The sequence below is a fragment of the Nelumbo lutea genome, chromosome 3 (assembly GCF_056320005.1).
Source record: "Nelumbo lutea isolate HS-2025 chromosome 3, American lotus-T2T, whole genome shotgun sequence".
In the NCBI taxonomy this organism is placed as follows: domain Eukaryota; kingdom Viridiplantae; phylum Streptophyta; class Magnoliopsida; order Proteales; family Nelumbonaceae; genus Nelumbo; species Nelumbo lutea.
In genome coordinates, this window is record NC_142686.1 from 46,054,505 (window position 1) to 46,183,550 (window position 129,046).

Here is a 129,046-nt window from a genome sequence, read left to right on the forward strand (position 1 = left end):
AATCTATTTTCTTTCTTTTCAAGCAAAATTTAGTTAACTTTGGTAGTATTGGTTTTGTTTATGCATATATAAACATTTTTTGTAGTTGCATCACCTTTGATCACTACGCCTCTCTCTCCCTCCCTCTCTCTCTCTCTCTCTCTCTCTCTCTTTCTCTCCCATTATCTAAGCATGATCGCCTCTGTTCTTATTTTGTATAATAAATGGATGTAATTGTTTCCCTTTGCTATATCAAAAGCAAGAACTATTTAGGTTATAATTTTTGGTGTTTTGTTGGCCATGCAGACGGTTACTTTAATTTGGTAAGGACCCCATGTTTATTCTTCTACGAAATTTTTTCTTTTATTTAATTAATGATCTCAAGCTTTTCTCTACTTTCCTCTTTTATGTACGTAAATGTATGTTGAGTTGCAATTTCAATCTCCATTAGTGCAAATGTATAGGTTCTTCACTATTGCCAACAAAATATGAACGAGGGGACTTGGGCAATCGTTGATTTTCCAATGGATAATTCCCATGACAATATTCAGCCCCATTTTTCCTAGATACAAAGACGACCCTTTTGGTTGCATTACCCAATATATGCCTAAAAGATATACTCTAAGGTGATTACTGATATCATATGTTGTTCTCATCTTTGTATATATATATATATATATATATTATTTTTATCATCCATGAAATTATATATTTTGTTTTTGGGATCCTAATTTACTCTTAAAAAGGGTTGTTTGATATTCATTTTCCCCTTGCTATGTTATACTCTTGTAGTTGCACTTGTGAATTAGTAGATTGAAGTTGTATTAGATATATATTTGTAGGTTTTTATTTACATTTTGTTATGACATCCTTTTAAGTTTGTTTTCTTTATTTTCTTCTTTTTTCTTTTTATATTTTGCAAACGGAATTGGTTTCAAGTAGAAAATTTCCATCTATATTTGATTCATCTTAAACAAATGGCACCTTATTGCCTCAGTGTGTGAATTATATGCCCGAGACAATAGATAGGTTTGATTCCCTTGGGCTCAGTTTGGAAGGAGTACAAACACAAATATGTAGAGTGCAAAACCTTATGGTTTGTATGTATTTGTATTATTTCCAAAATGAGCATTGGGATTTGTGAGAGGCTTAGGGGGCATTCTTTTTTTTTTTGGATTTTGAGAGGGGAGGGGGGGGGGGGAAGTTGGTCAATGGGATTTTGGTTCTCATTGACCAAGAATCCCATGTTCATTTTTTAAATTTATGTGGGGATCAAGGAAAGTTTATTTTCTTGGGCATCATTTACCTGAGTAAGTGATACCCATCTTCTAAGTGGGTAAATAGCTTTCCCACATAGGGGGAAAGTTGTTAACACTTGAATGGGACATAAATGTCCTTTTTAATAACATAAATGTTCTTTTTAATAATGGATTTTTATGGCTAAAATGGTCATTACCTTATTTGCATGGAAAATAAAAGAACATGGGTAAATGCACTTACCCGGGTAAAGTGTTTTCCAAGAAAAGCTTACCCAAGTAATTTCATTTACTTGGATAAGTAACTTACCGAAAAATAAACAGGAGCCTTAAGGTCTTTGAGGTGGCTCGTGTCGCCAATTGCAATAATTATCTATTGTGCTAGCTTATAAGTTCTATTAAAAGTATATATCTATGTTGGGTTGTGAGGTTTCTTCTTGAAATCAATTAATCCTCTTACATAGTTCCATGTTTTTGGACCTATATCTTTAGTGATTATGAGCATATTGCGATGGAATGAATACTTTGGGTGGTTGTGTGATCCTATATGGTTTTTAGGGATGGCAATTTTTCCCATTTCCTTAGTCCCTGTGGGGATCTGCCCTGAATGGGGCGGGGATGGGGTTGATTTTCTGCCCGTGGGGACAGGGATGGGGAAATTTTCATCCCTGTTAGTAGGGATGGGGCGGGGACGGGGATAGCACTCCTCGCCCCGTGGGATCCCCACTAATATATATGTATATATGTATTCATATGTCTTATATTAATAATTTTTAAAATATGGTTTAATATGTTTGAAACTTTTCCAATAGGATTGTAAATTTTAATTATTTCATTTTAATTTTTAAATAAAACAAAAATAAAAACAAAATGGTTAGCATTATAAAAATTTTGGGAAATGAGAATCCCCGCAGGATGGGGATAACCTTGTCCCCATTAGCGAGGATGAGGACGAGGATGGGGAGAAGATCCTCGTACCCGCCCCGCTCCATTGTCATTTTTAATGGTTTAGTGTTGTGGTGGTTCCTATTATTGCTTTGGATATGGAGGCATAAGAGAATAGTATGTTTTGGGCAAGTCATGTGCCTAAAATATTTTGAAACTATGCAAATAATAGCATGGGCTTTTTAGAGTTTACAAATATATAATTGGTTTTTTAGGAAACTTAATCATCATTCTATTACATCTTTGGGCAATTTCATAAAGTTTCTTTACCAATGTAAATGTAAGGCTATAAGACTCAGGTGTGCGAATTATCTAAAAAAGTTGTGTTCGTAAAATTTTTTTTGTTATTTCACAAAGTTGGTAATTTATTCATTGAAACTTCGAGATAATTGAGGTCTTATATACATAGGTTGAGAAAGTAATCCACCAAAGAGTTTGAAGGAGTTGGAAAATTCTTTAAGTTTACATCATTAAACCTATACCTATATGTTAGTCATAGTAGATATTCCATGCTCCTTTGATGAACCATGCAAGTACCGAAGGTGAAGAAGTATGGCTCATTTGTAAGGAGTTTGGAAACCTTAACCGTATATCCGTAATTGCTTCTTATTCATGTGTTTGATCAATAACATGATTTTATTATTTTAGTTTTTTTTTAAATAAATCAAAATATTTTATAACCTTAAACAACCAAATTGTCCTTTAATTAATATATAACTAATTAAGTTTTAAAAAAATTGTATATCTTTTTGTAATAATATTATAATTGTTTAAATGAACATTTATCATTTCATTGATTCAAGTTTTAACTTTAATATATTTTCATTTTTTTTTACTTTGTATGTATGTCATGTATAAAAGATATTAATCCATTTTAAGAAATAATATGATGATATCGAGACGGATCAACATCTTTTTTATATTTATTTGGTATATATATATTCCAGTGCAATGCACGAGTGTTTTGCTAGTACTTAAATATGGTGAATGGATGGTAAATTCTTTAATTTTTAAAGCAAATGACCAATGTTCAAGTCTCTTAATATACATTCTCTTTAAAATATGTATATAGTAAAGTATATACAATAAAGAGTTATTAAACATAAGTAAATAGTTGGATTGGTGGTAATTAAACAATAAGTCCTGGGTTCAAGTCTTGTAACACTTAATATTTTAGATTTTCAATTACTTAGTGACCCAAGGGGTTTCATGGAACTGAGAGTGGTTCATCTGTTTCCTGGTTAAAGTAGACAATCACATGGTTTTCATCAGGTTTTTAGACATTATGATTCTTGGGATGTGATCAAATTGGTCATGGCCCTAGTCATGGTTTAAATTGGCCAGTCCGGTCTGATTTCCTAAATACTGGTTTTTATCTCCCTCTTTTATTATTTATTTTTTCTTAATGAAAGTTATGAGTTATCGATAAAAAATGATATTTTTTTACTTGAAGTGTTTTATAGTAGAAATAACAATCATATATGATGTGGAAATACATATTTCTCACAAAATTGTATTGATCAACCGAAAAAACGCAATGGCAATATAACAATACTCTAATGAACACCCCTATATATGTACGCTATATTATATTCACATTTACATATTTGATTTGTCATAAACATGATATAAGAATTTCTAACACCCCTGCAAAATAGCTAGCCATCAAAATTGTACCAATTACACTAGAAGCAACATCTATATACTATCTCACTAATAATGTTCTCTGTTTGTTTTATGAAGTTCTTTATGGTGTTGTAATGGCATCATGTCAAAATTCAATAACACTTTGGTCACTTTTAATTTATGGTGTTAGAAAGGTATCATATCTAAATTTTATAAATGGAATTCAACACCTAAAACAAATTAGATTTAAATCTAACTCCAAGATTTGACTCAAACCAATTGCAACACTTGAATGAGGTATTAGTTTGGTTTGAGGTTGTACATGGTTGAGAGATAATTTGAGCAAAAGTAAAACCATTATTCTAATGGGAAAAATGGTGAACATTGAATATTCTCCCAACATTATTGGATGCAAAGTGAAATATCTTCCTACCACATATTTGGGATACATTTGGGAGCCAGATGTTTAGAAAAAAAATGGGTCCTAATGATTGAAAGAAAGCACCTTATCTCAATTATTCATATACTTGCTATCATTATTTTTTTATTTTTTTTATCCCAAAAGAAATTGTATAGAAACATGGAGAATATCAAAATGATCCTTGCAAGAAAGGGACAAGGTTTAATGGTACTCACTTATGGTTAAGAAAAATGAAAGAAATTAACATTGCCTTGATTGCAAAGTGGTTTTGGAGATTCAATTCACATTCCCATTTCTCATAAAGATAGGTCTACTATGTAGAAAAGTCTAGTGCTATAGAAACTAAGATAATCCAAGCATTGTTTAGGCTCCATGCGGCTGCTCTATTGGTAAGTTCCTTAAGTGCAGTTGATTGAATGTGGGCAATGGAGGTAAAATCAAATGTGCAAGGCATAGCTTTGATGGAGGGTAAGCGAGGGGACGGATGCCAAAGTGTCCAACTCCAAGACTCAATCGTTTTCGGTATTTACAAGAGGGTAGATTGGTCATCTCACCCGCATTAGTTTATGCTATCATTAGGCCCACGCTAACTATAATTCACTTAACCATCAAAAAATGAAATTCACTAATAAACAATCAACTAAAAATAAAAATGCCTTTGTAAAAACATTAGGGCATGAGTTCAAATGCTCTCCCAACATTTGAACCGTTTGCTATTGCTCAAGGCTTATCTCGTCACTATGCAAGACCTATGTCACTGCTGCTCAAGAGAAGTTCTCATAACCGTTCATTCTTTCTCGTGTAAGGGGTTGATTTTATATTATTCACACAAATTGGTTGTGATTTTCTATTTTCACAAGTTCAGGAGGGATATGTCTATGTTCAGTAAGGATATAAGTCGGTGTAAATTGGGTACCTGATTTGAATATTTTACATTACATTGGACTCAGGATTTTTGGGCCGGGCTTATTGGAATTTTTACAAAATCCAAATCCTAACCCGAGTCTGCCCAAGTTGCACCCTAGCATGGCATGCATGGAAAAAAAAAAAAACTTAAGGCTGAAATCAAATCAAATTGACAATACAATTAACACTCGTTCAAATGAAAACAAAGTAAATAAAACCATGAGTTAGCCCGTTCTAGTCCATTATGAAATGTTGAGTTTAGCCCATCCTAGCCCATTAAAGGACCAAGATCATTCATTTTAGCTAAGAACCAAAGAACCAGTTGCCTATGTAAGTGGCTTAGGCAAAAGAACATGGTATACTTGGATAAATTTGTAGCATAAAAGAATGCGAAAAGTGTACTTACCCATGCAAATTTTACATGAAAAAGACTTGCTCAGGAAACTTAAATGAACCAGGACTAAGCTAGATGTGGGACTTGAGAGAAGTTAACAATTTCTATTAAAATCATTTTACAAGTAGTGTCAACTCAAATGAATTGATCAATAGATAGTTTGAATTCTTTTTCATGGTGTAAGAAGGTGAAAATACGAGTGGAACTCTATAATCCTTACCTTAACTATTATTGAAAAAATCACATTTTTTTTAAGTAGTGTCAGTTCTCCCGTGAGCTTCAATTTTCTCAACGGGAGCTCAAAGGGCTTACGGCTCTTCTATTCATCAGCTGCATCGGTCTCTTTAAGGGACCAACTTAGAGCTTAGGCTTATGCTTCTCCTGTGGATGTCCTAATGCCTTTCCCACTTTTGCTCAAACTCCATATTTTGATCGGGGCATTTGCGTCATTTGAATTAACAATCTTATCCAGAAAGCCTCAAGGGGTTCCGAGTTCCAACAGCACGTGCCTGTCAATCTGCCATGCATAGATTTGTTTATGGGCTGGGCCGGGCTTTTACCTTTATAAACAAGATTTTGTTAGGCTCAAGTTCTAGCCTGACCTGATCAATGGGCCTACAACTTGGACCTTAGCCTGGCCCTAATAAAAAGCCCGAAGCCTCGGCCCGAGCTAACAAAAAGATAGATCGGTGCTTGTGTTTGTGTTCGCTGCCGGTGCCTGTGTCTGTGTCTGTGTTCGCTGCCGACCAAACAATAAGAGAGGAATAGAACAAAGGGCAAAGAGAAAGGACTCGCTGTCGATGCCTGTGTTCGCTGGTGCCTAAGTTCACGTCTGATAAATGAACTGAACTGAGATTCTAAGAGTGAGAATGAGAAATGAGAAGAGGAACAACCAAACAATGAAATGAGAGAGAGAGAGAGAGAGAGAGAGAGAGAGAGAGGACTCACTAGTCACCGCTGGAGTTCACTAGTTGTGTTGGTTTTGTCTTCCTGAGAATGTTTGGTTATGTGAGACTATGACTGAGAAGGGAGTTTGTTCGGCTAAGAAAAAGAGATGAATGATAAGAGAGGGATTACTATTTAGGGTTAGGGTTCAACTTATACAAAAGTCGGGCCGGGCTTTTTTAACAAATCTTGAGCCCGACCCGTAAAATAGTCGGGCTCGGGCTTTTAGGCCCGAGGTCAAGCCCATGGGCTAAAATACATGTTCAAGCCTGTTCGGGGGTCGGGCCGGTCATGCAACTAATGTTACTCGGAAACCTCCTCGAGAAAGCTTCTCAAAACAAAACAAACCCACCCAATGTGGGCCCCACTTGGTCCTACACGTGTCAATTAGCACTTGCAAATCCACGCCTTGACAAATCCCCTCCTCAATTAGTTCATCTTCTTCTCTCCTCATGCTTCCTTCCCCCCTGCAAAAGATAGGAACCGTCCATCTTGGAACCCCCTTGCGGCTCCCAATCGTTCCCTCTCGGAACTGATCTCTGATACGTTACGGTGTCAACCCCTTGAGGCTTCCTTGTCTTGTTGAGTATCGACCGTCGAGTGCCACGACTACCGATTGCGCTACGTCTTCTTTGCCTATACCGACTGTCGGCTGCCGCTGAGGGCGTCTTCTTCTTCTTCTTCTCCTTTGTTTTTGATAGAACACGAGAGGCTTCACTTAATTCCAGTTTTAACCAAAATATCCAAAATAATCGAAAAAGATTTCAATTCGATTTAATCGATTTCTATATATTTCAGTTTCGATTCAGTTTGCTATCTTGTTAAATCGGTTTTAAAAATTTCAATTTTTTCGATTCGATTTTGAACCGAAAAAAACTGAATGCTCACCCCTAAAAATAAAAACCAGCATTATTCAGAATAAATCCATATCCACACCGTTATAACAACCTTCCAACCTTGCATTGGGAATATTCTCAATGCAAGGCAGTAATGGCTGCCCGAGCAGAGTTTGCCCTCACTGAAGTTGATAGTTGCTTAGACTTCTTGAATGCACTTTATTTCAGTGGAGCTTATTACCGGGCAAGTTGGTATAAATTAGGAAATAAAAAGAAGCTCTTTTAAATTTTCTGTTAACATGATCCCTATTCCATGAAATGTAAGACATTTTGTCCAATATCACTCCCGTGCTCAGCACGGGTTACTCCGCTAGTAACACTGTTAAAAAATACATGGCCCCACAATGTATTTGATCACTCGCGTGGAGCATTATCATTCGTTCCACAGCCTGCTAATTCACTGCTATACAGCTAAAGCGTTTATCGTCATGAGCCGCTGCGCTTCAGCCCTCAACGGGCACAAAGTTAAAAATCAAACCTTAAACCCCCGTACTACGTTACGAGCTGCCCCCAAACACCAGTCCGCCGGACGGGAGGGGTTTATCGTCAACTTCAAGGGTGTCTTTTGGACTTCATTCTGCCAAGAATAACCGATGAAAATCTCAAACTCTTCTTCATCTCTCTCGCCATGGCTTCTCCGCTCTTGTGCAAGCCCCAAGTCTATTTGCTTAGCTTCGGCTCTGCATCATCCAATCTTAAGCGGGAAAACTATGTCGGAAACAAAGAATTCAGAGGAGCAAGGTTCAGAATCCGCAGTTGCAAATAAATCAGATGATCTTTCAGAGAAATACACTTCAAGGGCCGTGCTCATAGAGAAACCCAATTCCAAAATAAATTTTCTGGAGCAAACCATTCAAGCAAATCCGGAGAAACCGAATTCGGATGATTCGGATCAATCCAGGTATGTTCAATCATACTAACCTCGTTCACATTTTCAGTTAGAGGTTTCCTCCTCTCGTAGTGCTGATGCAATGCTCAATCTCAACCGTGTAATACAGTTTCTCCTGAACAACAAACATGGTACTTTATCGTTTTTCAAAAATTTTAAATGGGCCGAGAACCAGCGAGGTTTTCCTTGAGGTTTGGATGCTTTTGTTGATTTTTATTCATATCCTCTTTTAGTCTAGGAGCCATTCTGGTGTTCGACGCTTAACCTATGCATTTCTCGTACTGAAACGTATTGAGTGATGATTAGGATTCATATTCTCCATAAATCATATTCGATGATATTTTTCTAACTTCATAGGTTCGGGTGGAATGACGAAAAAGCTCGGGATTTGTACAGGGAAGTGCTAGAGAAGGGAATGGATAGTGTTTGCTTCACTGGGACTTGTGTGAAACGAGGAAATATGGTAGAAGACACTCAGTGTAATTTTACTACTTTACCATCTTCTTCATTAGAACATGTAGTTCATGCAGTCTGCTCTCAAGTCTGTCAGTCATACTACCCACAAGCCAATTCAACAGCATTACATGCTCCACTGCATTTGCAAATAGATCCAGCCCTATTGACCCCTGAACAGGCCCTTGCTGTCATTGCCTCAATTGCTGATACTGCTGGCTCCATGGCGACCTTGAGTTTCTTCTACTGGGCAATTAGCTTTGTGAAGTTCCGGCATTTCATGCGCTTGTATATAACTGCAGCTACTTCATTGATGGATCGTGGAAATATGGAGAGAGCTCAAGAAGTCCTGAGGTGTATGGTAAGGAGCTTTTCTGAAGTAGGAAAATTGAAGGAAGCCATTGACATGGTAATTGAGATGCAAAACCAGGGCCTACCCCCCACTGTCCATACACTGAACTACATCCTTAAGATTGCAGTTGAATCAGGTTGGATGCAGCTTGCTACTGATGTGTTGATGGAAATGCTTGAAAGAGGTGTCTCTCCCAATTCCTGCAGCTTCAAGATAATGATTGAAGCTAATTGCAGGGCAGGAAACATTGCAGAGGCAGAGCGGTGGTTGAATGCAATGTCAGACAAAGGCCTCCTTGTGGACAATGTAACATGTACTTTGATTATTGATGCCTTCTGCAAAAAGGGCCACGCTGGTAAGGTGTTGGGTCTTTTCGAGAAGATGAGTAAGGCGGGATTTTCTGCAAATGTGGTCAACTACACTGCCCTAATCAATGCGTTATGCAAGAGAGGAAGCATCAAGCTAGCCTTTGAAGTCCTAGAGGAAATGGGTAGGAAAGGTTGGAAACCAAATGTCTATACTCACACGGCATTAATTGATGGGCTCTGCAAGAAAGGTTGGACAGACAGGGCATTTAGGCTGTTTTTGAAGCTTGTTCGTAGCAACACTTACAAGCCAAATGTGCACACATACACTGCCATGATAAGTGGGTATTGCAAGGAGAACAAAATGAACCGGGCTGAGATGTTGTTGACAAAGATGCAAGAACAGGGATTAATTCCAAACACCAATACATACACAACTCTGATTGATGGGCAGTGTAAAGCAGGGAACCTTACTCGGGCAAACGAATTGATGGATAGAATGATACAAGAAGGTTGCAAACCTAATATATTTACTTATAATGCAATCATCCATGGCCTTTGCAAGAATGGGAAGGTTCAAGAGGCTTACAGGCTGTTCCAAACTGGCTTTGGACAAGGACTGCAAGCTGACCGAGTTACATATACCATCCTCATAACTGAGCATTGCAAGCGGTCCTGCATTGAGCAGGCCCTGGAGTTGTTCAATAAGATGATCAAAGAAGGGTGCCATCCTGACATGCATACATACACCACCTTGATTGCAGCGTTTTGCCGGCAAAGAAGAATGATAGACAGTGAGAGGCTCTTTAAAGAAGCTCTTGGGCTTGGCTTGGTTCCAACAAAGCAAACTTATACGTCTATGATATGTGGGTACTGCAAGGATGGAAATGCTAACTTGGCCTTGAAGGCCTTTCAGAAGATGATTGAATGTGGTTGTGTAGCTGATTCTTTTACTTATGGTGCTCTAATAAGTGGACTTTGCAAAGAGGCAAAGCTGGAGGAGGCTCGCAGGCTTTATGATGCCATGGTAGACAGGGGACTTTCCCCGTGTGAAGTTACTCGCTTGACAGTAGCTTATGGGTACTGCAAGAGGAATGACTCTGCCAATGCCATGGCTGTCTTGGACAAGCTAGAGAAGAAGCTATGGATTCGAACAGCCAATACCTTAATCAGAAAGCTATGTAGTGAGAAGAATATAGAAATAGCAGCTTTGTTCTTCCATAAATTATTGGATAAAGACTCAAATGTGAACCGTGTAACTTTAGTGGCATTCATGACTGCATGTTATGAAAGCGATAAGTATTCAGTTGCTTCTGAGTTGTCTGAGAGGATCTCTAAAGTGATTGGCTAGCAATCATATTTCAGCTGATAGACATATCTGCACTTTTTTTTTTGTTTTTTGAAAAAATCCAGATCCAACCTTTCCTTTTCATGGCCAGCAGAGTGGCTGCTTCACACTATGGAGTAGTTTCTATTAACAATTTGCCATATGAATAATGCCAACCTACCAAGTGAACAAAGAGATTAAGACATGAGATAGATAGATGCATTAAGCTTGTGTTATTGCAGCTGCTTCATAGACAAGTGTCTTTCTTTTCCCCAGACAGATTTGTGTGAAGCAAATGGCTGAAGCACTAAAGGAATGGATGCAATCAGAAATTCTGTCAATGTTGATACCTGGCCAAGTATAGAAAGAGTTTTAAAAGTGGCAATTGGGGTCTTGGTGCAGAAACTCTCCTAACCTCTTGTTTTGATGGTGAAGTTCTTGAAATTTGCTTAGAGTGATGGAGAAGTACCAGGACCAGTATTGAACTAAGATGGCTGGTGTCTTAGAGTTTGATGATGAGGCCAAAATGACTCTGTAGACAAAGTTGTACAAAAGTATGTGCAAGTAATCTTTTTCTAGGTTTTCATGAATTTACTCATGCTGCAGTGGCGTCTCTCATGAAATTCCATGGAGATATCTATAATTGTGCTGCTCATGCTTGATATTGGTGCATTTGTTGTGTTTTTGGAGCCTTGGCATGCTGATATCTTTGAGTTACTAGATATCAAGAAGAACCATTGAGAGGTACATATTCATGGGTAGCTATACTTAATCATATAATAATAGTTTAATATCTACAAAATGTTTGATTTGGTTCTGTTGCCGGTTTAATTTAACACTTTTGCTCTGTGAGCCATAGTTTCCATGCTCATCCATTATATTATAATTCATGCCTGATTTGTTGCACCATTACAGGAAGAATAATGGGCTAGGGATCTATTTTATGCTCTCTATGATCCTGATATCTTCATGTAAAGACTTAGAAGTGATGGTTCGGTTGTTCTTTTTTTGCCCAGTTGAGGCTCATTAATACAAGAATATGTGTATAATTTCCTTCTGATGTTGTAGTAGTTCTGCAAACTTGTGCAGTAGAGATGTATGAGAAATTTATGAAATTTGAGAATTGAAATGTTCTATCACATGAACTAGTCCATTTTAGACTTGTACAATTGTTGACTTGTTCCAACAGAGGCTTGGGATTGAATTGTGCTGCCACTAGGTTGAGGAATTTGTGCGGATTTATTGGTTATTTTGTGCAAATTTGTTGGTTAATTTGTTTAATTTGGGAGTGGGGACCACAACACACCTGTTGGGATACTTTAGAGTGGTGTTATTAAGTCTTTTATTGAGTTTTTTTTTTGTCAGCCACTCTATAAAGTGCATATTGGTGTTTGTACATATTTTTTACTTAAAGTATAAATTACAATAAGAGGGGGGGGGCATATTAGATTGCTTTCTTATCCTCTATTCTTTCTCTTCTTCTTCTCTCTTCTCACAAAACCTCTTCTTTTCTTCATCTTTCTCTACAGTTTTTGTTTCACATAGTAGATCATTAACAGTTGAAGTTTGAAGTGCTGCCAAGAGAACCACTAGGCTTTGCTTTGATAGAAACAAGACAACATATAGTTTATACAAGTGTAGTTGTATATGCATGAATGGTTTAAAAGCCTTCACATCTTTAATGGTTTCCCCAGAATGTTGAGTTGCATTGTGCTATTTTTCTCTAAAACTAGAACACCTGCTTCTATTGCAACCATCCAATTGATCATTGTTCCAATCAGTTGATTGGTTTCTAGAAGATGAGCCATTATCTATACAACAGTAGCATCTGAAGGCTGCATCTACATAGTCCTTACAATGGTAAGGTGTCTTTATATGCATAAATCAATGAACTTCAAAAATTAATTGAAACGATTTATACAAAACAACTAACTCATATACATTGAATATGCATGTGTATTGAATTTTCAAAACTTAGGAAGGGTGACTTGTAGGACTCCATCCCTATACAAATAGCAAAACACCCAAGCTCAGTACTTCTGTTACAGAAGAAACATAACATGCAAGCAGGGTGATACAGCATATATAGATATATTGTTATGAAGACTTTTGTATTCATAATTCAAACATGCAACGTAGAAATGTAGTAAGATCCTGAAAGGTTCATCAATGGATAAGTGGCTTCAAAGGCAATTTGAGATGTTAATTTGGGTTCTACTAGGAGATCAAACTTTAGCAGGAGCAATACAACAAGGATGCAACTGCAAACTTAATTGCCTGGCTATATTCAAAGTGGCAAGGCACTTCACTAAAACTAGAAAACCTTCAAGATTGTGTTTATTCCACCAAAAATATGTTAATTAAGTTTCTGAATAAAGTTTTTATTAGAAGTTGCATTCTGGAATCCATAACCTAGAACAAACACCTTCAATTAGAAATAAACCAAAGAGAAACTAAATTAATTTTTTAGTTGTATTTAAGTGAATGATGCATCTTACCTGTACTTAAAACTAGAAAACTTTAAGCGTTCTGTTTTTTCCATTGAAATTTGTCAAACTTCTACATTGATATTTTTCAATGAGTTGCATCATAGAACCCAGAACCTGGGTTTCACATTTTAGCAGTAAATCCAGGTAATATCCATATAGCCCAAACTTACACTATTATGACAGCCATAGTATGACGATAAGATTCATTTTCACTATTGAGAGACTATTAGCAACTTGGTGGGCAGGGAAAGAGAAAGCGTTATTTCATGCCTACAACGTCACATCAAATATATTAATAATGATGAAGCACCTTATAAGATCCTTAATAAATAATTGAATCTCTTAAGTCTCTCATTGCAGGTTGCGAGAGAAAATATTGTATTTTTATTCTAAAACTAGGGTAATTGCCAATTCTATATAGTTTCTAACACCTTAAGAATTTTCTCTTGCTAAAGCTTCTCATAATTCCTTCTTATATTGGCATCAGCATTCCACCCCTGATTGCTCACATAAACTCTCCAACTGCACTCAACCTATACAGTGAATTTCAAAAAACCCTAACCAGCCTTTGTATCTGGTTCCACATCCATCTACCACAGCAAGCTACTGATTTTACTCTTCCAAAATTGGTCCATTCTTCTGAGAGCCCTTTGTAACTACTAAGAACTGTTTCATTTCAACAAGGGGGGTTTTAGCTTTTAGTTGCACAATTTATCATTTTAATCCAACTTTCCTCATCTAATAGCAGTCTTATCTCTATGCAAGATAAATTCAGTACACCGTAATCACTCCTTCAGATTACCTCATTGAACCTCAAACACTTAAATATTTTTGATAACAGCATTAAAAAACTGCAAAACCAATCACCTTTTGCTCAGAAGACCAAACAAATTTCAATGTGCACCCACTAAGATGGAAACTTGAAAGGTGTGTTTGTACTCCATTGCATAATGAGGAATAGTTTGTTTAGAGAGTAGTACACACAAAGTTGTCAACAGAGGTGTCTTATTTTTTTTTAAATTATTCTACCCAAATTATTTTTTTTTGGGAATATTAAGCATTCCCTATTTCCTTGAATAAATTTAAAAATAAAATGTTTATTTGATTATATCTCAGCGAGAGCATCTAAACATAGTCGATTTTACCATCTCTTGATTATTTGGATGAGTTTTGCAGGTCAAACTTTTCTAACCGTACAAGAAGCCTTCCATTTTCCCTCTACCATTCCTAGCTCAACATTGATCTATCTTGTCAACAGGTAAGTTATCTCTTCTTATTTTTCCACTTCCCTTCTAGTCTTTTATACCTAGTTTGTGGCATAAGAAACATTTCTTGTTTACTCAGTGTAGCAAGGGATGTTGGAGTAATTTTCAAGTGGGTAAAGAGGTCAGCCAATTCTGTGACTGATACTTTGGAAAAGCAGGGGGACCTTCAGGGAAAACCTTTTTTGGGCTGTGTTCTAATTATTGAAATTGATTGGGGCAAACACTCATACTCTGAGTTGTTGATAGTGTATTAACTGCTTATTTTAATGAAAGTTATTGATTCCAATAAAAAAAAGCTGGAGTGCGTAGCACCACTGTAAGAGAGCTAAACGTTCTGGTAGATAGATACCATGGACCTCTGCAACTCAAGGGAGAGTAGAAATATGGATGAAGAGCTTCATGGGATTTTTTTACCTCTGAACTGTTCCACAGCCTTGCTTTGACTTCCGATGCCAACCACACCTTTCTCCAACAGTCATCCGCGAAGATGTCCAGGCTTCTTGGGATTTTTTCCAATCTTCCACCTGCAACTTTAATCTTTGCCGCTTGAAGGTTTTGCATGCACAAACCTTCCAAGACCCCACCACAGGCCACTGCTATCTTATGGAATATGTGCTCCTGCCAGAGGTTGAAGGGTAAACCCAGAATCTTGATAACTATGGTCTTATGCGAGATATTCAGTTCGTTACAGGAGGGCGACCAATTTTCCACTGCAATCTGGCCAAGTTTTGTTTCAAGGATTCTGCTCACAGTCTGAAGTTCGGCCATGTCAAATATTGCCTTATTCTTTTCAAATGGGATGAGGGTGATTTTCTCCTTTGGCTGAAGCGTCTCCAGTAGGATTTGCAATACTTCTTCCCAATCCTTAACCTCTGTTTTCACTTTCACAACTTTCCTCTTAAACCAGTCCCCATTCCTTCCATCCCATATTATTTTTGAACTCGTATCTGTTGAAAGTATTGTTATTGGAGTAATCTTTTTAGTTTGCTTTCCCAGTTTGGATCTCACTCACCTCCCCAGATTTTCATAAAGTTTTTTTTTTTTTTTTGTCAACCAATAGCTTGGGCATGTCTATGCTTTACAAGTGCTTTTATCAATTTCAAAATATATAATTTGGAGGCAGAAATCATTTTGGAGGAAGATAGGGCCCATGTGCATATTGGCACTATATTTCATATAAAGTCTCTCAATAATTCCTAAGGGTCTGGCCCCTGTTTTTGTTTTTCCTTGGGGTGAAGTTTCAGTATTGGAAGACTGATGCGTAATGTTTCATACATTCATGTTAGAAGCTGAATCCATCAATATGTTAATAATGAGCATATATCAGTTAATAATTTTCTTTTGTTTGTTTGTCAAATACTAGTTGCTTTTGTTTTTTATTGGTTGTTTCTCTAATTGCAGCCCATGATGACACCATTGTTTATAGTCTGCCAAAGTTTTCCCTCAGGTAGGGGACCTTTTGGATTGGTTTATGTGCTCAATACCCAGTCCATGTGAACTTAGACCTGAACAGTTACCATGCATTGACATCTTCCATGAGTCATATTAGCCATCACCCATATTTTAAATATTTCTAATTTGAAAACTGCCCACAAAGACATGCTTGTTTTGCATGGACAAGAGTTTTTAATCTGAAATTTGCCCAATGAATAGCGAGTGGAGAAGCAAATGCATGGGGCCTTTTCAGGACAGATTTCTATCTACAGAAGATGTAGGAATAGCATATTTGTGTTTTGAAGCATTTCTCAGGATAACTAATGCTTTTATTTCTGTTCTGATCTCCTTGACCTACTCTTTTGAAGAATCTTTAGTCCTGGTTTTACCTCATTGATTAACTAGAAGCTTTTTATTACTTTAATAGGTCCCATTGACATGGTTAATAATTAAAAGAAAAGTCTATGCAAGAACATCTTCCTGCTTCTTGTTATCAATAAAAACATAAAAATAAAAATAAAAAAAAAATCCTAGAATGACTAAGACACAAACAGTTACAATAGAACGATGAAGCAAATCAGAAATTTCAAGTTTTCAATCAAAGAAGCTAAATATGGATGGTGAAATAGGAATCATGTTGTTGCATCTTATTAACCATCCAAAAGTTTACCTAGGATTGAAAATCATCTCTTGACCTTTTTGGAGGCCTGTAGTTATCCTCATCGTTGTCTAAAACCAAAACCTTGGGTTCAAGATTCCCATGCTTATTGAAAACTTTTCAAGTTAAATTATCACGGGAATGAAGTATCAAGCATTGGTGGTGTATTCAAGATAGCTACGGTGAACTTGTGTCTTTGTATTCAGGATCAGTAGGACAAGGAGACTCATTACAGCTTGAACTACTTGAGGTGCACCAAGGATTTAAACTGGGAAATCTGCTAAATGTGAGAAATAACAAAGAAGGAGATTCCCACATCTTAGTGAGAGGTTTAGTTGACAACAGCTTGTTAAATTGGCAATAGAGTAACGTACTGATATGAGGAAGTTGGCACATAAATTACAACTTCAATTCCGATAGACAAGAAGCGAAGCGAACGGTTTGAATGATTTTCTATACAAACAAGGGGTAAACAGAACTCAACTGATTTTCTAAAGGGTGGGTCACCAGGGTATGTGACCAAGTGGTCTAGTGTTCTTCTTTACTGTTATCATAAGGATCAGAGTAAAATGTTTCAGTATGTGATCTGCTCTGAAATAAAAAGGCCTAAATGCAGGTTCAAACCTTGTCCTATTTTTTTTTTCTTTGAAAAATCATAACATAGACCTCAAATCAGATCTCTGAAATAAAAAGGCAGACCTAAATCTTCTCTTTACAGTGATTAAGAATCATGGTTGAACTGTTAAAACTAGCTATGCTAGATGATGAAGCCTCTCTGCATATCTCCTGGATATCTCAGATTTAGCATTTCTGTAAATTTGAGAGATTTGGATTCTCAGTGTTTGCAACACAAGCACCTGACCTGTGGTCTCTAGATGTGATTTCACATGTAGGAAGACATCTTGAACTCTTACTGGAGGAAGTTTTCTGCTCTCCAATCACAGGAGTACCCTATGAATCTTTCCGAGTTTTAAGTATGTATAGTTAACAAATCCTACAGCCGATGTGTCTATCTATGTTCTCAACTTTCTTACTGGACTGTAAACTCTAAAAGTTCCAGCGTCTAGATTTGACTTGAATCACATATCCCTTGTAGTCAAGTGACTTCACTTTGCAAATTCATCCCTAATAGGGAATGCCTTCAATCTCCTACTAAATCCTCCTTGGTCCTTGTACCAAGGGGAAACCCTACAACATGATAGCAAAAATCTTCAGTCAGAACTGCAGTTTCAGATTAACCCAGAAATCTGCTCATATGTCTCAGCATGCGAATTTCTGTCAAACTCAATTTTTGGGCTATTTTCTGTTTACACAAAGCACAACTTCAATATTTCATGAACATGTTAATGATGTTGATCATCAACCATTTGCAGTTCCCTTTCAGGAAATAGTGGCTCCAATTGTCCTATAAGTGAAATTTAAGTGGCAAAGATTGGAAGAAATGTGATTATTTTGGTCATGAAGAAAACTCAAATAGAACTTCAATTATTGGTAGAAACCTAATGCATTTCATCTCTCTGGCATTTCTAGGTAATAAGTTCATTGGTTTTAAGTAGATGAATCAGAAGGCCCATGCAAGATAGTGGCAATTAGATGAAAATGTCTCACCAGAGTAGGAGGCAGATTAAAGTGAGAATAGGGCAGCTCTATAAAACGAATCAGATCAAGGCAGATCCGAAGCGGAGATGGGGCGGATCTGTAACGAACCACCATATTTCACAGTTAGTTAAATAAAAAATGAGGAGGAGCAAGAAGAGTGGTAGCCGATTTAGAAGGAGGAGGAGGAGAAAGATGGTCGTCAGCTGTCTTACTTCACCGGAGATGGGGTTGACAGTGGCAGTGGCAGCGGCTAGTATGAACATTGGAGGTATTATTCCTTTACACAACTTTGGTGGATCGTAGGTTGTAATTGAGGGGTTTTTTGTCATAAAAAATTAGGAACGTAAATAGCGGAATGGGAATCGCATTCCAGAGTCCTAATCGCTGGAACCAAACAGACCCTCATTCTTCTCCTTAATTATTTGTTTTGCTTTAACTTAAAAAAAAGGAAGAAATACTACAAAATATGATTGAATTGCTTTTATCCAATCAAAAATAAAGTGAGTGAAAGGCATGGATGGACCACTCAATCTTGTCATCCCATGGATTAGATCATCAGGAGTCCTGAAATTCAAGTTTAAGATTTGTATTCAAACTAAGCAAACAAATGAATCAGTTAACCATTATAAACTCAAATGATTCCATTTGACCACGCTTCATGTTTTGTTACAGGTTTTGTGTGTTGATAAGTAACAAGTTCTATGTGTTGGTGGGTCCCAAACTAAGCAAACCAATGAATCAACTAATGGAGCTCACGTCTTCTTTTGTACAGGTTCTATGTGTTGGTGGATCCCAAATATCTATTTTTTATATGATTTGTGTGTTGGAGGGACCCACATATCCATTTTTTATAAATTTTATATGTCGGTAAGGCGCACATATCTTTATTGTTTAGGTTTTTGTATTGACGGCCATGCATTTGCATATCTAGATATGTTCTTGATTTATATGTATTTTGACTCTAGATTACCTTAAAACAAATTTCTTAAGTTCTCTAGATATCTTTAACTAGTTTTTAAACATATAAATCTTAGGTGTTTGCAAAATGTCTTGTTTTAGTATTTCCTATTTCAATGTATATATATATATATATATATATATCATGCACAATCTAATTTTTATATTTGTTTTCCTTGTTTTTCAGGTTGAATACAAGAATGATAGAAGGCATTGCTGAAGATATTGAAGATACAATTTTTATTTTTTGTGATTTATTAGTATATGTAATAAGAATTTTATACCTTTTTCTATATTATCAATGTATAGAACTCACATTTAAGATGTACTTTTGTTTTTAATTAATATATTAGTTTTTATTAAATTTTATTTGAAATTTAGGTGTGATGTTATATGTGTTAATCAGGTTGGATAAATTGCAAATTTATCTATCAGGTTGGATAAATTACGAATTTGTCTCAAGAAATTGAACAGGTTTTAGCGGCGGGCATATCCGTTGCTAAATATCTGCATCTACTTTTTAGCGGCGCTATATATCTGCCGCTAAAATACAAGAGTTTTTTTTGTTTTTTTTCAGCGCGGATATTCAGTTTTTATCGACGGATTTATCCGCAGCTAGCTAGTGGCAGTTTTCGTATAGCGGCGGTTTTCGTTATGCACTGCCGCTATAACCTACATCGCCGGTACATAGCAGAGGAAATGTAAGTCTTTAAATGATATATTTACCACCATAATTATCTAATACATACATGGATATGGTATTATTAACATGCCTTTATGAAGAAAATAAGCTGACCCTTCTGTACAAAAATGGTTTATTTAGAAGACTCCTTTTAACAACTCAACATCCAATTTAGACAAAAATCAATTCATCGCCTTCTTTCTTTACACTCAATGTAGTAGTTTTGCGTTCGCCAAGAATTTTTCTCTATTATGGTTTATTGCTCAGTCTGTCGAGCTCCATTAATCTTTTATAATTATTGATACATACATACATCCATAATACAATGATAACAACTTAATATGTCACATACATATATAAAACCATTATAACCTTCCTTAGTGGTTAACATGCATACATGATATAATGGCATCAAGGAAAAAAATTGCAAATTAGAGTCTCTTAAATATCTGTATACATAATATAATGGTATCAAGAATATATAAAACCATATAACCTTCTAAATTTGCAAATTTAGAATCTCTTATAATTTTGGCATTCCTTTATGAAATTATACAATTTTTTTAAATAAATATATTTAACATCATTTAGCTTCTAATAGATACACGGACATCTAAGCCAAGTGATTAATTTAAAGCAATGGATGACAATCAGCCATGCCAATTTAGGGGTTCCAATTGGACTGGATTTGCTCCAATCCGATCTAGTCCAATGTAAGCCCATTATAAATGGACCAGGTCCAATCCAATCCAATGAATGTTTTGGATCAATGTGGATCGGTCCAATTTAGTGTCTGGATTGTCCAACATATTTAAATTAATTTTGATTTAGATTGGTTTCAACCCAAACTTGGTCTATCGATACATATATTCTTATCTTATATCAATGGACCAGATATTGGCTTAGTCCAACCTAATCTTTGTTATGGACAGATGGGTCCAATCCAATCCAATAAATATTTTGGGCCAGATTGATTCAATTCAATATCTCTTTGTTGGTCCTTCCAATCTGTTCAAATTGATTTTGGACTGGACGGGATCCAATCCAAAGCCGGTCCATTGACACCCTTACTTGCCATGAGCCAACTGGTGTAAAAAAACCCACCTTTTTAATGTAAGATTGATGCCACAGAAATTGGTAAAGGATAGAGGAAATCCAGAGCAAATACTCTAAGAGAGCCGGTTTCAACAATTGCAAATTGGACTAAAATTTACGTACGCTATTACAGTATTACTATTAATATTTTCCCAAGGCATTTCCAAAAGCCATTTGTTGCTATATTATAGCTAACAAATAGTTAAAACCTGTATAGGGTCTTAATGATGGTTTTGAAAACCGGAGGAAATGAAACCTCTTTGACCATTGGTTCTTGGGTCAAACAGTCCGCCCATCCAATCTGAGTTCTAACAAATAATTTTTGAATCCAAAACCAGACCAGGAGCCGTGACCAATTCCAGAGTCAAATGGATCGACTGTTTGGTCCAGTCTGGTTTCAAAACTATGGTCCTAATAGAAGGTCAAGTATAGACTATATATGATTGATCATATGCTGGTGACAATATAATTTCAGCTTCAGCAATCAAGGAGCTCATAATTTTCTTTATAACTCATTCATTACAAGATAAATTAATAACTGATTCAGTTCAGCCATTTTAATTGTTATCATACAATCCTTAAAACTTATTGAGGATCCCTTGTGTAATAATCATATCAGTAGGGGTGAGCATTCGGTTTATTCGGTTTAAAACCGAATTGAATAAACTATTTTTTTTTTAAATCAAAATAAAAAATAAAAAATAAATTGAAACCGAATTATAATAAAACTAAAATAATTGAACCGAAAATTTTAATTCAATTTTTGGTTATTTTAGTTAAAAACTGAATTTAATTAATATATAATATTATATATTATAACCTATAATATATATACATTATTATAATATATATTGTGAAATTTAATTTCATTATAATACATTATATATAATATATTAATATATTAATATATATCATATTATATATTAAATATTATATAATGAATTTTAATTAATTTGGTTTTTCCGATTAACCAAATTTTTAAATCTAAAAATCGAAACCAAAAACCAAAATACCCAAAATTCGAAAAAATCAAACCGAAAAAACCAAAACTGAAATTTTCGATTTAGTAATTCGGTTTTAACCGAATAATGCTCACCCCTACATATCAGTATGACTGCAAAACAGGGTGGTATTTTGACTATGGAACCTCTCTGAATAATTTCATTCTCATATCTAAGAACACTCATAGTTCACCTAATTGTCAACAAGCCAACTATAGTGTGATTGATCGACGCTATGGTATCAGAGAAAATGTTGTGAAGAGAGTAAAGAATATCATAGCAAAGAAAATGATGAAGAGGAGAAGAATACACTGTACACATTTATAGGGTTTGATGCCTCTCTACCAAATTCAACTATTTCTATATCTAAATCAATCATTACATCCCTAGGTAGAAAGTAATATTTATATTGTTGAACAAGGGTTTACGATTGTTGACACCATAATTTATGTAGAATTAACCAAAATATCACTGTACAGACATTGTATGGACAAATTTCGCAATCTAGGTTGGTGCACCGGACCCTAGCTGGGCTGCCTTACCTCCTAGGCCTCCATTACCTTTTTCAGCAAGGGTTTGTAGGATTTGTCTCTTAGATATAGCAATTTGACCCATCCCGTGGGGGTTTAACCCTGCCATGCTCAGGTCGGCCCAGATATTTTTTTAATCACTGATTGGGTTGGGAGCAAAACTTCATACATACATTATGAAAATGGGGATGGGGTTGGGATTTTTAGCCCTCTTGGGGTCAGAAACGGGGCACGCAAAACCCAACCTTGCCCCACCCCATTGCCATTCCGATGTATTTCCGCTTTGATTCACTTGTCTCGATGAAAATGTTCATTCATCCAAGAGTTTAGATTTGCTTCCAACAAAAATCCCAACAGTCCTAATAGGACACTGTAGCCCTACATTGGTAACATCTCCCTATATATGAATGACAAGGGAAGGGAGATGTTACCAATGTGCGGTAGTAGTGGCTTTTGGGAAGGTGTTGGGAGTGTTTTGTTGGTGCAACTTACAATTACCAATGGGGGATTATTGTTTAAATATTATGAATCCCATCATGATACTTGGATAAATTTGGAATGGATACTAGTTGAGCATACAAATATCATATACTAGTGGAGACCCATGTGATGCATAGGATGTCAAGGGAATGTGAAACAATAAAACCTGATAACTATTATAATTAAGGAAGGAATGGAATATTGTTTCCATATTATCTTTTAGTGTTTTATTTTATTTATTTTACTTCATTAATCATTAAATGTTACATTTTTTTTGTAAATATTACTTAAATATTTAAAATACTTAAATATTAGTAAATATATAAAATTAGGTTGTAGTCATAATTAAATTAATCTAAACTTGAGCTCAAGGTTTAAGACTTTGAGTTGGGTTTGAGTTAATCCTCAACCTAACCCAACTTGTCTAAGTTGCACCCTAAGAGCAATGTGGCATTCGTGATTGGATTGAATCAAATCAAGTACAATCCATGCATGCATTATTTTTGGGTTTTTAACTAAAAATTAAAACTATTGAAGTCAAAAGAGATATGGGGGATGGGTACCCCCATTTAATGAACCAACAAAATTAAAGATCTTGTGCTAGATTTTGATAGTGTATTAGCAGTTTTTAAGGCTGCCTGGCCTTGCCCAATCCACACCTCAAGCATAATAATATTTGTTTAGGCTTGAGAACAAGATAGGCTTGTTTGTATTAATTATAAAACTATGACTTTTTTTTTTGTATTTTTATTTAATTTTTGTTTATTATAAAAATATATAAAAATTTCTATCCATATGTTAATATAAATTTTGTTATCTAAATATTATATAATAATATTTACCATATAACTTCTTGGTCGAGCTTGGACGTTGCCTGCTAGGGTTGTTAATGGACTCTGAAAACCCAATAACTGATTCAACTCCAAATGCAATTATCCTAAATTTGGATGTTAGAACTTGTCTCTGATTAATAATTAGATCGGATGTGGATTTAACCCCATTCAATCTGATTAAAATCCAAGTCCAATAAAAAATATTATTTTGTGTATATACATAGTATAATTATGTGTACGCATATATATTTTGTATAGTTATACAAAGTTAATAATTGATAAGTTTAATATTTAATATTTATATATGTTTATTATGCATATTCTTTAAATAATTAGTTTTTTAGACTTTAAAATTTTTGGTCATTTTAAACACAATAAGATGGTTGTGGATTAAGTTCAAATCAGATTTGAAATCTGACATAATAATGATAAGTAGATGCTTGTGCAACTAGATCTGATTTGAACTCGATCCATTTACAACCCTATTGTTATCATTATGTGTGGGCTTGGTGTAGATCCGAGTCAGAGCTAGATTAGAAGAAAATAGTTTCTTGAGCTTGGGAATTTTTAGGTCTAGCAAGGTTGGGCTAAGTTATAAATCGTCATCCTTAAGTAGGATTCTTATGACATTTCTAATTGAGCCATTATTAATTTTATTATTTTAATTAATTTTTATATGGAATGCAAAATGATTTATTTTATTCCTTTTGATATTTCTCTTACATTTTATTATTAATTTTAATTATCCTATTAATATCAGTTATTTTTAAATAGAACTCAAATGTATTTTAATTTTTAAGTTATGAACTATTAAATTTTATTAATTTTTTAATTTTTAATAGTTGCTAGATAAAAATTTGTTAAGATTTATTATTTTTATTAACTTTAGTAATTATCTACTAATTTTAGTTATTAGGTTTCAAATTATAATTTTCTAACAATTAACCAATTAAATAGAATTTGATTATGAAACAAGTAAATGGAATTTGGATGAGAGTAAAATTCTCTGTCTCTCTTTGGAATATAATAGGCTAATAATAGAAATGGTGTACATAATGGAATTCTCTCTCTCATTATTTTTAGGTGATTTAACCATTTATGATGTTTTTATTAATTATTTTTTAAAATTTTATTTGTTTACAAGCTAGGTTGGGCCCATGCTAGTCTTGAAGTATTAGGCCCAAATTTGGACTTGAAATTTGTGGGCTTGATGTGGGCCCTGGGCCTAAGCTAGATTGAAGTGATTTTATTAGATTATTGAGGAGAGGAAAGTGAATAAAAAAAAAAGGAAAAGAAATTGAAAAATCCTAAGCAATTTAATGAAATAATTGAGAGGAAAGAGAATTAGTGGAGTAATTAATTGAAGGATAGAGAGTTAATGGAATGATTAATGAGGAGAGATAATCAAATTAAAGGAGTTAATGAGAAAGAGAAGAGAGAGTTAATAGTAAATTAATGAGAGATGAAAGTGTTCAAAGGCTTAAAGTTGTTGGCTACTTGAGTTTTGAAAAATAAAAATTAAAAAAAACCACAAAATAGATTAATGAAAAGAGGAAAGTAGGGATTACGACGGGCCGGGTTTGGAGAGGGTTTTGTAAATTCTAGACCCTACCCACCTCCTTAAACCTCCCAATCCATACCTGCCTCAAAATAAACTCATAGCGGGTTGGATTTTGAGAATCCAAACACTCCCCACATATGAAAATGCAAAGAAGAAACAAGCAACACAATTTCTAATTATTTGATTATGACATGTAAAAAACACATAACTATCAATTATACTTCACATAAAATTCAAAATATTATTAAATTTAACACTTATACATAAAGTTTATATGCTTTCTAACAATATTTGGGTCAGAAAAGATTAAATTTAATCTAATAGGATACCCTACCTGTACCCAATCTCAAAACCTTCCCCCACCCCTAAAAATTGGTCATTCAAGCAAAATAACCCGCAGGAGATGAATACCCACTCGATAGGGTAGAAATTACCATCCTAAAACCATGTTTGGCTTAAAGGAAAAGGAAATGAAAGGCGTGAACTCATACAAGGTTTGTAAAGGTTCCATGCCTGTCCCTTCCTTTCCCTACTATTGCATCATCGTATCAAAATCCCCCTGAATAATCACAGTATGGTACCTTACGACAATATGCCATAACTCTACGGTTTCATAAAGTAATTATTTCTCCCTACCTTTGCTACACTTGGCATCATGGTCTCGTGCATTAACTCCACCACCTTAATATGATCTTTCATCAGTCTCTCCCTAGCTAGCTACTCTGCCTGCTGGTTCTTGTTCTCTCTAGCTCGTTCAAAGATGATGGACAACCACGGTTCCGAGCAAGAGATGATGGTTGTACCACCATTCAGTTCCGAGGGGCAGAATGATCAGGGGACGAGGCTTCAGCAAACATCGCAGGTGAAGTGGAAAGAGGCAGCGAGGATGGAAAAGAATCGGATGAAGGTCGTGGCGAAGTCGTTTCTTCGCAGCAATATTAATCCACCTGACGTCAATGCAAATGGAAGGTTGGCGACGAAGAAGAAACCACTGAAACGGAGGATAAGAAAAGAACCAGTGACCGAAGGGAGTGAGAGGGTAATCGTGGCAACACCGTTGAGAGCTGCAGTGCCGTCAGCGCCACCGACGACGATGGTAGATTTGCATGGCTACAACCCAATACAACTTATTCATCATGGTATCAAGTCCGTCGTAGTGGTGGCGGGGCCAAACAGCGGTGTGCCTGAAGGTTGGCTCATCGAGTACAGAGCCCGTGATTCAGTCAAGAGGATCGATACGGTAAGCTAATATATGTATCTAATTTATATTTTCGAGCTGAAACAAACAAAGGAAAGAAGGGAATGAAAGTGAAGAAATTATCAAATCTATATACTGTAACTGTTTAAATTATGAAACGTATGGTAATAGGGTTTTTGGGATCCTTGCGAGAGAATGAGAGGTAAATGGGTTGGCTGTTATTACCTTATTGGGAGTGATGATTGTATAGACTGATAAGGTCCTAAGCCATGGAAATAACAACTTGAATAAGGGAATATAAGAAGTAATGTAGGTGATGAGTTGATGATAGATCGTGACTCTCGGTTCCTAGACAAATCATGTACTTAATTGCCTATTAGTAAGTAGATTATCTTCCATGATATACCATTTAATGGTTACAGATTAATTAAAAATTTCAAGTCAACCAATTAAACCAATTAATCTAATTAATTTGAATTGATTGTGTTTTTGAAGGCCCATCTGATTTGAATTAATGGAATGCATTAGTAATGAAGTTCTACAACTTAATATAACTTGTTACTCATATATAGGACTAACCTCAAAAGCATTTTTGAAAGTTTTTGTACATTGATACAAGGTGAGGATAGATTTGTTCATTTTATTCATACGTGTGTGTTGTGTTGGACTACAATGGTAACCAATCAGGTGGTATTCGTGGAAGGAGCTTGATTGGTGAAAGCTCTTTTGGTATCATAGATTTCCTTATATTTATATTTACTTATTAAAAAGTATGAATGAGGCCTTAAAATTTTGAACTTTTTCTAAACTAAAATCCCCTTCTTATTGAATTAATTTGGTTCATCTCTATTGTTAGAGTAGTTCAATTCTCCCTTTTTAAGTCCCATATTTAAGGTTTAATTCCTATTCTCCATTTCTCAATTATGCCTTATTAGCCATAACTTTAAAGAGTATAGATGATTAGATTTGTAATGGTTAATGAAGCATGGGTTTATAATGGTTTTTGACCATTTGTAACAATTGAATCTCAGTTTGTAATGGTTGGATTTGTAAAAATTAAGTATGGTTTTTAATGGTAAATGTGAATTTATATCAGATTCTAATGTTTGTCTAGGATTTGTAACAATTAAATATGGTTTGTAATGATTGAGTATATAAGCCTATGGTCTTTTACGTAAAAGTTTGTAATAGTTGAGTATCAATTTGCTGTAGTCAAATATCGATCAATATACACCGATATGGACCACATGCACCAACATGGACATGATATGTGGTAGATATGGTAGATTTTTTTTTTCAAAATCTGTATTTTCCTAGTATGCCGCACCATGTCTAAAACTCATATATATTAATACTTTAAACATTGACTATTGTCTTTGTCCAGTTATTAGTAAATGTAAATATGCTTTTTAAGTCTTAATTAATTTTAGATGATGATGATGATAGTAATACTATGAATCCAAATTTTTCTACATACAATTTTTTGTACTTTTATGTATATAAAAATATTTTGTATTTATCACACTTATTTTGTTTAATATACCAAATATAAAATATTAGCAATGTGTCCAAATATTTTCTACAAAATTTCTATATTTTTTCTAATTTTTTATATTTATATTTTTAATTATTATTATTTAATTATAGCATGAAGGGTTGATACATTTGACCTGACAGGTTGAATGTGTTAACCCACCACCAAAAGTAAAAAAGATTTCATTTTTGGGTCGGTTTTAAATTTTGCATTTGATTTCCATCATCGATAAAAGTAATTTCCGTTTATCACTTTATTTTTTAATATGATTAATACAAAATATTAGAAATATGACCATTTTTCTATGTTATATTTTTTGTATTTATTTTTATTTTTAAAATTTTATTATTTAACTATGACATCATGGATTGACTCATTAGACCTGGATGGTTGAATTACTTACTTGTCACATGACAAAATATACTTTTAGTTTTGTAATGGTTTAAAAAAAATGGGTATTATATTGCAAAATATAAGAATGAGAGTTAATTAAATAAGGTGAAAATTAGCAGCTTAAAAAATATTTTCTGCCCCCTCACAATCAGAGTGAGACTATATTAAAAAATAAGGGTATTTTGGCAAGGAAACCTTTCTCAAGCTCATTTGTATTTTTAATAATGGTATAGAGATAGATACAAATTTAACTTTATCCAGTGGTTTGTAATTATTTATTTAGTTTTTGTTAGATAATAAATGTTAGTAGATTTTATGGTACAAACACTTTTGGTATTGATATTGAAAAATGGTCCTCAAGTTACAAATATTGTAATATGACTACCATAACGTTGCGCCTTGTGTTTTTACAGTATTGACGTTTTAATGTTGCACCTTGACATAGTCTGAGGTACATGATACATCTCACATGGTATTAGTATCATATGTTTCTACACCATTGGATTTTTCAAAAATAATGTTAATTATTGTATAAGTGTGAATTTTTTCCTTTAAATTGTTACTTTAGAATTATTGTTTTTTTTTTATCATTTTTGTGCAGTTTTACTATGATCCAATAAAATGGAAGAGATTTAGGTCATTATTGGACGTCCATAGATATTTGGCAACAGGACTCGTCAAAAAACATGATTGGAAATCAAAGCCTTCAAAACAGTGAGTTGAAGGAAATGGCTTGTGAAGATTTTAGGCTCCGTTTGTTTTTTGGTAAGTTGTTTCGGTAAATGCATTTACCTTGGTAAGTATTTTTTAGGAAAGATCTATATAGGTAAGTGCATTTGCCCATATTCTTTTATTTCTCATACAAATAAGGCAATGACCATTTTAGCCATAAAAATTTAATATTAAAAGGGACATTTTTGTCTCATTCAAGTGTTGGCAACTTTCTCCCAAGTAGTAAAGTTATTTATTCACCTAGAAGATTGGTATCACTTAACCGACTGGAAAAATAAACTTTTCCAAAATAAATCTGAAAAAAAGAACATGGATTTCTTGAAAATTTCATTGACCAACTTTCCCCCTTCTCAAAATCCAAAAAAGCAAGAAGCATGAAAACATTATTCCCCTTAGCCAAATGAAATGGTTGTAAAGTGGACTGTAGAACCAATAATAATGCACCACACCAATCATAAATTATCATTGATTTCACAGCTATTGAATTCAGGTAGTCCTGTTTTCGCATGACATCCGGCCAAACATCAGGAACATCTCCCTTAGCTGTTTCCAATGTGCAGCTGGATGCCAGTGCTAATGCTGTCAGTGAGTTGGTTGGGTTAGGGCATGTAAGGTCAACCCATGCCCATCCCTGAAATGGGCCAAAGGCCTAATCTCGGACTAAATCGGAACTGAAGCTTGATTTACCCTGCTTAAGCTCAGCCTAAATTGAATTTCAACACACTCAAGTGTTTTTTTTTTTTTCTTTATTATTATTTTTTTTTTGCAATTCAACATATTCAAGTTGGGTTCAGGTCTAGGGTTGAGTTAAGGTTGAGATGGGTCAGGTTACTCATCCAAGCTTGGATTGGGCCGCCCGAGTAAGTAATATCCCTAATCATTTATATGGATTGTTGAACGGATTAATTGGATGCCAAAATGTTATCAAGGCCATGTTATTGAAATCCATTATTAAAATATGTTCATATTTTTTTTGTTTAAGCATTTTCTTAGATTTTTTCATACATATTATTTTTGTTTGTACTTCCATTTTGTTGTTTAAAACTCCATGACTGTTGTAGGTCAAAAATAGAGTAATATTAAACAAAACTGATGAAGAGTTTGCATTTGTTCCCTGCCACACAAATCCCATTGTGGCTCAGTTTGAAAGGAATATAAATACAAATCTGTACAGTACAAATAGATACAAAATATATATAAAGTTTTGCATTTTATATATTTATATTTGTATTCCTTCCAAACCGAGTCTTAGGAACATCTCTGTATGATAAGTACTGAAAGTGTTCCCAATGGATGGATGGGATATGCTGTTGGGTGCACTTTATGGGAAAACCAATCCAAACCTGAAAATTATGGGTATCAGGTCATGGCCTACCATGTGGAAGGTATCTTAATATATTGATCGAATGTCAAATACAAAAATATGTTATATGGTGATTGAAAAAGTTTATTTCATCTAATGTTTCTTCTTTTAAATTGTTGACAGCAACAATATTGATCTTTTATGGGATACTAGTAAAATTAGGCAAACATGATTGAAAGATACATCCAAACAAAGATGTGATAGTCTTTAGAAGAGAGTTTTATGCACATGTCTAACATACAAGAATTTAATGAACCATGGCCAAATTCAAAATCATTGTTAAAAGAAGAATCAATTTTTGTTCATCTTTATTTATAGAAAATTCCTATTCTACTCTTAGGGTCCGTTTGGTTCATAGTCAGAATCAAAATCCTCTGAAATTGGAATCGAAATCTTCTGGAATTAGAATAAGAATGGGCCATTTCCATAGTTTATTTGGTTCAGATAGGAATGAGAGTGAAAATTAAAATCAACAAGAATGGGATTTCATTCCCAAGAGAGGGGCAAACAATGCCCATTCCCTCAAATGGGGGAATGCCATTCCAGCAAGAATGGGAATGGAATTCTGATTCCATCCAACCAAATAGTTGAAATCGGAATAGTCATTTTGATTCCAATTCTAGACCCCTATTCCCATGAACCAAACGGGGCCTTAGAGATTTATCCTCCCTTAGTATTAGAGTTACAGTTTGTTCAAATGATTTATGTTTTTATAATTTAACAATGGATATGATACTGAACAAAATGGAATGACAAAATAAGATTCATGCAGTGCAGCTCATATATATAATTGGTACAAGGATTAGAAGATGATCATCCTAGTTTGTTTAAATAAATTGTTAATGTTTATGTTTAAAATAATTGACCACTAAAAATACGATAAAAGTCTTTAATATAAATTAAGGATAGAACTCGGTTTTTATTTTTTTTATTTTTTTTTCTTTTTATTTTAAGAAGAAAAAGAAAATGTTAAGAATTCCTTCCTAAAAGCAAACATCGGTTAAACGTTTTACCAACCCATCAATAAACTCTTCCTTTTTTTAATCCATTAAAAAATCTTTTTATTTGTATAAAATTTACCTCCCGCTAAGATTTTAATTAGATCACCGTCAGTTACCATTAGTAAAAGTTGATTATGTAAGCATTTAACTATTTTACATGACCAAACTACGTATTTGAATGGCCAATAAACGTATTAAGTGTTTTTTATAACATAATTACGTCTGTCCTAGGCCCAGGTCCAGACTAGGCCTATAAATTTTAGAGTTGGGCATGGGCCTAATATATAGGGATAGTTTGGCCATGTGAAATACTTAAATGCTTATATGAACAATTTCTATTAATACTTAAATGCTTATATAGGGGCTTTTATAGAGGTTTTGAAAAGTCATGGGAACTTTAGATAATATTCCTTTCCAAATTATGATAATTGGCGAATCACATTCTAATAACATTCCTGTAATTCTTTTACAAATATAATTCTCTGGATAAGTATAATTGATTAAATGTACACTTGAGTTGGTGTAAAAATATTTTCAGATATTATCAAGCCCATAAAACTGGTAAAACCATCTTCTCCGAATTCAATAAATCAGTTTAATCTGTACGTGTGTAAGTCACGTGCCATGAATTTCTTTGCAAAATTTATTGTGCAAACGCCAACAAACATTTGTCATTGTTTGTTTTTGTAGTGCAGATAAATTTTGCGCCCTATTCAAGCTTGAATCTGTTTGTTTGTCACTCTAATTACCTGATGTAAAATTTGTACTTTCTGTTTTTTGTGCTCTTAGCAGTGCAAAGTTTGAAGCAAATAATCTTCACCACTTCCTTTCTTTCATTTAAAGTGGGGACTGGGGACTACGTTATTTTACTTCCCATTTTCCTTCTCACAAACGTTATTTTAAAAACAATTCTGTTTTTAATTAATCTATATATTCTAAAGAAATATGGCTCTGAATAATTTCGTCTTTGCCTGCTTATTGTGTTTTGGGAATAATTAAGCTGGTTGGCAGCTACATGCTTCCTCATGCACTTAAATATGGTCTGATCCTTGAATATTTAACAAAAAGTTGTTTCCCTCTGGTCTTCCTGCATTCCATCTTGGTTAATTTGCATCGTTCGTTAACGGTCTTTATCAGAGAAAAGCTTGTTGATGAACATACTAATTAAGATGGAAAAACTGTATCAGTGTTGTACTACTACTACAACAAAATATCTAAATCCATCCAGTTGCTTTAGCTTATTCTTATGATTCTTTAACAGGTTAATTGTTTATATAAACTCTATTGCCATACAATCTGCTTAAAAGGAAGACTGTTGTTGATGATGAATTTAATTATAATATATTGAGAAACCAACTTAATTATATGCATTTGGCTTTGTGGTTGGCAGGATTTCCAAGCGGCAAGTTATATTGCACTTAATGCATGGGTGCTTCTCTCATCAAGTTCATTTCTTTGACTCAGTAGTGGATGCCGGTGTCTGTTGTTTTGAACCTTACATGTTGGTTAAATAAGAAGCTTATTTTATTAGTCTCTGGTTAACTTCTTTATATATATGGGATTGAGGATGAAGTTTCTTTTGGACTCTGGTTTATGATATATATCTTCTATATCAAAGTTAATAATGGAGATTAAATCATCTGCACTCTGGTTAATATTCCCTATTTTGTGTTTCATCTGTTTAATCCTTTTTAAAGCAACGAGTTCTTAAAAAGAGCATACTTCAGCAAAAAAGCCATTTTGCATGACAGGCGTAAGCATTGCTAAGCCTGGTCAATTGCATGCAAGCCAAAATCTCAACTATTCGCAGGTTTAGTTAATTCATTATTCAAGCTAAGAAAAAGCTCAAGAAATAATATCTCTTACTCCCCAAACGACTCTTGGCTGAGTTTTATTTCTGGGAGAGAGATCGTGGGTCTTCAAGGAAACATTGTGCAGAGCTGTTGACAGTGTCTGTTCACATGATGCAGTTAGTGGCAGCCACGAAGTCCCAGAAGGAGAACCAGAAAATGGAAAAAGAATGTTGCAAGTTAAATCTTGTGCAAGTTCTAGAGAAAGATCAGCTCAACTTAAGTTTTATAATGGTCCAACGACCTTCTACTGATCTACAGACGCGAAAAAAATAATAACAACCGAACAGCCAAAGAATTTAATGACAGAGAAGATTGGAAGAATCAGAAAAAAAAAATTGTGACAATTTTAATTTAATCATTTCCAATGTGGAAGATAACTATTTCTTAGTTCTCACCTCATCTCAAATTGGTCCAGGCAGACTTTCAACTATAAGTGAACGACGACTTCCACCAAATACCAAATACTCTGTACCCCATGTCTGTCACCTAAACTCGGCGCACGAACCAAGGACCAAATGGTTCTTGTCTCCATGGAAATTCAAGGGCATGACGTCACGACCCTTCTTGAGAAAAGAATTACCGTGGGCGCATTCGACCAATGAAATATAAACACGCCAATGATTCTGATTTATTGGTTAGTTGTCTTTCCGATATCATATCTTTTCCATAGTCGAACCCTTTGTTTCTTTGTTTGTTTTTGTTTTTCTCTTTCTAACACTGGCATGTTCATATTCGGCAAAAAGATTATTGTTGGTGAGGATTTTTTGATTTTTTACTCGCACCCATCCGCCCTTGACGAAGATCATCATCGTATAAAGATCTGTTATGCTTCCTGTTTTTCGTGGGGGACAGTGGTGAGTGATCATTGAAGTGCAGACTCTGAGAGAGGCACTGACCGGACTTGGATTTCGGTTTCTGTTTTTTCTTGAGTCTCTGTTAATCTTGTGGGGTGCAGAGAAGAAACTATGTGGTTGTTTAGCAGGACAGGACCTTCTGGGTTCTCAGCTTCTTCAACTGCAGAGGAAGTAACACAAGGAATCGACGGCACTGGCCTTACTGCCATTGTTACAGGTGACCTTTGCATGTTCTGTTCTTTTTCTTGTTTCTTTCCTGTATTACTTGGTTTCTATTCGTCTATCTGTTTACTTGTTTATCTTGGTACATGAAATTGAGTAAAGATGATTTCGTTTTCCACCATTTTGGCAGTAATTGATATTATTTGGGATGAGTTTGGTGGAGATTTCAGTTTATGGTTACTGGGATTTATGTCTCATGTTTTAAGCACGTTGATGAACCAATTGCTGCTCTTGAAGTTATACAAAATTTGGTGGTTGTGTAAATAGAGGATCCTGACCTACCATTAAATAGGTCTGACCTAAAATTTTATCTGTCTAGAAAATCAGATAAGTTTAGACCATCTAATTTTGTGAATTATGTTTGGGGTTTTAATAATAGCTTATTCACTATTAGAAGTTTAACTTTTCTAAGAAAATATCTATAATTGGAATCATTGTTTAGATTGGGATATATCTGATAGTGGGTCCCGATCTTAAAATTAGACTGGCAGCTAGGGGTGTCCATGGTTCGGAACCGAACCATGGCCCCTTTTGTAAACCGAACCGGTAGTACTGGTTTCTCATTTTGCCAACCGAAACTGAACCGGTACCACCGGTTAACTGGTCTTCCGATTTCAGTTTTTGATCGGATCGATTCTTTGGTTTTTTCGTTTTTTATATTTATAATATATATTATATAAATATATGTATAATATTATATTATAAATAATGAATGATATATAATATATAGACTTGATTGTATGCTATCCAAAATTGGATATATATGGACTGTCCTGAAGTAACTGACTTTATTAGGGGTTGTTGGTAATGATGTCCTAGAAGTTGCCAATTCCATGGAGTTTGATCTAAGCTATTCTCTAAAGATTATGTAAGTTCTTCCCTCCACTAGTTATGTTATAGATTTGTGGTCATATGTGCTGCACTGTAAGTCCTAACTCCAAAGTAGCCATAGCCATGGATGTCTTTTGAGATGTTCATGACATTTGTATTCTATCATTTTTTCCTTCCATTACTATTTTTAAGGGGAGCCCAATAAGATTTTGGATGACTCGAGCAGTCATGGCCAATTTCTCCGCCAGTTGAAGATACAACCTCTTTCTGTTTCCTGTTTGAGAAGCTTCCACATGTTCATTTCACATAAATTAATAAATTTTAAAAAGGCTATTTGTTGATTATTTCAATAATTATATTGCTAGGTATATCTTAATATCTATTAATTATTTATTATTCTTGTCCGATTCAATTGAGCTATAAGTGGTGAGTTTGTTTACGTTTTTGTTGTTTTGAAGAATAAGTCTGTGACTGAACCAGTGGGAATACCATACTTTACCTTCTTTTGGTTGTCTTTGGTGAATATATTTTTAACTTGCATGAAGGATCTCAAATCTGTTCTCCGCATTCTTACAACTTATATTACAAAGCATTGTTTTCATTTTATTTTAATTACAGGAGCATCAAGTGGTATTGGCATTGAGACTACACGTGTTCTTACACTACGTGGAGTACATGTAGTTATGGCAGTCAGGAATGTGGGTACTGGTAGGGATGTCAAACAGGCAATTATTAAGGAAATTCCCAATGCTAAAATTGACGTTATGGAGTTAGATCTCTCCTCACTGGCATCAGTAAGGAAATTTGCATCGGAGTTCAATTCTTTGGGACTTCCATTGAACATTCTCATGTAAGAAACCAAGGACAGGAATCACTACGACTATTCTTTTAAACATTCTTTTATCTATGCTCCTAGAAAGTGGAGTTCCATTGTACTGATTTGGTTATTATCATTTTACGGACTTCTGGACCATGCTTTATATATTGTTTTGGTAAACATAGAATCTGAATTTCATTCTTCTCTTCTAAGTAACAATGCAGGTGTTCTGGCTCCATTCAAGCTGTCCAAGGACAACATAGAACTACAGTTTGCAACAAACCACTTAGGTATTTTACCATGATCTGGCTTAATTCTCTAACATTAGGTGATTAACATAAATGTTTGAGTCCAAGAAGCATCTTCATGGAAGTGATTCATTTTGAACGGTAAAAAAACTTTATTTTTTCTTAACATTCATCCATTTACCTACAATTTCTTCTAATTTTCTTCCAAATTTGAAGATTCAGTTATATCGTTTTTTGTTGTCACTCAAGGAACTGAAAAATACTAGAGTTCTTCTGTTGTTCTCCTACAATATCCATCAACACGGCCTGGGGCATCATAATTGTTAAAACAAAAAATGAAAAATGAAAATAAAAAAAATTATATGTAATGCAAATTTCTAGTAAAACACAATGTTAAATTTAATGTAGTTTTAGTGAAAAAATACTATGTTCTGTTGAAATTTTTAGAGTGGGCTCTCCTGAGTCTACTGTTTGTCTCTTTTCCTTCATTACATGTATCAGGGGATGATAAATAGATTATAATGTTATTTTTTCAGGTCATTTTCTTTTGACAGATCTTTTACTGGGTACAATGAAGAGTACTGCACGTGAAAGTAAAAAGGAAGGGTTGTCAATGTTTCATCAGAAGGTCACAGGCTTACATATCGTGAAGGAATTCGTTTTGACAAAATCAATGATGAATCTGGGTAACTTCCAAATTCCTCTACCATTTTCGTTCGCATTACTCTCTACTTTGGAAGGGTATTGTTATAATTCTAAGGACTACATGCGCTTGTTTTCTTGTATTGCTTAGTAGAGGTGCATGAAGTCATTTAAAAACGGAATGAACAGAAGCATATTTCTGATTTCTTTAATTGAAAACTGTTGGTCTGCTTGCTCTGATGGTTATGGTCACTAAATAAGAAAGAAAGAGGCAGGGTAACAATTGCTTGATTCAGTTGTCAGGTTCACTTTTTTGTCCATTTTCATAGGGCAAAGTTTATGTTGCACCCTTTGTTCTTAAGAATACCTGTCTTTTTCTGTTTCTTATTTGTAATTGTATAGCTGTTTATGAAAGTTCATCAAATGGAGGATTTGTTCAATGTTGTTATTTATCTTTAGACTTCTTAATTTGCAGGTACACCAGTTTTTTTTGCTTATGGTCAATCAAAGCTTGCCAATATATTGCATGCAAATGAACTTGCTAGATGTCTGAAGGTATATAACAATCTGCTAATAACAAGAAATTTCTTCAAGTAATAAAAGTGAAAGTTGGTCAATGGTGTTGTTTATCACAGCAAAAGCGATTGCTTGGTGCAATATTAAAATCTCAGGCTGACAAGCATGAGAAGGTTGTTTTGAATCTGAGAATGGCCAATTTGTGTGAAAAAAATGCAGCAGAAGGTTAGGTCTGTATCCAGTCCGCTCCTCCCAATAGACCCCAGATAGCAGAGACCATCCTTGGGTAATAGTAGTCCTTTTTGAGCACTGAATATATTTTTCTTATAAGACTTCATTCAAATAGAAGTAAAAGAATAAAAAAGTCTCCCCACTACAGCTGAGCCCATTAATGCAGTGCCCCTCCCCTACAGATACAGCCTAAAAGCTGGAATTATATGCATCAGAGAAAGGATTGATAGTGAGAAAAGCATGTTGTGCACTCAACTACTCAAAGAGAACTTTGAGTGACACCACAAGAAAAATCTGCAGGGGTCATTGCCCAGAGCCCTAGCCCATGGATCCATGGATAATCCAAACACATAAGAGAAATTACCCCAATCAATTAGATGGACACCACCACTCTAGTGGCTTCAGAATGAATTCCCACCGGAAGTATAGAACCAATGAGCCATGCAGCAGAACCAGCAAGGCAGATGAAAAGATCCATGCTCATTTCTAAACCTTAGATTATCTCTTCCTTTTCATTCTTGTCTATGGGGATTTTGAATTTGATCCTTTTCTTCATTTTCCATATTGTCAAAAGAATAAATAAATAATGCCTTTTAGGATACTTTTTCGGGGACTTTGTCATCATAAGATGCATCTACAATATCCAGTCTTTTAGCATCATGACAGGAGCAGCATCCATCATGGCCTCTCTTTTTATCATCAAAGCAAGACATTTGTCCAAAACTTTGAATGTGGCCTCTCTTCCTGAGTGACCTAATATCATAATTTCCAAGGTGACTCCTAAGTGATAAAGAGTTCTTTTGGGTTTACTTATGCCTGTATTGGTGTTTTATATAGGTTTACTGATTTTAGGTATAATGCTGCTAATCATATCATACTGTACAAATAAGGGTAAATGGTATAGAAAAGAGCATCATAAATGTGACTAAAAGCAACAGCTCAAGGAATTCATTTTAAAACCATCGACCCTATTGGTAGCATTTCTAAGAAAGTGGCTCTGGCTATCCCCCCCAAAAAATGATACTTTGTGGAATTCGGTAATCAAAAGCATTGATAGGATAAACCCAAATGCGTGGGACTCTGGTAGTTCTAGAACTTCCAACCTAAAGTGACTCTGGAAATCCATTGTGTCCATCTTCTCTCCACATAGCATAGTCAGTATGATTCCATTGCTGGAAGCCTAGAAATAGGGTTAAGTTTTAGGAATATCTTTGTTAGGGAGACTCACCTTTATGTCTTGTATTCCCTAGATTGTACAACCTTGCTTTTAACACAAACAAACTGATTAGGGATATGGTTTTTGTTGACAATGGCACCCTGTCTTGGAATCTAGGATGAAGAGGCGTGAGGGTGAGGATGAGAGAGTTTGATATTTATCATCTAATGGGCTCTTCTCTTCTTTTCCTTGCAAAGAAGTCTGAACCGGTCCTCCTCCCTCCAAGGTGAAGATGTTTTGTTGGGAAGTCTCTTCAAATTGTTGACACTATTATAGACTTCACATGTTTTTGCCTACATTGCAAAAGAGCCAAATTTTTAATGTTTTAAACTATTCACATTCAAATAGCAGTTATCCAGAATTTGATATTACTGGTCTGCTGCTGTCCTGTGATTGGCATCTTTCCATGAGAATCATGAAATGTCATGAAGTTATCATCTACACATGGAGAATATCTTCATCATCATCTAAGCCTTGTCCAACTATATGGGGTTGGCTACATGAATCCTGTTTCGTCATTCCATTCTGTTCAGTGCCACATCCATTGTTGAATTATGGGTGCTTAAATCACACAAGAACATATATCAATTCAAATCAAATTTCTCACTGAACAAACTGAAGAGACCATACAACAGATTTCTTTTTTTATGTTTTAGTATGACATATATAATCTTGCACTCCAGATTGGTGTATAGTTTTAGTTTATTCATATTTTTACATAAACATTATTAATCATTTGTTAAATAATTCATTATTATTTATTGCTCATGAGCATGTGTATATCCTGTTGTCTCTCACATCTCTGTCTTATCTACAGATTCACATGATTTAATCAAATTTAATTGATATTTTCACTGTTACCATGCTTACATGCTCCCTGTAGTTAAGGGTTGTCATTTTTTTTTTTTGTTTTTTGATAGTCATTTCAAGCGGTTTTTTCTTTCTTTCCTGCTTCCCCTCCCATGTTTAAACAGGAAGAAGGGGTGGACATAACAGCTAATTCAGTTCACCTAGGACCTATTGCCACCAATCTGTTCCGTCATAACAGAAATTTAAACGGTAAGCCATCTAGGTACTTCACTTTTAGATACATTAAACATTTCTCAAAGATATAACTGAAAATTTGCATATAGAAAAAAAAAAAACGCAAGTTGAATTGGTTCAGTCCTAAGAAACAACGGTACTCCATCATTAAGGGGGGTGGTGGTGAGGGGAAAAAGACCATGAGACACAGTAATCATCTTTCAAAGCAAAATCCTTCTTTTTATCCATTCTGAATATGCAAGAAAGTTTCTCCTTCCATGAGGCTTGAACTACCAGACCCATAACCCCCCTCCCCCCCCTAAAAGAAAAAGGTGGCCATGGGATTTGATCCCAAGTCTCTGCTGGAACGAGCCACTAACTGTCCAACTGAGACACCCATCAGTAGGTGATCAAGAGGGTTTAACACTTGAGTTATGATTCTTGTGTTGTTTGCATGCAGGTTTTGTTCAAATGATCTTTAAATATGTGATTAAAAGTGTTCAGCAGGTATTTCCTATACTGTTTTCTAAAGCCATACTAGACCCTTCCATCAATGGTTAACCTTGTATCCCTAAATTTATCTAAGGAAAATAGGTAGGGCTTCAACCACTTGCTTGAAAATCCAGGCTTTTTAAAATTTTTTACTGTACCTTTTTAAGTGTCTTAGCATTATCTAACTTTTATGATCTTCACTGACACCAAGGCAAGTACCCACATTATATCTAGATTTCATCCTCAGAATTTGTTTTTACAACACTTACAGCCGTGCATTAGGCTCAGTTTGGAAGGAGTACAAATATAAATATATGTAGAATGCAAATCTGTGTATTTTATATTATTTTGTATGTATTTGCACTGTACATATTTGTATTTGTACTCCTTTCAAACTGAGAATTAAGAACATCTTTGCATGAATGAAAACATACAACTATGGAGATAGGTATCTCGAGTTTTGCACTCATGAATGCAAATCAATGCACGGCTACAAGTGTTCTGAGGACAGAATCCTTTATCCACATTATATGGTATAGATATCTCGAGTTTTAGCTTTCTCATAGAGTTTTACACCCTTATGCATAAGTTTAATTAAGACATTTGCTTTTGCATTGGTTGGTCATATTCCAATACTGGGGCTAGATTATCCCCAAGTACTTTTACCCCAAAAATAAAAAAGAAGAAGAAAGAAGAAATCATCCCAAGGTCAACCATCAAAGTGCTTTTGGTCTTAGCTGGATCTAGGTCCGGTGTTGGTTGAAGGAACCATCCAATCAAGCTTAACTTAGGTGCTAGTGTGCTGGAACCAAGTTGGCTCAAATGGCATAAAATTGAATTTTGGATCTCTCTCTCTCTCTTTGATACATACCTACACACAATTAAGGGAAGTTTTAAACTTTATACCTGCCTGTATAGGCTGGACCAATGTCTGTCCAAAACCAGTTTGGGTCTAAAATAGAGCAGTCTGACACCAGACCACCAAAAGATAGGCCTGTACCGCCCCATATTGGAATGGGTGAACTGAGTTTAGGACACCCCGACACTGACACAAGTTGGAGCTATATCAGGCTATTCATGTCTTAACTAGCTATACCTAGTATGTGTTTGGTTGTGTGGGTGTTTATGTTGGGGTGTCTATTGTTTTAAATGTTTATTTGAAAAACTTTACTTTATCCTTTCTTGCTTTTGCTATTTGGTTGAACATAACTTCAAATGTTTATTACTTTCTACCTCAGATTAACACCCCATAAAGTATGTCACATAAGCATTTCATTTCAAGAAATACTGGGGCATTGGGGGAAACAAGGATTATTTGACATTTTCCCAAGTGACTTATGCACATAAATCCAAGAATTTATGTTTTTTAATGTTTATTTGATAAATGTTGAAACCATACAGTGGTTTCATGCACATTAAGCGTCAATGCCTATGTAGCGGAGTTTTTTCAATAAACACCCACAAAACCAAACATAGCTCTAGTTACCAATCGGAATATAGTGGTTGTGGTTTAGGCATGATTCTACAACCCAGGACATAAAGAGAAGTGCCCTACTCTTTAGAGCTGGAAGTCCCTGATCATGCACTTTAGTTGCTTGTACATTTCACTGGGTTTGTTTGCAGGGGGCAGCAACCACATGCTATGTGGCATTGCATACGCAAGTCAAGGGTGTAACTGGTGAATATTTTTGTGACAGTAACGTGGCCCAACCAGGACCACAGGCTAGATATATGGAGCTTGCAAAGAAATTACGGGATTTTAGCAGAAATCTTGTTAATTGATGTACCCATGTGATACATTCATTTTACCTGTATGAAGTGAAACATAAAAAAAAAAAACATTGTCTGTACGAATCAAATGAATCAATCCTCTAGGGATATATGTAGATCCAAATCAAATTCGTTTATATTTGGATTCCAATTGGATTGTGTCCATAGAATATTCGGATTGAATTTGGATTATATTCGGACTAAAAATGACCAAATTATATTATTAATAAAATGAATTCAGAATGACTTTAATAATATTTTATGAACAAAATGAATTAAAAATTGCTTGTATGACATTCAGGCCAACTTTACTGATAGATGTAATGTGAATTTTAAGTATATATGAGTATATATAATTAAATCGAATATAATTATATTGGATTGGATAGGGGTGGATCTATATTCAATCCAATTATAACAAATCAAATATGGACCAGCCTTAATAGGATCGAATTCAGACAATTGGGTACAATTTGCAGCCCTACAATCCTCCCTGTTTTGTTCTGTATCATTAATTATTTACTGCATTACAGGGGTAGAAATTGACAATGTCGCAGGTTCATTGGTTCTCGTAATTGGAGGTTCTCATGGTTAGTTCTAGTTTAGTTGGAAAATTGAAAATACTTTTGTCTGTCATATAAACTAACTGCACCTATCCACCATATTCATGTATCGGATTAGATCAGTCTTTGTACAAGGGCCATTACCCAAATACATATCTAACCTTCTCAAGACCCTAGATAGCCAAGTATGTTCTGCGTTGTTGCCTTCTCCAAGATAACGCATGTGAAGAATTTTTCTAATGTTGTATTTTGATTAGGGTGGTTTTGGATTTGGCAGCAGAACAGAATTGCATTCAGGAAACTGCACTCACTGCAGTCCATTTTGCCGGTATAATGGAAACCGTAGTGAAATTCGGTAGAGTGAGATTTCTAGTCTACCAATTATGCTTTTTAATGAAATTTCTGTGCAAGTGGAAATGTGGTGATAAATTAATCCAAGCTTCTCACTATGCAAATGCAGCCTAAGATACTCATTTCCTCTATATTGGCAATGTCCATGACCATAATGACGTAGGCAAATGACTAAATTACCAACTTGAACCCAAATACTCAGGAACAAAGGCTTTCCAATCGGTTCAATATGATTTTACTGATTTAGCAATTTTTTTTTTCTTTTTGGTTTTAGAAAAACACTTACGAAGAATCGTATGGACATGCTCAAACGCTTTCCAGTGGTATATCTCAAGGAGCAAGCATTCATGATGAGGCAACATGTTTAAACTGCTTTTTCTTTTCATTGGGTAATAAAATGGATGATTCATCCATTTCTCTACATTCCATCTTAAATCAAAAGGACAAAGTGTACCCTTGTATTTTCACAAAAATCCATGTTGTGGTTTGAGCCTTCATGATAGACATGGTCTCTGATGCTAGCAAATTGCTCTTAGACGTGCTTGTGAAAAGAAGGGGAACAAGTTACCTGTTCATAAGTTTTCTGCTTCAACAAGGATGCAGGTACAATCAATACATGTGGCTCAAAAATAAGAAAAGAAGATAAACAAATAAGGATGGGGAGGGAAAACATGGAGATTGCCATTTTACTTCTTTTTACCAGCTTTCCCCTCCTTTCTTCTTACAATCTCATCTGCATATTTCACACCTTTCCCTTTATATGGTTCTGGTGGTCTCCACTTCCTAATTGAAGCAGCAAATTCACCGATGGAGCACTTGTCATATCCACTAACGGCAATTCTAGTGTTGTCTTCCACCTTTACTTTCAAACCATCAGGGATGGTCATCCTAACTGGGTGAGAAAACCCAAGATTTAATACCAAGTCTTTGCCTTCTAGTGTTGCACGATATCCAACTCCAACCAATTGAAGTCTCTTTTCAAATCCTTTGGAGACACCAACCACCATGTTGTCTGTAAGAGTCCTGCCAAATTCAGGGATCATCACAAATAGAGTTATAAATCTTAAAATGTTCTCTTACAGTCTTACAATCCACAAATGTCTCAAAGTATGCATCTCTGCATGAATAGGTTTTGAGTTTTGACAAATAAAAGAGTAGTAAAGGATCAAACTTTTCAATCTACTGTTACGTTTAAACTCGAGCTTTAATCACTTCATAACATCAAAATTGTTTAGGCTCAGTTTGGAAAGAGTACAAATACAAATATGGACAGTACAAATACATAGAAAATACAAGGTTTTGAGCTCTACACTTGTACTCCTTCCAACTGAGCCTTAATTAAAAATCACCACCATGTCATTGGTAAAATTACCAATTTATTTAAAATCACAAGTTAGTCTTGAATTTGCTGCTTGTTAACATGCACGTGTATGTGTTTAACATTCTATGGTAACTAAAGAACAAAACATAATATCAGACTCGCTCCTTAATTTTTGCAACTTCTAAATCTGATTTTCAATGCTTATTATGGATATTAGGTAGCATGGTCATGAGCCACCAGGTGACTTCCAAACTATAGGATCTAGCCATACTGATACTTGGCACATTGGTGCAATACTTTTTTTTTTTTTTTTAACGATAACACTTTCATTAATTCATCAATAGAAAATTTACAAGTGGAAGACAAACACACTTATCTTCCAAGAGTCACAAAGAGCTTCAAGAAAGGAAAAAAGAAAAAGACACTAACGTTACAGCTTAGCCCAAAACAATGAATCCCTTTCTGCCCCTTGTTTAGCTAAACCGTCAGCTAGGGAATTAGCCGATCTTTTAATCCAACATGTCTTCACTTCCATCTCCCGCACCAGCCATTTGAATTTCCTCCTCTCATTATTGTACTTCCATAAATCATTTTGATCTTTAGTCAGCCACCCTATCACTATCTCTGAATCTCCTTCAATTATGAGTTTCTTGATGTTCAATTCCTTAGCTTTCCGAACTCCTTTCATAACTGCAAAGATCTCAGCTCTAAGAGAGTCACCCACTCCAATTGGGCATGAGAACATAGCAGAGATGACCCCATTTTCATCCCTAAAAACACCCCCGATCCCCAATTGTCCTGGGTTTCCCCTACTACACCCATCAAAGTTTAATTTCAAGAATCCACTAGGCGGGGGGTCCAAGCCAGACTCATTACTGATTTGGTCTGTATGCAATTTGCAATTTCACCCCACTTCCTCAACATGTCATCCACAGTGTAATTTGTGAATAGTTCCAAAGATTTCAGCCACTGTACCGCCCTAATATGTATGATAGCCCTCAGATTTGCTGCTCCTCTCTAAGTTTCTGAGAATATCCTGGAGTTTCTTTTTTCCCACAATGTCCAACATACTGCAGCCCTTAGTCCTCTCCACATTGTCCTTCCCCTTTTTATCCACCACCTGAAAAAGGAAGGGGAGAAAAGGCCCTGCAAGTCTGATGGGGGATTCCAGCTGCATCCAAATAAGGAGAAAGCCCAATCCCAAATTGACCTCGCGAAGTGGCAAGACACCAGTAGGTGAAAACCAGTCTCCCCATCTGCTTTACACAGTACACACCATTGAGGTGACAAGCAAGTATTGGGTCTCTTCTTTTGGAGTAAATCACCAGTGTTGATTCTTTCCAGATAGGCTTCCCAACAAAAACTACCAACCCTAGGGGGTATAGCTCTGCACCAAACCTCACCAACAGGGAAAGGGGGAAGGGTAGGATTGGTGGACTGACTTAAGACTTTGAAGAACGAAGCACAAGAGAAAATGCCATTGGGGGTAGGCGTCCAAATTCTAGAATCCGCCCTAGTGGGGTCTAAGACAATGTTATCAAGAAGTGCAATAAGGCTTGAAATACTGTCGAAGTCTGAGTCTCTCAAATCCCTTCTTAGACCCAAGTTCCAACCAATCCCAGAAGTGGAAGAGGACGGGGTGGTGAAAGACGAGGTCGTCTCATTTTTCAAATCAGAAAGAGCATACAAAGACAGAAACTGATCCTTTAGAGGGGTGCTCCCCACCCAGGTTTGTTCCCAAAATTTTATGGAGTTACCGGAATTCAAGTCATACCTGATATTAGGGAAGAAAACTGGTAGCAGGTCATGAATGGCTTTCCAAGGTTTGTTCCCAAAATTTTATGGAGTTACCGGAATTCAAGTCATACTTGATATTAGGGAAGAAAACTGGTAGCAAGTCATGAATGGCTTTCCAAGGAGAATTGCTTGTGGTCCTAGCTCTAATTCCAGCGTCCCATCCATTGTGCTCCAGCCCATGTATACTTGCCACTATTCTAGCCCATAGCTTCTCCTTCTCCATAGGAAACCCCCACAATCACTTCCCCAACAGAGTCATATTCCTTCTCCTAATACTCCCAAGCCCCAAACCACCACACGACTTACTCCTACACACTATCTCCTAGCTAACTCTATGATCCCTCTTCTCCTCTCCCGACTCCCATAGGAAATCTCTCATTAGCTTCTCTAAACTGTTAGCAATCTTCACTGGAATTTTAAATACCGACATGAAAAAGATGGGTAAGTTAGCAAGCGTGTCCTTAATTAGTGTAATTCTCCCACCAAGAGAGAGGTAGTTCTTTTTCCAGGATACCCGTCTTTTTTCAAACTTTCCATCACCGGGTTCCAAAAACTCTCTCTCTTGGGATTATCACCTAATGGAAACCCTAAGTAGTTCAAAGACCACCCCGAAACTTCACACCCCAGCACTTCAGCACTCTCCATGATCTCTCCCTCCTCCAAACTCACCCCCATTACACAGCTTTTCCCAAGGTTAACCTTCAAATTGGACATTTGCTCAAACAATTGTATCACCGACTTTAAGTTCCTGATAAACCTCACATTACCGCCTTCACAAAACAGAATCGTGTCATCAGCAAACTGTAAGTGAGTGAGGGGGGTTTCCATCCTCCCAACTCTCCAGCCTCTAATGAGCCCCCTAGAATTTGCTCTGTGAATCAGTTTCCCCAAAACCTCCGCAATTAGAATGAACAAGAAAGGAGAAATGGGGTCTCCTTGTCTTATACCCCTACTGGCTGGAAAGAAATCTACCACTGTCCCATTCACTAGCACTGAATAATGACAATTCCGGACACAACCCATGATCCACTTACACCATCTAGCCCCAAACGCAAATTTAGTTAAAACTTTCCTCAAGAAATCCCAATCCACCAAGTCATAAGCCTTTTCCAAGTCTAACTTACAGACCACTCCCTTCTTCTTATCCCTCTTAAAGTTCTCCACACTCTCATTAGCAATTAAAATCTGACATGTTATTGTCTTCCACTTACAAAAGATCCTTGATAGTGTGCAATGATATCTGGCAGTACCTTCTTCAGCCTCAAAGACAACACTTTTGCAATGATCTTATACAAGCTATTAACCAAGCTAATTGGCCTAAAATCCTTTGGGTGGGATGCATATTTCTTTTTTGGAATTAAGGCTATAAATGTAGAGTTCACACCCGGATTGACAATTCCTCTCCTGAAAAACTCCTCAAACACCCGCAAGAGATCATCTTTCAAGATATCCCAACAATCCTGATAAAAAGCCACTGTGAACCCATCCGGCCCTGGAGCTTTTGTTCTATCCATAGCAAACACAACCTCCTTGATCTCTTCTAGATTAAAGCTTCTTTCCAACCATCTCCTGTTCTCCACCCCTACATCTGGCCAATCCAAACCTTCTACCCACACCCTTCTACTCACAGGCCTTATTAGAATAGATTTGAAGTGCTCCACACAGGCCCTGGCAATCTCCTCTTGTTGTACTAACTCAACTCCATCTACTACCAATTTGGAAATAAAGTTCTTCCTTCTCCTGCCATCTGCTAGAGAGTGGAAATACCTAGTGTTTCTGTCTCCCTCTTGCAACCATTTACACCGATATTTTTGCCTCCAGCTAATTTCCTTCTTGTGTAGGCAGTCCTCTAACTGTCCTCTCAAGTCTCTCCTGAGATCATTGTCTTCCTCTCCAAATTCTCCCCTTTCCTCTTTAGAGTCAAGGCTTTCAATCTTATCCATCAGGTCTCCCTTTCTTTCTTCTATCCTCCCGAACTCCATCAAATTCCACTCCTTGATTCTTGCTTTCAAGAATTGTAGTTTCTTATGGAATCTCATCCCCTCCCACTCCACCACGGGTTACACTCGTGCCACCACTCCCTCACTTTGTTAGGAAACCTTGGATGAAGCAACCACATATTTTCAAATCTAAAGGGGGTAGGACCTCCGCACCTTCTTTCCTCCTTACATAACACTATGGGCCAGTGATCTGAGGTCACTCTTGGGAGAGCTCTAGAAGCCAAGGTTCCCCAATGTTCTTCCCAATCCAAAGAGAACAAGAATCTATCCAGCTTAGAGCAAATGGGTCTAGATTGGAGATTTGACCATGTAAATGCCTTATGTGCTAGGGGAATCTCTTTAAGCTCAAAGGCATCTACAAAATTGTTACACTTCCTCATGCTTTTTGTCACCCTCTGGTTAACCTTATTGGACTCCTCCGAGAATCTGATCACATTGAAATCCCCACCCATGCACCAAGTCCCATCCCACAACCCTTTAACATCAGCTAGTTCCTCCCACAACTCCTTTCTCTCTCTGTAGTCATTCGGTCCGTAAACATTTGTGAGCACCCACATATAATCATCCTCTTGCTGCTTAAACTTCATGGAAACTGAGTACTTTCCGATCAACTCCTCCAGACTTTAACCACATCCCTCTTCCACATTGTTACAATCCCCCCGGAAGCACCCCACGATGGAGCCGCCACCCAGCTAATCCCCCTGGCTTTCCATACACTCCTTGCCCACTTGTCATTAAACTCCATTCTCTTAGACTCTTGCAACAACACAATGTCTGGGTCATACTGTCTTATTACCTCTTTTATTGTTGCTCTCTTCTTTGCACTCCCAATTCCCCTCACATTCTAACTAAGAATCTTCATTCCGCTTCTTTTTTAAAACCCCTTGCCACCTACCCACTACTTTCCCCCTTTCCTTCTATCTCCTTTTACCCTGAGCTTCTTGTCTCCTTCTACATCTCTCTTCAATCTCTCTACTTCACTCAATCTCCTCTTCTTTGTTATGATCTGCTTCTTCCTCTTCTGTAAACTTTCTTTCAACTCATTCAAATCTTCCAGCCTACAACCCAACTTCCCTACAAATTCTGCTATTGTGTCTTCTCTCACCGAGTCCTCCACCCCTACCCTTCCTACAGAATCCCCTCAATCTTTGTCCATCTGCCCTTCCTTCCTCTCCTCTGGTCCCAACTTTGTCCTTTCCTTTCCATCCTTCCTCCCTTTCATGTTACCTCCCTCCTTCCCTGCTCTCTCCCCGTAATCCTCTCCATCTCTACCCTCATTCCTTTCCCTCCTCTCCACTAACCCCTCCTCTCTTCCTTCCTCCCCTTCCCTCCTCCAGATCAGCTTCCCTTCCACTTCCTTAAACACTCTTTCAATGATTTCCCACACTTTTCCACTCCTATACTTTTCTTCCCGCACCAATAAGTATTGGTGCAATACTTATTGCAGCATGCCAATGATACTCCAAGCTGAAATTAGCTAAAAACTAGGCTATAACCACTAGTAAGTAAGAAGTCAAGACATAAAGAAGTATCCATTAAGAAGTCAAGTCATCAATTTTCTTGTTTTTATAGTATTTCTAAATGAGATTTGTATTTAATCATTTATTTATGTAAATATGTAATTAGATATTATTTATTGATGCATTTTGGAAGATGACACTGGAATGTGTGAATACATGTTTGCCATGTAGCAAGGTAACTCTGATTTTATGTCCTTGGAAAACCATGCACACCTATGGACTGAAAGTTATCTCATACATATTCCAGATGCTCAACACATACAAGAAACACTCAGGATGTTAAATAAACTATCAATGGAAGGAATTGTGTATGTATCAGTAGGAATATATCCTTCTTGCCAATATATATGAAATAAAAGCAAAGAAGCTTAAAGAAATCTTTTCCATAAATTCTTAGGCCTTAAGTGGAAACATTGTAACTGGGTTATAGCTTGGTTTGATGGTGAAATCCTAGGATAACAAGCATGAGAAAGACGAGCATGAGTCTAAACATGGCCACTTTGAGCAAAACAAAATGTCAAGGATTAGGCCACAAACCATTCCACCCCTCCCAAGATCACAGATAGCCAGAACCAGTAATGGATAATGGCATTTAGTAAGAAATGGTGACTCATTATACAACAGTAAAGGGAAGAAGTAAGACTGGATGATGGAAGTGGAAATATGCAGTGGAAAATGGATTGAAGAGATCCACTTTGCTATTCAGCTCCCAAACAAAAAAGACAAGTGAATTTCAGGAAAGAGAACTTTAATCCATGTTTTTCATTAGTCATTTCTATTATCCACCAAATAGTGGAAATTTGCATTGCTTCTTTGCTTCTGTCCCACAATTCAAACAAATCCTAGTAATGAGATAAAATAAAATTATAATTCAACTATTTACATTGAAGGTAATGGGGAAATAAATTCACCTGAAAAGCCCATGCATTTGATTGGCTCTTCTTGTTTCCACTGCCTTGATGACCCTTAGATTTCCGGATTCCTCTCTCACAAGCTTCACCTCACGTGGGTAAGTCCTTGAAAGCTCACCCAAAGGACCCTTAACTTTCAGGTCTTGGCCTTCCAGTGTGGTTGCTACATTGGGTGGTACTTCAATTGGCTTCTTACCTATTCTTGATTCTTTGCATTCCACAGTCTTCCTCAGAAATCCAACATGAGTGACAGGAACCCTACCAACTTGGGTGGCACTCACCTCACCCAGAAATTTGGATTTCAAATTACTGAGGTATGACAAGAAAAAGTAAGTATTGGATTATCAGATAAATGTGTTATAAACTCACTCCATATTTATGCTCAATGGTTTAACTGATATAACTGTACAACTTTTCCTACATATAAGACTCAAAAAGACCAAATATTAAATAACTCCAGTAATGAACTAAACCAAGTTGGGTTGAATGAAAAAAATTAAAAACCAATGCCATACTTTCCTGGTCAAACCACCAGTAATAGTTTGAGATAATTTGAATTACATATGTACTGATGTAGAGATAAGAAAGTGAATTTCCTATACATTCTTTCATAGTTTTGTTGGTTTATCATCCAATCTAGCTTATTAGGTATGGAAAACTAGATATGAAGCACATCCAGTGATTTAAGGTGTGCCTAGGCGCATTTTAGGGTAGGCGCCTCACCCAGGTCCTAAGTGCAATACTTTCAAAAGGCGTCTTTTGAAAATTTTATGTTTTCTTGCTTTTTTTGAACCTAGCAGCTGGGACCCCCTATTTGCTAATGTTGTTCATTCATTTATCTTAATAAAATATCTTCTTAAAAGGCAATTGAAATTATAAAATCATTATTTTTGTGTGAAAATTAAGAATTTAAGACATTAACATGGACTTGTTTGGGCTTGCCTCGAGGGGCATGGCACAAAGGCATCTCGTAGAATCAGGAATGTAATATGTTTTACATCACATTAGCTACTTGAAGTAATGCAATTGAGGAAAAAAAGAGATTGTGGGTTTTACATGCTTGAAAATGTTTTATATTTTTAAATTTTCATTTGGATACACTTTACATGTTATGTTTATGTATTTTAATTTTAGATAATAGGTTTTCTAAAACATTTACTTAAAAATTTAAGTTCATGTTTTTTATTAATATTATGTTTTTTTTTTTTTTGAAATTTCTGACATTTTTCTATTTTTAGAAAATTTCTTTTTGTATTTTTGCGCCTTGCTTAAAAAAGGCACCCCCACCTTGCACCTTAGGCGCAAATTGGCTCCTGCGCCTTGCACTTTTAAAATACTGAGCAAATCTCATGATTTTTTTTGAGTTCATTCAAATTCATCAAAAGATCAAATATTCAGATCCAAGTTAAAAACTGAATTTAACGAAAACATATTTCAATTTGTCAATAGATAGACTGTATTAACTAAGCATAATATTCAAAAATACCAAGTTCTCATATTATATTATAATTGATACCTAAAATTTTTCATGTCATGATTAACTCATCTCAAATTTTGACTGAATTGGTCACAATTTTGAGTGGTCGACTTGATTTTGATATTAGATAAGTTTAGTGTTTTCACCACTGATTCAATTGAAGGGTAACAGGTAGTTTCTTCCTCTTAACATGGGTGGATTAAATGCAGGCGCAGGTGCCTCTTTCAACAGTTAAACCAAGTTAAAGCTTTGATGGTTCTCTATAGGAAAATGGGCTCCTCAAGCACTGAAAGTGCATTCAGGGACTGAGGATAGATATCATCCTAGTCTATTTAGGCCTTATATTCAAGTCCACTGAGTTGTTGATGATTCTAAGGCTTCTTCAAGGCTTGGTTATTTGATATGTTTAGGATCCAAGCGCAGTGGAGGAGGGGGACTTCCAGATGATCATTGATTGGATAAGAGATGGATCCATAAGTAAGCCCCTGGATCTTAAGACACCACATCACAGCAAGGATGCAAGATAGTTGGACTACAGAGTGAATAGCTTGATGAGTTCCTAGATTTGCTCTAACTTGAGATACTCTTATCAGGATTAAGGTACCTGGGGATCATCATTGTCAGAAGAATTATCCTATGCATTTTTTATAGGTTGACTAATTCATTTTTTCATCTCCTTGTAGGTCATTCACAGCCTTTCCTTTGACCTTGGGAAATTTGGTTATCCATTCTACTTGTATATTTTCACAGCTTTTCATCCATTTGCGTACATGAAGAAGTCATTTTGTTCAAGGCATAAGGAAATACATGCACGCGATGTCCATTTTTCAGTTTTAGAGTTCAAGTTCTGATTCTGCAACTTGGGGAGCTAATGTCATGAAATTCATGCACAGAAACAAAGAATTATCGAATGCCTAGTTTTCCTTATGTCAGTCAGCTAACAGAAAGACCTCCGCGTGCTGGCTGCCTGCCTCAAGTGTTTTCCTTGCACAAATAAGGAGATCGTTTTCAAAATACATGATTAATCAGTATAAAATTCATGTTCGTGTGCAACTAAAACCTCAGAACAACGCCTAACTACACTAAAATAACCTTATAATTCTATAATGTGCGTCATTATATTCTTATTATTCAACCACCTGTAAGCACAAGCAGGCTCCATTCTTATACACTGCTCGGAAGTCGAAAAATTAAAGAAAGGAAATTCCTTAGGTTTCGCAGCTGCAACTCTCCAACTACCATTATCCAAATGAAAGACCAAATGAGATTTTCCACCATTGTTGGTTCTCTGATGTACACGACACTCCATTTTAAGAAAATTATGCCCCTAACAAGGTCCTATGGAGGTTCGGGACTCTACATACTCCTCAAATGAGCAAAATTTCATGAAATAGCAAATAGAAACTCTCTTAAAACATAGAGTTTCAATAAAAATAATCAAATTCTGCAGAAGATAAACAAACCCATTTTGTATTTAATCAAAATTTTAGAATTAAAGAAAAACAAAGGAAAAAGAGGCGAAGAGATACATTAAGAAAGTAATGTCGTTGGTTGTACTTACCAAGGGCGAGTAGAAGGTTGAAGAAGAAACATCGTCAATCTAGACGCTTATAGAGAGCTCTTGAATCTGTATTGAAGTCCCGAAGCTCCTTTTCTGGCTCCCTTTTGGTATTTAGTACGAAAGTCTTCAGAGAGGAGGAACCATTAGACGATGCAGAAGAAGCTGGAGATGATGGGAAGGTGAGCCAGACGCGACTAAGGGGTCCGGCGTCGTGGATAGGATCATGGAAATGAGTTTGAAGTGGATAGAAAAGAGTAAAAAAGGCAACGGTTTGGTTTAAAATTAAGGAGCCAAATGATTGCCTCAGGATTGGAATCTGAGATAAACCGTCCCAAGACACGTTTTGGGGACAGTAGATGATGGATGGAGTAGATTCTGGGCACCTCAACAATAGCCAAACTTGCCACGTGTTCAATATTTAAGAAATCCGAATATGATACCGGATAAGCATCATACCTGAAAAAACTGACTAGTGACAACCAACAGTCAACTTTAGGTGTGGTAACCGATCAGGGGATTGAGGTGGTATTCATCAAAATTTCACAGGGGATTTGTGATTGGTGAAGGTTCTTACAGTATCATGTAAGGTACGGAATTGGATCATATCAAATGGGATAGGACATAGGAGTGGATCCTTATTCTAGTTTTGTAGGTTATAAGCTATAACTATTAGAAGATAAGATCCGTTGTTCTCTTCGGTAAATATGAAATCCATTTTAAGATCTCACTTAAACCCATTTTACAGCCACCGTCTTAAAGATTTTTAACTGGGTAACTTACCAATTTACCTCTTCGGTTTTTATATGAATGATACTATAACGGACACATTATGTGGTGTACCTGCAAAATGTGAGGCTGGCATGCCGATTATTCCAATGCGATTTCTCAAAAATCACATCATTCTCCCAAATCAAAGAAATTGTTTGTTTGGCATCATTGCTGACATGTCAGCCGATTTTTTAAAAAATTATCAGCTGTGATTTTTATGTTTATAAAAACTCTCCTTTATCCATGTCAGATGCCACATCAACCAAAAATAATTGGAATAGGCCTAGAAAAAGGAAAACTTTGGCTGTTGAGGGCCAACTGGCCAACAGCCTCTGCCGTTGAAAACATTTTGGGAATGCCACGTTTCCATAGAGTGAGGTATAATAATAATTGCTCCCCATTTCTTTTTAATCATAACCATAGACATGGGCATGAATTGGTGAATTTATTCACCCTAAAAACGCTCTTTTGGGACCAACAGCCAAAGTTAAGCTCAATCATTGAATTTGCTGACTTTTCTTTTCACCTGATTTCAATAATTAATTCTTTTCTGACCGACTTACCGATTTCTCAAAATCGACCTACCAATACCAAAATAATCAAAGATTTTTGAATTTCTGATGTGACACCAATTTCTGAAAAATCGGCATATGTCCCAAACACCAACTTCGTAATAGACATAAAAAGAAAAGCCAACGATTAGGTCCGTAACTCTGCATCTAGTTCAACCCTCCTAAGTCCCTGGGCAGTGGAAACCAAACATTGCCTAATGATCCATTACATTAAAAGGGCCATGTTCAACAATGCAAATAATAGAGTTAGACCAAGGAGAGAGACACAGTGGAGGGAGATGTAGTGGAGAAGTGAGTAGCCCCAAATGATTGTTTCCTACTACTATGGAATCGCTTTTCTTCTTTCTGCTGTTTTTTGTACAAGGGCAGTATATGAAATAGAGAATTTCAATTCAGCGTTGTTAACAAGCCAGCCCTGTTTCAAGTGACCACTGACCCGTGTGCAGCTCATGGAAGCATATAGCTATAGCCTCTGTCTCATAAACGTTTCTTTTAAAATTTCTCCTTATTTTTCTTTGTTTAGATATTCTCACCTTTAGATTGATCTAAACATTGTACATGTTTGTTTGACTTCCAACTTCCAATGCCGGATCGAGAGAGAGAGAGAGAGAGGTTAAGACTAGATGGGTCAATCAGATTAAATTGAAATCTTATGGTTAGCTTGTAAGAACACTGTCGAAGTATGACAGCCAGCAAATTTGAAACTCCCTTCGAATATATATATACAGAATAGCTACAGGATAGCATAAAAAAACTGATATGCACAATAAGGGAGATAAAGGAGCAAAAAAATAAGGGAGCAAAAACAGGGAGACAAGAAAAAGAAAAAAGACCCTGCATTTTCTCTATAAGCTTCAAATCGCTTTGCAACAAGTATGAAGACATTACTGTTTTTCATCCTCTCCATGATGACCACAGTCAGAAACAGATGGGAATGAGGATGGAGATGCATTGGCCTTTCCCTTGCTATCTGATGAAGTGGAAGTCATGTTCATGGTTTCGTCAGGTTTTTGCTGTCGCAAAAGCTTCTGTTGGTTTTGCAGAATCTGGCAGGAACAGATAAAAAGACAAATAAATAAAAAAGATGAAATTTTGCCTAACAAAAAGAGCAGAATTGAAGTAGTTGCTTGCAAGTAATTCAGTGTCAATATAACTAGGAAAACAAGATTCCATGGTGAAGGGAAACTAAAACATGATATGCTGTAAAACATGATTGAACTGTGATAGTGTCTAAAACCCACCAGGCTCTTCTTCTTTTGGATTAATCTCATCAAATATTCTAATTTATGTGACTTTAGCACAAATTAATCCTCTTAAACCCCTTAGATATGGAGACCCCTTATATACATCAAAATAAGCCCACAAACACCACAAGATGAATATATCCCCAGTGTTCAAAGGGGCAAAAGGAAGAAATGGTCAAGCTAATGGGTTGTAGGTTAAACTGAGGAAGACAACTTACTTTAATTCAGAGTGTATTGTCTTCACTCCCTATTTATTACCTATCATTGTTTCAAATCTCTGTAAATGTTGCAAAGCTTTTAGAGAAGAAAATGAGGATCTTTTATGGGCTGGTTGGATGAATAGATTTAAACTCAACTTGGTGAATTTGAAAACTGTGTGCCAACCAAGAAAAGTTGGTGGTTTAGGCATCAGAAATATTAAAGTTGTGAACAAAGGTGTTAAAGATTCAGCAGAAGAGAAGCAGTCTATGCAGAAGGATCATTGTGGTTTGTGGATAAGTATGGGCTCACAAACCTTGGTGGAGAAATAATGTTACTATCCTTCCTGACTTCTTTAAGGGCATTTGATGCAAGGTTGGCAAAGGTAACCACATCAAATTCTGGCATAATAAATGGTGTGGGAACCTTGCTTTGAGAAAAATGTTTCTCTCTTTTAGATATTCCACAAGACAAGGATGCTGTAGTTGAAGACTGCTTTGAATTAGTGAATAGTGAAATAATTTGGGGCCCTACTTTTAGAAGAAACCTCAATGATCAGGAAAACAATCCACTGACTGGGCTATTAAGCCTCATTCAAAGTATAAAGCCCAACCCTCAGTCTTATGATGAAAGAATCTGGTCTTGGGAGTTATCAGGCAAGCTTTCATCTTAATCCTTCTACAGCAACCTTGTTTCTAGAGAGGACACTGATTTCCCTTGGGCTTTAATCTGGAAATCCCACATACCCTCAAAAATAGCCTCCCTGGTTTGGACTGCAGCTCTAGGTAAATGCCTAATATCAGACCGGCTGCTCAGAAGGGGAATGCATCTTCCTAGTATCTTGTGTCCTTTCTGCAATGAGGTCCCTGAATCCTCCAGTCACCTTTTCATCCACTGTAGCTTATCAGTTGTGAGAAATGGCTTGGTGTTGCTTTTGGTGTTCATTCTTGCCTGCTCGAATCAGTCCTTCAGCTTCTGCAAGGGTGGACAATCAGGGCCTTGAACTTAAGGGGCAAGCTGCTTTGGAGGATTTTTCCAATTACCACCTTGTGGGTTATTTATTTGGAAGGAAAGCATTTGTTAAAATTTTGACAGCAAATAGTCTGATTTAGCTTCAGCTAAGAACAAAATTATAGGCTTTCTGTGTTCTTGGTTAAGTGTACAAAGGGTTTTCAATGGTGTCCAGCTTTTATCTTTTTTTTTTGCACACTGGACCTTCTTTCCACTGATTTCTCAGGTCTTTTTGTATATTCCCAATGTACAGGCTCTCGTTGTACATGGGCTGATGTATTTGGATTTCACTTTTAATACAATTTAATACTTTACCTTTGTCGAAAAAATAAAAAAGCTTTAAATGATGAAGTAGGCGTTATATACAATACAAAAATAACAAAGGAATCATTAAAAGATGAATTTTTATGTTTTAGATTTGAAGAGTGGAATTTCTTACCTAGCTCCTAGGTAAATCTATGGATTTTTTTTTTGAGATGTCAAAGTGCCTATTAAAAGTTTGTGGAGACAGTCTTATCCACCCTTAACAATAGCTCCAACAATGGAAAAACAAGATGATAATCTGAACAATCAATAACCAAAAAGCCCACCATATTGCCCAGAAAACATTACATAAGTCGGCATAGTAAGGATATTATTGTGATAGTTTCTGTCATTTTTACATTTTCACTGTATAGGAACTGTTTCACTGTATCTGGGGGGGAGATGCCCCTCTCTATTGATAATGAAATTTATACTACATCTTCTCAGGAAAAAAAAAATGTAAAGATATTAAATCAATTTTTCATCATGCAGAGCCATACAATACATACGTTGACCAAATGGTGTCTCATAAATAAACACCCAATGCTCTACTTAGTGCATGGTATTTGAACATAATTTAAAGAATCAGAAAGAAGAATCAAGAATGCTAGCCACAATTTTAATTAAACCAAAAGGGGGATCAAGAATTCCACTAGATAACTGGAGCACTGTACCTCAATCTGGTGCAGAATAAATCTTTCCTGTGATTCCAGGCAAGAGCATTCCGCATTTAGATCAGTACCCAGCCTCTGCCCTGTAAAATTAGCACCAGCAGACTGAAGAGGGATGAATGGGCAGTGAGGAGCCAGAGGATACACAAAGTTTGACTGTCCACCATGGGTTGCAAATTGTTGATTGTGTGGTTCCCCAGATGCATTTCCAGCTGAATCCATAGTGCAGGAGTTTGCTGAAGGCATATATGCCTGGGGAATTAAAGCATATCCAGGATACCTATAAGCAGAAAGAAAAATAATGTGATGACTCCTGCAATACTTTTTACAACAAATAGCACAAGAAGTTGATACCCTCTTTTCTCTAATGAAAAGCTCAAGGATCCATAAAACAATGCTTAAGAATTAGATTCTGTGTTAAGAAACATGTTCAAAAAATGAGTGTGGCAGAAATGTGAATGTTAAAATAGATGAGTGGAAAAACTAGCAAGGATGAGACAAAAAAATGAACTCAATTGAAAGAACCTAAAAGTAGCTCCAATAGGTGGTAAAATGAAGGAATGTAGACTAAGATGGTTGGTCACATGGAGAGGTTATAGACCAATAAGAAATGATCTATTACATGTTGAAAGGGCTAGAAGAGTTAGGGGCAGACCAAACAAGCATAGATTGAAGTAGTGAGAAATGATTTAAGAGCCCATAGTTTAACAATGGATATGACAATGAACAAAACAGAATGGTGGAACAGGATTCATGTAGCCAATCCATATAGTTGGGGCAAAGTTAAGATGACAACGATGATACTTTTAGCAAAATTATCAACACCAACCACATGGTATGCAACATGGACCCCAATTTAGGGTCTCCCATAAACAAAATAATCCAGAACTTAACCATGTCCACTACCATATTTATTTAGGCCAAGCTCTTTACCATTGATAAACAAATTCAAGTCAATTGCAACTCATTTGGATACATCAATCCAGAAACTTCTTTGGCACAAACATCTTTCTTAGTCACCAATATTAAAAGCCATCTGATATCAGCATCATATCATCACTCCATATTTTTCAATCCTGTTGACCAATTAAAGATTAATCACTTTAGAGGTTAACTTGTGTAATCCGAAAGGAGGTGAACTAATAGTTATTTCCATCAAAATGAACTTTGACGGCAGCAGTTTAGGAAACCTGGGCAGCTCAGGCATTGGTAAAGCTTTCAGAAAACATGAGGGGACTCTTATGCCCTCTATTCAGGGCCTATTGGATGTGGAGATTATAGAGATACAACTACGGCAGAATTGTTAGCAATCCTAAATATTAAGATTGGGTAGGCACTTAAACTTCAGAAATATCTCAGTGGAGGGGGATTACAAAGTAGTGGTGAGTTGGTTAAGAAATAATGCTTTGGGAACATGGATATTTAGATACCTGTTGACAGAAGTCAGATCATTGACAGAAGAATTGCTAGGCACTTATCACTGGGCTCCTAGAAGTGCAAATAGCATGGATGGCTCATTTTCAAGACAAGGAGCAACTAAATCGCATTTCTTTTGGGAGCTGGTTCCAGGGGGAAATATAATGTCATACACAATGGAAAGGGACAAATCCTTGTGGTACCCCATACCATGTACACGCAGAACAACAGATTTGTAGTCTCATTTCTAATTTTCAGCATAGGGTTTTCCAAAATCGAACTTCTAGTGGTACCAAAAAAGGCTTCTAGGTGTAAACCATGCACCAAATGATACCAATATCACTTATTTTGTGGAACTGCACACCTATAACAAACATACAGTGCTTGCTTCTACTTGCACTGCATATTCTAAGCAACAAAAAAATTCAGCCTATGTAAACCATCCAAAAGGACCAAAACAATAAATATACTTTGCCACTTAAATGAGTTAACAAGCCATCAACATTGAAAAAGTTGCTAACATCTTAATACTCGTGAAAAGTTGAAAACACACATTCCATACCATGAAAAAGTATTTGGAGAAGGATATACATATGATTTCTCATAGATTGAAGCAGCTGCAGCAGCAGCTTGTAGCCTAGCCTGATGCCGCCTCAAGTTGTCATCCACTACATCATCTACTGAACCCTGAGAGGATGTACCAGCAGTTCCTGTGTCTGGCCAAAGTGTAAAAAAGTAAAGAACAAAAATAAAACCATTAGGATGTACTTCCCAGTTCCCATAGCCAACTGATAACTTTCATATTTTTAATCTTTTTCAACATGCTGTCAATCAATTGCAATTGTCATAGGGAATGGAAGAGAAAACTAAATTTCAAAAAATTATATGAAGTTCAAAGACTCTTTATAAGAGTCAATCTCCATTCTCTAGGATGCAATTCCTTTAAAACTAGAACATTCCTAGGCAGCAAAATGCACAACTGTCCCAATCAATTCCGGAAGAAAAGCTTGAAACATACCTGTCGCAACCTCCACAAGTGCAAAAATCTCCAATTTATACCCAATCCAACCTCAAATAATTCACCTAAAATTTATGGCGAGAGACAAAGCACCTGGGCCTGATGGGTTTACAATGGCCTTCTTTCAAGATTGATCTGATTGGAGCCTTTGGAAAATTTCTTAACAGAGCCATTACCAATGCAGGGGAAAATTTAATCTTTGTGGCTCTAATCCCAGAAAATAATGAAACTGCCCATCCCAAGGATTTTAGACTTATCAGCCTTGTCAGTAACTTCTATAAAAAAATTTTACAGTCCTTGATCAAATGCTTTGAAAAATTACCTATCATAAAAGTCAATCTAGGGAAGAGTTGTACAGTGGGAGTCATTCAACATGGAGGTATCGAAGATAGAGAGATACACCATTGTGTTAGGATGTGCAAGAAGAGAATGCCCTATAAGGCACCTTGGGCTACCTTTGGGTGGTGACCCTGGAGCCACATAGATTCTGGAACCCCGTTGTGGAAAGATTTTCTAAGAAACTAAACAATTGGAAAAAGAGCTATATTTCTTTAGGGAAAAGGATTACCTTGATAAACATACCCTATCCAACCTACCCATTTATTTCCTCTTAGTATTCAAAATACCAACCTTGATTGCAAAGAAGTTAGAAAAATTACGAGAGACTTCCTTTGGGGAGCCAAGAACCTCTAAAAAAGATCATTTAACAAACTAGGGCATGATGCAGAAGAAAGATGGAGGGGGACTGGGCATGGGGAAGTTGGTAGTCAATGGCTGTGAAGATTCCCGATTAAAACTCATAGGTTGTGGCATGAGATAATCAAGTGTGTTCATGGCATGTGGCTGATGGATGGGATGTAGGATTGGCTGCTAGATCCACTTGTGCTACTCCTTGAAAAGAAATCTCTTCCTTGGTTTCTTCACTTCAGTAGGGAGGAGGTCCATTTAGGGATAGAACAAATTTTTGGCTTGATCTCTGGAGAGACCTTATAGATGATGAGGTTTGTATTGTGTCCTCTCTTATCGAGCCTCTGGAGAGCTTTTTTTGGACGTGTCTAAAAGACTGTAGAGTGTAGACTTCTTGCACTTTTCATTTTTTCTCGTGCTTCCTTGTTCATTGTCTTCTCCCTTGATCCATCTTTGATTCAAGAGTTTCTTATTAAGGCTGTTTTGGGAGGTCCTATTCCTTACATGGTTAGGACCTAACTGCTGTTCCTCTCTCCTAATGTGTCTTCTTTGCAGAGCAAGTTGTGAGACTGCTTCAGACTTGCTAATCTCCTGTTCTTTTGTCACTGCTATTTGTTTTTTTTTTTTTTTTTTTTTTCACTATAGGTGGAACCCCATATCTAACTTGAGGAATTTGTTCAAGACATACTTTTTCTCCACAACTAGGAAGAAGGATAAAACCACCATGGAGATGTACGAGAGCAGTCATACTGTAGACAGCATGGAAAGAAAGGAACAAGAAGATATTTGACGATAAATGCCTAACTAAAGCAGTTATGAAACAATTATGGCAAGGGTTGTATATTGGGTAAAAGCTTTTACCAAATTTTGCTCATATATCCATTGGTGAAACTAGCAGATCATTGCCAATTCATCTACAGCTAGATCAAAAGTAAGCACATTATGGATGCAACCTGCCTTACTAACTATTAAGATGAACTTTGACAGCTGAAATCTAGGGAACCCAGGGAACTTAGGCATTGGAGGGTGTTCAGATAATCAGATGGGACTGTAATGGAACTCTACTCAGGACCCATTGGTCATGAAGATTCAACCAGGGCAGAACTGCTGGCAGTCTTACGGGGGCTAAGATTGAGCAAGAACCTAAACTACAGAAATATAATAGTGGAGGGGAGCTCCAAGTAAGTGGTGAGATGATTAAGGAATAATACTCAGGGAACATGGACATATAGATACTTGCTGAGGAAGTCAGATCAATGGTTGAAGAAATGACAGCCACATTCCAATAAGTTCCTAGAAGTGCAAACAGCATGGGTGATGCCTTAGCCAGGCAAGGGGTTAATTTGGGTGGGGGTCCAAGGGAAGCCTAATGTATGAACTTCTTTGGAGTATATAGCATGAGGAAGTCTACAGTACCTTCTTTGGATAAATAATGATAATTTTATTAAAGATATGAGGTAGTCTACAGTACTTCCTACCATGTAAACCTGTATAATGGTTATAAACATCAATAAAATTGCTTGACTGTTACTGATAAAAAAAAAAATAATTGTTTTAAATAATTCTGAAAAAGTAAGAAACTAAATGTGAGGAGAGAAAAAGAGAAGAGGGAAGAATAAAGGAGAGATGAATCAATTGAGAGAGATCCAGAAGTAACAGGGTACCTCCCTATACAACATATAAAGACCAGAACACCGTTGGCATACATACATAAATGCAAATATGCAATTAAGAAATAAAAGATTAAAGGATTAAAAAAAATGAAAGAAAAGAATAAAAGAATTACTCATAACTACAATTAAGAAAGGATAGCAGTACAACACCCTAACATCAACAGAAGTATGATAAAGCAAGCAAACCAGCCAACTGACTAAAAACCTTACCCTGCTGATGAACCTCAGTCTGTGCTCCATGTCGGCCACTAGCCATATTTGTCCCATTTTCAGGTGGAACAACTAACGCTCTGCATGTTGGGCAAGTATGTTGCCGCTCCAACCATGACCGAAGACAATGCACATGGAAAAGGTGGCCACAGATGAGCTTCTTTGCTGTGGTCATCTCTTCACGGCAAATAATGCAAGTAGCATCATTACTGCATATACATCAAAATTGTTTCAAAAGGCTTAATATAGTGAGATAATCAAAAGATAAAAACAGACATAAAGAGGCAAGCCAAGAAAATAACTCACGCATCAAGTTCTTCAGGTGTTGCATCAGGAAAACGGTCATTCATATTTGAAGTGATTTTCCGATACCGAATATAATCAGCAACACGAATCTTGAAGTTACAAAAGGTCTCATAGAGCTCACGAATCAAATGCAATGGCACACCATAATTCCTAGGATAAAAGCAGCTCCAGAATCAATAAAGGATGACAGGAAATGATTACATAAATAAGAAAACACAACTAAAATGGCAAGAAAATTAATTTAGTAGGAAGTTAGGGCTATAAAGATTTTTTTTTTAATTGAAGAGGTAAAGTAAAATTGTATTAATCAAAAAGATATATACAAGTATAACTTCTCACTGTACAGATGAACAAACTTTAAGAACCCTAAAAAAATCACTGCCACATGTGAAGCCAAAACATCCCCCTTGAAAAGCAAATTTGTACTCAGCCACCCTCTAAGATCATCTATAATTAAGTTTATCACCCTTTCTACCTGGAGCTGCTTTTGATAAAAAATCCTCCTGTTTCTCTCCCTCCAAATGGACCACAGAACTGCCAAAGGAATTGTGTTCCACAAGATCCTACCCTTTTTGCTCATACCCCCAACTTTCCAACTTTCAAGAAGGGCCTTTACAGAGCTAGGCATGCAAAAAGAGTACTGAATAGCCTTGAAAAAATATGCATACTTTATTTTTTATATTTTATGATATTATAAATATAAACTATAAAATGACTCATACAATAGGATTACCAATCCAATCCAGACACAACCTTAAGTCACTCCAACCCAACCCAACCCCAACTAATTGGCTATATTTGCAGTACAACTATTTTTAGCAATGACTATATTTGCAGTTTTTCATTGTCGCTATGTCATTGTCAATAGATCAGTTTTTCATTGTCGCTATGTATTATGACTGCATCTACATGTGTATACCTCCAAATGGAAAACCAATGTTGAACAAGTTACTTACACAAAAATCAGAAAGAAGAAGCACAGGTACATAGATAAGTGAAGCAAGTCACGGATAAGCTCCAAGTAAAAGGTGTAAACTGCCTTTCTCTCCCATTGTCCTTCCATCAGCATGTCACTAACATAGAAAACATATTTTACAAATGTTGACACTATTGTTGTCGCTAGTATCATGAACCTGAAAAACATTATTTAGGAAAACCAAAATGGTTAATTAAAAAAGTAAACAAAGGAACGCATAAGCAGAAACCCAAGAATAATATTTTGTTTTTTTATTGGTGATACTACTGATGGTACAGAACAATATTTAGTTATAAACCAATTGATAGAAAAGAAAGAATAAGTATGAAAAATATTTTCTATTCCATAAAGTTCAAGATTAGACTGTTTTTGTATATCTGATCATTTATTATATTACCAATAAATGCTTTAGAACATTTTGAGGTAGCCAAAAACTTAGGTGTACTATGCACCACAATATATAGGGATCAGGATCAGGCCCTTGAAAGCAAAAATAATAAGGGCAAAATACTAAAATAATTGTGAATTTGGGGCATGTCCAGCTAGCCCATACAAATGCAATAGGAAAAATGTTGCATAGTAAATAATATGTCATGGGCCCTAAAAGATCTCTAGAATATTATAATATATAATACACTAGTAAGTGTGCACATGGAAGTTTTTGATGATATGATGATGATGATAGTAAATAATATGTTCCAAAAATTTCTACAATTTTTTTATATTTCTGTGCCTATAAAATTGTTCTTATTTGTCACACTTATTTTTGTTTAATATATGATGAATATACGATATTAGAGATGTTCTCAAATGTTTTCTAAAATTTTTTTCATATTTTTTAGACTTGTGTGTGCTTTCATCTTTATTAATTTTTATTATTATTAATATTTAATTATGACATCAAGGGTTTACACATCTGACCCAAAAAGGTTGAATTGTTGACTTGCCACCAAACAAGAAAAAACTAAAATTTTTGCGTTGGTTTTAAAATTTTATTTTATTTCTATCATCAATAAAAACAAGTATTCTTTATCACGGTTATTTTTCTTTAATATGGTTAATTAATATAGGATTCAATGAAAGAATGAGAGTTAATACCCTAAGCATAGTTTTCAAGGCGCCAAGGCGAGGCTAAGCGACAAGGGGGCACCTTGTCGCCTAGGCGATGGATTTTTTAGTAAAAACATGTATCTTATGGTAGTTCCCTAGGTTCCATAATTTTCATAAGAAAAGTATACACTTCATGTTAAAGTATAGAAAATCAACATATTCCAACATATTTGTGAGAAGAAAAAGAAGAAAGAAAAGAAGAAGAAGAAGAAGAAGAAGAAGAAGATGATGAAGATGAAGATGAAATTAGTATATAAACACACAAAATTAGTAAGGAAAAATAAGAAAATGTGTTGATTGGACAACATTTTATGTTCTTCCTTGCTTATTAGTTCAGGTTTTGAAGACTTTGAGGGTTCAATACAGCATTTAGCAATGTTTATGTTGATTAAACCCTAACAAATAAGAAAATCATAAAAAGAAATTAGTATATAAACACACAAAATGAATATTTTAGTTTAAAAATGTCTATTTTATATTTATAACCTCAAAAAATTAAGAATATAAAAGTTATTTATAACACACTACAGAAAACTACTTGGCAATTAGGTGAGGCGAGCCTCCAAGGGCGCCTTGTCGCCTAGGTGCCCGCCTAGGTGGTGCCTTGACAGCTATGACCCTAAGGCTATGTTTGGTTTGAAGGAAAATGTAGGGAAAGGAAGAGAAAGGTAGGGAACCTTTACAACCCTTGTATTGGTTTCCCTGTCTGTCCCTTCCTTTCCCTACCTTTTCCTTCAAACCAAACATAGCCTAAATGAATTGAATGAGGAGAAATGTAGGGATATTCTAGTAAGAATAGGATTCAATGAATGTTAATATCTTAAATATAAGACTTAATGAGGGATTTGAATGTGGAGAAAAGTGGTTGTTCAAATTACATTTTTGTCCTTACAATTAAAGAGAAACCAAAATAAAAAATTGAGGTATTTTGGTCAAACAAAAGTTTCACACTCTCATTCACACTTTTAATAATAGTATAGATTTAAAGAATTATTTGGACTTGCATAGGTCTGCAACAGGGTCATTAGGATATCTAGGAGTATGGTTTTTATCTTTATTAGAAAATCTGTATCATGATTGATGATGCTTTAGGAAATTAGAATTTGGGTAGAAATTAAGGAGATTTTCTCCTATGATCGATACATTTATTTAAACAATAATGAATCACATCGGGGAGTCTTAGGAGATTTATTTATTTATGGAGTGACTTTGACAGGTACCCAATACATGTGGTCCAATGTTTAGTCACCAATAATTTTAGGAGTCTGGACAGATTTCTATTTGATAGGGGTCGGGAGATGAATCAGAGAACTTGGTTCAAGAATCATTGCAAATGATATTGTCTGACCACAAACCAATTTTACTGAGAGGTATCTTTCAATGACACCCTAAACCATTCAGGTTTGAAAAGATGTGGCTGGAGCACCCAAAACTTTAACAAATGGTAGAGCAAAACATTGATGAGGTTTTATGAGAAAGGAAGAGTAGATCTCATAGTCATTGAAAATTACAGCTTCTTAAAATGCTAATGTATTTAGGAATGGTGGAAGCCATAAAAAGGAAATGTTGACAAAAATGAGATTACTGGAGAACGTGGAGGAGAAGTGGAAAATGGGTTCATTCCTATAGAAGCATGACTGGAGAAAGAAGACCTCAGAATTGAGTTGGAGAAGATCGTTCATTATGAAGAGGTCTGTTGGAAGCAGAAATCTAGAGTGATTTGGTTGAAAGCTGTAGGTAGAAACATGTCCTTTTATCATGCATGCATATGCAAGGGATAAGAAAAAAAAAGATACTATATGATAAGTAGGGGTGTAAGCAGATCGAATTCGAATCCGATTAGAAATTCTGATATCCGAATTTGAATCCAATTAGAAATTCCAATATCCGAATCTGAATCCAATTAGAAAATTCGATATTCAAATTCGATTCAATATCCGAATCCGATTAAATATTCAAATATTTGATTTGATTCAAATTCAATTAATTAATTATTTTAGATAATTAATAAATATTTTATTGATATAAAAATATGTAAATTATTTATATAACTTAATTATTATATATAAATTATATAAAATATTTTATATATTATATATAAGAATTAAGTAATCGGTTGAATTTGGATATTTATTGAATCGAATCAGGTCATATCCGAATTCGAATCCAGCAAACTATTCGGTAAGAATAGGATATCAGAATTCGACCGATTAGATATTCGAATTATTCGAATTCGATTCAGTTACGTCGAATATCGAATTCGCAATCAGATTTTCGAATACCATTGACACCCCTAATGATAAGGCTGAAGGTGGGAAAGATCCTAGTAGACGACCTAAGGGAGATTAAAGAAGCTCTAAGCACTTTTTTACTGAAAGTTGTTCACAAAATCAGCTTCTTGTCTAGATAATGATTCATGAGGACTTAGAGTTGGATAAATTGGAGGATGAAAGGCAAGGTTGTTACAAGAGGTTTCGAGGAAGAAGAGATTTGGGGAAGGTGCCTGGGTTTAAAGACAAACTTAAGAGAGGTTGGCAAGAGAACTGGGAACAACTTTTAGATGGTCAAGAGATCTGCAACTAGGTTGGATGACTCACTAGCCAATAAGGGGTTCATAGCATGGTTTTAAATATCGCGAAATGTTGCTAATATAAATTATTCCATTAATAATTTCTATGTAATATATCAAATAAAATATTTATAAAAAAGAATTAACAAAATATTAAAACAAAAGAATAAATTAATTACTTTATAATATAAAAATAAAATATTTTTCAAGTAATAAAATGTTAACTAGTTAGTATTTTTTAAAATATTTATTAAAATCAGAAAATGTTTATTAAATTTTATAATAAATCATTATTTATTATAAGTTTAGTATTAAAAATCATAATAAATTCATTAAGTTTTATAAGAAATCAGAATTTATCATAATCTTAATACTACAAAAAGGAGAATCAGTTTATTAAAGTTATAGAAAAACATAATGTATTATAACTTTAATATTTAAAAAATCAGAATAAATTTATTTCTATTTACTAGTGTGAAATAAATATATTAGAATTTATAATAAACCAGAATTAAAAATAAGAAAAGAAAATATCAGATAACCTTGTAAAAACATCAAAATGCATAATAAATCAGTAAATCGTCATTTACTAATTTGTTATTGATCTTAGTTTCTTAGCTTTATATAATGGTTGGGAATAAGATAATAGTCTAGAAATATGTATTTATGCTTCTTTTATCATTTTAAACAATATGATTGCACATTTCCACATATTTCATAATATTTCCACAGTGTCTCTAATTTTTACAATATTTCCCCTCGACATTTTTGACATTTCCGACATATGTCCTATATTTTGGTAAGCGACATTTCCATCAACATCGACATCGACATTTTAAACCTTGGTTCATAGAGAACAAATGTTGTGGGCAGAGTTGTAATTTATCAAAAAAACAAAAAAAAAATGTAATTTGAGCTGTTGAAATTCAATAGGGATGGATTGATCACCCTGCTGCATAGTGTATACTGTATTCCCAATTAAATTGAATCAATGAAATCGCTGTTAATGATTGAGAGAGAGAGAGAGAGAGAGGAGATTTAGGAAGCGTGAGATCCATGAATGGTGATACAGCACCAGGCCCGGATGGCTTTGTAGCATATTTTAATGCATGCTGGTTGGTGATTAAAGATATGATAAATATGTTGGAGTTTTCAATGACAATTGAAAATATTATGGAGAAAAGTGCAAATGCAACATTTCTCTCTTTAATCCCTAAAGTGGAAGGGCTCCTGAGTCAAAAAGTTATTGACCTATTAGTCTTATTTCTAGCCCATATAAAGCCATAGTAAATAATTGTCAAAGAGGCTAAAGTAATTGTAAAGAGGATAGAAAGGTGCTCCATCACAGTGGCAGAGGCTCGAGTGGCAAAGGAGGCAATTGAAGCAGCAATTAGTTTAGATTGCTCTGACATCATTGTGGAGAGGGACTCCCTGTTGACATTTTACAATAGATTGCATCAAGAGAAAGTGAAGCCCCCTTGGGGTTCTTTGTTCATCATTGAAGACATTCGGAAAAGTTTTGCTGATTCAAGGAGGAGGATCCAAGTCAGACACATTTATAGAGAAGAAGCGAACAAGCTTGTGGTCCTCGTTGCAAACATCAGTCATGACCTAGATGAAAATCAGGACCTTACCTTATATGTCCATAATTTTAATTTGATTAGGCTGGAAGACTAAGGCAGGGCAATCCATTATCTCCCATGCTCTGTGTTGGAATTAGAAGTCTTGAGTAAGCTATTAAGGGAGCTGAATTGGGCTTAATACAAGGGTTCAAATGAGTGGTCAAAGACATAGAATCACTCATCTGCAATATGCAATTGACACTTTTTTTTGAAAGCCTTGGTGGAGTAGGCCGTTCATCTAAGAAAAGTCCTAGTCTGGAAACATGTGCAAGGAGACAGGACATTGGCTCTTGATGATGGAATTTGACTCTAGGATAGGGTAGGCGATGGAAAATTGGAAATTGGGTTTTTGTATCAGAGGTCTAAAATTTTATATGCTAGAGTCTTCAGTCATTTTGAAAAGAAAATGTCTGCAGCAAGATATTGGTGTTATTTGGCAGATTTATTGGCAAAACATGAAATAGACAGAAAGAGGTGGCAAGTTCTACACCTTAGCTACTGTTTGTGGTGACCAGTATTGCACGGACACAGGACACCCCACCTTTGGAAGGGACTCACAAGTCGAACCATTCAAATTGTCTAATATGGCACTTTAGTCTTTGTATCTTTCCAATTTACACATAACTTGTGATCCTCACTTTAAACACCTATATTAATAGTGGTCCAACCATTTAAAATGTCTAATATGGCACTTTAGTATTTTTATTGTTAAATTAACACATAACTTGTGATCCATTGTTTATTGAATTTTTTCCAATTAACATTGAAATTAGGAAAATACTGAAAAAAAAAACTAGTGTTGTCACATGGCAAATAGTTAAAAGGCCGTGAGTTGAACTTGTCAATTGTACAAGTAATTTAACTATTAAGTTGTTGTGCTTGCATAGTTTTATGAATTTAGAAAATAATATTAAAAATATATTAACATATAATAAAATATTATTTATGTGAGACTTGTCCATGAATCCTACTTTTTGGGGTTCACCGAGTCGGATTCCCAGACATGTGTCAGATTCCAATCCCCATGTCCACCAAGTCCATGCAACACTGGTGGTGGATTATTTGGTTCTCATGGACCAACTTTTGTATGTTTTATAAAGGTGTTTATAATAAACAAAATGCCATTACCCAATGTTGGTCGCAGCCATCTGGGGTCTTGGGAGGGGTAGACTGGATACAGCCCTAACCCAAAATAGATGCCTACTAAAAAATTATATTCTACAGCTACTGTTCTATAAAAATAAAAAACATGTTTTATTTTTCATGTATCTATCTCTAGTTTCTTTCCACCTTCCTCTTGGTTCCACCCACTCCATTAGGACATTAATCACAGAATTGCTTTCTCCTGTCAGATTAACTTTATAACAATGTACTGTTTATTTATTTATCAATAAATAAATGAGCTTCAGTGCAATTGTGGAAGTGATTACAATTAGAGTGTTACATTGGGTGAAATCCCTAAAACTACTTGAGGATATTTCAATAGGTTTGTTGCTTAATAATTGGGAGGAAGTGGCTAAATCAGCACCAAGGAAAGATGCTTCTACTGATCTACTCCATTGTGGTCTCCACCAGTTGAAGGGTTTATTAAGCTAAATTTTGACCGAAGCAGTGGACATAACCTAGGACCTTCAGGTATTGGAGGTGTCTTTAGGCAAGGTTTTTAACCCGTTGTTGACCCGGATGGTTGAACCGTTCGAACCATCACCCAGTCAACTTTCCGGGTCCGGTTCTCATAAAACCAGTATCTTCGTAAAAACCATTGATAAGTCAGTGAACTGGATGATCCGGATGGTTGAACCGGCGACCCGATAAGCGGGCAACGGTTCGACTGTCGACCCCCTTCTCTTTTTACATTTTTAGGTTTAAAAAATTGTAAAATCCCCCAAAAGTTTCAACTCGAGCCCTCCCCCTCTCTTTTTACTTTTTTTTTTTTTTTGATGAATGAAGAAATTTATTAATTCAGAAAAAACACCACTGAAGAGGCAAGAGCTGTTACCTCTTCAGAAAAGTATTCCATCAAAATAAAACAGAATTAACCAAAAATAAAATTACAAAGCAGCCCAAAATAGCTGCTCCCTTGTAACCCCCTGCTTAGCTAACCCATCCGCTAAGGTGTTTGCTGATCTTCCCACCCATAGAGAGGAACAGTCATATTTCTTGTAGGCCAGTTTACTCTCCTTAATAAATCTCTGTGTTGCCACATGGCTGAAGCTGGGTCTTTCAACCATCCCACCACAATTTGAGTCTCCTTCAACTACCAAGTGCTGAACCCCTAATTGTTCTGCAATCTGAATACCTTGTATCGCCGCTAAAATCTCAGCTCTATTAGTCTCCTATTCCCATGGGGCCTGAGAACAAGGTTAATATGTTCCTCTCTTTTTACATATTCTATCACTTCCTCTGTTCTAGATCTAGGGTTTATGCAAGATTTAGAACAGGAGAGGACAAACTCACGAAGAGGATGGACGGCTGAAGAAGATTGACAGAATCTGATCTCCACTCACCGGAGACACCTAGCTAAACGCCATACTCATTCCTCACGTTCGGGCGACGCTATCAGCTATTCTTCTCTGTTTGGGCAACACCAGACTGCCGAGTTTGGGGCTTTGGGCAGCACAACATCACAGGCTTCATAGCTTTGTTTCTCACCGGCGAGCGGCGACTGTGTATATCACAGGCTCGCCGGCAAGCGGCACATCACAGGTATATAATATATAATTTTTTTAATATTTTAATTATATCACCGACTGAACCGTTCGACCCGCCTGGTCAAACCGGTGGCCCGCGACCTGGTGGGAAAACCAGGTCGACCTCCAGGTTGGTTTTAAAAACATTGTCTTTAGGAATGAGGAAGGACAGGTTTTGGCTTTATTTTCTGAGTCAGTAGGTGTTGGTGATTCTCTCAGGGCAGAGGTCTTGGCTGCGTTGGAAGGGGTAAGAAGAGCAAAAGAACTAAATTTACATAATCTAATCATTGAAGGTGACTCCAAAGTAGTTATTGGCTGGCTGGATAGAGAAGACAATGGACTTAAGGGAATATGCAAATGAAAAAAAAAATTTGAGTGGCTGTCAAGGGGCATGGAAATAAGACTTCAGTGGGTTAAAAGGAGTGCCAACTCTTTGCTGATGCCTTAGAAAAACAGGGGGTAAGAAGGGTTCATTCATTGTGGGCATGCTTGTAAATCTTTGATTGTACCTTGTCTATCCTTGGGGAGGGCTAAGAGAGTTTACCCCTTCTCTTGGATGCAATATTCATAATTTTCTTCTTTAACGAAATTCTGGTTATTGATAAAAAAATATTTATTTATCAAAAAAACAATGTATTACTTATTTAATTATATAATTACATTTTACCAGAATAATAGAACTAACATCACATCTTATATTTATAAAATGCTTAATGACCATAAACAGCCTAGATCCTAATGTAATTGGCAGAGACCCTAGCTAGGCAAGTCGATGACCTAGGAAATTCTTTAACTAAGTCATCTTATGGACATATACATGTAGGCATTCATGAATTCAACTATATATATATATATAGCAGACAGCTATAGTAAGCAACAAAGAAATATTTATGCCCATAAATACTCAAAAATGACAGTAAGTAAAGAAACATACTGCCAAACAAAGCAAACAACATCAAGAAGCATTTTGGTCTAAGCACACAAAGAATCAGAAGCATAAGCATAAATAACTTACTCAAATGAGAAAAAAATAGAAACAGAAGCCTGCCATGTCTGTATCAAATGTTTCAAAGAACTGTACAAGAAGATACTATCCAGGACAAAAAGAAATCCCATGAAAGAAACAATCCGGATGTGAGAGAACATGGGAACAGATGGAGTTGTCTCAATGTACTCAACCCTCTTCTGAGCCAACCAATGCAAAGCTTTAATTAACAGGAGAGCAGTCACCATCGCAAGAAATGTAACAGAGAAGTCCTGTCGGAATATTGTGATTGCAAAAAGAATTTCCATGACCTCCCTCCATGACTGTTCATTCAATCTCTCAACCTCTGCTTCTCGTAGAGATCCAAGGAACAAACACTTGGTTAACTGCCACAAAATGCACATGATGACCAGACCCATATTTAAAAGAAGCACCAAACTGATCTTGGAGGTGGATAGATACACCATGGCTGGGTAGAATTGACCCCTACTGCTAAACGCATGATAAATAACAGCAAGTGTACCAACTAAACTAAGGCCCGCATATGTTTGGAGTTTCATCATTTCCTTCACAATCTGTCAAAACACAAATAGAATCCAAATCCAGCTGAATCCAATGCTATGGGGCATCAAGTAAACAGAAAAGATAAAAATAAAACCTAAAATCAACATCTAAAATGAATTTGATAAGGATGTTAATATAATTAGAGCATTCATGAAATGAACTTCACTTTGGATACTTCAGCAAACAACATGGATAAGGGATTAATGATCTTGGCAGAATCTAAGATAAAAGCAGAATATGGTCAAGAAATACCACTCCTAGCTCCTAGGAAGAGGGAGGACATAGGAGCAAACCACCAGAACTTATTTGCAATGTTTCACGGATACAAGCATGAAACCACATTTTGAGGCATGTCTAGAGTCAGCAACATGAACAAAAAATTGGACTCAAGAGCAAGTTTGGGCAATAGTATTCAATCATAAAAATCCGATACCTTGTAAATTCTAACATCATCTGATATATAGGCATAAGAAAATATAAATGTTTAACTTTTCCACCTTAGAACATTAGGAAAAATGGAATTTTTATGCATACGAGAAGTTCGTTTATGTCAAAAAGAAAGAGTGGAGAAAAAAATAGTTTGTAAAAGCATCCCTCACTCATAAAGTGTCAAAGTCAGCAAGGTCTACTCTATCCATTTAAGAGACTCCATACACCACTGCTTTTCTGGGCAAAGCAGGATCAATTGTTAGTGTTTTTTTTTTTTATCAGAAACTCAGAATTTTATTGAAACTTAAAGAAAAAGATATTACAACAAGTTGTTGTTAGAAATAAAACCCTTTACAACAATAAAATCCAACTACCCTGTTAACATTGAGCCCAAAACAAATGATGTCAATGTACTCCTTGCTTAGCTAATCCATCTGCCAACCCATTAGCAGACCTTCTAACCCATCTTACATGAATTTGCACTTGTCTTGACAGCAACATGAACCACCTGAACTCATTTCTAAATAGCCATAATACCCCATCTCCTTTTTTCAACCAACCAATGACTATTTTTGAGTCCCCTTCTAGAATCAGCCTTGTGATTACCATTTCCTTAGCTTTTTGCACCCCAAAGGTTGCTCATGATGTTTGTCTGAAACGTGGGAGACCGTAGAGGATTTCTTGTTTTCTGCCTACAATTTCTTGTTGTATATGTTTTTTTAATCTAATGAATCAATTTTGTGTTGCTGATAAAAAAAACGGTCGTTCAAGGGAGGAAGAAGGGCGAGGAAGGATACAACTCTATACCTGAGGGCAAAGAAGGTAAAAGATTTTAAACAAAATACTTTGAGAGCTTTCAACATTCATAGGAAGAGGAAGAAGGAGGTCTGGGAGTGGGTGATTACGAAATTTGTGGGATCAGAAGAATCAAGTGTCGCGAAACATCCGGAAGCTGTAATAAGTTCAAAAGAGACAACTCCTCAAGCTCTTCCTTGGGTTACTGAAGAAGGCGGAACACAAGAAAGAGTTGTTGTCAAGGATTCAGCCATTAACTCTGAGAAAGAAACTTTCAATTTTTCATAAGGAATTAAGGAGGGTGATGGAATGGCGGAAAGAGCTGAAATGGAAGAAAATCCTGATAAGGAAGGAAATCCATCAAGGACTAAGGTTTTCTTGTGTGGTTTTAACAGCAGGGAAATGGTACAGGAAGCAGGGGAAGTGACAAGTGTCAAGAACTCTAAGAGGGTGGTTAAAGAAGAAGGTGTGTGGTCTTCAATTTTGATAGGAAAGCTAGGGATGGAGTTAAGCAGGAGAAGATCGAAGCGGACTCGAAGTTGACTAACTCTGTGAACCACAAGGTTGAGGACTTGAGAAAAACGAGAGGTTCTGGTAACAGGCAGCTAGTTCATGTAACCAAGGTTTTTCATCGTCTCAAGGAAGGCTGGTTGGGGATGGTCCATGTTGCAGATTTAAGAGAACTTACAAAAGGAAAGGACCTAAGGATAATTCTAGACTTCAGAAATGTCTGATAACAAGTGAAATGCAGTTGGAGAAGGGGGTGAGAATTGGGAGGAAGGTGAAGGATCGGAATTAGATTTTGTTGATGAAGAATGAAGGAAGATGTGGGTTTTGATGCAGGTGAGAGGGTGAGGCTTGGATGTCCGTGGCTGCTCTATGTTGGTTCCCAGGCTTAGTTGGTTTGTTCTAGAGCTTACTTCTTGTATTGGCTGCTGGTTTTTGCTGTTTTCTTTTGGGCTGGGTGGGGTGTTAGTCATTTGCGGGCCTTTTGTTTGGGATCTGGATGCTTGTAGTTGATTTGCACTTATGGAGGTGTTCTCTCAACACCGTCCTAGGTTGTAATTTTTTTTTTCTTCTTTTTTAATAAATTTTCTTTTTACTTATCAAAAAAAAAGTCTCCATAGTCCATGGCCTCCTTGTTTCTTTCCCTATCCTCAAAGATTTTTAAGTTCCTCTCTTCCCAAACTATCCACACTACCGCTATCCACCTGCAACCAAAAGGAAAGCAAAACCATTCCCAAACACAACAAGCAAAGGGACATGAGATTAAGAGGTGGGAAGCAGTCTCACCATTCAACTTACACAAAATGCACCAGTTGGGAGACAAGCACTGATTTGGCCTTTACTTTTGCAGAAGATCACACATGTTGATGCATCCATGTTAAATTTCCCAACAGAAGGCACTTTTGGTGGGATAGGGGCACTTCGAACTTCTTTCACATGAAAGGAAAAGGAAGAAGGGGTGGCCACAAGGGAAGAGAAAATGGTTTATAAGTAAGCGATCCTGAAGAACTGAGGGACCAAACCTCACTATCATCCACAGAAGCATCAAAAACCAGGTTATCCAAAATATTCAATGGGCTAGATGCTGAAGAGATTTCAGACTCTCTAAGGTTTCTCACTAGCTCCAAATTCCATCCCACCCCAAAGGAGGAAGGAGACCCAAAGAATTTCAGACACAGGTTTCTCTTTAAGGTTTGAGAGAGCATACAGTGAAGGGAACACATCTTTCAAGGGGGAATCCCCAACCCACACATCTTCCGAAAATCTAATCCAGTTACCAGAAGCCAAATCATACATAATATGCCCAAGGAATTGAAGGAGAATATCATGCACTTCTTTCCATGGTGCAGCTTGCTTAGCCCTTTGTAGAATACCAACATCCCATCCATTCCTAGAAAATCCATGAACACTTGAAACCACTTTATGCCACAACCTTTCATTCTCCAAGGGAAAATGCCACAACTACTTACTTAAAAGAGCAAGGTTTTTCTTACTAATGCTTCCTAGACCCAACACACCTTCTTCTTTCTTTTGACCACCTTCTCTCATCAACTTCTCCACTCCCTTGCAATTGCTTGAGGCATCCTAAAGACAAGCATGAAATAAATAGGGAGATTGACCAAAGTGGATTTTATCTAAGTGATTCTCCCCCATAATGAGGTTATAATTCCTTTTTTTCCAACCAGCTAATCTTTTCTCAATTCTCTCCAAGACTGGATTCCAAAAACTAAAAGACCACAAGTTGCGACGTAGAGGTAAACCTAAATATTTTAAAGGCCACTCCCCTCTTTCACACCCCAAAACCTCAACTAGTGAGCCTAGTTCCTCTTCTTCAAAATTTAAACCAACCACCGCACTCTTGCTCCAATTGATTTTTAAATTAGACATTCTTTCAGAGAGACTCACCACTAATTTCAAAATTTCAACCCCATTTCTCTTTCCCCATAACAAAAAATCAAAATGCCATCTGCAAACTAGAGATGGGTAACCACCACTCTATCTCTCCCCACCACCCAACCTTTAAAAGTTGCAACTAACAAGCCCTAGAGATCAACCTACTAAGAACCTCTGCCACCAAAATGAAAAGGAAAGGGGAGAGGGGATCTCCTTGTCTTGACCTACAATGGCTTAAAAAATGTCCACCACCAATCCATTCACAACCACTGAAAAGTGACATGTTTACCAGCAACCTTTGATCCACTTACACAACAATTCTCCAAAACACAAATTCTCATAATGTTAATTAAGAACTCCCAATCCACTAGATCATAAACTTTCTCCAAGTCCAACTTAATTGCCACTCCCTTTTTTCCTAGATCTTCGTTGGGCCTCTACACGTTCATTTGCAATAAGAATTTGACCCACAATCTATATGTCTTGAATAAAGGCCCCTTCGTAATGAGAGATAAATAATCGGTGGAAGAACTTTCTTAATCCTTAGAGGCAACACACCAACACCTTAGCAATTATTTTATAAATGTTGGTAACCAAGCTGATTGGCCTGAAATCATTCAATTGTTGGCCTTTTGGTAATGATGGTTTTGTTAAATAGTTGTCTTTCTGCAGGCTGAAATAATTGTCTTTAGCTAATACATCAGCCGTGCAATTTGCCATTTTCTAGGTACCCACTGAATTTTTTACTTTCAATTCCAGGCCAGATATCTAAACTCTCTAATTTCATTTATATAGGATCAGGCAACTCCCTCTATTATCAACCAACCAATGAACACCTTCTTCAATGAATAAGTTAATTATATATTCCTTTCATCACTAATAAAAGTTTCATCCTCGTTATAATAAATAAAAAATAAAATTTATAAATAAGAAGTAGAGAGTGCATGGAGCATCAAAGGGTGATGAGGAGACACCCTACCAAAAGAAAAGACAACTTAATACAGCCTCTATGAAAATTCCAAAGTGGCCCAGAAATCAGACCCAAAAGAATCTTGAACATTAGGAAATTCAGGCATAATCAGAATCCAATCTAGCAGCCAGTTTCCTATTCCATTGTTTCACCCTTTGTTACCTACCAAAAATAAATTTGACAATGGTCCCTTTTATATATGAATTCATGCATTCAAATGCTAATGAAAAACAGATAATATGACCAACATTCTACATAACATTTAAATGTCAATTTAATCTTCCTACTCCTCATTTTATGAGCATAAACAGAAAAGAAAAAAAAAACGTAAGATAAATAAAAGGAAAACTTGGGAATCAAACTGAAAAATTAAATAGAACGTATTATAGCTTTTAAAACCATAAAATCTGCAAATCCCAATCATTTGGTAGGGGAAAAAGCTACATAAATACATGAGCCCTCTTTCTCTTTTTCCTAGAAGCCAGAGTGAGTCCAGCATCGATAGAACCAACCAGAAGTAAGCCATACTATTTCAACTTGGTTATCAATATTGCTGATAGTATATTCTATTAGAGGTGAATTTATAAATAAATGATTTTTTGATCAATTATAAATAGAGAAATTTCAGGAGAAATTTACAATATTTGGCGCAAAAAAAATAAAAAAAAAAGAAAGAAATGCTCAAGCAAACAAAACAAAATTGACGCGGGAAGAGGAAAAAAACGTTTAATCCTCCATTCCTCCGATGTCGAAATCCACGACAAATACTGCAAATCTGGATGTGGAAGATCTCACAGCAGAGAAATTGCGGAAGAGATCTCTCAGACAACCCAAAATAATAAGATTATGAGATTGCAAAACTCAAATTGTAGTAAAAATAGAAACCCTAACATAGAAGCCATAAGGTCGATTCAATCACATCACCGGAAGAAACCGTAAAACAGTGAGATCCCACCGAACAGAAAACCCTAAAAACTGCTTAATGGACCATGAAAGATACACCAAATAATTTCAAAAAATAAAACGAATTAATAAAATTTGTACCTGGTGGAGACCGAATTGGGGTCTTGTATATAAGAATTTCGTCGACGAAGACGTCGGAACCCAGATGGATGTCAAAAACAGGGACAGTGAGAGAGAAGTATACTTATAGTTCGTTGGGTTGTTTCTCTCGGATTCGCGGTTAGTAATTCGCGCTTCACTGTAAGAAGTAAGAACCCAGTTCGTTAAGGGAGGACTTCTAACGGCTTGTTCGCCAATGGAGAAGTGGATTTTAGTCGGGTCGTTTATAGTAACACCAATCAGATCCACCCCGTCTTGGGTCCGACCCGCAAAATCGAGAACACCAGAGACATTTTACAGAACCAACGTTTAAAAGCTGACCCGGAACCGGAATCACTTTGCCCACCGGTTTTTGGTCAGCGGTTCGTCCGAGCAGATCAGTCCGATGCAATTTAAAAATGCTTAAAAAATGGCCAAAAACTGTTCTCCTAGCCAGTTTCTGGACCGAGCGGTCCAACCATCCAAGTCAACGAATATTCAAAAGCCATGCTGAGAACACTCCTGTATCTGCCCCGAGATTAGGTTATATATCTTACTAGTATTTTTTATTTATATGGCATATTTATTTTACTTATTTTATGCTAAATGGCCAATGATTTTTTATTTTGCAATCGGTGGGAACACAATTATATCATGGTCCCAATTTTATTGTATCATTGTCTTAAGGCCCCGCTTGCTTTTCGTTAAGTTAATTATCCAGGTAAATGCAGTTACTTGGGTAAAAAAAAATACTTATCCAGATAAGTGCATTTATCCATGTTCTTTTGTTTCTCATGTAAATAAGGCAATGACCATTTATCCTTTATTAAAAGGGGACATTGTTGTCTCATTCAAGTGTTGGTAACTTTTCTCCTAGGTGGAAAAGTTATTTATCCACCTAGGAGATGTGTATCACTTACCCGGATAAATAAACTTTCCCTCGTCCCCACATAAATTTGAAAAAAAAAAAAACATGGGATTCTTGGTCAATGGGAACCAAAATCCCATTAACCAACTCCCCCCCCCCCCCTCTCAAAATCCAAAAAAAGTATGCCCCCTAAGTGTAAACAGGAAAAAGGCAAAAAGCCCTCTCTCCCCTCAATCCATTTGCCCAAATATTGGAAGTTGAAAGAAGTTAGTCTTTAACCAGACTCCAAAGTCCCGATTTTGAATGTGCAAAATTGAACATGTTTGTGTATTTTTAGCCATGGTTTTCAAAATCAAACCAGACCGGATGGTCGGACCGAAAAAACTGGGAATTGTTCGAACCATCCAACGGTTTTGGCCATTTTTATTTTTTTAATTTTTTTTTGTCAGAACAGGCCATCCGTTTAGTTCGAACGGTCGAATTGTTTGACCCGGGAATCAAATCCCTGATCGGTTCATTGTCCGATTTGGTTTTAAAAACCTTGTTTTTAGCAATGTTTTTATTATTGTTTTTTAGGGTAAATTACAAAGACCCCCACTATGGGGTTAGTAACAATTACCCCCTGTAATGCCATTTGCAACAAAGACCATCTTATATTATGGGATTAATCACAATTATCCCTTTGAACTTTCATTTACAACAAAGACCATCCTATATTATGGGTTCAATGACAATTATTCCCCTAAATTTAGAGGGCGTTCTATTTTTTGGATTTTGAGAGGGGAAGTTGGTTAATGGAATTTTGATTCCCATTAACCAAGAAACCCATATTCTTTTTTCAAATTTTTGTGGGGCCAATGAAAGTTTATTTTCCTAGATATCACTTACCTGGGTAAGTGATACCCATCTCCTAAGTGGGTAAATAACTTTCCCACCCAGGGGGAAGTCACTAACACTTGAATTGGACAAAAATGACCTTTTAATAATGAATTTTTATGGATAAAATGGCCATTACCTTATTTACCTGAGAAATAAAAGAACATGGGCAAATGCATTTATCTGGATAAGTCTTTCCTATGAAACACACTTGGGTAAGTAACTTATCAAAAAAGCAACTTGAAACACTCCTTATTTGTTAAGTCAAATGACATAATGCATTAAATCATCAAAAAATCCACTTGAAACTTTCCTTATTTTCTTCTTTTCACCATTTTCTCTTAAATGTTGATTGACCCAATAATACCTTCATTTTCTCCAAACAAAATCAGCTCAAATAATAAGAATCATTTCATTGACATAAAAAAACCAAGTTTCTTTAAATTATTGTTTATTTAACTAACATGAATGTCTCTCTTCATCTCAATGTGTAGTCATGTCTTTTTTCTTTGCAGACACTTGAAAACCTTATTTCTCTGATGACTTGTTTGCTTTTCAGATTTTCAGAGGGAGGAAGACAGTCAATGGGATTTTGGTTCCCATTGACCAAGATACCCATATTCTTTTTCACATTTATGTGGGATCCATGGGAAATTCATTTTTCCTGGATATCAATTACTAGGTAAGTGATAACCATCTCCCATGTGGGTAAGTAACTTTCCCACTTAGGGAAAAACTGCCAACACTTAGGCTACATTTAACATTACTTATTTTAAGGACTTATCTCATTTTTGTAGTTAAAATGACCTTATGAACACTAAGCTTTTAATTGCAAAAAGGAGAGATAAGTTCTTAAAATAAGGTACGCCAAATGCAACATTAGATGGGACAAAATTGCTCATTTTAATAATAACCTTTTATGCTACAATAGCCATTGTCTTGTTTACCAAGAAATAAAAGAATATGAGTAAATAATTGCCCAAAAAAAATGAATAGGGCCTAAAAAGAATGGTCCCATGTAAAAGGGCTATTGATGCTGCTAAAATATTGCAGGATGCATGTAATTCAAGCCGAGATTTCTATTGGAGGCAATGTCTTTGGGTGAGAACTTATTGATATTATGCATTATTCAAAGACAACAGGGTGCTATATAGATTACTGCACCTAGTTAGTGGGATTAATGGGAGATTGAAACAAATAGGGATTTGCTATGAACACAAGTGTGTGAAGCAGGCTACATAGCCAATAACAAGTAAATGTCGATATTATATACACATAGGGTCCAGCCACGTGTGGGTCTCATTGTACAAAACACTGGCATGTTTGTTCATACTTGCTTATGTAGCATGGCTTGCATGCCAATGTTTACAAAAGATCCATACCCTTCAAAACTACTACCAACATATTGATTTCAACATGGTTGCAGCCACACAAATCTGATGAGATTGATGTCTCCACAACATTATTAAGGTTTCAAAAGGTTAAAGGCGTAGTTGAGGTGTGATGGCCCAAAAAGGCAAGGCATGCATAAGTAGGGGTGAGTATGGGTTGGTTTGGTTTGATTCCATGGCAAAACCTGGAACCTACCCTATAGGGGTCAGTAGGTTTTGGGAATCGAAACCTACATAGTAAAGGTCGGTTCCAACGTTGGTTGTTGGTTTTGGACTTGGCAGTTCCAAAGTTGACTCCAGGGTGTACCTATGGAGTATGTTCTTTCTTTACTCTTTAACTCTCCCCCTTTAGGAAAAAAAAATTGAAACATGTCATTGCCTCACTTAAGGGAGGAACAAGCAACTCCATAAGTGCTGATGCGCACAAGCGATTGTGCTAACAACATGATTCAAAACTGCAATGCAACAAGCAACAGATTGAGTGCCAGTGCAACGATAGTGTGTTGTGTGTGCATCCATTTTTCATCTTGTTGCAAATGGCAAAGCATGTTGCAGTGCCCTAGTAGGCGCCTTCACTCACTACAAGAAAAATTGGCTAAGCTGGCGCTTGCTAAGCCGCCAGCATTGATTTGAGCTGACGGTTCAGTGGCCACCTACTATAGTTGCGTTGCCCTAGGTCATGGAAGCCGGTCTAGAATACAAAGACCATTGTCTTAGGAACTCGGTCCAACCATACATTTGGTGGCAGTTTTTAGAGAACCATCGGCTTAGTTATTGAGTCGGCGGTAGCCCAAACCGCTGGGATAGGCGGAATTGACCGCCGGTTTAGTTTTTGAACCGACGCCCTTGATCGCCAGCTTAGATTAATTTGTCACTTACATAAATTGAGACCTTAGCTAAATTTTGTAATCAAACCCAACAGTTTTAACCGCCAGCTTAGACCAAATTTTCATCTAACTAAACCGACGCCGTTAATGTTTTATTTCAGCAAAGGTGGCAGTTTGGACTGCCAACGTAGACATTATATAAACTGTCGGTTTAAGTGTAATTCTTTACCAAAGGTGGCGATTTGTTTGACCGTCGGCTTAGGTCTTTAAATTTTTTTAATAAGAATTTCAGTTGGCATCTGCTGAAACCTAAAGCATAAAATTAATAAAACAAATGCATGGTGCATATTGATTTTTTAATAAAAAAAGTTTTTCATCACCCAACAATCAATCTCTACATCATGTAATGCTGCTGCAAACCTGAAATGAACACTATTCAGCCAATCACTAGAAAAGAATAATCATAATTGATTTTGCATATTTCTTTAAAGAAGTATCTAAAACTTGAAAAGGATTCAAACTATCTCCAACCAACATGGGATCATAAACTGGGGAAATGTTGAAAGAATACAAATACACTAGTCCATACCCTCCAAACCCAGCCTGCATATCCATCACATTCCGTATCTTTCATGGTTTTTAAAACTGGACTGGACCAGACGGTCGGATTGGAAAAACCAGGAATCGGTGACCGGTTCCATTCTTCTCCAAAACCGTTGATTTTGGTCAATAAACCGCTGACTCAGGCGGTTTTTTTTCAGAACAGGCCGACCTGATAACTGGACTCCTAACCGGTTCGATCTCCGGGGCGATTTTAAAAACCATGATATCTTTAACTTCTTCCAATGAAAAGCACAAATATAGCTTTCTATTACTTCATACCAATATCTTGATTCAGCCTTAAAAGAGCTCCTTTCTGGATATACCCTTGTTCCTAGTAAACAAGAGACTGTAGTTGCAACTATGGAGACCTCTCTGGTAGTCTGGTCCCATGAAAAGACAAGGTTGTACATGTTTTTCATGGGTCTTACCTTGTCTTGTAGGACGAAGAAATCCAAGAGTTGCATTAACTCAATTTATTTCAATTACAGAATTGCTAACTATTACATTTAAGTGTTAGATGGATGGAGCAGCAAAATTCGGATGATGACTGTAATAGCAAATTGGTGTGGATTATATGTATTGTTTCCATATCTTACAATGAAATCAGCACCAAGGGTTTTGGCACATGCAGGACTAACCAAAAATTTACAAATATGATGTCCTTACAAAAGATTATGATGAAGCAAGCAGAGTAAATGTCTACTGATATGCTCTTTACTGGTCTTTTGCATCCAAAAGGTAGCCATGCAACTAGGGATGTGGTGCTTCCGGAGCATTTTACTCATGATGAGCATCGTTCATGCTATGCTGTTCCTACATAATGAGTAAAAGGTCTGAAAAAAGGAGAATAATACTCAAAAGAGCCAACCCTTGAATCAAGATAATTTTGACTAACTTTTTGCACAAGCATCAGAAACATCAAAGAATTCCTATTGATTTTTGCAAAAAATATTAGTTCATAACTTCATATAGGTTCAGAACTTTGGAAGTCTTTGGTCTCTGAGCATACTAATATAGCAATTCTTAATGGTAAATATATGACATATCAAATACAACAACCACTTATAAGCATTCCCTTCGTTTTTGATGAGCATCCCATTCAATCAACAATTTCGAATACAAGGACATTTTTCTTCTCACATATTGCTGCAAGTAAAGAACAAGATGGCATTCAGCCCTAATAATCAAGATTAGCTGCTTGATTCAGAGTTGTAGCCTTCAAACCAAAGGTTCTCGAAACAATCTTCTGAGTCCCTACCTCTTTCAGACCAACAATCTTCTGTGACAGTTTGGTTTGCATCCAGCCTCTTGCTAAAAATTCTCTTCAGGATTTATCTTCTTTGGTTGTTTTGAATCTAGTTGATTCTGCTATTGTAATCCCTCAACTCCATTCACACCCTCGTTGTGTTTGCCCACTTCACAATTGGATCAAGGTGAATCTTGCTAATGCTTGCACTACTACTTAAGCAGGAGCATGCATAGTTATTAGAGATCATTGCGGCTCGTTCATAGTGTCATGACCTATTCAATTTTCTACACATTCAGCTGTTGAAGTGAAGCATGGGCTCTTCTTGAATTTGAATCTATTGAATTAGCATTATTGTTGAAGATGGACTTTTTTTTTTAATCTTTGAGGGAGATGCTTTATAGATAATTGGTTCTTTGTTGGAAAGGAATACTTCCCCTACTTAGCCGGTTCGTAATATTCTTCTTGATTGCAAAGAACTTCTTTCCAAAATCTCCCACTACTCAATGGTTTTTGTAAGATATATTGTAATATTGTGGGTGGCACATCATGCTCTTTCTATTACTACGCCATTCACTTGGTCTTTACCATCAGAATTTATTTGTAGTACATTATTTTCTAATGTATCCATTGAGTTTAATTAATGCTTTTCCAGAAGTCGTAAAAAAAAATAATAATAAAAGAGTTGATGCTCATCAATGCAAGATGTTATAGTTGTGAAGCTTTTCAAGGGGCCGATACTCATGAACAAAGGTGTCGTGTGATACTTATTGGTACATTCCAGTTATTAGTGAATTAGTGATTTCCAATATTATACACTAATCCAATGCTTTTAAAATTGGACTGTACAAGGAAACGTTTCGGGGTCCAGTTTTCAAGTCAAACGGTCTGCCCATTTGGCCCAAACAAATGGCTCACTCTAACAGAAATAAATAAATAAATAAATGCCAAAAATTGTTGTTCAGGTTGATGGTTCGACCGCCCAGGCCAGTAATTCATTGGTCAAATCAATGGTTTTTGGCCAAAAAGTGGTTTTGGGGTAAAATGGAACCGATCAGGTGACCAGTTCCCGACTTTTCTAACTTTGTTAAGAAGGAACTCTATTATTTAACTTAAAATTAATTTTTATTAATTAGTATTAAATATTTTTAAAATTTCTATTAATGTAATTACTTTTAAGTTTTTAAATTATTAATTAATTTTAAAATAAGCAATGTTTAAATTATATAAATATAGACTTTACAAAAAACAACCTTATTGTCTTGTAAAATTCAAACAAATAAAAAAGACATTCTTAATGTTTTTTCTACCATTCCATGCTTTTTAATGGTTCTCCCTCTAGCAATTGCTAATAAGATATGTTGAAGTTCCAAAAAGATAGTTATAACACTAATGAATAGTTATTGGATTAGAACCTTTTATTCTAAAAATCTATCCTTAATTCCTTATTGCAAAGGGTTTTATGATTATATACCAATTGAAATGATTAAATTAAGTTAGTTGATCAAGTTTAAGGGTGCTCATCAAAAATAGAAAATCGAAAAAGTCTAACCAAACCGATGAAACCAAACAAAAAAAGTTCTAGTTAACCAAATCGAAAGTTTGACTTTGGTTTGTTATTTTTGAAAAACCAAAGGTATTGGATTAGATTCGGTTAACCAATATGAAAAACTGGCAGTTAATTGAACCAATAAGTATATTTATTTATTTATGTTATGTACATGTATATTATATATTTTTCATATACATTTTATATTATCTATATGTTATAAATAAATATATATGCATAATATATAATATATATTTATAATATATAATATATTATTTATTATTTATAATATGATATATTATATGTATTTCTAGTATTTTATTACATATTTATGTATTTATTTATAATATATTTTATAAATATCAAAAGAATGAAAAAATAAAGAACTGAACTGATCAAAAACTGAACTGACCAACTGATTAACTAATTGGTTTTGGTTCACAGTTTTCCAAAAATCGATGGTACTAGTTTAGTTTGAAAAATAAAACCATAGTTCAGCTGAACCGTGAACACCCCTAGTCAAGTTATTTTAATAATTGATAACTTACTTCTTTCAAATCTTCTAAGGCTCCGTTTGACTTATAGTTGGAATTGGAATGGTCTATTCTCCCACCTGTTTGGTTTAAATGCACATTGGAATCAGAATTGACTAGAATGGGGGTTCTCATTCCCAAGGGAGGGGCAAGAATGGCCTTTCCCTTAAGTGGAGAGTGACATCTGATTTTGGTTCTGCCTAACCAAACAATGGCTATTTTGACTTCGGTTCTAGATAGGGGTGTAGCTTGGGCACGAGCAAAGTTCACAATTTTACATGGGCTAAGCTTGGGATTTTGGTCCTTGGGTTGGACCAACCTGATTATATACATGTATATATGAATTCATAGGCATATATTTGCTTTGCATGCATACATGCATATTTACACAAGTTTTTTAATAAACCATACATGTATATCAACTTTTAGTGTGGGCTAATTGACTAATTGGAGCCCAACCCAAATGCATCAAATTTTAGTGCAGGATGGGCTTGGGTTGGATAGTTTGAGCTTGACCTTAAGCCTAGACCAGGCTTGGGCTTTAGGTCCAATTCTCTTGGTAGGGCCTAGGTTGAGCTAAAACCCAACCCGAGCCTGATTCCAACCTGAGTGCATCGAAGTTTAGTGTAGGCTAGGCTCAGGCTGGATAGTTCAGGCTTGACCTTGGACTTGGACCAAGTTTGGCCTTTAGGCCCAATTCTTAGGGCAGGTCTTGGCTTGAGCTAAAACCATGTCTAGCCCACCCAACTTTCACCCCTAATTTCAAATATGTATTTCCATGAACCAAATAGACTCTAAATTTACTAAATTTACTAAACAAATCATCTATGCCATCTTTTAGATTTACTACTAAAGTACTAATTATCATTTGTGTTAAAATTGAACCTGAAGGCTAACCCATTTTTCCCTCTAGGTGGTAGATTAATAGTACAATCATCCAAGTCAAATGGATCAACTTGTGATGTTTTTTTTTTTTTTTGGCTAACAACTTGTGATGTTATTATATGGCAAAAATTTAATTTCCTAGGATTAGAGTAGTTTATCTGTCATGGAAAGCAAATAGTCAACTTATATATAATAAAATAATTTGTACAAAAATTAATAAGGCTAAGGTAAATTAATTCATTTATTAGTTATATACAATATTTAATGACTTAAATAAATTTAATTAATTATTAATTATAACTGACTTAAAGTAGATTTGTTAAGTTTAACTAGTATATTAATCATATTAATATAATTAATTTTATTACCTTAATAATTTTTATTAGCTTTTATTATTTGTATTTATTAAAAATAACTTCTATTGATTTTAACTAATAGAATAATTCTTTACTAATAAAAATTTCTTGATTTTAATTAAGTTACTAAGTAAACATAGTTTGATCAACATGCAATTTCTATTCATTTTTTAGTAACTAATAAAATGAATTTTATTAGCCTTTTGTTTTATTAAATTAATCAAGTTAATTAAATTAAGTTATTAAATATAATTTCTAGAAAGAGATATAATCTACCAAAATTTAGAAAGTTATTAATTCTTACATCAAATTTTCTATTCTAAGAAACACTTGGGTATTGGACTCTCAAATCTTAAAATCAAGCATTTGTTTATCTAGAGATTAGTTAAGAGTAATAAGAGAAATTTTAAGAGAGGGATGTGTAATAAGAAAGATTAGTTAAGAGTAATTGGGATGTGTCATAAAGAGAGGGGAAAGGGAGTGGGGGGAGCCACATGTCCTCCATGAGAGGGATGAGAAGGGGAAAGGTATATGTGTGTAAAATGAAATTGTAGTAGGTGACTTATGACAATATCAATTGAGCCAAGTGGTACCAATTCCAACCCAAACTATTTTCGGGTTACATGTTATGAGATAAATTTATGTTTACTTTATTATTTATCTTAATTTTTACTATTTTTGTTACATTTTATTAGTTTTATCACTCTTAAATGCGATGTATATTTTTTGTTATGTGACATACATGGGTCTTGGGACATTTGTAATGGTGCAAAGCTAAATCCTATCCATCTTAGCATTGTTCTTGGGTTATGTATTGTCTAATAAATTAAAAATCCAAAAATCTAGAAGGGATTGTAGAGAACGAGTTACTTGTTTATCTATTAAGTGAAACTTAAGTTTTTTATTTTAATTAAATTATGTTTTTAATCAATTTTAAATCATAAAATATTTTTTCTAAGTCCATTAACACCTTTTTATTATGCTACTTTTTATTAAGAAATTAAATTTTATTTTATTTTTATAATTTTCGTAAATTTAATTTTACTAACCTTAGAATGAGTGGAAAAGACTAAATTATTTAACTTGTTTCAATTAATAAGTTACTTAATAAGTTAATCATGTAAAGTAAGTTTCTGTCTTTTAATTTCCTCTTTTTATTTTTCAGTTATTTTCTAAATTTTAATATTTTCTTGATAAATTTTACTTTTAATATGTCAAAAATGTTCCTATTTTTAATGAAAATTTTCTTATTTTATTAGTTAATTAAAAATTATTTTCTAATTTGTTTGTTGTTTTTTTATTTTTTAGAAAGTTTTCCTTATTTACTCTTTTTTTTGTTATTTTCCTATTTTTTATTTGTTATTTTCTAATTAACAAAATTATTTTTGTGAAGAAAAAAGGGGTGAAATGTGGCAATATGTGAGGACTGGGAAAGAGGAACAGAGAGAGAATTAAGAAGAAAGAGGAAAGGGGATGGATAATGTGGACAACCTTGCTTTATAGTTTATATATAATTATTGTTATCATACGAAATGATACCGTGTGATACCTATCATTACTTTAAACCTTATCATCTTGTTAACTCAAATATAAAGTCAATTAAGGAGGGGAAATTAGACCCTAAATTTCATTAAAACTTATATAAAAACTGTTTTTTCTTTCGTAGGGCATAAATCCTTCTAGCTGAATTCATCACATGCTGGACAGGTGGCACACACAACAGTTGTACTCTCAGCACCAATGGCATTGTTTTCCTTTAATATATATATAAGAAATAAGCATAAAGTATCTTATATATCTTATCTTCCACCCAGTTTTTGGGTTAGTGGCTTGATCATCCGGTTCGAACGGATGGCCTGTTCTAACAATAAAAATTACGGAATCATTTTGGCAACCAGTTTTTGGGTTGATGGTTCAATCATTCAGTTCAAACGGATGGTCCATTCTAACAATAAAAATTACAGGCAAAAAATTGAGTGTGTGAGGTTCATTAAGCAGTATCATATGTGTTATGTCATTCAAGCGTGTGACTCATATGACCTGAAAACGGAATCATTCTGGTCACTGGTTTTTGGGCTGACAGTTCAACTGTTTGGTTCGAACGGATGGCCCGTTTTGACAACAAAAATTAAAAATAAATAAAAAATGATGAAAACCATTGTATGGGTCGACAGTTCGACTGCTCGGGTCAATGAGTCGTTAACCGATTCAATGGTATTTGGCCAAAGACCGGGATTCATCTCAGTTTGGTCTGGAAATTCTGTGCTTGGGTTTAGGTTGTGTTTAAGCTCAGTCTGGGCCCATCAAGTTCATATATTTCAGGGTCAGGCCTGGTCTTAATACTTCAAGCTTAGCCTGTCTATATATATATTTAAACATATGTATTTTATGCATAATGTATGCAATATCTATATATATTATTTTATGTAAAATTATATATTTATTTATAAATATTACAAGTGTAACTTATAATATATAATATATAAAATACTTTATATGTGTAATATTTTAAATAAAAAATGTAGGCGCGGAATCAGGCCCAACCCATCCATGATCACCCAATTCAATGCCTTCTTCATTTTTTATTGGGCTTCAGATCCACTTAACAGTTTGTCTAAAATTACTAAATTAGGAGAATTCAATTTCAAAAGGATCCATACCATATGGCATAATGTTTAGATCCTTTAAAGCTATGTTTGGTTTGAGGGAAAAAGCAAAGAAAGGAAGGAAAAGGTAGAGAAGCCTATACAAGGTTTGTAAAGGTTTTTCTACCTTCCCCTACTTTTTCCTTCAAACCAAACACAGCCTAAAATACAGGCATTAGTGTATTGAGTTAAAATTTGCATCTTATCGGGTCGGGTCCTGGGTATGACGTAGTGGGTTCTGAAACCGATCTACTAAATAATTGGAACTAGTCAAGTTTTGTGAAATTTGACTAAATTTAAATTTTATTATTATATATCTATATATATATATATATATATTAATAAATGTAAAGGCAAAAAAAGGTGTATGAAATATTTTATTCAGATTGCCGATTAAGGTGACCCTGTTCCTGGCAAAATTAGTTCGTGGATCTAAATTGGACTGGACTATCTTCTGGCCTAGGCCCAAGCCAGTTCTGGCTCGACTAATCGGACTAGATATGTTTGTTGTTTGTTTTTTTTTTTTTTTTTTTGATAAGTGAAGACTGCTGTTTGTTAAATTGGTTACCAACATCGACACCTCTGGGTTGTAAAGAGGCTTTAGTTTGAAATCGGATTCAGTGCTTACAAGATTATGTTTACACGATTGGCATAGTTTCTTACAGTCTGAGATATTCTTAATACAAGGCTGTTAAAGTGGTGTGGGAACAGATTTGCCATGATGAAAGCCGATTTCGATCAAAAGACATACAAGTATCTAAGATATTCTCAAGGCTGCAAAAGACCGTGCGAATGACGTGAACGCGGGCGGTATCGTGAGCACTGAAGTCGATCTCGTTTAGTTTGATGTTTGAACGTGACTCCAGAGGTCCAATAAATTAGTTGTATATGGACAAGGCCCACTTGCCCATTCCGTTTCTATTTCTAACCACAATCCAAATGGATCCAAGTTGACGTCCGAACAGGTCCTAAAGATTTTGTAGAAAGAGGCAGAGCGAAAGCTTTTGCCCGCGAAAAAACAGGAGCTCAGTAGCTACCTCTGTTCTGTTTTAAATCAAAATTTTCTCAGTTTCCTTCAAATCTTCTCTCTCTCTCTCTCTCGTTAACCAAACTTCTGCACCCACCAACATCCAAGTAATCTATCAAGAGCCTTTCTTTTGGTTGTATGATGTATCTAGTCAAGGCTGAAGGCTCCTTGGTTTGCTAGATCTACCATCTTCTTTCTCGAATTCGTGTAATTTAAAATTTTCAATCCGAATACATTCCTTTTGTACATTTGAGGTTAGTAGCTTTATTTCTTTGTTGAAATATGATCTTAACTTGTCCGTTAACAACTAACAACGTATTAAGTTTCTCCCTCCATTTCCTAGATCTGCTCTACGAGTTGTTCATTATTTTTTTCCTGCAAATTGGAGGTTTTATTTATGAAACTTCCTCCTTTATGACATTATCTCGGCTGGGTCTTTACGAATATTACCGGGAGAAAAGGAAAGTTATGATTTTGTAGTAAATTTCTTGGCTTAGTAACTATGGTGATCAAAATGGCGGGAGCTGTTGTTGTTCTTTTACTGGTTTCTGGCCTCAGAGTGGAAGCAGATGGATCGAATCACAAATACAAGGAAAGAGACCTTGTCCCCCTATATGCAAACAAAGTGGGTCCTTTCCACAATCCAAGGTAAGTATCGCTTTTAGTTTAAAAGTAATAAGATGAATCTTTCATGTGCTCTCTTATTTAATCCTAATCCTTTTAATGCAGAAAGTCTTTTTGGTTTCTGGATATTGCTATATATGTGGACATGCTTTCCTTTATTATACAACAAAAACTATGTTATACTTTTAACAACTGTAGATGAATCTACGTTTTCTGTTTTTCTATTCTCCGATAGAAAAGGGGAAAAAAGAGAACAAAAGTTGTCATACCCTTCAGCCATAAGTGTGTAGGAGAAAAGAAATAAAAAATCCTTGTTATGCATATGTTACATGTTAATGGTTTAAATTGATTACTTAACAGACTGATCAGGCTTGCAGTTCAATGAGCTTCAGCTCCGTTGAAGTCTTCATTCTGCAAATGTCAATGGTCCATCCTCAATAACCTCTTTTACTGGAGAAGAAATGAAGCCACAACATGGTCTACTAACATACAATGATACACCTGAGGCCCCTTATGTTATGTATGTTAAGTTCAGAGACAATAGATGACTGTTAAAATAGGCAGGTGCTTGATCATTTAAGTGGCACTCAGAAACCCAGGCAGTTGCAATTTCAAATTTGACCTGGGCATGCATCACTCATCTGTTTGGTGCACAGGCATTTAACTGTTACCTAAAAGATCCTTACATGGGATATTGACAACAGTGATTAAGTTTCATTTTGTTAGTACTGTTTGGTGGTTGCATATTCTTAGTGGGCATCATCAATAATTCTTACTAGTTCAGTCTAACTTTTGAAATTTGAAATTTTCTTTATCCTCATTGGGATTGCTCTGTGATGGGATATTTGATGCTTCTGCAGCGAGACATATCGGTACTATGACCTTCCATTCTGTTCACCAGGTTTGTCACCATTATAAACTTTTTCCCATTTCTAAATTACAATATTTATGGATTAACTTTCCTGTTTGATCCCTTTCTTTAATCACATTAGATCACGTGAAGGAGAAGAGGGAGGCTCTTGGAGAAGTACTAAATGGTGATCGCTTGGTTGATGCACCATATGAGTTGAACTTTCGGGTGGACAAGCAATCCAAAATCATCTGCCAGAAAAAATTAACAAAAGAGGAAGTTGCTCAGCTCAGGACTGCTGTATTGAAGGACTATTACTTCCAGATGTATTATGATGACTTGCCCTTCTGGGGGTTTGTAGGCAAGGTTGAAAGGGATAAGTAAGGAGGATCCTAACGAGTATAAATACCTTCTGTTTAAACACATCCATTTTGATGTTCTTTATAACAATGACCGTGTCATAGAGATCAATGCTCAGACTGACCCAAATCTGTCTGCGGACATCACAGAGGACAAGGAAGTTGTCGTTGATTTTACATATTCAGTTAATTGGAAAGAGACTGATATTCCTTTTGAGAAGAGGATGGACAAATACTCAAAATCCTCGTCAATTCCACAGCACTTAGAGATTCATTGGTTCTCAATAATAAATTCTTGTGTGACTGTGCTCCTCCTGACTGGGTTCCTTGCTACTATTCTTATGCGGGTGCTCAAGAATGATTTTATTAAGTAAGAGACACCAAAATCTCTCTCTCTCTCTCTCTCTCTCTCTCTCTCTCTCTCTCTCCACTCATACACACACATTCCCACAGGATGGGCCATTCCATGTATTTTGCAATTAATTATGAATTTATTGACTTGTTTCTCATGCTAAAGGTATTCACATGATGAAGAATCGGTTGATGACCAAGAAGAGACTGGATTGAAGTACATTCATGGTGATGTCTTCCGATTCCCGAAACACAAGTCCCTATTTTCAGCAGTTCTGGGTTCAGGAACTCAACTTCTAGTTATGTAAGTACTCTTTTAGGAGGCTTTTACATTACATTTATTTAGAGTGTTCTATGGACTAAAAACATGGATTTCAAGTTCTGACATCTTCTTCGTTTTAAATTTTAAATCTTTCTTTTTCTTTTTGATGCTTTGTTATCAGACCTATAAACTGTAAAAATTTGAAACCAGCTAGTCCCTTCATTAAGTTAGAATATTTATTGCAACTATCGGTAAAACTGAAACTAAAACACTAAATGCAATTATAATACTTGAGTTTTCTGCTGACACACAAAGCATATGGATGGGTAGATTGATGTATTCTATAACCTCTATGACCTTGGTGAAAATTTGTGTGTTAATGCATGGACATGGAAAATGGTATCCGAATCGGGTCAGTTATGCTACCATTAATCCTATCTATTCTTTCATCTGGAGGAATTATGTGATTGATTTGGACTGTCCATTAGACAGGAGACCTCTGGTTTGCCATGTAATTGAGTCTGCACCAGCCATATGCTCTACTTTCTGTTGGAGCTTTGAGCAGATGGTTTAGTCAAGGTTCAAAGTATCAATACGATATGCTCTGTATCAGGCATATCGTATTGTATCTGGGTATCTGATACACCTGTTTACAGGAAACCAACTTTTTTATTTATTAAATAATATAAAACATTCATAAAAATGAAATTAAAGAAAAATATAAAATGTGTGGTACATTTGGGTCATTGGGTATATCAATACTTTAAACCATTATATTAGTCATCCAAAGCTTCAGTTTTCACAAGATAAGTCCATGGAAAAGTTCTAATGTGTGTACGTGTGAGGACTTTTGGGGTAAAACATGGGGAATTAGGACACTTTTGGATAAACTACCAAGCTCATTCTATGAAGTCATTGGAAGGAACTTATGAGTAGCTCTGATAGGTGAAAAAATGAGAGAAAGTAGACTAAGATGGTTTAGTCATGTGCATAGAAAACCATTTATAGAACCTGTAAGAAGATGCAATCTGTTGCAAGTTTAAGGTGTTAGAGGGGCTAGGGGAAGACCAAAAAGGACACGAGTTGAAGTGGTAAGATGATTTAAGCGCTCATAATTTAACAATGGATATATGTTCATACATCTAGGTGACAACTGTCTGATACGTTTTAAGGTTAATGAACAACTGCAGTAGTGAAGGTTGTATGTTGAGTTCATGTTTTCACTTTAGACGTGCATGAATATGTCCCAGATTTTCTCAAAAAAAAAAAAGAAAAGAAAAAAAAAAGGAAAAATGCTCTTAGTTTTTTATCCCTGTGATATAAATTTCCTAATAATTGTTGTCTTTGTTGTTGCACCAGTGCACTGTTCATTTTCCTCCTTGCAATAGTTGGGGTGTTCTACCCATACAACAGGGGAGCTCTTATCACAGCTCTGGTTGTTGTATATGCACTTACCTCTGGAATTGCAGGTTATACTGCTACATCCACATATTTACAACTAGAAGGAACTAACTGGGTAAATAAGTTGATTTTTTAGTGATTGTTTTTCATTAAAGGACTTGGTTATTTTTCTTTTGTACCTTATACTTCTTTCTTCTCTGTTCCTCCTACCCCTCTTTCAGGTGAGGAACTTATTGCTGACAAGTTGCTTATTCTGTGGACCTTTGTTCTTGACATCTTGCTTCCTCAACACTGTTGCTATTGTGTATAGTGCCACTGCAGCTTTACCATTTGGAACCATCTTGGTTATTCTTCTCATATGGACATTAGTAACTACACCTTTGCTTGTATTGGGTGGCATTGCTGGAAAAAACAGCAGCACAGAATTCCAAGCTCCATGTCATACTACAAAATATCCCAGAGAAATCCCTCCATTGCCATGGTATAGGGGGACTATCCCTCAAATGGTAATGGCCGGGTTCCTTCCATTCAGTGCCATCTACATTGAGCTGTACTACATTTTTGCAAGCGTGTGGGGACACAAGATTTACACAATATACAGCATCCTCTTCATTGTCTTTATCATCCTCATCATTGTGACAGCATTCATCACTGTAGCATTGACATATTTTCAGCTTGCTGTTGAGGACCATGAGTGGTGGTGGAGGTAATTTACTTACATGCATAGACCACACATACAAATTTAACAACTTTGTAATGGTTAATTTTGGTAATGTTTTGTGGGAAAAAGATAAAAAAGAAAAATGTGACAGATACTAGGGTTTCTTATTCTGCATATTTGAGGTGGCTTTGTTTTCCTGTGCTTGTATGTTTTCTTCTTCCTTCTTCAATATAGGTCATTTGAGGTCATGTTTTTCTTGGAAAGTAGGAAAGCACAAACCACATATGGAATACACACTATTAAATATGGCTTGTTCACTTTTGCCTATGTTCATGGAGGATCCTGTTGAAATTCACTATTATCAATTTAATAGAATACAACCCTAGAAATATATATATCAAATACCAAAAGAATCCCTGTATGGGTGATTTACTGACAAATTTCACAGACCACGACCCTGTTTAAACAGCTCATACAAACTTAGAAGACAGCATATGCACAATTCCATTCCTTGTAAGGTTTAGAACTGATAATAGGGTTGTTGCATAGATAAACTAAGAAAATGTACTATCAAAGTTTATCGAATTTGTCAAAATAGTAATCTGGTTTATCTGTCAAGATTACATGGGGATTGAGGTAATGTATCATCAACCAAACTCTAGTCACTTGTATATTTCATTGAGATCAGCTTCAGTCTTTTATGTAAACAAATAACAGAAAATATGAAGTATAAACCTACATGTTCTGATAGGATAAACTTGTTATGGCGTTAAAAGAAAATGAAGAGGAACAGGTGGCTGCATTAAGAGGTCAAACAGTTACCAAGTAAACCTTTACTCTTCCACTATGATTCCATTCCTTTCCCATGGACAAAGTGTACCCTCCAAGATCTTATTGTATGATATTCTACAGTTGATGGTAGGATGATAACTTGGAAAAACAGTGGATGCTTACTAAAGCATTTTTTTCTATTGATATAAATATCCTGGAAACGATTTGAGTTTCTATGGAAGTAAGAGATTAGTGTTGATGTAGCCCTTAATACCTTCTTACACGATATTTTGCAGTTGATGGGTGATAATAAAAATGATCAAAACAATGGATATTTTACTAGATCATTTCCGTGCTCCTTCTTGATGTAATTATCCTGGGAAGTGACTTGAGTTTCTATGAATCCTATTTTACCCTATGTACTACTTGGATGTCTCAAAACCTTTTCTTGTTTTTACCATGCCTGGATGTTTTAATCCATGTAATGAAAAGTTGGGGTTGATTATTTACCAGTATTTCTAGGCTTTACCAGTTTTTGTTATTGTCTCATAGATTCCCTACATTTTAGTTTTTAATTTGGTGGGTTAATGGTTTGTAAACATCCACATAGGTCTGTTCTTTGTGGAGGCTCAACTGGTGTTTTCATCTATGGCTACTGCATATTCTACTATTTTGCAAGATCGGACATGTCAGGCTTCATGCAGACATCTTTCTTCTTTGGTTACATGGCCTGCATCTGTTATGGGTTCTTCCTCATGCTTGGGACTGTTGGTTTCCGTGCTTCCTTACTTTTTGTGCGACATATTTACCGTTCAATTAAGTGTGAATAGACTTTTGATATGGCTACTTCCATCCTGCCAACTGTAGTTTACATGGTACTGAGTCAACATTGTAGAAGCCGTAGAGACAAAGCCCAGAATTTTTCTCAAGTTTACTGTTGCCAAATTTTCTTCTAAATAAGGAATATATTGTTTTATTTCGTATCTGTGATTTATGATGATCCATTGCTTGGTGGAATGGTAAAACCTAAGGCTGTTAAAGTGTTCAAATATCAGTTCTAGTCTGAGAGCAGCCACTTTTGTACAAGAAAATGCCCTCTAAAGACCTCGGATAGCTAGGATCAATATTGGGTAATGACCTTTTTTTAATCTTGAATCTGTAATTTATGCCTTATTTTAACTTAGTTACTTTATTTCATTTTTCTCCCATGGAAGGTGGAGTTTCTTCATCTTTTAAGCTGTGTTTGGATTGAAAGAAAAGGTAGGGAAAGGGAACTTGTACAGGTTTCCCCTACATTTCCCTTCCTTTCCCTACCTTTTTTCTTTCAAACCAGATACAACTTTAGTGGTTTTCAATGCCTTTAACAATGAGAAATTACCATTTTCATATTGAAGATGTCCAATAATTGAGTTTTGCTTGCGCAAAATTCAGAACTTCAATAAAATCCTATTTGCTTTTCTTACTCGGATAAAAACCCCAACAAGTGGCTTTTAAAGCGTCGGTTTGGATTACATTCTAGGTCTCAGCTCAGCTAAAAATCCAACTCTTCTTCCCCAGTTCCACCCTAACTCATGAAAAAGCTCCGGTTGTGCCTTGCCGGTTTTGGATCCAGTCTGCCCATATTGCAACCTAGTCCTCATTAACTAGAATATTAATGAAAATGTGTAGAATTTACAAACATTAGTTTGATTACCATCGGCGTACATTGATGAACCTGGCAAACAGGTTGTCAGTCCAAAACCAGAGTTATGATTCAACAACAAAAGCCATCATTTGCAAGAGCAGATTGGTTGATGCCATTACGTCGTCCTGTATGTAACACTGATCAAATTTCTTACATTCAGACCGGTTTAAATTGGGGTTGAACCCTCGTCATTCTGTTTCCCATTCTATGGTTCAAACTTCAGAGGATTGATACGTATTATACCATATTGTCTGATATGTATCGATTTTTGAGGTTGTTGACACGCTATATATAAGAAATTTAAGACATAAATTACCAATAATCGTGCATTACTGATAAACAGAAAGGCATTGACTGAAATTTAGGGCCCATTTGGTTTGCGGGGTAGGGGTTCAGTATCAAATTCGGAATGGGTCATTCCAGTTTCAACTGTTTGCTTGAACAGAATTGGAATTCCATTCCCCCATTTCCCTCCGATGGGAATGGAATCCCATTCCAGTTTATGCTTATCATACTTTGGTTCAAGGTTTAAAATTCGATATGATATGCCCCATATTAAGCATATCGTATTGTGTCGTTGGCTTAACGATACGCTCCCCTTACGGGGGTCGTATTGGGGTGTGACCTGGTTCAAGGGGACCAGCCTTAGACTGACCTCTCTGAACCAGTTTCAAAGAAAAAAAAGGGTGGGCGAGCTTCAATACAGGCCGACCCCTACCAGTGTATTGGCCTGTATTGATATTTTAAACCTTGCTTTGATCCATGCATATCACATCAAACTAAACATGCCAGCGATCCATATATACATTTGCCAGATGTACCAGTGTGCTTACTTCCTATTCGATTTTGCAGCCTGTTATACTTGTACATAGCCTCTTTGTATCCTTATTCATCCATTTTCATGTACATAAATTTGCTTAAATGAATAAAGGGTTGGGAGGGGTAAAATGGGCTGGCGTTGGCAGATTCAAACCCCTATTGTCATACTTCGACGAAGAATGTCTTGTATTAAAAAGCATGGTTTTCAAAACTGGACCAGACCAGGCGGTCGGACTGGAAAAACTGGGGACAGGTCAGGTGACCAGTTCCAGTTTTTCCCCAAACCGGATTTTTGCCAAATTTGGTCAGCAAATTGCCGATCCAGGCAGTTGAACCGTTTGACGGTTTTGATCGTCTTTTATGTTTTTGTCAGAATGGACTATTTGTTCGATTCGAATGATCAGACTGTTTGACCCAGGAACTGGACCCCTGACCGGTTCGTTGTCCAAATCGGTTTTAAAAACCTTATTAAAAAGAATGAGGGTACAACACTATGAGAAGGGTTTCCTTGGGAGTATGCTCAATACATCCAACAATGTACATTAATCCGTTTGTTCTTATCTTCTTGATCATGTCTTCTTTGTTATTATTTGTTCTCTTCACAACAGGTTTGTCAGTTTCCATTGCGCTAACCAAATGTTCCCTAATTGAAGAAGAAACAAATAATTAATCCACTAAAAATTATTACATTGCTCCATATATATAAATGCGTTACAACAAGGATTTTTATAAGGATTACATGCTAAAAGAAACAATACAACTAGGCATTTCCTCCAGCCACTTTATCTACCAAAGGCTGGTCACCAATACATATGTATGATTTTGTGTTTTAAATAAAAAAAAAAACAATTCCCAAGTCAGTGAAACTTGACATGAGAACTGTTTTTTCTTTAAACAAATACAAAAGTCATACATATTACCCACTAAGAAACTAAATAGGACGAACTAATAGTACACATGAAAATGACAGAGGAGTAGAGAAATGAGAGCGGAAATAGCAGCAACTAAGCACATTGAAAGCCATCGGGGACCTTCTTTCCGCATGCATTTACTAGCATACTGAAAGCCTGGGGCATGCCAATGTTGATACCCATGATACTGGCTTTGAGAGCTGTACACAGACACATCGCTACTTCGAGATCAGCCAGGCCTCCCAGCACGGCACAGCATGGGCCGTTCAGAGGGGCGCCGATGATTATCGGCGTCCCCAGTAAGTTGGTGCATGCACCCAACTTCAGCATGTCTCGTGGGCAGCTTCCAGGCTTCTTGTGGATGGGCGCCGGAGTCAATGGCGGAGCCCCAGCCCCAGGGGTTGGATACGTGGGGATGTATGGAACCGTGGGCGGAGTCTCAGCTGGGGTTGGATACGTGGGGACATATGGAACCGTGGGTGGAGTCTGAGGGGTTGGATAAGTGGGGATGTATGGAACCGTGGGCGTAGTCTTTGGGATGGGCTGAGTAGGAGGAGTGCATGGCAGCTTGTGAGATGACACAGAGATGAAGAAGAGAAGGTTAAGGAGGGTGAGAAAGGCAGACTCCTTGGAACCCATGAAAGCCATCTTACATGCAATGAAGTATGGAGCAAAGTCGTGAGCAATCTAACGTATTTATAGACAAATTTCTGTGCCGAGTTGAGAGCTGAGATGGTATATGTTGCACTGAGTAATTTATGAAGTAACCCTTTTTGTGGGTCTTCTTTTCTTTGAAAGCATCAGCCATGCATGTGACTGTGAAGGCCAAGATTTTCATGGCCACATAAAGCTAGCTAGGATGGTCGATGATGGTCCTAAGCCTTGTGAAGTATCTCAGTATCCCTTCTAACTGTTACGCATTAAGTACCACAATTGCCCACTTGCTGCTTTTGGTGGTTGTCTATCTATGTCCACCACCTCTCATGTTGATGTATTTGATGAATAGGGTCAAGGTGACCTAAAAGAAATATTTGTATTTGAATTTAAGCAGAAATATTGCTGGTTTTGCTACACATAGTAATGAGATTTGGAGGGAAGGAAAGTCTCTGTTTCATCTACTGTGCACATATGGTGGTCTAGGGTACCACCAGGGGATCTGGCCCATCAGATGATCCTAATAAGTCCCCATGTCTCATTTCCTTTGGATAATCAGAATGGTGATCATATTCTATCAATAACTCCACATTATCAGTACCCATTTTTGGCCTAGATGATCAACCGCAGCTGTGCCAACAAATAGTTAGAATGAAAATGATTTTTCTGTTGCTCCATTTGGGGCAAGGTGCTGTGCTGATTTGGGCAGACTTCATGTTGGCTATAACAAATCCATGGTGAAACAATGTGATTTGCCTGATTTAGCTTTATCCTTCTTACAACTGCCGATCTAATATAAAAAACGCTGTTCCATGATTGATGATTCCATCCTAGTCCTCCAATCTTAGGCTTTCTGAGTAGGGGTGGCCACAAGCCGAGCTCTTCACAAGTTATTTGAGTTCGGCTTGTGAAAAACTTAACTCGGTTCAGTTTTAATGGAACTTCGAATCGAACTTGAGCCTAATTTACAGGCTTGATTAATAAATGAGCTGAGCCAAGCTGAGCTCGGCTCAATTTGAGAAGATCCTTGATGGCTTGATTAGAGGAAAGAAACGAACAATGTGAAGATCCTTGACCAAGTACTGGAGTATTGTAAGGGTGCTTTAATAAACTAACTAGCAATCCCCTAGTGACTGATGAAACAACTTGGTGTTTTAGTAGAAGTCCATTTCGTTAACAACAACTCCTCGTCCTCAAGCCTCGAGCTTGAAGATGACCAACCCGTGTTAACGAGGAATCTGATTTGAAGGTGTGGAAGCAGATAACTGAATCTTAGATACTTGTTATTGGATTTATTGATAGTCAATAGGAGCCCGGCCCGTTCCCGTTTGTTAAGTAGGTTGAGTGTGTCCCAAAGAGCCCACACCCCATCATGAAATGGGTTGAACAATGTCAATCCAAAGCCAACATTTCATAGGTTTATTTTCTATCTGATGAAGAGTTGTAACAACGCCTCAATGGCTTGGCAGAATTTCTGGAGGCCAAAATCTCTTGGGGGCCTGGGGTTCAACTGCATTGAGGTGAAAAGCAATGCCAGGTTAATGAGGCTTCCTTGGAGGTGTTCGTTAATGAAGGGCACGAATTATAGAGACCGGATGGGCTGCACATTTTGTTGTTACAACGCGAGCTCAACTTCCATCCGCGTTGTAACATGTTGCTATTTTGGGGGAGATGTGTAAAAGTAATGGGAGGTGGGTTTAACACACCCGTTATTTTTTTTTTTCTTTTTTTTCAAACAAAAAATGAAAGAAAAACATTTATCTTTTAAGTTTTAACCACCGCCCTAAAAGTCTGAAATTTTATCTTTGTCCAAAACCTTCTGCCCACATCCAAAAGCTCAAAGAGAGAAAACACATGTCTTCCATCCAATGAATAAAGAGAACATAGAACCTATTGAAACGCTTGCCTTCTAACATTCTTGAAGTCATTTATTGCTCAGGTATATGTTTCTCCAATTATTTATCTACCAATTGAGTGAGAAGTCAGTTCCTCTCTATCTATTGTCCAAAATCTTCCTCCCAGCAACACGAACAAAATAAGCTCATATACCTTAATAATTCAGTATGGAGGCATTGGATGTCTTTGACGTCTCTAAAATCACATAGATTTCTTATACTGTATTAATTAGATCATATTAAACAATATGACGCCAACTTCATAAATTTTGATAGTTTATCATGCCTCTTTCTTGAAACAAGACCCTATACCTTAATAGTTGAGCATAGAGGCTTCAAATGTCTTTGAAGATCTCTAAAATCACATAGAGGCTTCAAATTTCTTATACGGTATTAATTAGACCATATTATACAATATCACACTAATTCCTTAATCCCTGATGGTTTGTTGTCTTTGTTGCTTAAAACAATCCCCTATACTCCAACAAATTATCAAATAAAAAATATTTTTTATATATAATTTTTATTTTTATAAAACATTTTTTCTCAAATCGAACTCGAGCCAAGTTGAGTTCAAACTTATGAGTTTTCGACTCGAGTTGAGCTCGAGCTCAAGGTTCTAGCTCGAATCGAACTTGAGCTCGAGCTCGAACTCAAGGTTTTAGCTCGAATCGAACTTGAGCTCGAGCTCGAGCTCAAACTCAAAGTTTTAGTTCAAACCGAACTCAAGCTCGAGCCTTATACTACCTTGACGAGCTGAGCTCGAGCCTTGTACTTATTCAGTTTGGCTTGGCTCAAATTCACCCCTACTTCTGAGATCATCTCGGAAAAACTTTCTTTAGAATGTCTCAGCCTGCGTTAAACCATTCCAAATCACAAGGTTCTTAGTTTTCCAAGCTGGTAACCTTGGAAACTCAGATTATAGGAATATAAAGCTAAAAAGACAAAGACCATTTGATGCATACAGTGTGCATGAACCTATACTGTAACTGTGACCCTGACCACGGATTCAGTCAAGTATGAGCAGAAGTTATTACAAAAGGTAGGGAAAGGAATAGAAAAGACAGGAAAATTTATATAATATTTGTAAAAATTTTCTTACCTTTCCCTTCCTTTCCCTACATTTTCCTTCAAACCAAACATAGCCTAAGAGAAGATCCTAAAGAATTTAATCTTCTACGTCTGAGCAATTTGGTGGCCTAAAAGGAATCCCCGTGTTCTCCTCCACACCCCCAAAGTATCCTCCAACTAGGCAGGAAAAAGGTTCAACGGATGGAAGGGTCTAGAAACTGACGTTTTCTTAACAGCGGGAATTGGAAATTTGGTCCCCATCTCATGGACAGTCTGGATTGGCCATGCATGGCAACTCTCAACAATCAACATGAGTTGTTTGGAAAAGAAATTTTGATGTTCATGAAACCCTCTTTTCCTGGATGAAGCTTTCCTACTCAACTGTATTATTAAAACCTTCATCAACATATTCTTCTTTCTTTACCTTTATATCTATATGTGGGTTTTTGTTATTTTCGCTGTTTCACAACTAACTGATTTGAGTGTGAAATACTGATTGTTGTAGTATTTATGCCTGGGAAAAGTTTTTATTTTGTGCTTTGCTGTAAAGATTCCAAGTTGACTACTGTAATTGTTCAACATGGGTCAAATTTCTCCACCTGGTTTTGACTTCGTGCTGCATTCAATTTTTATTTGTGTGGCAAGGACAAATTGACCAATTGTTCTCATTTTTTTCTTTCAGTTGAAGATATAAAAGAGTGAGGTTCTTTCCAGTTTTCATGAAATGAACGTGAAACATGGTGGTAGCGATGTCAATGGGGCAGGTTCACCCTCACACCCCGTTCTGTACTGTTGCAACTTGAGCGGGCAACCTTCAATTCGGCTCAATCCAATCCGAGTTTTTGCAAAGGGTGGACATGAGTTTTTGGGCTGCAAGCTGGGCCTGGGCCAAAACTTTCGGGCTTGACTTGAATTTAGGTTGGGCAGTTGGGCTTGGGTTGACGATGTCAATGGGGCAGGTTCACCCTCACACCCCGTCCTGTACTGTTGCAACTTGAGCGGGCAACATTCAATTCGGCTCAATCCAATTCGAGTTTTTGCAAAGGGTGGACATGAGTTTTTGGGCTGCGGGCTGGGCCTGGGCCAAAACTTTCGGGCTTGACTTGAACTTGAGTTGGGCAGTTGGTCTTGGGTTGACGATTTGAGTAATCCAAACCAGATCTGAGTTACGAATGACAACGGGGCAGGAACCATATTCCCTGTCTCCAACCTCGACTTTGAAAAAAATCCTCATCTTCAATAAATTCTATTCTTAATTTAGGCCAAAAAAACTCAATAAAAAATAGCTATATAAAAATATCTATATAAGTTAGTTCAAATCCGACCAACCCAACCAGCCTAGCCTAAGTTGCATTGAATTAAGCTTGGGTTGTGATGAAGGAAGATTTGGCCCGACCTTGCAAATCACACCACGTGGCGAAAAACAAGTAGCTCGGCACTTAAAACGGCGTACCAGGGGTACAAACGCCAAAGGGAAGAGACCAGCGGTCCGAACTCTCTACGAGGAGCCCGAACTCCCTACTTAGAGCTTGAACTCCCCACGAGGACCCCGAACTCCCTACTTAGAGTTCGAACTCCCTGCACACAAAGCAGAGACCCGAACTGGCCCGTCTTATGACAGTTCGGAACCTCCCCCCTTATCCGAACTCAAGACCACCTCACCGCTCCAGGCACTTCGCTTTCAGAGCATTGAACTGGATGAACCACACCGTACCTGACACCGAAGGAGTCCGTATCCAGGGCGGCGCACCTGACTAACTTGGGATCTGATGCTTGACGGCCGCACTACAAACGGCCACCTGCCACCGTCACCTGTTACCGCTACCTCCAGTTACAGAGGCGGCTCCGACAAAAAGAGCAGTGACGGTTCTGCCCCAGTAGAGGCGAGGACGCCCGAACTGGCAGAAGCATGGAAATACTCATTCCTGACCTGACAGGAGTCTAGAAGTGAGTGCGCGAGGTGGTTATAAAAGGCTTTCCACTCCCCCAAAGAGGAGGTATGCAAACTTTGCGCTATCTGGTTTTATCTTGCCTTTGAAGGATCCTAACTTAAGCTTCGGAGCCTTTACACCGGGTTCCCCTCGGAGCTTCCTCATCTCCTCCGTTTCAGGTTCCCTACCACTCAATTTAGAGGCAAGGCCATTGACAGCTAAGACCGGCCGGATCGCGCATCATCAATTGGCGTCGTCTGTGGGAAACGCTTCAAAAAGCCTCCCTCCAAACTCCCATAACCCCTTTTCTTCAAAAAACCCAACACTCATGGCCTCCTCCAGCAACGCCGGACGTGGCACGGAGACAAACACCACTGGGGAACAACTTCAAGTCCCCGTAGTGTGCGTTGGACAATTCACCATCCCCCTTTCGGTGGATGGGATCCCCAGCTTGAATGCGCCACAAGCAGTGGCGCCCGTAATCCTTCCTGCCACAAGCATCCCCTTTCCTCCCCCTATTGAGACAACCTTTATCGAACCGACTGTCGTCCCCCTGGTAGGCAACCAAAACCGGTTGGACGACCTGATGCAGTGCATGCGGGCAATGCAAGCCCAAATGCAACAGTTCCAGCAACACCAGTTTCACCAGCACCAAGTGCTGCACAAGATCTCCCAGTATCACTATCAACAACAGTTCCCCCAACTGCCGCTGAACCAACCACTACTTCCACCTCGCCACCCCGCTCCGAGGTCGGTCAAGGCCTCCCCGCAGGATGGACGCCCCCACCAAGGAAAGGCCTCCCGGCCCCAAAACCCCCCTAACAGCCAGGCCTCGTCCCTAGGCCGAAGAGAGAAAAAAATCATCCCCGCCTTGCAGCTCGCAGGCGGGTCGGGAACCTCGCCCGCGAGATCGGCACCTCGGCGCTCCAAGCCTGAGTTCCCGCTCACGGAAAACCGATTCAACACCCTGGTGATAGACTACCAGCATTCCGGGCCCATCGAGCTCGGAAACATGGAGGCCAGCAGCGCCAGTACAAGACCCACTCAGCAGCGAAGGCGCCAGTGAAGTCGCTGAACCGCCACCCGTGTCTTGTCAGAGCTCAGAGGCCAAGAGACGAGCTCGGACGAGGTAGGAGCTGCCCCGATTCTCTCGGTTCCTTCCCCCCTCGCATCAGAACTCCTGGCGGTCCCCTTACCCAGAAATTTCAAGCTCCCACCTCTGGACAAGTACGACGGGTCCTTCGACCCCAACGACCACGTTGACGCTTTCCAGTCCCAAATGCACCTCGCCAGGGCCAGCGAATCATGCATGTGCATGGCCTTCACCACCACCTTCAAGGGGGTAGCCCGCACTTGGTACAGGAACCTGGCCCCCGGGTCGATAAAGTGTTGGGCCCAGTTCGTGCAGGTCTTCACTGCACACTTTGTCACCAGCAAACGGTGCCCTAGAACAGAGGAAAGAATCTTTGGAGTAGTCCAAAGGGAAGGAGAATCCATCCGGGGCTACATCAAGCGATTCAATGAAGCATGCTTGCAGATACCGCGGTTGGACCCCGCGGTGCAGCTCGCGGTGGCCAAAAGAGGGGTAACACACAAAGAATTCAAATGGCACATGGTAGCTAACCAGCCCGCAACCGTGGCCGAATTCCTCAATCTCGCAGACAAGTTCATGAGGACAGAGGAAGAAATCAACCAATGAACCGAAGGCGGGAATGAGAAAAGAAAAGAGGGAAGGCGAGCCCTTCAACCCAGTCGACAGAAAAAACCCTGCCCGGGAGCCGAAGCTGAACCAGTCACTCCGAGCTCCCCTAGCAGTTCGAACGGATTACACGCCGTTAAACACAAGGCGGACCGAGATCTTAATGACGATCAAGGACGCCCCATACGTGAAGTGTCCACCTCGCCTAAAGGGAAATCCGAACGAGAGAAATAAGAATTTGTATTGTAGTTTCCATAGAGACCATGGTCATAGTACCGAGCAGTGTAATAATCTCCGGGACGAGATAGAGGGGCTCATCAGTCGCGGATACTTGAGAAACTTTGTACAACACAACAATAATAAAAGTAAGACAGGTCGGCAAGGGGAGCACGAAAAGGATGCCCCCGAATCTAGCAGCAGACCTGCCGAACCGTTGCAGCGATAGCTTTTGGAAGAGAGGCCAGTTCGGGGAACCATCCATTAATTGTGGGAGGTTCGGTGGTAGCAGGGTGTACCTCGGCAGCGGCCCGGACTTCAGTTAGCGAAGTGGCCTTCGAGGAACGGAACCCCCCAAAGAGACCAAAGACCGAAGAACCAATCTTCTTCACGGAGGACGATGCACGAGGGGTCCACTACCCCCACGATGACGCACTTGTCATTAAACTAAGGATCAGCGACTTCGAGGTCAGACGCGTACTCGTAGATTCGGGCCGCTCAGCGGACATCCTCTTTAAATTAGCGTTTGACCAGCTACAGTTACAGAGGAGCGAGCTGAAGCCCGCGAACACTCCCCTGGTGGGTTTCAGTGGAGAGGAAGTCAGGCCCCTCGGAAAAATAACAGTACCTGTGGAAGTCGGCACATGGCCTTGTGCGGTCAGACTCAACCATGATTTCCTGGTGGTCGCGACCCCCTCCCCATACAATGCCATAATAGGGCGGCCGATCACGCATATCCTACGGGCGGTGGTCTCCACCTACTATTTGGCCATGAAGTTCCCTACGGACTTCGGTGTGGGGGTAGCGCGGGGCGACTAGCTCGAGTCCCGCAAGTGTTATGCTGCCGCCCTGAAGGGAAAAACCAAGGCGGCCGATGACCTCGAACTAGGGCGGCCTACAGAGAAAGGTGAGGAACGAGCTTCGCCCACAGAGGAAACGGTCGCAATCCCGACTTCGGCTACGAACCCAGCTTGCACACTTCAGATCGGCGCTTCCGTCGAGGAACCCCTGCGAATCGAGCTGTCAGACCCGTTAGATAGAAGAAACGCAACTTATCCCCAGAACGCTGGAGGGCGGTCGACGAGGAGGTCGAGAAGCTCCTCGCAGCAGACTTCATAAGGGAAGTCCATTACCCGAGCTGGGTGGCCAACCCGGTGCTGGTAAAAAAGGCGAACGACAAGTGGCGCATGTGCGTCGACTACACCGACCTGAACTGAGCTTACCCGAAAGATTGCTTCCCCCTCCCCAGGATTTACCGCCTAGTAGACGCGACCTCGGGACATGAGTTGCTAAGCTTCCTGGACGCCTACTATGGCTACAACCAAATCCAGATGGACCAGTCCGACGAGGAAAAAACCAGCTTCATAACCGAGTTCGGCCTATATTGCTACAAGGTCATGCCCTTTGGATTAAAAAATGTCGGGGCGACCTTCCAAAGACTTGTAAATAAGCTGTTTTGGCCCCTGATTGGCACGAAGATAGAGTGTTATGTAGACGACATGGTCGTCAAGACACAATTTTCACAAGAATTAGTACAAGACTTAGATTCTGTCTTCCAAATCCTGCGTCAGTTTAGCATGAAATTGAACCCCAACAAATGTGTCTTCGGTGTCACCTCGGGTAAATTCCTAGGCTACATTGTCAATCGGCGCGGTGTTGAGGCCAACCCGGGCAAGGTAAAATCCATTCTAGATATGATACCACCTCGGAAAGTAAAAGAAGTTCAGAGGCTAAACGACTACATAGCCGCTCTAAGCCGCTTCATGTCCAAATCAGCAGACCGCTGCCTACCTTTCTTCAAAGCAGTCAAAGGCAAAGGGTTCGAGTGGACCCAAGACTGCCAGCTCGCGTTTGACGAGCTAAAAGGTTACCTCGCTAGTGTGCCAACCTTAGCCCGGCCCGAGGAGGGCGAGGTCTTAGAACTGTACATCTCGGCAGGCGACGAGGTGGTCAGTTCGGTGCTAATAAAAGAAACAGACCGGGTCCAGCGACCCATCTATTATGTTAGTAAAATTTTGCAGGGAGCAGAGACAAGATACCCACAGATAGAAAAGCTAGCATACGCACTGGCGACAGCAGCTCGGAAACTCCGCCTGTACTTCCAAGCTCACACCGTCATCGTCCTGACTGACAAACCTCTGAGACAAGTTTTACTCAAACTCGAGGTTTCCGGTCGACTAACGAAGTGGGCCATCAAACTCAGCGAATACGACCTCCAGTACAAGCCAAGAACTGCTATTAAGGCCCAAGCCTTGGCAGATTTTATCGCCGAGTGCACGTTTAGCCTCGAAGCCCCTGAGCCGGTCGAGCCCGAGATTCCCAGTTCGGGCGAGCTCGGAGCTCCCAAGCCAATAGAGTCTGAACCCTGTGAAGTAGCAGCCAGTGTAGCATCTCTCCTGGTTAGACCAAGCGCGAACTGGGATGAGGAGCCCTGGATCCTTCACGTAGATGGCTCCTCGAACCAGCAGGGCAGCGGGGCTGGAATAGTGCTACGCGGCCCGAGTGGAATAAAGTTGGAATACACACTACGCTTTGAGTTCACGGCATCCAACAACGAGGTGGAGTACGAGGCACTGATAGCCGGGCTGAACCTAGCACACAAGGTCGGAGCAAAGCACGTAGTTATCTGTAGTGATTCCCAGCTCGTGGTCAACCAAGTTACAGGCGAGTACGAAGCACGCGAGCTCACTGTGATTGCATACTTGGCAAAAGTAAAGGAGGCTCTGCTCAACTTCCAGTCACACTTCATCAAGCAAATCCCGAGATCAGAGAACACTGAGGCCGACGCCCTGTCCCGACTAGCCAGTATGAGTCACAATGCCATGAGAACCGTGTACATAGAGGACTTACCTTGGCCCAGAATTCTAGGTGGGGCAGAAGAGGTCGCTCCCGTCTCTGAAGCAGAGCCGAGCTAGATCGACCCACTCGCGAGCTTCCTGCTAGATGGAACCCTCCCTGCAGACCGCAATGCAGTCAAGAGGGTGCAGCGCCAGACAGCCAAATACGTCATAATAGACGAACGGTTGTACCGACGATCCAACATGCTCCCCTACCTGCAATGTTTGCGACCAGCCGAAGCCGAGCTCGTACTCCGCGACACTCATGAAGGCTTGTGCGGTGGACACCTGGGGGGCAGGGCCCTCGCTCAAAAGGCACTTCGACATGGATACAACTGGCCAACGATGAAGATGGAGGCCTTCGAGCTCGTCAGAAAATGCGACAAGTGTCAAAAGCATGCCAATATCCACCATCAGCCTGCTTCCGACCTCAAGTACCTCACCAGTCCTTGGTCCTTTGCACAATGGGGCATTGACCTTCTGGGGCCATTCCCACCAGCGACAGGTGGGAGAAAATTCCTAGTGGTGGCAGTAGATTACTTCACAAAGTGGATAGAAGCGGAACCTCTGGCAACGGTTACAGCCCAAAACATACAAAACTTCTTTTGGAAGAACATAGTATGTCGCTTCGGGCTACCTCGGGTACTGATCTCTGGCAACGACAAACAGTTCGAGGATATCAAGTCCAAGAATGGTGCCAAAGTATGGGAATTAGTCAGAACTTCACGTCAGTCGCACACCCGCAGGCAAACGGCCAAACAAAAGTAATGAACAGAGCCATCCTCCGTGGACTGAAAGCACGACTAGACCGAGCTAAAGGGTTGTGGGCGGACGAACTACCAAGTGTTCTATGGGCTCACCGAACCACGGAAAAAACCACCACAGGGGAGACCCCCTTTAACCTCGCCTACGGCACCGAAGCGGTAATCCCGGCGGAAATCGAAGTACCTACACTGCGACTAGAAGCATATGACGATCAAACAAATGAAGACGAGTTACGCACCAACCTCGACCGACTGGACGAGGTGAGAGACCTCGCACGCATCCAAACTGCGGCCTACCAGCAAAAGGTAGCTCAGTACTATAACGCCAGAGTAAAGAAGAGGAACTTCCACGTCGGCGACCTGGTTCTCCGTAAAGTCATGGTACCCGAACCCGGCGTAGGAAAACTTGGACCAAATTGGGAAGGACCCTACAGAGAAAAGAAAACACTTAGGGGGGCATACGAGCTCAAAACCCTAGAGGGAAAACAAGTACCCCGAGCATGGAACATTGTCAACCTAAGGCGATACTACTTATAGACCGCCAAGCAGTGGATAAAATCACCACCAAAGCCTACGGGCTAGGATGCCAAACTAACGAAGAAACCTCGGCACAGGCAAGCAAAGCCAAAGGTGAAACGGAGAGAACGAACTAATAGGGACATTGGCATCTCAGAGCACCAAACACAGGCCGCGCGAGTGCGGTAACCCGGGGAGAACAGACTGGACGTACAGTCAGTTCGGCAAATATGCTCTGTTCGGGAGAAAAAAAATAACCAGCACTTAAACAAGTCATTCCATTTCAAAAGTAAGGTAGTACAAAAAAAAATTTACAAGCCCAGATCTATTTCTTCATCATCAGAAGGCACTTCAACAAAACCCGAAGGCCCTGCCTCGCCCTCGGAGTCTGGCTCGGCGTCAGCAGCATTAGCCATCTCCTGAGTTATGCGCGAAGTGGATATGGCGCTAACATCGAGCTCGGGGTACGTATTCCGGATCATCCACCGGCTTAGTTTAAAACCCCTCCTATACGAATCCACCATCAGATCATCAAAGCCCGGCGAAGCAATATACTCATCGACGGCCTTCTTCTTGGCATCTTCGATACCTTGAGGAAAGATCTGCGTCCTCTCCCTAATGTCCTCCTGTAGATATTCGACCTGATGCTGCAGATCCAGCCTCAAGTCCGCCATGTGCTTCACCACCATTCCCATGGCCTCGGCATCTCTCTGAGACCTCGCCTGCCTGATCCGTGAAAAACGAGCACTCTCTTCGGCAACACGAGCAGCCTCCTCGGTAGCACGAGCAGCCCCCTTGGCAACACGAGCAGCCGCCTCGGCAGCGCGACGAGCCTCTTCGGCAGCTCGCGCCTGTCTCGAGCTCCTCTCCACCTGAGCGGACAAGGCATGAATAGAAGAATTCACCTACCAAGAGAGATCGAATGATCAAAAGAACCAACGAAACAAAAGCCAAAGAGATCTAAAAAAGGAAAACACTTACCACCATGGCATGGGTAACGACACGACAGGCCACTTGATGCAGAGGGAGATCAGTCCACGCCGCGACCTCCTCGGGGAAGATAGCCTCTTTACTCTTTTGAAGAGCATGGGTCGGCATCAATACACTCCTGAAATCCCCCGGGGCCCCTGAGCCCGAGGGCCTAGCTCACGTAGGAGTAGACCCGGAGTACGTAGGAGCCCCCGTGTATGTAGTCTCAGCATAAGGGCCCCCTGCCAGATCCTGCATCGGAGGGACCATCTCGGGCTCCCTGGGTGGATCTTCTGGCTAATAGCCCGGCACCTCGGGCTCCGCATCCTGAGGCATCTCGGCGCGAGTTCGCTTGGCAACCCGTTTTCTCCTCTTCATACCTTGAAACAAGTGCCCACCCCGGGTCCCTCGCGAATCCATCACACCTGCGAAAAGAAGTTCGCCATCAGTAAAAAGTAAGAAAGACAACAAGATCAGAGTCTAAGTGAAGAACCTACCCGAGCTCAGGCCAGCCGCAATGAGCTTGGCCTCCGTCAGATACTGTTGACACTTCAGCCCAAGCCGCGCCCACTGCCGGAGGCCCTTCGCCGTCTCCTTGTCAACCGTGACCCTGGAGTCAGGAGCGGCCATCCCCCACCTGGTCTGAAAAGGCCACCCCAACACACTTCGCACCCCGAAGTAGTCCCGCTTCCATGTTAGGACCTTGTTGGGGAGCCCGTGTAAAAGCTTAAAGCCCGGGCGAGGAGACAGGTAGTAAGCCCGCCTGCGCCCGGGGAGGGGACCCGCTTGCTTCTTAAGCATAAAGATTGAAGAAAAAATCTCCAAGTCCAACGGAAAGCTTTCGTCGCAGAATAAGGAGATTGTCCCCACTAAGTTTCGAATGGAATTCGGGTGAAGCTGGTCGACCGTCACGCCGAAGTGGTTCAAGACTTCGACAAAGAGGGGATGAAAAGGCATTCGCAGCCCCGTGGCGAGTTGCTCCCGGAATATCACGATCTCATCAGGACCGTGTTCCCAAGGAAAGCTACCCGAAGGTATGAAATAAGCATACTCCCCGGGCAAGTTATAGTAAGTAATGAGGGATTGAAGCCCCTCGGGCATCATGGTCGAAGGGTTGAACTTGTCTAACATCCGAGCCCAACGAGAGGTGGACGCCAAACTCCCCGAAGCGCCACGACCTACGGGCTCGAACTCTTCCTCGAGCTCTACCTCTGGCTCGCTAGGGCTATCGGGGGATGCAACTTGGTTCGTAGAACCTGCATCAGACCCGCTGAAAGGGCTATCTGAGCCATCCGAGCTAGACATCGGGAGTGATGAGGTCCAGGAAAGTACTCACCCGGACAGCAGCTGTAGACCATAGGAGTTCGGACGAGCGGGAGACCTTGAGCGCGAACTGAAAACCTGGACGCGAACTGGATGCGAGCTAAAACTCATACGCGAACTCGAGAGAGAAGCAACCAACTGGGGTTCCCCGCTGCTATTTATGCACATAGTGACCGAAAGGCAACGGCTTAGATCAAAGCCAATCCGACGGCCTACAGCCGCACTGACCGCACGTCCCCTGAGACCGAGGCATGATTGGTGCACGTCTTTCTGAAACTGACAGCGCCGGCGCATGTCTTTCCGAAACTGACGGAACGCCAGCGCACGTCTCCTCAGAAAAAACGACAGTGGCACGTCTTTTTCAATTTTGAAAAGACGCCCGCTATCGCGCCCCCCAAGTGGAGTGCCTTTTTTGAAATTTTGAAATAACGCGCTTGCCGCCACATTTATCAGCGTTTAGACAGGCCGGCGCGCTTCCCGCCTAAATGGACGCTTGAAGTAGCTCAAGAAACCCTGACAACGCACCTCGCGCCAGCAGAACCAAGATTCAAAGCGCAGTACAAATCTACCTGGCACCTTGCGAACTCCCCGCGCCAGGGCAAAACCCTTAGCACGGGGAGTGGGGGGCAATTGATGAAGGAAGATTTGGCCCGACCTCGCAAATCACACCACATGGCGAAAAAGAAGTAGCTCGGCACTTAAAACGGCGTACCGGGGGTACAAACGCCAAAGGAAAGAGACCAGCGGTCCGAACTCCCTACGAGGAGCCCGAACTCCCTACTTAGAGCTCGAACTCCCCACGAGGAGCCCGAACTCCCTGCAAAGTGCCCGAACTCCCTACTTAGAGTTCGAACTCCCTACACACAAAGCAGAGACCCGAACTGGCCCGTCTTATGACAGTTTGGAACCTCCCCCCTTATCCGAACTCAAGACCGCCTCACCGCTCCAGGCACTTCGCTTCCAGAGCATTGAACTGGATGAACCATACCGTACCTGACACCGAAGGAGTCCGTATCCAGGGGCGGCGCACCTGACTGACTTGGGATCTGACGCTTGACGGCCGCACTACAAACGGCCACCTGTCACCGCTACCTCCAGTTACAGAGGCGGCTCCAATAAAAAGAGTAGTGACGGTTCTGCCCCAGCAGAGGCGAGGATGCCCGAACTGGCAGAAGCGCGGAAATACTCATTCCCGACCTGACAGGAGTCTAGAAGTGAGTGCGTGAGGTGGTTATAAAAGGCTTTCCACTCCCCCAAAGAGGAAGTATGCAAACTTTGCGCTATCTGGTTTTATCTTGCCTTTGAAGGATCCTAACTTAAGCTTCGGAGCCTTTACACCGGGTTCCCCCCGGAGCTTCCTCATCTCCTCCGTTTCAGGTTCCCTGCCACTCAGTTCAGAGGCAAGGCCATTAACAGCTAAGACCGGCCGAATCGTGCATCATCAGGTTGGACCTGAGTTAATAAACTTGAGCTTGACCTCCTGGGTTAGGCCAGTCATGAACCTGAAGTTTGCACCTCTACTGTTCTGTGTCAATTAAGACGGATTTGTTAGTATGAACCTACCAGATCCAACCCACCCAGTTGCACTCCTACTATCCAGTGCCAATTAGAATGGGTTTGTTTTGAGACTAATCGTGTTGAGTTGGGTTCAAGTTGTTGAATGCTAACCCACCGTAGGCTTGGGTTATTGGTGTATACTTTCTTTCACTTGTGTATTGATTTCACAAAAAACGAAAACTAAAATGTTGATCGATGGCATACTCTAGCATGTTCGCTGAAGCCGAGGAAGATCAAATGCGATGAGTAAGAGAAAAAGATCTTGTTTACACTCTGCATCGATCTATAATTTGTCTTTCGTCTTTCGTTTAGGCTCAGTTTAGAAGGAGTATAAATGCAAATTTATAGTGCAAATACATACAAAATATAAGGTTTTATATTCTACAAATTTGTATTTGCACTCCTTCCAAGCTGAGCCTTAATAGTAAAGTTCGTTTTCTCTCTCTATAAGCATACTCATTTTACCTCTATTCATAGCTTGAGAAGTTGTAGCAAATTTTAGAAGAAATTTTTGGCTCTGACAATTTCTGTAATTTGCAAAAATGCTAGTTTTGCCCATTTATAATCCAATGAGCCAATTTAGACCTCAAACTAAGTTCTTAAGGTCACCTTTAGCTCCAAAATGCACTGTATCAATGATGTCATTTACAATCCATTAAATAACGAATAAAATAATAGGAAATATTGATGTGAAACTATTAAACTTAAAAAACTGAAAAATTGCAAATGCATTTCATTGAATAAAATAAAAACCATTTAAATTATAAATTAATAAATGTTAAAAATAATGTATGAATAGGTCTCACTTAAAATTTTCTTCTTAATAAAAAATAATAGTAAGTTCCACTTAAAATTTCATCTTTTAAGAAATTGTTTTACTGTTGCTTCCAGCCTTCCATCTCTGCAACTGAATCGTTTTCACCTTGGTATTGCCCAAGTAAAGAGTCTATTTGGACTTTGGTCATGTTTGTTTCAAATAAAACGTTTAATTCCTATTTCGAGCCTTGAAAGCATATCTCAAATGTATGTGTTTCAAAATCTTTGGGCGACTTGAAGTTAGTTTGTTTCAGGTACGCCAATGGATGTACTTAAATAGATCCAGGTGTCTAAAAGCAATAAAAACACTTTTTTGATTATTTGTTTTGCATATAAACCTTTTTATTTTTTCTATAGAACAGCTGGAAGGTTTTTTGTTCCAGTGAATGCATGCTTTTTGCATTGATTTCCCTGCAAAGTGAGAGTATAAATGGATCTAAATATAGTATTATGTTGAACGAAAATAAATTTAATCCAAAAATCAACAAAAAATGCAACTTTAGAAATGTTTTGAATCTTACCAAATCGTCCCAAATTTATTACACCCATTTGCCAAATTCGGGAAAAAAGGAAGTACGATATATACAAGTCATCTTCAACCCAATCTTAGCCCAACCTGATGTTCTAAACCCCCAACCCGACTTTCAACCCGAACCTTAACCCTAACTAATTCCTTTAATCATAACTCAACCCGATGTCAATTTCAGGTTGGGTTGGGCTTGGGTTAAGCCCAACCCAACCTTCCCATTCCTTAAAATCTAGTAGAAAAATAAGTATTTATTTATCATGAGTTGTGACTTATGATAGAATTTTTCTCAAAAATATAAATTCATGAAATCAAACATAGAATTATGGAAATAAAATCACTAATAACAATTTAGAGGATCAAGCAAATAATTTGAATCTATTTGATAGGTCACACATAAAAATTATAAGACAAAAGGAAAAGAGTAGTCAAGTAAGTACCTCTGAATAACTTAAAGAAAGGCATGATAGTATGTATGGGGGTTATACAATTATCATGCATCTAAATATATATATATATATATATAATATAGTAGACTAGTAGACTACTAGTCTACTACTATAGGGGGTCGGGTTGCCCGAGGGGTCAACCCTAGCCCAACTTGAACTAAGGTCGGGTTCAAGAATTTCAACCCTAACCCTAACCCGATCATCAACCCGAACTAAGGTCGGGTTCAGGCCAACCCAACCCAAGTTGTAGTCCTAACTAAGGGTGATCATTTCAGCCCGACCCGAAAATTCTGGGCTTGGGCCTAGGTTTTGTGTTTAGGTCAGGCCCGGGCCAGGTTCACATCAAGCCCACAAATTTTAGGGCTGGGCTTGGGCTTATTACTTCAATCTCGGCCTGGGCCCGGCCCCGCCCGCATATATTTAAACGTATGCATTTTGTTTATAATGTATACATATGTATACATGTTATTTTACATTATATTATATATTTTGTATATAGATATTATAACATGACATGTATAATTTATATTATATGTAATATTTTACATTATATAATATATAAAATAAAAATTTATAAACATGCTATGTTATTTAATATTATAATGTAATGTTTTATATGTGAAAGACATTGGCCCAAAATCAGGCCCAACCCGGGCTCGTATAGACATAGGCAAGGGCTTATGTTTCAGGCTCGAAACTCGAGCCCGGGCCTAAGCTATAACCATTATCATAAGTGCAAAGCCCGGCCCATGATCACCCCTACTTGCAACCATACGAATCCATTTACTGCCATAGACCCATAGTACAATAAATTAAATCCCTATTCTGTGAGTCTGTAAAAAATGGGATTAATTATCATTTTATGGAGTTACCTATACCCTTTTTTGGGTGAATTTGGATGAGTTGAACGCATGGCTGCTAGTTGTGGAACTAATATGAGGTTTCATGCAATGTTCAAAGTATTGATACGTATTGGCCCGTATTAAGCATAGTTTTTAAACCGCCATTGATTCGGGTGGCCGAATCATTCGGCCTAGGAACCGTCTAGGCAACCGGTTTTGATTTATTCTAAACCTAGTCTTTGGCAAAAAACTATTGAATCGGTCAATGATCTATTGATTTGGGCAGTTGAATCGTCGACCTGCCAACCCGTTCAACAGTTTTGGTTGTTTTTTATTTTTAATTATTTTCTTTTATTTTTTTTTATTTTTGTTGTTAGAATGGATTGCCCGTTCAAACCAGACAATCGAACCGTTGACTTAAAAACGGGTGGCCAGAACATTTTCGGATTATTTTTTAAAACCATGGTATCAGGAGCACCCCGATATGTCTCTACAGAGGGTGTATAAGGGTTTTGACTGATTCAGGGGGTTGAAGAACCTTAAACCGACCCCCTGAATCAGATTTAAAAAATTAAAAAAAAAATTCCGATACACCTTTACCGACATATCGAACATATCAATATTCAGAACCTTAGTTACATGCTAGTAGTAAATTCATAGGTGGGCCCATGTATTTTATTAGTGGCGTGGAACTTTATTATTGGTTCCACAGTGAGCCGAACAGCATCGTGTTCAGCCAAACCTTGCTCTTTTTGGGTAACCGTCATTCATCTCGATAGCTCTATACTAATGCCACTAAAAACTTGAAAATTAATAAACGTAATTAAGTTAATTGTAATTAAGTAATTAACTTAATTTTGATAAATAGATTTAAGGTGATGAAATTATTTATGTTAATAACATAATAACTTATTAACATAGTTAATTAATTTTGTAAACTTAATTTAATTATTTTCCTTAACATAATTAATTTAAAAAATTAATTTCATTAAAATAATTAAGTAACATAAGATAACTTAATTAACATATCGAAGGCCACTTTTAGCTTATTTAACTATGTTGAAGTTAATTAATTAGTGAACATTACTTTACATAATTATCTTATTAATTAATTTAAAAACAATGTTGTTTCTTAGGGTGCAAATTGTGTGGGTTGAGTTGGGTTGATGGTCAATCCACGCCCAACCTAAGTCTCAAACCTAAAGTCAGGCTTGGCCCAATTCAAAGTTAAGCTTAAATTTATCAATCCATCCCTAACCCAAGCTTAACCCAACATCTCAAATTAGGTTTGGCTTGGGCATGTCTAACTTTGTAGCTCAATTTTTAGGTTTGGGCTTGGGCTTGTTTAGGTTAAACTTAAGTTTTATGGCCTAAGTATAGTTTGAAGTTGGAAAACTCAAGTCCAATCAATGCAAAAGCTTTGATTGAGTTGAATCAGGCTCAGGTTGGGTCCACCCAAGTTGTGTTGCTATTTTCTTTTGCCTCAAATTCTTTTAACAAAACCCATGCATCACATGATTCTCCCCTAGTATACCCATTAAGATATACCCACTTCCATTGTTGTTACATCTTGCATTCTAGAAAAAGGTCATTTGGAATTTAACCACCACAATACTCTGATTTGCATGCTTCCCATGGCATACCTTGGTCTTTCCCCCACCAAATCCCAAATCTGCAATAGAATCAAGGAGGATATTAGATTCATTTATTCAGTGGTTATGATCTTTTTTTGGTAGAAAAAGGAGATACATTACATACTACGAACACATGTTTCAAAAGATATGCCATAAATATCGTCCCATATGAAATGTAATAGTTCTACTGGTGGATATGCAAAAAACGTAAACCTCCTAATCTTCTTGAAAGTCTAAGTTTGCTAGTCTATCAACAATACATCTATTGGCTTCTCTATAGTAGTGTTTGAGTTGGACTGTTTAGCATTCTTCCCTCAAGTGCAAAATATTATCAAAAATAGTATCCATCTTCCATGTTGGGCATTTTCTGGATCGAAGAGAGATTATGGTAGAGAAAGAATCTGATTTGATTATGACTTATGAGAGATGTTTGAATCCCCTAGCTAGCCACTGCTTGAGTGATGCCTTCATGAATGACCATAGCTCCACCACATTATTCGTAGGTAGTTTGTCCAATTTGCATTGAGTATCCACCCATCCAACGACCAAGGTGATCGTCGAAAATGCTTGCTGCAAAAGTTGCTCCAGGCTGACCTTTGGCACATCCATCCGTATTAAGCTTGATCCAATCTGGAGTATCAGTACCACTTATTTGTGTTTAGTTGTGTATTTAGTAGAGGGATGGCCAAGATTTGTTGGATAACATTTCAAGGAAGAACGGACTCAATTGCTTGTATGTTCCAAGAATTATTAACGATACAGTCAACTACTCGAGTAGAACCACTAGAGTTTAAAGGGCTCGGCAGCCGCAACTGTGAAAGAGGTGTAGTATTGACCCATTTGTCTTCCCAAAGGTCTGTACTTCTTCCATCCCCTATCCTTTTTATTAGTCCTTTAGACAGGCAGTGTATTCCTCTAACTAGGCTTTTCCATCCCCAAGAGTCCCCAATTCGTGCTCATAAATCCAGAAATGACCTTCTTCTCCCATATTTCCCCAAAAAAGTTTTGGCCCAAAGAGAATCTTGATTGGTCATTAACCTCTAGGCACTTTTTGTAAGGAGGGCATTATTCATGAGAGACGTATCCTTTATTCCTAACCCTCCCCATTTCTTAGGTTTCATGACGTGTGTTCGAATTACAAATTACAACCCCATAAGAAATTCCTCTTAATACTATCCTTTTTTTTTTGTTAAAACAAGAGGTAATTGGGCCATATAATTAGGAAGGGTATCTATGACACTATACCTCGCAATCAGGTTGGGTGGGTCGGGTTCGGGTTGGGTTAAGGTATTTCGGGTCGGGTTGAATTTCAGGTTGGGTTGTCAAATGCTAGACCCTAACCTTAAATGTTCGGGTTAAGGTTGACCCATGGGTCAATTCTTGTCATTCCAACAAATAATTGAAATTAAAAAAAAAAAACAAAATTTATATGAAAAATGTCAAAATTAAAAGAATTAATCTTAAAATTCTAAATATAAAATAAAAACTTGAACATTTAACAACTTAAAGAGTAAACAATAAAAAGTAAAGACTAAATAGAAAAAATTAAAGAAGGAAAACTTTTAACAATGCATAAATAATCTCAATTAGACTTAACAATCGGGTCAAGGGGTTGACCCATGACCAAACCCAACCCAACCCAGTTTTTTTCGAGTTGGATCGGGTTGAGCCATTTTCACATTCGGGTTGTTAAGTATGAGACCCTAACCCTATTTTTCGGGTTGGATTGGATTGGGTTGGGTTGGGTTGGTCGGGTTCCCGGGTTGGGTCAACTTTTTGCTAGGTCTACATGACACTATTTATTAATGTTAGTCTACCTGATATGCTATAGAAAATGTTGCACTTCTCCAACCATTCAATTTCAATTGAATTTTTTCCATTAATGAGGAGAAAGTTTGATGGCTGACTTGACCATTTACAATAGGTCAGCCAAGGTACTTCTCAAATCTTGATGAAATGGAAAGTCCACTAATGTTTGACTGATGTTGCGTCATATCTCTGAAAACATTAGAAGAATTTACCATCAATGATTTTTCTAGGCTAAGGTTCTTGTAAGAAATCTAGGAATAGTCTAACACAAGATGAAAAGATCCTCAACATAAAACAAGTGTGAGAGAGGAAGGCCCACTTGGTATAGTTTACACGGAATCAAGTGTTTTTGAGAGATAGCTTCATTTAACCATCCTGAGAGAGATTCAAGACAAATGGCAAACAAATAAGGAGATAATGGGTCCCCTTGCTCTCGTAGGCTTAAAAAAGATCCAACATCTCTCCTAGGATTGGGAGGTCGACCTCCTTGTTTGTCCTCTGTAGAGTTTGCTGTATCGAAATCACCCAAGAGAAGCCATGGTTGTTGCATGGTTCCCATACCTTGAAGCTCTAACCACGTCTCACGATTTCTCTATGAATCTGGATGACCATAGATATAACAACCATTCCGGTTGAGAAGGATGTAGTTGCACAACTGCATGAAACGAGAAAAGGTGGTATTGTAAAATATCTAAACCTTAAATCTTGCTTGATCTTAAAAGAAAATGCATCTGATCCAGTTAATAAGAGGATCACATTTTCAAACCAATTTGATTTAACTACTGAGCATTGATTGAACAAATATCCACATCCAACTTGAATAATTAGGGTTTGAATTTAAGTAAGAGTAAATGCAATTTATTTGCAACACTACATTATGAAGAAAGACTAACAGAAAAATTATGATAAATGGGGGATTCTGGATTTGAAGGGTTAAAATTTTTATTAGAGGAAGTTGAGAATATTTAATTGTGGTATGTACTTTATAAATAAAACACATGTCATAAAAGGAAAAGTAGAGAAAAATCCATGTGAGCATTGAGGTGAGAGAATCTCTTGCCTCGCACACCCTATCCTTTATATAAGAAAATATGCTAAGTATATAAATTTACTTTTCCTCATTGGCCTTCACAAATTAAGAATATATTTGCTAGAGAATAAAAAACTATTCAGGGCCCTCGCCTAACAATATATTCGCCCCATTATAACTGTACTTAAAGTTTATAGCATATAATATAACAAGTTAGAATGATAGAAGGTATAAATATCCATAAAATATAAGTTTAGACTGTGTTTGGTTGCAATGCGAATTTATTTGTACTGATGCAAAAGCATGGTAGTGCAAATGATTTTGGTGCAAATTATGATTTATTTTTATTTCAAAATTTACCTTTATTTGTTTCGTTGTAATAAAAAATGAAGTAAAATAAGACCTAAAACAGAAGAAAATAAAACAAAAATAAAATTCAGTCAAAATTTGCATTCTTTTCATTTGCACTCCCATGCATTTGTACTAGTGCAATAAAATTTCACTGCAACCAAACACAGCCTTATGTGCAATAAGTTTCAAGGATTAAGCACTAAATAACATAATAATGAATCAATTAACAATTATAAACATTTTACATTTTATGTTTTAAAATGCAAAAATAATTCAAATGAACAATTCAAAGGAGAGGAAAGATATGGAGAATCACCTATATAATTGGATAATAGATTCATGGTCATTTAATAGTTTAGAAGAAAGAAAATGACTAAGTTAATTTGATCTATGCAAAAAAAAAAAAAAATCAATAAAAGCAGATAAATCCATTAGGAAAAGAAATGAGAAAAATAACAAACTTGGGATGTTAGATTTAAAATAATAAGAAAAATCACTTGATACATTAAAGAGAAACTAAAAAATTGATTGGCCCTTTTTGCATTGTATTCTTATAAAACCCTAGAACTTGATTTCCCCTATTGTTTTTCATTTTTACTCCTTTTATTTATTTAGTTTTTAATTATTGAAGTGCTTTTTTCATATATTTTGAAAAATACATAAAATATACATTTTTGCATTAAATCACTAAATAATCATTGATACTTGAGGCTTGTACCTTTTTATGACTCAAGATACACCTAACAAGTTGAGGCTTGAGACTAATACCTTGTTTTGACAAATGCTTAAACTTCCCATCAAGGTTGTAAGGCTTAAGCCTTGGGAAAAATTTTATGTGTTTCACCATTCCTATTTAAGTATATATATACAAGAAATATTTACTTGAGACTATCTATATTAAATTAGGAGAGTATACCTAAGCAACATAATAACCCAAATGCAAATGGTGTTAGATACCATTTCAATTCTGTTTTGCCATTGGTATTTAAGGGCCCGTTTAGGAGGGCTTCAGCATTGATTGAGTTGCATTAACTAAGTTTTTTCGAATAAATTTAATCAAAAGGTCCATTTCCCAGCTCATAGACACATGTTTTGGCTTTGTGTTTTCCACCAAATAAGGGGTAATGTTTCTTATGCAAGTATAGGAGATATTCACAATGTGTGGCTGGATGCCGAGTTGTCCCACCTAGACACAAGTCTTATTTGGTGAAAAATCTGAAGAGCCTAAAATAAATGTCTGAAAGCCAAAATATGTATTTCGCTAAAGCTTCTTGTAGTGGCTTCTCCAAAGCAACTTAACCAACGCTACAACCCTCCCAAATGGTGAAACGGACCCACAATTAAACTTGCTCCAAAAAATAACCTGAACATCAACCATACTCTCAAGCTAGGGTGTAAATTGGGCCGCATTAGATTGTGTTGAGGTCACTTAACCGAAAGTTGTTGAACCCCAATGTAATGCCAACCCAATCACTTCGGGTTGGCTTGATTTCTTTACTTTTTTATGCTTAAGTCTTCTCTTTTTTTTCCTAGATTTTAAATTGGTTGATTATGGTGACTTTACTTCAGCATTGAACAAAGTAATGCTCTATACTATATTGATGTTATATATATTGGATAATTTTTTCCTTGTTGGCATATCTATACTATATATAAAAGTGTGAATGTAATGTGAAACATTTTTTTGACTAAAGTTACCATTTACTTTTTTTTGTTTGAGAAAGGGTATAAAATCCATTTTATTACAGTTTTAATGCAAATTTTAATGTCTACTAAAATTTCCATAATTGTGTATTTAGCCCATATCTAATGGTAAGGTTGAAATTCTAACTTCAATTATTACTTTCCATCTCATTTAATCTACTCTCATTAAGTCTTGTACTTAAATTATTAACACTTTTTTTATTAAATTAGATATGTGTCAATATTTTAACAATATAAACCCATATATTTAAAACTGACTAAAAAAAACCGTTTTTAATCCAAGTGGTGGATAAGCAATTCAACCATCTAAATCAAATTGATCAACCTACAAAATCATAGTTATGTTATAATTTTTTTTAAATAGAAATAAATATAGAAAGTTACAAAAAATGTAGAAAAAATAAACGCATTGATGATATTTTTATTAATCAAATTAAAAATAAGTATAATAAACCAGAACTATTTTTATTGGTAATGAAAATGAAATGCATAAATTAGAACTAACAAAAAATAAAATTATTTTATTGTTCGAAAAAGATCAATAGTTCAAAATTTGGGTCAAACATGTTAACCTTTAATGTCATAAATAAATAATAAAAGATAATAAAATATAAAAATACAAAAATGAAAAAAATACATAAGTTTTGCAAAAAAACATTTATGCATATGTATATTATCATATATTTATCATATTGAATTTAATCCCAATTTAATTATGAGGTTTAGATTGTAAATTAAACTACTACTTTTCACCCCATTCAATCCCCTCTATTTAAATCTTACATTAATGAACAAAAAAAAAATAAGACACAGAAAAGATTGAATATTACAAAGAAAAGAATCTGACCAAGCAATTAGGCTATCAATGATACTTGAAACTTCACAACTTGATCCGATTATCACATATTTGGTTGAGGTGTTTATATAATCAAATTTGGATTTCCAATCCACTTCCAATTAATAATAAGAAATAAAAAATAAAAAATGCATAAAATTTATAGAAAAAATTTGGATACATTATTATTATCATTATCATCATATAGAATTACCACATGCAAAGCATGTGCAACCTTACTGGTAGATGTAAATACATGCATTCATTGTACTCATTTGTCCAAATAAGACAAATGGCTTTGTATTGGTATCATATCAGACCATTTCGGATATGCATCAGTCCGTTTTGACCTAATCTAATGTGGCCCAATTTACCCCCTAGCTTGAGAGTTTGGTTGATGTTCAGGTTGTTTTTTTGGAGTAAGTTCAATTATGGGTCTGTTTCATCATTTGGGAGGGTAGTAGCATTGATTACCTTGCTTTGGAGAAGCCGCTACTAGAAGCTTTAGTAGAAAAACATATTTTGGCTTCCAAATAGTTATTTTAGGTTCTTCACTTTTCACCAAACATGGCTTATGTCTAGGTGGGACAAAATGTGTGAAGCATGGTGACAACTCGGCATCTAGCAACACATTGCAAATATCTTCAATACTTGTATAAGAAACATTTCCCTTATTTGATGGAAAACACAAAGCCAAAAACATGTGTTTATGTATTGGTAAATAGATTTTTTTATTAAACTTATTCGAAGCAATTTAGTATATGTTTGGTATAGCTTTTATTTATTAAATAAATATTTATATTTGATTTGTTTTCAAAACCGAAAAAAGTATTTGATAAATTGTTAATGGACAACTAGGTGCTACATTAGTGGAACATTGAAGCGTTAAAATGAAGCTTTCCCTACGGTTAGTATGCATATAAATAAAAACCCATTTTTATAAATATCAATATGTACAAATGAATATAATGAAAAAAAAATACTGATTTAACAATGATACAACGACATTTTAATAAACTCCTATCAAAACTCCCATAGAATAGTTAATCAATGCGACTTGATCAATGTTAAAGCCCTCCTAACACCAACGGCAAAACAGAATTGAAATGGTACATCAAAAGCCATTTGCATTTGGGCTATATTGGTTTGGGCATTGTACAACATAAGTTCCAGATAGATAGAAGCACTTGTCCACATTGAAAAGAAGTTTGCTAGACCAGAGAGGAAACAGACCCTCCTATTTCTTATTTCTTATGCATGGTATCTCTGTCTTTATTTAATTACTTTTTTGGGGAGATTGGAGTTCTAAAGCACATCCAACTTTAATAGAACACGGTATAAAGCAATTTCTAGGACCATTATCCCCTAATAAATTATGTTAAAACACCTGAACTGAACTACCTTTCTATATAATTTTTAAATTTTTGAAGCAATCACACCACACCTCATGCCTATACCTTCACACTATTGGGATGCCTTGGCACTTTGCAGCTTGCATACCATTCCAAGTCAAAAAAGGTTGATCATCAGGCCGAAGATGCGCATCACCGCATGCCCATGCCCTAGGGTTGTTGCTTCAATTTTGAGGGCTGAATCGGCAGCTCAAGATCGGTCCCAGGGAAGTACAGCCCTCATCCGTCGTCCATCCGCGTAAATCAAATACAATTTGACAAACAGTTGCTGGGTTCTGTTCATCGGATTACATTGGACAGGCCCCTTGGCTCAAAACGCCACATTTTTCATGTTTGTGATGTAATATGGGTCTCTCACTTTCAAATGAAACATATAATTGGGTGGGACCCAAAGTATACTTTTTTTTTGGCAATCGGCACCGCACAAACTGCAATCCATGATCTTTTTCTTTTGTACCTTTTCCTTTCTACTTGTGGGGGGCCCACCACTTGGCCTTTATTTCCTTATTTATACGCAATTATGGTTATTGGGGTATCCAATGACACCGTTTATGACGTGGCAAACCGGCAGTGACTGGTCATCTCATTTCAGCCCTTTCAATCCATTTGGCAGAAGTCAGAAGGGAAGGAGCCAAAGAGGGGTGAAATTCTTGAATCATGTTTGGGGCCAAAATTGGAAATTCGCCCCTCATATGAGACTTTCCGCTGAACTCTAGAACATCGTTTTGTTTGGTTCCCAATTCCCAAATCCATCAATGGCGACA

At 37.3% G+C, this 129,046-nt stretch overlaps 4 protein-coding genes and 2 pseudogenes across 15 annotated transcripts; 3 read left to right on the forward strand and 3 right to left on the reverse strand.

The window, feature by feature from the left end:
* The first annotated feature begins 6,899 nt into the window (after positions 1 to 6,899).
* Positions 6,900 to 19,476, forward strand: LOC148864701 (Pentatricopeptide repeat (PPR-like) superfamily protein). Of its 9 annotated transcripts, none has more exons than XM_088974491.1 (6): positions 6,922 to 8,269; positions 8,654 to 11,438; positions 14,360 to 14,441; positions 15,850 to 15,895; positions 18,912 to 19,006; positions 19,284 to 19,476. In XM_088974491.1, exons 1-2 carry the CDS (start codon positions 7,962 to 7,964, stop codon positions 10,716 to 10,718), a joined length of 2,373 nt encoding a protein of 790 aa, XP_088830617.1. In that variant the 5' UTR covers positions 6,922 to 7,961; the 3' UTR covers positions 10,719 to 11,438; positions 14,360 to 14,441; positions 15,850 to 15,895; positions 18,912 to 19,006; positions 19,284 to 19,476. The 9 variants fall into 9 exon arrangements, with proteins under 9 accessions (XP_088830613.1, XP_088830617.1, XP_088830616.1 ...); XM_088974488.1 differs by having other exon boundaries at positions 7,784 to 8,269; positions 8,615 to 11,438; XM_088974493.1 differs by lacking the exon at positions 15,850 to 15,895 and adding an exon at positions 8,367 to 8,448 and having other exon boundaries at positions 7,890 to 8,269; positions 8,615 to 11,438.
* A 14,557-nt stretch (positions 19,477 to 34,033) lies between these two features.
* LOC148864702 (short-chain dehydrogenase TIC 32, chloroplastic-like) lies at positions 34,034 to 42,365 on the forward strand (annotated as a pseudogene). Its single transcript, XR_016110517.1, has 8 exons — positions 34,034 to 34,423; positions 35,878 to 36,109; positions 36,290 to 36,366; positions 36,861 to 37,010; positions 37,442 to 37,521; positions 39,904 to 39,988; positions 40,413 to 40,459; positions 42,068 to 42,365. The product of XR_016110517.1 is annotated as a short-chain dehydrogenase TIC 32, chloroplastic-like (transcript).
* Positions 42,366 to 43,489: 1,124 nt separating this feature from the next.
* Positions 43,490 to 54,101, reverse strand: LOC148864703 (large ribosomal subunit protein uL6c-like). The gene is made up of 3 exons (XM_088979397.1): positions 53,716 to 54,101; positions 50,678 to 50,986; positions 43,490 to 44,151 (listed from the first exon to the last, which is right to left on the reverse strand). Exons 1-3 carry the CDS (start codon positions 53,745 to 53,747, stop codon positions 43,815 to 43,817), a joined length of 678 nt encoding a protein of 225 aa, XP_088835523.1. The 5' UTR covers positions 53,748 to 54,101; the 3' UTR covers positions 43,490 to 43,814.
* Positions 54,102 to 55,675: 1,574 nt separating this feature from the next.
* Positions 55,676 to 80,153, reverse strand: LOC148864704 (ERAD-associated E3 ubiquitin-protein ligase HRD1B-like). Of its 2 annotated transcripts, none has more exons than XM_088979292.1 (8): positions 79,947 to 80,153; positions 73,775 to 74,319; positions 64,749 to 64,925; positions 63,793 to 63,942; positions 63,487 to 63,695; positions 60,461 to 60,608; positions 58,486 to 58,762; positions 55,676 to 56,101 (listed from the first exon to the last, which is right to left on the reverse strand). In XM_088979292.1, exons 2-8 carry the CDS (start codon positions 74,305 to 74,307, stop codon positions 55,940 to 55,942), a joined length of 1,656 nt encoding a protein of 551 aa, XP_088835418.1. In that variant the 5' UTR covers positions 74,308 to 74,319; positions 79,947 to 80,153; the 3' UTR covers positions 55,676 to 55,939. The 2 variants fall into 2 exon arrangements, with proteins under 2 accessions (XP_088835418.1, XP_088835417.1); XM_088979291.1 differs by having other exon boundaries at positions 60,461 to 60,614.
* Positions 80,154 to 92,862: 12,709 nt separating this feature from the next.
* On the forward strand, positions 92,863 to 99,011 carry LOC148864705 (transmembrane 9 superfamily member 2-like; annotated as a pseudogene). The gene is made up of 8 exons (XR_016109361.1): positions 92,863 to 93,003; positions 93,247 to 93,397; positions 94,234 to 94,274; positions 94,366 to 94,952; positions 95,100 to 95,237; positions 96,555 to 96,711; positions 96,818 to 97,302; positions 98,639 to 99,011. The product of XR_016109361.1 is annotated as a transmembrane 9 superfamily member 2-like (transcript).
* A 2,162-nt stretch (positions 99,012 to 101,173) lies between these two features.
* On the reverse strand, positions 101,174 to 102,103 carry LOC148864706 (uncharacterized). The gene has a single exon (XM_088980469.1). It carries the CDS (start codon positions 102,088 to 102,090, stop codon positions 101,536 to 101,538), a length of 555 nt encoding a protein of 184 aa, XP_088836595.1. The 5' UTR covers positions 102,091 to 102,103; the 3' UTR covers positions 101,174 to 101,535.
* Positions 102,104 to 129,046: the final 26,943 nt, after the last annotated feature.

What these genes read in the sequence shown, in the direction of transcription:
- LOC148864706 (XM_088980469.1), bottom strand. Translation starts at nt 102,090, where the DNA reads ATGGCTTTCATGGGTTCCAAGGAGTCTGCCTTTCTCACCCTCCTTAAC.
- LOC148864704 (XM_088979291.1), bottom strand. Translation starts at nt 74,307, where the DNA reads ATGATGAAACTCCAAACATATGCGGGCCTTAGTTTAGTTGGTACACTT. An exon ending in GACTGAGGTTCATCAGCAGG is followed by an intron (nt 60,615 to 63,486) that starts GTAAGGTTTTTA and finishes CACTTTGGCCAG; the next exon opens with ACACAGGAACTGCTGGTACA. An exon ending in TTATTCTGCACCAGATTGAG is followed by an intron (nt 56,102 to 58,485) that starts GTACAGTGCTCC and finishes TGTTCCTGCCAG; the next exon opens with ATTCTGCAAAACCAACAGAA.
- LOC148864703 (XM_088979397.1), bottom strand. Translation starts at nt 53,747, where the DNA reads ATGTTTCTTCTTCAACCTTCTACTCGCCCTTG. An exon ending in CAACCTTCTACTCGCCCTTG is followed by an intron (nt 50,987 to 53,715) that starts GTAAGTACAACC and finishes GTCATACCTCAG; the next exon opens with TAATTTGAAATCCAAATTTC. An exon ending in CAAATGCATGGGCTTTTCAG is followed by an intron (nt 44,152 to 50,677) that starts GTGAATTTATTT and finishes TGAATTTGGCAG; the next exon opens with GACTCTTACAGACAACATGG.
- LOC148864701 (XM_088974487.1), top strand. Translation starts at nt 7,962, where the DNA reads ATGAAAATCTCAAACTCTTCTTCATCTCTCTCGCCATGGCTTCTCCGC. An exon ending in GATGATTCGGATCAATCCAG is followed by an intron (nt 8,270 to 8,614) that starts GTATGTTCAATC and finishes CTAACTTCATAG; the next exon opens with GTTCGGGTGGAATGACGAAA.